The sequence below is a fragment of the Pleuronectes platessa genome, chromosome 5 (assembly GCF_947347685.1).
Source record: "Pleuronectes platessa chromosome 5, fPlePla1.1, whole genome shotgun sequence".
Classification (NCBI taxonomy): Eukaryota; Metazoa; Chordata; class Actinopteri; order Pleuronectiformes; family Pleuronectidae; genus Pleuronectes; species Pleuronectes platessa.
The window spans coordinates 16,425,779-16,552,514 of NC_070630.1; the positions used below are offsets into that span (position 1 = coordinate 16,425,779).

Sequence of the window (126,736 nt, forward strand, 5' to 3'; positions counted from 1 at the left end):
ACCTCACAGACTAACAGCACTCTACTGAGAGCCACTCTAGTTTGTGTCCTTTCTGAGTGTGTGTTCTGTTGTGTTAATGTTGCAACAATGACGATCATGACATTGTACAGGCAACTAACCATATTAGGTATTACATTTACCATTATACTATATATAATGAATGAATTTTACGTTTGTTGTGTCATAACTGACTATTATAACAAGAATTTATGAAATGCGACACATGGGGCTGTGTGGGTGTTGGTGCATCAGGGTTTTGTTGGTCTGCTTCAGGACTTTGTTCTGTGTCTGTGTGCAAACAATGACCACAGTCAGTGTGTCCTTATGGACTCACACTGGCTTCCTGGAGCTGACTCAGTTAAGGCAGAACTTCACATAAAGGAAGCAGCTTTCCCGTCCGACGATGCAGTGAAATCCAATTTGCGTGTCACTCCCTCGTGCTGCACTCAAGGCTGTGGGCTCTGAGTGGAGATGAAGAACTCTGGCTCCCACAGGTGGATGTCCAGGTTTCTGCCAGAGCCCTGGCTGCTGTTGTCCCTCCTATTGTCTGTCTATCTTGGGACTTGTGGCCCCACTGTGCTTTCGTTGAATTTGCATATTATTTCTGGGAGCTGGCAGGTGGGCTGGCAGGACCTGGCAGCTGCCGCCCTGCTGGCTCAACCCCTCAAGCTTGCTTCCCCAGTCTTGACTTTATCTTCGTCTTCCATTTGCGGCCCTTTCATCCTCATCCTCGCCCCTCTGCTTTATGCAACCGCTGCTATGACCTATATAGTAAAGGCCATTTTAGTGTGTGTATGTTTAAGCATCCTCCCGTGTGTATGTGCGTGTGTGTGTGTGTCCCTCCCGGTGGGTCTCCTGTGCGTGTGTGAACAGTATAGTGAAGGTCTCCTGTGAGCGAGTCCCTCACGGGGCGCTGTCGGTGTGTGTCTCGAGGTACAGAGTGACCCTGATGTGTCAGATGGGCTTAGAAGAAGGAACATAGAGCTGGTGGACCTCCGTGACTCACACACACACAGGAAACTTCCTCAGGGCTCTCCCTATGATCACTGTACCCCACCCACACACACTTCCTTGAAGCACATCTATAGGCTCTACTTTATGGCTGTCGTGCAGCATGACATTACCATGAACCCCGCAGGCCTTATGGAAGTTTCTGTCCCTATATATATATTTGTGTTTACATTATGCACATGTGTGATGCGTTGTGTACACGTTTGTTGCGCAGCTTGCCTCGTCACAGGCGCCCTGTAGGGCAGATTATAATTTGACAGTGCACGTGTGTGTATTTACATTCATTTTATAAAAGTCTATGAGAAAAAAACCACGAGTGGATTAGCATGAAGGAGGGTCAGAGCTGAAAGGGCAACAACCTTGTGGTGAAACAGGTTTTGTCTTTTTCATTAAAAGGAAACGACACGACACACACATCAACTTTCTGAATGTGTTTATTAGATTCTTAATAAGCTAAATCACTTAAATTCAGAGTTACAGAATTAGAAAATGGAAACTCAGGATAAATCCTGCACATCTAAAGTGTTCACCTCCACCTGGAGGACCTTTAGACTTTATTGTTTTAAAGCACAGACATGTTCAAATGATCAATTTAAAATTATTTGCACAAACTGAACTTCCCATGACTAGATTCCCGCCTTGCATTTGTATGCCGCCTCCAACCAGTTCAATTTCAGTCTGCGCACTTTCTCATACCAGATTCATGACGTCACCGTGACCTTTGACCTTTGGCTGCTGAAACCTAATCACTTCATTTTTCAGGCCAAGTGAATGTTTGTATCATATATGAAGATATTCCATCGAGGCGCTCTTGAGACACCTCACTCACTGGAACGGGGCGGACAACACAAAAACCTATTGCCCCCGACCAATGGCCTGCGCAGACGATAAGGGTCATTCAATGCAAACAAGATGAGATGGCTGATTAGTACCATTCAGAGGGAGGATACAGAAAAACTGAGTTGAGTTCACATCACATCCTCTAAAACGCAACCTGGTGGTGGCGCTGTAACTTCAGAGTGAATGTATGTCTATGCAGAAGCCTCAGATAACTGAAGCAGATTAGACAAGATATTGCAACGGGATCTTGTAACAGGACTTTAAAACGGTTCATTGTCAAGTGGACTGGAGTCGTCTTCTCCCGAGGGCCGAGCTTGACGACGCCTATTAACACATACACAACTAATCTGTACTGTATATACACATTATCACTGTCACTATAAAAAGGTGTTTAAAACTAACATATAGCAGAACAGACCAAACAACAATCTACAGTCTAGCCTCCTCTGCTGTCCAAATAAATAAAAGATCTTCACAGCTAGGAGACGCTACAGATGGCATCCAGGCAACAACACTATGAAGGGAGTGAGGGTGGGAAACATTCAAAGCATCTCGTAAGGCAACTGTGGGCAGGTTAATGCTTTAGCAAAAAAACATGTATACAAGTTTAGGCCCAAGAAAAAAGAATGATCGAAGACGTTGATGGACTGACATTTGCTTCTTGTCCTTTATGCACGATTGTGTCGTTTAAAAAATCTGTCGTGTGTTGATTGATTGTGATTGATTTATAACCTAAACCTTAATAAAACCACTGGTTAATATCAAAACTGCACAAGTTCTGTACACTGCCCCCGAGTATTGCTTTAGAGCAGGACCTGCGAACAGAAGGACAGAGAGCTCTACACCGGCACAGACAAAATTCTGACCTTATCGGGCCGGGGGGGGGGAAAACATGGCTTTGATAAGTAAATATGTTTTGAAATGTGTCTTGCATAAGGTGCACTGAATTGATTTGAACAGAGAATAAGGGACAACGTGGATCAAAGTACACTTCTCTTGTTTTAGCTCATGTTTAAAAAATGTTTAGCTGTCACCTGTGACCTATTTCTTTTAGTCTTTACAACATAATGTTTTTTTCAGCACATGCTTCTCTTTCCTTCACCCCTCACAAATACACATATTCACACATGGACAAATCGACACAAGCACATATTCAGTTGAAGCCTGACGATGGCTTTTGCTCTGCGGCAGAACAGATATCACCTATTTCTCAGCTTTCTCTCAGGCCCATTCTCCACTGAGACCAATCAGCTGTCAGATATCAAACTTCAGCTTTACTTACAATAGCATTTGTTTCAGCTGTTGAGCTGCAGGGTGATTCCAACAGCTCGTCGAGCAGTGACACAGTAAGAGCTAAAACGTCACAGAATTAGAAATGTGTCTATGGTCTATAAACTTGTATTTTCTAATTAAAATTAAGCACTCAATGCATGTGCCTACACTAAGGCATTAACACCGTCCTGTAAAACATTTCAGTGATTTCCTGACACTGACCAGTAGAAACCTTGAGCGCAGATCCTCCACGTCGAGCTGATTCAGCAAACCTTCAGAGCGATTGTTGTCCGTCAAACTGTCACTTTAATGCCACAGCTGCTTCTACTATACATCCAGTTCAATTCATTTGTGCTGGAAAACCAGGCTGGGTTCTATTTTACACATGATCCCGTCGTCAACACTGTTTTTGGTCCGTTTCATTTCCAGCAGACGAGGAGCAGACGGAGGTCCGAGGCCATAATCCCGATCCAGTGTGCAAATCCACTACTGCTCTGTACAGTCACAGGACGATGATGTAATTGGGATGTTTAAAGTCCGTGATGAGGCCGACCATCTGCCCTTTAAAGAACAAACACCCAGATGCACAGTGATTAAATTCAGTGTTTACAACTTTTCCTTTTATAAATACTATAAAAGCTTTTTCCAATCTACTTGGTGAAACAAACATGTAGCTTTTTATCCTTAAACCCTAAAATCAACTTCGCAGCAGCATCTATAGGGATCAGGCTCAAAATGTCTTGGCGCCATGGCAACCAGACATGAGGCTGCCGATATGACGTGGACTCGATGAGCAGCGGTCAGGAGAGCAGACACACTGCAAATACACAGTCCCACAAATATATCAACCAATCACCTCTGGCCTTCCACTTAGACTCTGCGATATTTCAATTTCAGTGAAGCCTGGAATTATAGTACAGGCTCATTTAGTATATGTGGGAAATAAATGCAAAATAGATGACGTACCTCGAAGGCAAAGGAAACATTGCAAAACCAAAACATATACAATTTGAGTTGTATCACTATAAATATCACATTTGAGAAGCTTAATAAATAACTGAAATTTATAGATATTCCGTTGGACTAATTTAATAGTCATCCAGCAATATTTAACAGTCACAGAGTCATTAGCTAGAATCTGAGCTTTTACTCCAGTCATAAGCTGCAGTAAGATTTACATGACCGTCAGCTGAGAGACACATTTTATTCAGGTGGAAATTATTCTAAAGCTTTGTTAATTTATACACTTGATTGCTTGTGTCATTACTGAATTCATTATTAACAGCTGGAGCTATAATGATAAAAATGCAATTATAGAGAGATAACAGAGTAAGTTCTGATTCACTGTAACATCCTCACAGCCACGAGTTTTATCATCAAAGACATATTTACATCAACTGAGATTATTAACCACACAAGAACCAAAATGTATTTAATCAGAAAATACTACATTTATATGCTATCCACCTCATAAGTAAAAAACTCAGCGCTCATCCAGTATCAGGATTGGCTGAAGATATGAGGGTTCTCTTATCGTAGACTCTGCTTTATGTTTTATGATGCCTGATGTTGACACAGTATTTAGCTCTATTGTTTTCCATTCTGTTGTACATAGATAATATTTACGTATACGTTGAAAGTTATGTTTTCATTACTGTTTCTTTCTAAGCAGGATTACACAAAAACTACTGTTCCCGTTTCCATTCTATTTAGTGTTGGTAGACTTCTAAAAAATCAATGCAGAAATATTAATGAACAAATAACGTTTATAGGTGTGATATGTATGATTACATTTAAAGGGACTGTGGGGCTTTGGATGAGGTATGTGCTCTACTGGGTGCTATACTCGTTTTGATGTTGTTGGAGGTGCTGAGTGCTTCCTGGTTGTATCTGTGGACACTGTCTTTAATTTGTAGTTCATTCAAACTGAGACTACAATTCTCTGGATGCTTGTAGTCACATAGGCCAAGCTGATTGACAGTTGTCCTATACTCAGGTGAATCACGTGTTGTTAGGTGGCCTCTTGTGAAACCGCGTGCATTCGAAGCCTGGTCTTAAAATATATGTCATACTATTTTGAGTGTTAGGATGCATCTTTCCCCTCATTATCCACATTATAACTAACCCGAGAGGGAAACTGTCTCACCTTCCTTGCAGCAAAGATTATCGAACATCTCTAAAGAGCTGAAAGATAAACAACAGAGGGGTTATGACACAAGTAGCTGGAGACAGTGATGGACTGAGGACAGAAGAAGAAGACGAATACACCAGATTTCATTATTGATACCAGATGATCTAAACAGTGACTTTACTCTGACTACAATGGGTTACTTAAAAATGTTGATCTTCGAGGACAAAAGTGTGAAGGAGAAGTGTTACAGTGTGAGAAAAACTGATTTAGACATCAAGTTATATCAACATTCAAGACAAGAGTGAGAGAATAAGTCAGACATCCTCCCTTTCACTCACATACACACTCGAAAACAAACACACACGAAAATACACACAGACACACACAGACGGACGGACAGGTCTCATGTGAGCTGTCAGTGAGTCTAATGCAGACAGACACACACTGACACATGGTCAGTGTACCATGTTCGTGTACTCCACATAGAGAATTTGACATCCTCTACGTGGAGTGAATATGCAGTGAATCCCTCCTCCACCTTCTTCACTCAAACACAAACACCCTGCGTACATCCAGCCTCTGCTGCCATCCCATCACCAAAGCAATCACAGCTCATCTCACACTGGCAACAAAGACATTTGATCAAGTCAATCCATTGATGAGATGTTAATCAATACAAAATAACTGGAAGGCAGCAACACGCCGACCCTGGGATCTCCTTGATGCCGGTGGATGTAACAGCAGACTTACATTGACTCTCTTATGTGTTGCTGCATTCTGCAACAAACTAATGAGAAGTATGTGATGACTGCAAACAGCAGGAGGAGACAACTGCACATCAGACTGTGTATATTTTGTCTCATAGGGCCGAGACGAAACGCTGAGTAAATTATTCTGGATGGCTGCGCTCAATTCTCAATGAAAATATAAGAACAGATGGAGTGGGTGATATTGATGTTGTTGAACAGGTCTGGTTTTATGTCAGTGTGCTTCAAATATAGTCCAACAAACCTAAAGTGATGATGTTTGTCTAATCTTTGCCGAGCATACAACTCTATGAGCTGATATGGCAGCAGTGCTGTGGAGCTGTGTTAAAGGGATAGTTCCCCCAAAAGGTGAGTTTCAGGGGTAAACAGCGTTTCAGTCAAATCCAATACAATTGAAGTAACTGGGCGACCACCTCAAACTTTAAAACACCACAGAAAAACCACAGAAAAAGACTCTATAGTGCTCCTGTGGTGATCATGTCATCCAAGTTCTCGTGAGAACCATACATTTTGGTTTAAATGATGCCGTTTCGAGTAAATTGTGAATGTCGGGCTTACAGACACTTGGAAGACAACACAAAATGAACCATGAACAGTATGGAGCTATATTAGGTGAGGTTTTTTCAGTTTGAAGACATGATCAACATCTACTTAAATTGTATTGGATTTAGCTTCAACGCTGTTTCCAGCCAAATTCAGTTTTTTCAAATATGTGTTTTTTTTTTTTTTGTGGTTTCCTTTGAAGCCAGAGCGTCACCAGAATAATTCAGTCTTGTTAGTTCTCAGTCCAAACCTCCTACAATATGAAGCTGCTGCTGTCTGCTCCTCTTCACATCATCTGGATTCTTAGACATTTATAGACCTCGACTCAAATAATAATTTATTTTCTGGCCCGGAGATCCAGGCTCCTGAAAACACACATTTGTGTTTCATGAAGGAAAGAGCCCTGTAGTCTATTTTTGGTCAAAATTGTCCAAGAATCCAGATCCTGTCATAATGATTAAATCATGGATGAATCATTGAGCAGAGAGTATTGATCCTGCCCAGGTGCAACCCTCAACATCTGTCTCTTTTTGGCAGGAGAGAATAAGAAAAAGAAACGTGCAGAGCTCCTCGTGCACCCTCTTACGTCTGCAATAATCAAAAGGTGATAAACGTTTTACACAGTTTGTACAAGATGAACGCCAATTGGTTCTGCTCTTCTGAGGATCAAGGTTGAGGGTGTGGACCACCTGTTCAGCATGAATGTCTCTGATCAGCCCACAGCTTTAAATTCAGCTGAAGGGTTTTTCCTAGATTATTCCCAGTGATTGGTCAGTGACTCACAGCAAGCGGGTCTTGGCTGAAAGCTGCTACGCTGTTCCGCATCTCATTCTCACTGCCGCGCAGCGGTATGAGTGACACGTTACCATGACGCGTGTCCGGCAGCACGCGGCTCACCCGCGTCAGCTTGAGTCCGTCCCGAGGCCACACGTTGCCCTCGTGCTTTAAAACGAGGAGTGGACAAGGACAGGGGAAAAGATGAGGGGAGGGGATTTTATGAAAAAGAAAAAAACAGGTGCAATAAATGAGTACAGGATTAAAAAAAGATTTTAAACATTTCTCTGATGATAAATGATCTATTGGCGTTTATATATTATATTGAATTGGGTGTAGTCCTTAAGAACACTTCTAAAACTTATTTATACATTTTCTTAAAAAAGGTCCTACAAGGAAGTTTTTACTTTCGTTGATTGTGGTGCCTCTGTGGACAAAAGCAGTAGTGTTCCACTGTGGCAAAACATTCAACATATTCATTAAAAACAGTCAGTAAAGACAATCGTCTAACAATATTAAAATTGATTTAATATAACCATTGAGTATTAAATACATTTATACATGTAAAAGACAATACTTAGTCACCAAATGTATGGGGGCTTAAAGTTGGCTCAAATTTCAAACCACACCATTACACACTGTTTGCTGGATGCACAGCGATGAGGTAATGTTTCGTAATTGTCATTCTGATCTTTTGTGAGAGACGTGGAGTTGGTGAGGAACGGACTCGGGAGTGCTGGTCTGTACGGGTTAGCCGTTAGCCTTGCGTGTAGTCCAGCTAGCTTCCCCGCTTCTGTTTCCTCTCCCTCCGCTTAAAAATAGACTTTTCCAATTAAATGTCATAAATTGTTGCTCTGACTTAGCAGGCAATCCGTACAGCTGACAGACATTGAGAATAGTTTATAGAATAAGTGTGTGTTTGTGTGTGTGTGTATGTGCATAAGATCACACCTGAATACTGAGAAAAGTAGCGAACCACTCCCTCATTTCTGTCTGGGTGTCACAGCAGAGATACCTGCAAATAAATAGAGGGTGATGAAGAGAGGGAGACAGCATGATACAAATCAGGAGTGTGTGTGTGTGTGTGTGTGTGTGTGTGTGTGAGGTGGGAGAGAAGACAAGGCTCAGAGGCATTCAGAGGGTAACTTTGGTACATTTTTGTTAAAGGGGAGAGGGCTGAAAGTGTGAAAAACTGAAAGTGACACACTCTCCTATGACAATGGGTAGTAGCACTATGAACATGGAGTATGACTCTTAACTTAAATACTGAACTGAAAGAAATATTGATCAGAACCTCCAGTGTAAAACTTGTGTCCCCTGTCCATGAAGTGTGTCTGTGTCTCTCTCATTTCTGTATGTGCACGTGAATATTTCCTGCCACTCAGGTTGCAGTCATACAGCCACAAGGGTCATCAGCGATGCTCTGGTGCCGAATAAATAAGCTTTATTCATAATTGTTATGAGCACAGATTCAACTCTTATTCAAGTGCAATCCACCGAGACACAACAGAACTCTGATGCAAACAACACAGAGAGAAATGTAAATACAATGAGGACAGTTCGCACACACACGCACGCACACACACACACACACCTCTCTATAGTTGTAAAAGGTAAATGGTCAGAATTTATATTAAGCTTTTCTAATATTGATGACCACCCAAAGCGCTTTACAGTACAGTTTGCCGTTCACCCACACATTCAAGTGCATCTATATTCAGCACTTTTGCTAGCTCTAGAAAAACGAGGGGGGCATTTGTTGTTCAGTATCTTAACCAATGACACTTCAGCAAGCAGATGGGGAGACTGGGATCGAACCACTGACCTTTTGACTTGACATAATGCATTACTTTATCCTAACAGTAACAGCTATATGCCTAACCCTAACTTAATCCTAACCTAATTCTAACTCTAACACTAACAACCAAATCTTAACCCTAAAATAACTCTTTGAATTTTTGAGGACCAGCCAAAATGTTGGCACAAAGTCAAAATGTCCTCAGAGCACATGTGCAAGAGGGACAGGAACCTGCAGGACTCCGTAATCGTAAATGTGACATTTCAAAATATATATTTTTCTCTTCATTTATATTTTATCTTTATATTTTTATAAAGATTCCATTTTATCCAGGTATCCAACTTCTCATCCAAATAAAATCTTTGTTTGCAACATAACTCGGGGTGAATGTTACTTGGGAGGGGATCTCCAGATGTTTCCTGTTTGGAGAGGATCAGTTGCTGGTGTACGTGTGAGGGACCACGTCCTTGCGATTAGAAGTGTCAGCTTGTTGGGGGAACATGCTAGAAGGATTTTTCACAGAGCTGCTGATGGTGCCATCCAATTTCAACTTTTAAAAATAAACTGCGGATCCTGTGATTGAGTTAGCAGCATTAACTATAGGATGCTCACCTGCACACACACACATTCTCTATCTGCACGTACATCACTCTCTCATACGGGACAGATGAATGGCTCAGAGGGGATGTCATAATTGACAGGTTATCAAGGGGGATGAGTTTTTTGTCATTTTGGTTTAAAAGGCCTCCCGCGTAAAAATAATACATTTACTTTTTATGCCATTGTAGATAATCATCAACTGCAGAATATATTTTTTCTGTTCATTTATTACTATGGATTTCCATGAAACTACAGAATAAAATGTAAATAACATAACCAAAATGAATAAGTTCTCTTTGAGCTTAAAAGCAGTGATCACGAGAGTGTGCTGAAGAAGTAGTGACACAGACTGGGAAAATTAATAGGGGCTAAGTGCTTTGCTGGAATAGAAGTAGTAACAGGAGGGTGCAGCAGGGTGAAGTAACATTTGGAGATAAGTTCAGTAGTGTCTGCAACACTGCACCTCCTCATCCATTTACTTCTTCGTATTTCCATTTTCTTTCTTATCTTGCACCACTCTCCCTCTCTCTAACTTTTCTTTTAGTTGCAGAAAATGTAAATTTCTGACTTGGTATACAGTATCTCCTCTTCAGTGTGACACTCTACCTTCCACTTTCTCCCCCTTCCTTCTTTATCTTTCCTCCACACGCGCTCCCTCTCTCAGGTAGCTTTTTTTTGCCGTGAGGGATGTGACAATGTGAGTATAACTAGGAGATGATACTGCCCACAGCCTGATGAAAACATCACAACTGTTTCAACTGTGCTGATGTCTAATGCTGTTGACACTGTCGTGCCTAATGTAACATGAACACATGAGCAATGGGTGTACACATACACACAGAGGGATGTATATGTGGACAGACATGGTGGAGAATAGAGATGCAACTGTGTTGGTGGTGGGGGGGGCTTGTTTTTTTCCCTCCTGGGTGGAAATGACCCTTTCTATGCGTCCTCCTCTAAACACTCACACCGTGATCTGACCTGTTTTTCCCACCTACGGAGATAACTGCCAGCTTTATCCAGCACGGGCCATGTTTACATGTACATGAAAGACGTGCTCACACTGCCATCAAGAGAAAAATGCCACCGCCTGGACATCAGGAATGTCAGAGCAACTGAATAACTTTGCACTAAAGGCTGCAGAGAGATACAAAGCTACAGGAACGTTGTGTTATAGTATAAGGTCAAACTTCAGAACGTTAGCGTACCATGTCTTACACAGCATGGTGCAAATGCCTGGTTTCAGACAATAAACTGTATTTAAAGATGGACGACATGTTTCCACTTCCTCCGTCTATCCGGACATGAAGCCTAATATTCCAGATACGAATGCTGCTATGGAGCCGCAGTTAAGAAGTCCTGCTACCGAAGTGCTCAACCAACTGTAAGTCAGTCTCAGCTGTCGGTCATGAAGTTTCACCCTTTGTTTATAGCATCAAATGACTAGAGAAAACCAAACTTACAAGAAATATGAAGAACTATGAATATTTATCAGCCTGACAAAAACAAAAACAAAAAAACAGACACGATCGTTGAGAAAATGTATTAGATTTGGCTTTTTAGTTTTGTTCCCATTCACTAACATGGCAGAGGTGGGATTTATGACATATACTGAAGCCAGCCACCAGGGGGCAATTCCGACACTTTGGCTTCACTTTTTGGAAACTGTAATGTCATCAACACACGGTTTACATTTTCATGTCCAGCGGCCACATTTAAATTGCAAATGTACTGGCACAGCATTTCACTGTGATCTAAAGCAGGCACACTGTGAAGACTGTAATGTGAATCTACACGGCCATAGGCCAAAAGAAAAGCACACCTGACTTTTAAAGGGAATGATCGATGGCACTCTAATCAATTTATTATATGCTACATCCATAACACACAACACGAATCATCATTATCAATATTAATATGAATCATTACAGATTAAGAACAACCCATTTGAACCTTCCCCTAAATGCAAATGCACCATGCACTTTAGAGAATGCGCTGAGATCTGAGATCTGAGATCTAAATAGATAGATAGAATAGGACATGACAAGAATAGAGAGATGATAGAGTCATCTGAGACAATCTCTAATAATTATTACAAATATGTCTTGAGCTGAGGTCTTGTTACAGGGAACTGAGCATTAGAATAAACAATGTGTGCTTGTTAAATCTGACAGTGTGAGCAGGACTGAGCTGTGAGGGCTGTGGGCGGATGGCCATGTATCGTGTATGAAAGATGAACATCCTGAAAAAACAGCTACTGGACAGGTACTCACCACTGCTGCCTCTCCGGCCTCTCTTGTTTCACACTCTCACACACCACTGTTAGGCCCCAACTGGAAACACACAGATGAAGAGACCGAAATTAGTTCAACAGCAGTTCAGCTGTAACAGTGCTCATCATTCTTGGACATAACCTGCCCCCTAGTGGTCATTATCTTTACATGCCCCCATGAGCTATTTACTACAGTCACATTTCTCCAAAATTAGAAGATTAGCAATACACTTAGCAATTTATTATCCTTCAAAACTATTATGCTGAAAATTACGTTGCGTTTAAGAATTGGCTCTCAATTTGTGTAGATTGTGTGTATAATGTTTTAGTCAATTAAAAATACATTTTTGCTAAAGATTTTTAATGAATTATCTTTTAACTCAACCCAAGCCTAATAAAAGTATATTTGTTCCTCAATAAGTATAGTTTATTACCAGTACCATTGGGTCTATATAGAACGTTCACAGTAACAACTCATGACTCTTCTATAAGCCAGAGACAGATTTATTTATTTTATTCAAATTTAAAAGTTTATCTTCTCAAAAGTCACAGACACAAATACAAGTACTAAAGAGAGAAGTGAGTTATAGATCATTGTCGATTAGATAGTGCTTCATTTTTCCTGTCTTCCCTCTAGTACAGCCACCTGTGGCATTGCCACTCGGTATCATGACATCCGTGACATTCTGGAAACATGTTCCCTGCACTGTATGTACAATACTCACCAAGTGGGAGGACGGACTTTCTTCTTGATACCTAAGTAAACCTTGAGATTCTTCACAGGCCAGTCACGTTCTGGGCGGTTACTCTGAAAGTCGGAGAGAGTGAAGGGGACAGAGTCAATAAATCTACGACTCCAAAAGCAGAGAGAGTGAACGAGTTTGCACTGTTTGTCAGTTTTACCCTGATTTCCTTGTACATCCTGAGAGAGCTGGAGTTGAGGATGAAATATCGGTCATGGAAACTTCCAGAGGTCCTTCCCAATCCCAGGATGCTTCGTTCCTCTCTGAATTTCATGTTCCCGTGTTTGGAAGCGTCCACTTTACTTGCTGAAGGGCAGATTAAGAGGAATGAAGTTAGGAGGAAGCCAAACGATTCAGAGAGATTTTATTCTTTGTTGGGAGATGGCATGTTTACTCAGGTAGAGGATCATGGCTTCCATAGCAAGGTGCTTCTTAATGAGCAGATGGGAGTCAGTGCCAAAGGAGTGAAGGATGGGTAAGACTCGCTCCAGATAGTGCAGAGGACGCTCTGAGGTGGGAAAGCAGTGAACACAGGGGGATGAGAGAATGAGAAGTTATTTAAAATCATTCATTTATCACTTATTAAGAGAGAAAACACAAATGCGCCACTCAGACCAATAAAAACACAATTGATTGTTAGCGTTCGACATTTTCTAATAACGTGACGTTAGATTCCCTCCAGCTCTTCCAATCACTCATACTGTTTTTTATTTCCTTTCTTACTGTCATACCAGCAGGATGGTTCTCTGAACGGTGATTGGAAATCGAGTGTAGCTGGCATTTGATAAGGCAAACAGAGGCTTCTCCCAGAGGGGAACCAGATGTCCCACATACCAGGCTCAAAACAAACCACGACACACAGTCACCGCACTGACAGGGATCATTACGCCTCTGGAGTTTGTGTCGCTGTGGTTTGCTCAGGTAGCAGGTTGAGTGAAGAGCTCTTCACAGGCTTTGTTTTGCCACAGGAGATTACATTTTTCATGCTACTGTGTCACAGCTTGTATTAAGTCAAGTGAGCCTGAGTTGCTTTCAAAACCAAAAGGAAAATAATTATATATCTGTACACAGACATAAAAGCCTGAGATTAAAAAAGAAAGTGGTAAAAGGAGATTAATACGTATTTACTATTGTATTACATCCTATTGTTCCTTCTTTCTCTCCATGTCTCACCCATTTCCTCCTTGTTGCTGACCTCCCAGCAGCTCCAATACTCTTTGTCTTTAACAGGGATGTTGCGCCGGTCAAGAACCTCACATGTCAACTCTGCTGCCGTCATAGCACCAGGGATCTGAGAAAAAAAGGAACGTGGTTACTCCAGAGTTCAGACTTCCATCAGCACAGGGTGAACGTGTGGCCAATATTAATGGAGCCAGTTTGTTTTTGTGAAACTTGTAGAAAAGAAAGGAATTGGACATTAAAAATGTGCAGTATTATGGTTAATTTAGTAAATTTCAGGTCACCTTAACATGTTGCTCTGCTGTGTTCTTTATTTCCTCCAGGTACACCGTGCAGATGAAATGTCCTCCAGGCTCAGTGCTCTGAGGTGACCAGTGAACACGCACACACACACACACACACACACACACACACACACAAACACAAAGAAAAAGGAAGACATAAATACAACATTAGGATAACAAATAACATCATGAATAGATGCAAATGGACATCTGCATGCACACAACACCAACAAAGAGCTAATGTCTGAACTGCTTTACATGTAAATTTGCATTAAGCTTTCAAATGGTGAACACATGTTTCTCTCAGACATGAACTGAACAACTATGAAATAAATCATGTGGAGCTATGAAGGTATTACATCACATTCTTATAAAAAAATTATGGAAGGGGCAGTTAAGTTCATTGAAACTTCTTGAACTGACTCCTACTTTACTTTGTATATGTGATCATGTGTGTGACTCACGGGAAACTTTGTGCTTAGTTTCTCTCGCACTTGGATGATAGCAGTGATCTCCTCCAGCTGCTTCTTTAGCTGCTGCTCATCCACCTGTAAACAAGGACGCACACATTCATTCATACACACACACACAATGTTTTAGTCAACAGCTGGCCTAATACTTTAATTACAGCATAATAATCTTTCAGATCTCAGTCTGAAAGCCCCAGTGGCCCTGTGAACCGGTTTGTTACTGGTAAACCAGCAGGAAATCAGAGCTCCATGTCGAGCTAATGTCATTAGCATGAGGCTGTATTTTTAACTCTTCAAAACAAAATAATGCAGTTAAGATAACAGAGTTTGGTGAATTTTGGCCAAGACTGGAGGGATTTCATTTAGAGCTCAAGAGAGGAATCCCATCATCATTGTGCGTTTCCTTCCTCTCTCCCTAACCTCCTTCTGATTTTCCCCATCACACTCACTGATAAATTTTCAGGAAATAAACACGAAGTTTTTTAAGAACATAATTTTATTAGCAAATAATTAAAACATTCCACTAGATAAGATCAGTTTCTATTCATGGGACAATACTGATTAGCATTTAAATGCTACTAGAAATAAACTAGATCTAACAGGAATCTGTTTGTAAGCTTCCTGTTGCAGCCAATTGAAGCTACCATGTCCTTTGACATCTCAGCCTTTCAGAGCCATGCACTCTATGTGGTTTGCCATTTCCTGATGTCACTATTCAAGATTTATGAATCAGGTTACAGAACAAAATGTTTTGCCCTCCCATCATCCCTCTGTCTACGGCAGGCAATGAGTCTGACCTCGAAGATGAGGGTGTAGTGCTCTATGAGCTCCTCTACGGCGCGGCCAGCAGTGTAGTCCTTCCCATCCGTCTGGAACAGTGTGGGACCAAACACTATGGCCAGGTTATGGAGGTTCATTTGGTTCAGCTCAGAAAAACGTTGCACGCTGAGACAAGAACAGGGAGAACACACATTAGCATGCGCACACAGACGTAAGTAGAGATACAAGAGGATTATTTTGCTTGAGTGAGCGTCTCACCAGTAGAGGTGATTGATAAGAGCTTGTAGTGTAGCCTTGTTAACGCGAGGCAGTCTGTTCAACAACAGCTGGTACTGGGAGATTTTCATACTTTCATCCGGAATGGCTGTAAGAGGAGAAAGGAAGGAAAGGAGGTTTTTTAACAAAGAATGAAGAGAAAGAGAGATCAAAGAGAGTGTCAGAGTATGTGAGAGGTGAAGAGGAAAAGCACAAGAGAGAGAAAGGGATCAGTGAAGAGAGGGATAAAGATATACAAATACAAACGAATGCAGTAAGAGATAGAAGGAAAAACATAGCATCCGAGAGTAAGATTTAAATAAAAAGGAGTTAAAAGTGACAAGTTCCTTAAAAATATTTACTGTAGTGCTGTGATATAAAGGTTTTATTTTGCCTTGACTTCAAAAGCAACAACATATCACCTTACTCAAGCCTGGAGCAACTGATCTGACAACTCAATCATATTTTTAATCTAGTTTCATAGTTAATAAGGCCTTCGGAGTTTGATTAGTTCCTTTAAACTTACATTGAAAATGTAGTTTTTAAACATGTTGATATGACCCTCTTGTACCCAATATATGATAAGAGACATATCTCGAGCGAAATAAGCAACGACATGGGTCTGGTAACCAAGGGTTTGTGATGTCATAAACGTAAGAAACCAATCCTGTCAACTTGTGGGAGGGGCTCGGTAGCTGGAAAAGGCTCAAAAAGCTGTGAGGGAGGTGACACACTGAGCAGGGGCGGGGTCATACAAGCATACACAAAGATCTCAGTCGTGAAATGAGGTCGTGTTTAAGCCATTTCAGGGCCATGAGGGAAGATCTTTAATGACCAACCCTTTGAATATGTAATTTTGAGGCACAAATAAGAGTTTCAGGGGCTGTAATAAGTCACTGGAGTCGGACTTAAAAAGGAAAAAAGGCAGAACACCTTTTCCAGTCTCCCCCACCTTAATTGCCCTTTAGAGGTTTTTAAATATCAGCCCTTAAGACGTCTAATAACAATACATCACAAGTCTAAAGGGACTTCTTCCATAGAAAATAGCCACTAATCCTTTAAAACTGTGCTGAAGTATAATAGTGTTGTGAATGTTACCAGCTGCACTGAGCCAGTTGCTGGAATCCTCCGAGGTGAACAGTCCTTCTTCTAACTCCCTGAAGAAACGCTTGAGCGTGTTGGAGACGTCGTCCACCTGGTGCTCTCCTTCCCTGAGATGAACACTGCGAGCATCACTGCGAAATTTCTCACACAGCGCGGCCACCCGCGAGTTCACACCGCTCTTACGATAGATTCCCTCAGATGTCAAGCCTAGACAAACATATTGAACAAGAACAAACCCCAAAACAGTTATAAACACAGGTAATATACAGCTCTTATTGTAACACTTGGACAATCACTTACTTTGATGCCATAGCTAGATGAAAAATACCTTGGTCATTCAACTCAATAGAGGGATAATATAGTCCAGCAGAGATTCCAAATCTTAACTGTATAGAGTGAAAAACACATGATATTCCAGCTTAAAGCCGAAAACATTTTTTAGATGGGGTCTAGGATATTGATGAAACATGTTTAGCTTGCTTATGAAGATGTGTGGATAATATATGTAATTTAGTTCTTATAGATTTTGTAGATACACCATTTTCTGAAGAGTAAAACATGCAAACATGTTGCCCACATATCAATCAAAATATCATTTGGTTCAGCTCAGAAAAACGTTATCAATCAAAAAAGTCAATAACTATCAGTGCAAGTTATATCCAGTAGTGGCTTTCTTGCTTGCTTTCTTTTGTCCTTTCCCTGTATGAGCTGTATTTTGCAGCATTGTTATATAATTAAAAGTCATTCTTAACCAAAACTCACACCAGATCATGAAGTTCCATTAAGACAAACTTGAACTAGTTATCGAGACAAAAAATCCCGTAACAGTTCTTCATATGGCGCCTAACCTCAAGTGTCTAGAAGAAGTCACTATAATATTTCAAACAGGTTTTAAAAACCAAACTCTTAGTCACAAATCAGAAGCTGGGTCATGGAAAATGACAAGGATCCTTCTGTCCTGGTTTCCCACAAAGCTGACCAGGGGAAAAACACAGAGTCAAGTGTTCACATTCAAGTGAAAATTTGAAATGCCAAAAAAGCATCCAACAATGTAGAGTATAAAGCGATATGAAAACACTCATATGCAAGACAGAGATATAGAGAATGACTTCCTTAATATATGCAAAATGTGTGTCTGTGTCTGTCTTTGTATGGCTCTCACCGCACTGAGTGATGTAGCCGATGCAGCTGTGAACGATGACCGGTATGTCCGTCTCTGTGAGCTGCTGCTGGCCCAGCGTGTCCCCTCCGCTCCCTGCTGCCGTCTGGATGGCCGAGCACCAGCCGCTAAAATCCAACTTCCTCTCTCCCTCTATGTACAGAGTTCTGCAAAAAGAAACAGAAAGAGGGGGGGGAAGGAAACGGATAGAGTAGAAGTTAACACGTTTGGACGTTTGTATCTGTTTAATGATTAGTTGTAAATGTTATACAATTGGGATGATTTAAAAAAAAGAAACAGGAATTACTCGTTCTTCTCACCTGCCTTTCTCCACCAGTACCAGCATTTGGTTGTCTTGTTGGATGGCTGTAACACACAAACACGTTGTCATCGTTTTATTCCATCAGAGCCGTGTTTCTTAATTGAACTGCATTCACAAAATTACTGTTTATCGTAAACATTATGCCTACAGATTGGAGTATGTACAGTATTTGGTAACACTGCTGTTTGTGTGCGTCTCCATGTGTTTGTGTCTTCACTCACAGAGTTCATTAAGTTTACGAAGGTGGATCTCCTCCCCCTGGCCATTCTCCAGATGGGCGTGGAGTGTGGAGCCCACCAGAGCAAACCAACCAACTTTTGACGTTTGCAGGTTCAAGCCGTCTTTGCACTTCAGCCGACCAATCCGCTCAAAACCAAGCCTCAGCAAAGGCTCTGCAGAGGCCGGGATAAAGTTCTACAAACAAGAGGAGATTGTGACTTTGACACACATTGCACATTATTAATCATTTGCCTTGTCTCCTGATGATGAATAAACCACTGTAGTCTGTGTATTGCTTAAGCCCTGCACCAAAACTGATACTAATTAAATTCTTAGAAAGAACGCTCAGCCCAAAGCTCAGGGAATAATTAAAAAAGTGTCAGTGATGAGGTCAGCAACCACAACAAAATTTAGCGTTGAGTCAGGTCATATTGTTTTTGTAGCTAGAAATGCATGACCTTGTGCAAAACTCTGACACATCGACACACTCTATTGTTAGAATTATAACAACATAATTCTAACAATACACACTTTGCTGCATCTATAATACAAAGGAATGTTGGTTATGTGGAGTGCAGCTCTGAGGAAAAATAAGTGAAACAGAAAACTGGGCTGCATTACTTTACCCTGTCCTTATCAGATAGATAATTCAGAAAGATAATTTCCAAGCTTAACATTGGTGGAACCTTCAGGAGAAAGTAGGAGAATTTATGTTTCTAGTATTAGACCTCAGTATATAATTGGCACTCACCTTGGCAATAGACTTGACCCATTCTTTGTGGCCATCTGGATCATCAGTGCCGAACAGATAGAGACGCTCTGACTCAGAGTAGAGTTCAAAGGTATTTTCATACCTATTGAAATGCAAGGATGGGATATTTAGTTTTAGCCATGTATTATTTCAGTTGTTCAGTTATCCCAGCCTGGGAGACAATCAGCCCATGAATATGTGTATACCCATGTCTTTCAGGTGCGTCGACAGCCAAGCAGACAATCTCTGAAGCTTTCAGAGCTCCGTTGGGGTTCGAGTTCTTGTCACTCTCATAGTAGCTGAAGGTGCCATCATTCAACACACACCATCGTCGACTGAACTCTACAAGCAAGAACAAATAAAGACTCAACAAGCATGATGTGAAGATTTTTTTTCTTTAGTTTAATTTAGTTTATCGTTTTTCGTACAGTTCAGGAAGTCAGCTAATTCGTCTTATTTAAAGCTGATGAGGTAAGACAAAGGCTTTATAAACAGTGTGTTAAGTGTGAGTAGAGTGCGTTAGTGGTGCATAGCGTGTGTGAAAACCTTCTTTGCCCTTTCGTTCCGAGATAGCCCGAGCCATGGATGCAGTTTTGAATAGGAAGCCATTGTGAGACACACAGGGTGGTGCTGAGTAGTGTACCGCCTCCATGGCCCCGCCCACATGTGATTGTGGCAGCTCTGCAGGGGGAATAAACAAAAAGGTGAAATATTAAATTTAGCAATAATGATTTTTCTATTAGGAACTCATCATTTAAATAATGTATTATTCTGATCAAGGTTAATAGCCTGTATATTGGCGTCCATATAGATATAGTCAATGTGACCCTGTCCATGCAAACAGTTAGACTGTACCTGTGTTGAGATTGTGGCTGAGTAACTCAGCCTGTAAGAGTTGTGAGTGTGCGATGGCCAGCGAGAGAGGAGAGGGCCAACTTGCCACACCAGTTGAACAATTTACATCGGCCCCGCAGAAGATCAGGCTTAATGTCTCGAGCACATCAGTGCACTGCACATTTATACACAGAGCCTGAGGAGGGGGAGAGAGGAGGGGACAATCAGTACACAAAGACACACAAGACTAAATTAACATATCGAAAATGAATACACAGGTTGCTTGTTGGCATCAATGACAATGGCCAGTAGTGTAATCAGTGCTTGAATTCTGTATAAACCAGATATTATACATACAAAGACACCAAATGTGTGCTGTGGAAATACTGTGTTTCAGATACAGTACAAGACAAGTATATATAGGGACATGAATCAAAGTAGCCAAAAACAGTATAGTATGCAACTCTGGTCAAATAAAATAGATCAAAACAGTTATACAGATATGAGATTTGAAAGTGAGACACTGAAAGAGGGTCGAAAAAGGAAGAAAGAAAAGCTTAAAGGGGGAATGACTCAGGGAGATACAGGAGATAGGACTAGATTGGGCAAGGCAGGAATCCAGTTACAGTGAGAAAAAAGTGTAACAATGACACAAACTGATAATAAACTGATGACTTTTGCACTGTGGCCCCGCAGCTGCTGCTGACCAGGCCGTAACTGTAGCATGAGATTCTCTGTCAGCTTCTTTGTTTCCGAAACCACAGCTTTGTCAAACCAAAATTAAAACAACTTCAAAAGATGCAAACTTTGTATGCGTTTGTCTGTTTGGGATTCAACACTTGCACAATAATCTCTTGATCAAGAACCAATAACAGTATAGTTTTTTTACAAGCAGAAATGAGGGGGACTGGAGAAAAATGAGAGAGAGAGGAGAGGTGGGTGAAAGGGGTCAGTGGAGGGAGAAACAGGGAGTTATATTTGGACTGTAGCTTTGCCTCAAAGCAATAAAGTACCAAATTATGTCCATAAATTTTAAAGAAAGAGGAAGGAGGGGGAGGTAAACGGAAAGATGTAATGTCTGAGAAGAGGGGAATGCAGTGTTTTTACAGCTGAGGAACTCCTACTTATGCAAATGTTCAAACATACATACGCCTGCGTACACACCCACACACCAGTCTGTCTTCAGTTAAAACCAATAAGCTCTTTTGGATCTGATTGAGAAATTCCACAGCTCTCTGTCACACATTCAGACAGAACCCCTCCTCTATTTAAACACATCAGAGCCTCTGCACACACATGCAAACAAACAAACCAATTAACAGACTAAAATTGCACAAAACCGCCCCCCCCCCCCTCGAAATGCACACACACAAAGACACAACTCCACATGCAGGTGTTGTAGAGACGGTGTGAATGCAACAATAGAGCTGGTTTATAGGAACAGTAACAGTAAAGATGAACTTGGGTCGAGTATCAGCACCAACTCATGAATCTCCTGCTTCTTGACCATACGTATCTGGGTCATGTCTTTACAGATGTAGGTTGCAAAAGCAGCCATTACCTCGTTCCATCATCACAGTATCTGGTTCAGGGGTTTGACATGATTCTTGTGTAGGTGGTAAAGGACGTTAGTGGTGGTTGAGTAAACTGTGGGATTTGGTTTGCAGAATAATTTGCCAAGTCTAGATTTGTGGTCTTCTGGTTTTATGTTGAGTATGTATACCCAAACCATGTCCCTATGACAGAAGTAGTCTCCTTATCTTTTTAGGTAGAATAATAATAACAATAATAATTTTATTTATCAAATACTTTTCAAAACAAAGTGCTGCACAACAAGAAAATAAATTGTTAAACTGCAGAAAAGTACATGAATTATAATGATGATAACAATAATGGAGATTAAAGACCAAAACAGCCTGGCACGGTGGCACCCCAAATAAATTCAGAAAAAAAGGCCCTTCCAACAATTATTAAATATTATATTAATATAAAATCTATTTTTAGCAGAGATTTAAAGGATGACATCATCTCAGACAGCCTTATTTCCTCAGCCAATTTATTCCAGAGCATTGAAGCCTGAGATGATCAGAGATTTAGCCCGTGACCATGAAGAGCTTTAAAAGTAATAAACAAAATCTTAAAACCAGAGGGGCAAGCTCTTTGTCCTGTCTCGGCTGGTCAGAGCCCTTCTCCTATTTGGGGAATTCCCACACTGTGTCATGTTCACTCTCCACCATGATTGTTTGTGCTGCCTGCATGTCAATTTCTGCTGTGTTGAATAAACCCAAAATATCACTATTAGGAATGTGATTTGTGAAACAATGTACTAAACTGAAGGGCGTATTATGAAATGATACTCATTTTTCTATCATCACACAGTCTATCCTTTGACCACCAAAATCTAATCAGTTTACCTTGAGTTAAAGTTAATGTTTGAACTAAATTTAAGGAAATTTCATCATAGCATTCCTGAAGTATCACATTCACAAGAATAACACATACAACTTAAAGGAGTGGAGGCAATAACAACACTGACTTGCATCGGATATTGAACAGCGTTTACAAACAACTGCCTAATCTTAAGAGGCCAGAGTTATTTTTGTTTTGACGACTCTGTGAATGCTTTTGTGTTTCAATACAGCCGATCAAGCTAGAGAGAAAGGAGCAGTAAAGAAGGGAAGGAGGGAGAAACACACTGCTCCCTTCAGAAGGTTGGAAAAGGACACCTGTAATCGGGGCTCAGAAGGTGAAGCGAGTACAACAAGAGGGAGAGAGAGAGAGAGAGAGAGAGAGAAAAAGAGTAGAGTCACAAGAGTGGAAGAGTTCAAAAGAATTAAATCAGAGACTGAACAATACAACCTGAAAGAACAGAAGGAGAAGTGAGTGTGGTCTCATGGATCAATGAGAAACCATGTGACAGACTGAGCAAAAAGCAATGGAGTGAGTTTGATTGTCATTTTTCATTTGAACCTTTCTCCATTTGGGTGCTTCCTCAACTACTTTGCCTGAAAAACAAATGACTATACCTTACTTGAATAACTGATCTCTCCACTTAATCGCTTGCTTCCGTTTATCTATAAATATAACCCATTTTTTGTACTTTTTACGCTAATGAAAACATAACTGTCCTGGCACAGGTAATAAACTTGTGTTCGTTCAAAATTTTGACAATCACTCATCCATCCATTATCAAACAGGTTCCCCTTTCAAAGGTTGCAGGAGGGATAACCAATGTATTACAGAGGTGAGTAGTGTGTGTATTGAAACACACACACACACACACACACACACACACACACACACACACACACACACACACACACACACACACACACACACACACACACACACACACACACACACACACACACACACACACACACACACACACACACACACACACTTAAAGTCTCCAAATAAATTCAAAGTCTACTCCGCATCAAACTCGTTGCCAAATCAGGATTCTAACAAAAAATCTGCCTGCAGTAAGGTGACAGCGCCTTCCCGCGATGAATTCACTCCTGCCAGATTCATGCCCACCATGTTCACTGTCTCAGAGTTCAAGCCAGAGAAGTCAGAACTTAACATCGGTGCCTATGGGTCCACATTAGCCACCATGCTATACCATAGCCTGATACACTTGAATTTGGTGAAAGACACAGTGTAGTGTAGATATCTCCAACGAGTGTAGCTCAGTATGACCTGATGGGATGACACATTGCAAATAAATGCTTATGTGTTTGTTCCATGTGGACATACATGTGATGTCAGTGTAGTGCAATTTATCAAAGCCATTCCCTCTGACCGAGTGAACCAATCAGGGGAAAGCACAATGAGGAAATGGGTTGTTTGAGTGTCTGAAGACCTCACGCCCTCCAACATCTGCTGCCTATGAAACAGGCAGTAATGTAATAACAGAAAGAGAGAGAGAAAGAGAGAAGCAAAGGGAATTCAAGAATCTTACCCAATTTCCCCAGAGAGAGGGAGAGAGGGAAAGAGACAGAGAGATATTATCTGGGTATGTCTAAAAATCACAGGCCTACATCTGGCCTCAGCAGTTACACTGGACCCGACTGGAGGGAAAAGGGAGAGATGAGAGAAACAGGAGAAAGAAAAATATTGTGATAGGAAGATGAAAGCATTTCAGTGAAGGACATTAATCAGAGACTGATTGCACTTGGCTACAAACTCAGCATGATGCACAGACGTGAACACATGTGGCTCATTCTGCTTTGTTCACTTTGATATTACAGTGTGTTAAATGTCCAGCCAAAACTACTTCTACAGTTATACGTGTACATATGTTCATATTTAAACCCAGATGTTTAGGAGCTGTTAGCTACATTATGTTCTTTCATTACCTCACCAGGCATGGTTTACTGTGAGAAGGATTGAGAAGACATGAAAATCGAGACAGATGAAAGAGGGGGAAAGAGAGGAATGAATATGACATGGAAAACAGACGGACATACAAAGAGGGGTAAAGGAAAAGCACAAGAAAGCAGATCCCATCTCGAGCAGATCTACCTGTTGACATGACAAGCATTCATGACACACAATCCCACAGTGTGAATGGGGAAATGAGAGGACTCGGCTGGAAAGGGGAAGACAGACGGGACAAATGAACGAGTAGCAGCCAGGAATATAAAAAAAAAAAAAGAAAAAAGAAGGATATGTCTACAGACCACTTTCCAAAACCCTAAATCCATAAAAACAAGCCTGTAAAAGAAGTTTTACTACAGCCACAGCATTTCACTTTGCTATATTAAGCACCAATAACATGCTGATTGTTCCCGGCATGCTGCCAACACAGACGCGGTAAACACAACCTCAACCAGACTGGTAGTGGCTGTCCAAGTGGGAACATATTTAACTGATCCTCTGCTATTTTTTAATCCTAATAACAAAAATGGGTGTGTGACTTTTGTTTTAACAATTGCAACATAGGTGCATTGTAACACGAGTTGTGACATTGTACTTAACTCACACTTGGCACACATACTCTCAAACTGTCAACCCTCTCCTCTGTGTGAAATAACTCACAGTCAATTGTCAGTTCTCTCTCAAACATTTCTCATCCTTCACCCAGTGGGCTTTGGTTATGTCTCCCTCTTATAACATAAAAACACTTCAAGCACTTTCAGATGTCAAGAAAAAGGCTTCAAAAAAGGCTCAAATATCAGTGTGATGTAATAAATCAATGGAGAAAGAAGGAAGAAGACCCATTTTTATTCGTATCACACAAAGTGACAAAACAATCAAAGTTTACATCCTCCCAAAATGAAAATCCAAGGTGAGTTTAAAAGGTAACAACGGTGTTCTTGCATAAAAAATATATAAAAGTCAATTAATGAATCAGTAGTATCACTAGTTTCAAAAGAGGAAAGAAAAGGCAGCAAAGAGACGGATGAAGGGACAGAGAAGAAAACAACAATGATGTTCATTGAAAGAGGTGAGTCTGTATTTACATCAACAGCCACACAAGCCAGAATACACATTACATGCCTACACACAGACACACACACACACATTAATATTCAAATTAACATATCAGCCTACTCCAGTGAAAACCAAATAAGCTGACAAACAATAACTCTAATGTGCACCCACTAACACAGCTACAGTCTCATGACAATCCACACACTTATACACGGGCTTGTTTAACTCCACTGAGATCCCAAGCTGTCACAGACTCAAAGTCCATTGACACAGATTCCTGCGGTCGCACACACCTTCCCCCCAGAAAAACACACATTCACGCTCACATTCTTCACAGAGTTCATCGAAAAAAAGGCACAGATGCAGACTCACAATATTCTCTCACTACACTGTCCTACAGCTCAGCTCCCACAGACACACACACACACACACACACAAAACCTTACCTGAAAGTTTCCAGTTCCGTTCAGTCACTCCTCTGTTTTAATGGCAGCAGACAAAGACACGCACACAAAAGCAACCAGTGTTAAAAGAAAGAGCTTGTGATGCTTCAGTCTGACAAGAAATAATAAAAAGAGTCAGGACTGAAGAGATCAACTTTCTTCAGCAGTCCCAGCCAAACAATGAGGAGGACAGGAGGAGGAGGAGGAGGAGGAGGAGTAGAGGCGGAGTTACGGCACATTCCAGCTAAAGCAGTGTGTAATGATGTCACATTCAGGAAAAAAGGGAAAAACAAAGAGGTATGAAACAGAGAAGTCGAGACATAAAAGTCAGGATTAGATAAACAAACCTGTATGGAGCCCACATGTGATGAATGCATAACGGACGTATCTCACAATCTATTACTTATCACAGTGTATGATGAAGAAAAGAGAAACAGAGGTATAAAAGCGATCAGATTATTTCTCTCTCTTGAAACAGAAGGAACCCTGTGTCGAAAAGGTACAACACAATTTCAATAAACTCCAAGAATTGCAATTTTCCCAAAGAAAACAAGAATAGCAACATGGTGAGAAAGTAGTAACAGGAAAGGAAGATAGCAATCATGGAAGAGGAGTGAATGAAGGGGGACCAGCAATTGAGCACAAACAAGCATCGACCGGTGTGCGTGTGTTCGTGTGTGTGTGTAGTAAAAAAAACGTCCACCCTCTACACTTCCCAAACACAGTGACTCAGTCACCCACATGTAGACACACAGACGGAACCAGCTGAAATGGTTAGGTGGAGAAAATAGAAGTCACAGTCAGCTGCTGAATGTGACTCACTCGCACACACTGTGTGCGTCCGTGAACAGTCAAGTAACAGTAAACAGTTAGTGGGTTAAGCAGCTGAGACATTTATTGCACTCAGTGGAGCAGAGCTAGGGCACAATTAAAACAAACCTCAATCGTATACCGTTCACAAACTGTTCCCCTAAAGTCTTGTGTGACTTTTACTCACCAAATATAGTGAATGAACATGAAGCAGACTGAGACACGGATGAGGACACAAGGAGGGATGAATAGACAGATACTCTAAGTCCCGGACTATGTTGTAATGTCTCCGTTAAAAGATCTTCAGCTGATTCTACTATTCCAATTTTATAATATACAGAGGCTTTACTCCTCCTGCAGCGACGGTGAGCTTGGTTCTCTGCCTATCACGCTTACAGTTTTCTATCGAAACAGGCACAAATGCCCCAAACTATCTTTAAAACATACAAATCAATCTATCTGTGTTTATCCAAAGCAGGATACATTTACAAACAATAAAACAAACTGTGTACTCTACCTTTAACTTTGACTGTGAATGTCAGTTATGAAGGTTATTGCACCCGGTAAACTGTTCTCTACATGTTGGACTGCTTCTTTAATATGCATTGGTCTTCAACTCTAAAAGTTGTATTAAAACAAGAGCATTACTAACGGTATCTTGTTCTATGTTGTTTTTATTTAGTTTCATAGGAGTCGTCTGTTCCATCTTGCAAGTCTGTACAAGAGTGACCCTGAAAATTCAGAATATACTGAATGTATAGCCATTTATTTAAAATCCTGAAATCGTAGTCATAGTATGAGGAGTGAGGCTGTATAAACATGGTGTTTGTGTTTCTGCACATGCAAAATCCAGACACACGTCAGCTTGTGATCCTCAGCAACGACTAAATGAATAAAGCCAACATCAACAGTTTTGTCACAGTGCATGGTTAAGGCAACATCTCATCTGGCTTTAACTCCTCCTTGTGCACTGAAGCCTATCTTATACAAGAAATTACTAATTCTTATCTCCAGGGTAATACAGACAGAAACAAATAATCGAAACGGATTTCAACTTACATTGTTGAGCTCTCTCTGGTTTCCATACAGGGGATGGTACTTTCTGTATTTTCCCTGCCGGTATTTGTTGGCGATGAAACGTCGCCTTTCGTCACTGCAGCTAGAGGGCACCAAGGCCTCGCTCGGTGGGATGTTGGCTGCCCAGAAACTGTTTACCCGCTCGTTGCCAATCAAGAGGAACACCTGCATCACAGGTAGGGTTTAGGATCAACAAAAACTTGATATTACAGGACTACTGTATTATGTTGTGTAAGTGAACCTCATAATAAGGAAGCTCTGTATGAATTGACCTGCAGCTCTACGAGAGTTTAAGCAGCTAAATGCCTCGGTCATGAGTAAACAGTTATATGCAAAAGTTGTCTAACTGCAATAATCCATTAACCAGGTCCTTCAGGTTTTAGGATTTGAGTGTGTCTGGGTGTGTCTGGATGTGTGTGTGTTGGTGTGTGTGTGTGTGTGTGTGTGTTTACCTGTATAAGCTCCTCTGTCCAGACTTTCCTGTCCATCTTTAGACTACGGACCTTGGAGATGCTAGGACCCAGTCCTCTGTGCTCTCCTGAAGTACACACATAAACACCAATTACATCCTGATAGTCAAACTACTATAAAACTCTACATGAAAACAAAAAATCCAAACACACAAACCTGCGCATCGTTTGCAGATCACCACGCACAAGTTGATGGCAGCCCATTCCGGCTTGGGAGCCCCACAGTCAGCGCAGGCACTGTTGCTTGACTCCGCCCAGATCCGGTCCGCCACCTCGCTATTGGACAACGCCTCACCTATGGCATTCCGCATGGCGTCCACCCACTGCTCCCTCAGCTGATCGGACTCTGCTATGAAACTACGAACAGAGACAAACACACGGTCGAGTGTTAGTGCCGACATGACGGTGTCACAGCCAACAAGAGACAGAAAGGAGAAGGCCTGTCTTGGCAGTGCATGTGTGTTTCCTTATGAGTCTCCTGAGAACAGACTCCACTCTGCTCCTCTTTTGCAAAATATACTCGAGTCAAAGACTGGAAACTACACAAGCACATGCACACATATACACACACACAGACGGATTTGTGGCTTGACGCAGACTCTCATGTCTGAATCCTTCCTCTTCTCATACTTGCTTCTCTTTGTGCTTAAAATACAGGCAGAACAGACACACAAGCATCAAAAAATGTTTTAGATCAAAATATATGCCAAAAACACAAACTTACAAAATCCTCTTGGCTCCCTCCTGAATTATCTTAAGTAGATTCACCAGACACAAAAACTGCACATGCAGAGACAAATACACACTAGAGTCAATGCAGACTGAGACCAAGACACAAACTGACACACGTTCCAGCTGAAACACACAAGCCTTTTCAGATTGCTCCATCCTGTCAAGCTGAGCCACTGCACTGCAGGCTGTGCGTGGTCGGCCAAGAGACCACACACACCACAACAAACCATGCACTTGTGCAAACACACAAACCTCGCTCCTCTTCACAGACAAACACACACACTCATACAAAGGGCTTTTCACATTCTCCAAACATGTCCAGCTGAGGACTCTGAGGACAGATGGACGGTGGGAATTCTCAGTAAAACATCATGATCTAATTTCCCATGACTATACAAGCAACAAGAGCAACTCGGCCACTGACTTGCATTGAACAATGTTGCTCCTTGAAGTGTTCACATTATACTGGGAGATGCACACATCTAGGACGAGAGTTTGAGTCTACTGTATACACACAGCAGAGTGAGTGTGCGAGTGTCTGTGGCGTGTGTGTGTGTGTGTTGCATTTTAGTGTATAGTACCTGAATATGCGGTAGGGTGTCGTGAGATCAAAGTTACGACGTTCAGAGTCTTTAACATTTCCTACATTCATCTCAATGGATGTGATACCAACTCCAATACGATAGTCCTGAAAGAAAAACAAGGTACATCATATCAACTATGTTTTTGTCTTCCATTATGTATCAACATACACATTTTTATAAAACATTATTTTCATATATCTTTATAGAAAGTAAGATTTTCCTTAAAAACGTTGATATTTGAAGGTTTTTTATAAAATATGTTGTATTTAGTTAAATAAAGGTCAATCCCAGTGATTTGTACACACATCTCATTTCTGCACACATCAAACTCAGCGGGGTCCTTACGTCCATGTGTTTGTAGAGGTAGACCTTATCTGAGGCGACGACAGTGTAAAGTTTGGAGCGCAACCCTTTGAGCTCCAAATAGCCCTGATAGTCTGGGGTCAAAAGCAAGCCAGGGCTCATGGTGTTGCGGGGATGGCGCCCCCTGCTGCAGTCCTGTAGTACAGTCACCCAGTCGTTTCTCTCAGCTGAATAGAGCAACACGGTTTGTAAAATAAACATGCAAAAACTTATGTGACCTAGAAACGTGTATATTTGTATATGTAAAAGACAGAAACATGATATATTACGATGTAAATAAATCAGACAAAAAGTGACAGACCTTCGCTTTCAGCCCTGAATATAAATGTTCGATTGTTTGTGGCGACCTCAAACTTGAGCTCTCCCACACTGGTCACATTAGTAATGTAGGCCATTGAGATGATCCCCTTGGAATAAACGTCCTACAACACACCATACACACAGCAAAAGCATTTTTTGTTATACAGATCCATATACACCATTCAGCATGAAATGAGTGTGCATTTGCGTGTGTGTGTTTGTGTTGTTACCTTGTCATTTTCAAAGTATCTCAGGTAGTCAACATCCAGTCTTACCCATCGTCGCTGGTAATAAAGGGCTCTGTATAGGATGTATGTGAGGACAGACAAACAAAGACATGAAAAAAGCACATCCGAATTTTTTGGATTATCACATTTACTTAATCTGATTGAGATGCAATTATAATTGTTCTCTTTATTTCTCCCAAATGGGACTAAATGTACTTGAAAACTCACATAACTTGTCACACTTATCAGTCGTTGGGAAACATACATCTAAAAATGGTTCTTACAAATGGCGGAATGCTTTGATCATATCCCACTGAAAGGTTAATAAGACTTATTTTCTTTGAAGAATATTTCAAGAGGTGTGGACTCAAATTTTGTTGTTTTGCATTCAGATTTGGCCCAAACTTCAGGTTTAACACTCTGAAGTTATCTTTATAATTGCACAACAAATTTTCCATGTGAAATATTTGTTGCCTTGAAATGTGCTCTTTAAATAAACTGGTTTGACCAGAACTGGAATAGCAGCACTGCTAACAGGTAGTAGGTAGTATGTTAATGTAGGTCACCATTTTAGTTAAAGTATTCTTTCATTGTAATTTATAATTGACGGGTTTATGGTCTGTGAAAATCATACATAGCAGGTGACCTCTTTAACATTAGCAGAACGTCAGTTTGTGTGTGTATTTGTTGCCAGTTATACCCCTGAGGTGGATTCTTGTCAAGCCAGCCTATCTTGATGACGGCAGCGTGCTGAGAGCTGTCTTCTTTAGACGCTGAAGACAGTCTGCCGGTGGCAGGCAAGTACACACTGGCTTGTGCGGTACTAAGGCCACTGTCAGGCCATTGGGTAGAACTTTGGAAGAACAAACATTGCATACAGACTTAAACACTATTAAAGTCATCAAATGTTAAAAATCAACAGTTTGAAATATGTCACCTTGAGCCTCTTATATGATAGATGAGATGAGTGAAATAAGCTGTCAACGCCATGGCTAAGTATATCCACATTAAGGGCACAGTCACACATCGGTGGATGCAGGCAGATGTCGATGATTAAACTTCACCAAAATTGAGCTCCACAAAAAGCCACCCTGCGGATTTCCTTTGCCACAGGAAGTGAATGTTCTTTTCACACCTTGCTCACAAAGATTGGAAGGATACTGAGGTTTGCTACTCTCAGAGTCGTGTGTGTGTGACCGCGACCAGACACTGCAGTCAACTTTTGCCAGTCAAAAAAAGCTGTTTCAGACAGGCAGGGTTTGTGATGTCAAAAACCTAATAATAAAATGGTCTGTTGCACAATAAATGTCAGTAGTGTTCTGATGACCAAGAGTCACAAGTCTCTGCGGTTGCTCATTTGTTTAACTAGTGAACAGCTTAAGTATTTTGTGTTTGTGTTAATGCCTTTTTCTCTCGTTGTGATCATGCATGACTCACTCATCCTCATCATCCAATTGCTCATCATCACTGCAAAAAGAATTGTACCGCCCCTTTATTCCACCGGGTACTTGCAGGGACATATCCTATTGGAGGAGACAGATGTCAGGCACATTTCGAAGAAGAAGAAGAGGAGGATGAGTGTAAAAGACGAAAATATTCTCACACTCTTACCCTGTCTGGTGTTTTCATGCTATGAACACTGGGGTTAATGAAGTCGGGATCCTCATATTCATCAGAGTTATCATCGAGTGAGCTCTGACCTAAAGGAAAGGAGTAAAAGATGAGAAGTAAGCTGTGCAGCTTGAGCTTGGTTTGCCAGTAAACCTGCAGAATGATCCAAGAATAGAATAAAGAATATTTTTAATCATGTAATTATGTTCCTCCTGTCAAAAATCCCATTTAGACTTTAGTGAGGAGCTGAGACAAAATTTTCTTCAGTGGTAATTGCCGCAACTAATCATAATAAATTAATCACAACCAGCAATACATCCTTTAAAATTGTCTACAATTTAATTGGAATCCACCTGAGTGAGTGAACTCTAGTCAACTGGTTGGACATGATCAGAGCCAAACCAAACTATGAGGTCAAAGGACCTACAGAGCATAGACACAGGATTGATTAGAGGCTACAAACAATTCTGCTGCAAATTTTTTTCATGAAAGAGTCAGATAAAAAAAGTAGTGTTTCTGGAGTTTGCTGTTTAATAAAATGGCCTAAATAGTTGATCTGTGTCTTTTCACATGTTAAAGAGCATGTATAAGTATTATTTTGTCAGTGTGGTATGAGTCAATATCGATCGTCAGTATTTCCACTGGCAAGTGGGAAGGGTTAAAAATATTTTTGTGCTTAATTTATTTGAGTAGATGCAGTGTGGCTGGTGCAACTATGTATGTCTCTATAATTCAACCTTTCTCTACATGTGACGTTATCAGACCTGAGTAGTTGCTATAGGTTTACTTGATAATAGTAAAAATATACTTATTAAATAGATAATTTACATGAATACAGAAAGAAACTGCCTGTGAATGATATGAAACATAATATAAATCACATTTTTTAACATGATGACTATATACAGTAATTAAAGCTAAATTAAACATATCCATAAATTATTGTAGGACTCTTATACGTTTTTTTTCTCTCTTTTAGTGTGGAGGAAAGTACATAAGACCATACAAGTACATTAAAGAGGCTGATGAGAGTAATATGAAATGTATACATGCATAGTAGCTTATCGTGAAAAACTACTTTTCGGTGAGCTTAAAAACTGTACCACCTGTTGCATAATGCTAACACAGAGCTAACGTAAACAGATTCATCTAATTCTGGTTTAATAAATCCATATTCATGATCTTGAAAAACAGACAGGAAACATTAAGTCAAGGGATATTATGGTGTAACTATCTTTTAAATACCTCTGGTTGACTTTTTCGTTCTAGTTTTAAAGAAGGATTTTGTCTGTCTCTCTTTCATTTAAAATGAACACATTTTATTCACTACGGGGCTAGCACACACTTAGTAATACCCAACTAACTACCTATTTGTTCCCGATGAACTGTTAAGCGGATAATTGTTAGCGAAGCTTAGAAATGATTGTAAACAGTCTCATCTAGAAGGGTCGGTTTCCATAAGAACTTGAGTCTTATTTAAACCTGCTTTACATCAATTGATTTTATCAAATATCCTCATAAGCAGGTACAAAAGGTGAGGTTGGAAATACTGTGCGTTTTTCGCTGAGAAATGCTGAATGTAATCAAAGCAGTGTCAGTGTAGTTATGTCTTGAGGGACAGTTGTTTGTGTTTTTGTTCCCTTCTGTTTATAGCTGATGTATGGATAAGCTTCTTTTTGTACAGTTGCATGTGTATATATATAAGGAATTAGGGGCGTTTAAGTACAGTATGACCTGGAATGTAATTCAGCCGTATAAGTGTGTTATTGTCCATTCCTTGAAGATAAAATACCAAAAATAACACAAAAAAAGGATTTAATGCTGATTATTCTACTTACTGAATTCACAGGAAAGTCTGGAGACACTCAGCTCAGCGTCAGGTTGAGTTGAATGTTGTACGTTTTCTTGAGTTTGGGGTGTCCTTATTCGAGGAGGGACCTGGGGCGATTGGTCTTTCTGCATCTCATCTGTAACTGTCTTGGTAGGAGAGGCACTACGGGATAAAGGCGTAGAAGACAGGTCAACAGAGGTCTGGACATCAGGAGACGAGTCCTCAGACAGCATGTCGATTGGAGATCTGGTGAAAATTCCACACAGACGAGTGATTCTATACAATCCTCTGCCCCTTCGACAAAACCACCAGTTGTCTTTTCTCTCTCTTATTCCAAGGTAAAAACTACTACTTGAGGTGTCCCAAAAAATCCATGAGCAAGCAGCACAGTAACAAAGAGATCATCTCTCTAAAAAATGCATGCATGAATAAAAATTGAATAATTTAATCAATCTGGTTATCATTTCCGGTAACCAGAGTTCACATTATTGACCGATGCTTCGGAGCCTGGACTTTCTTCATTTGTCCGAGAATTGATCCCAGAACTGTGTCAACTGGCGTCCCTCTGCTCTCCTCCGGACTGTGTTCTCTCTAAACCTATGGCTTCCGCAGCAAGTCTGAACCTGCACCACTTTGTAAGATACCATCCCCATGTAAACACAGCATACCTCTGGATCCCCCATGACACATACACAAACACAGTGTGTGCACTACAGGTGTTACGGCATACCAATCATACAATATTCTGTGCTGAAATATTCTGATGGTGAGAGTGCCAAGAATCTTCATGACTGGGTTTATCACCATGCAAAGACAGAAGAGCTTTCCCAGTAGAACGACATGCTAGGCCTTATGGGAACCGGTTTTACAGAGTAATTATCTTACATCTAACTACGCTTGCCAATACGTTTAATGAAAATCCTACTTAATGTGTTAGTTTGTGGCTTCAAAGTCATAACATATAGAGTGAAAGAGCAAAAATGTTATGATTTAAGATTGAACTCCCATTGTCAAATGAGCCCGTTCTAGAAGTTAACACTGGAAAGGTAACAAAAGTTCTCCCACTCAAGAAAGTCAGACTGAAACACGATTGAGGTGATGGTTTATTTCTGGGTTGAGGTGTAGAGCGAGCTGGAAGGGAAACACTGACTCTCCACACAGGGGGTGGGCTTAACTCCCTTTTTCGTGTACAACTTGAAACACGTAGTGGTGTCATTGACCAAGGAGTGCAACGGCAGCTGATGGCGGCTAAAGTGACTATTTTTCTCTACTTCACTATGCATGGGGACTCTTCCGCATCACCTCTGAACTGGAACTATGTGACAACGTCCAAGATAGTCCAGCTCGGAGCCAGGCATGGCTGGAGGGGGCGCCGAACAGACGGTGCCATGGTTCATGGGCCTTTGGGTGGAAGAGGTCAGGAATTTGGCTGAAAAGTGTGAGTGATCCATAACCTCACATGGTCTGCCTGCACATAGCTAAGTAACTCATACCATTCAAGTAAGCTGCACACACACCGCAGGGGGTGAATTAAATGTTAGCAGGTGAGCATGAAGGAGCGAGGCCTAACATTTAATAGTAGCGAGCCATTCCGGGTAATCTAATTACATTGATCAACAATGAATCAAAACTGCTGCACACTAAAATTCAACAGTATGATCAGGTCTTCCTCAATGCAACACACTCACATAGGATCCTAACGGCTAACATATAGAGGATAACACATCCATGGAGCAAATTTTAAGGAATTCCCTCAGGTTTTCCTAAGATATTCTGTTGAATTCCTCTGAAGCGCTCCTGAGATAACGCATTATTCAGAATGAGAAAGATGGACAACAGGATAACCCTTGTTGATGGGAAAGTCCAGAGTGAGCAAACAGGTTCCCGTCCATCCAGTATTGAGAAACTTCCTCTTTATTCCTCCTTCCTATGTTTATTTTCTTCTCATTTAAACCATTTACGTTTTGAAAATAATAAAAGATATCGGTAACACAACAATGCTAAACAGTATTTTTAGCTTGACAAAATGTGAGACAAAAATCCTTAATTTAGCCAACTCGGAGTCAGTTAGTAGTTGAAAAAATATAATTTTAGTTTATACAATTCAGAGTGTATGTGAAAACCCTCAAGATGGCAGTTCAGTCAGTTAAAGTACTTAACTTTATGACTTTAATAACCTAATGAAGTTGTTATTGTTATAGACAGCCGGTTGTAGATTGCCCTAGATTTGACATACTGGCTGTAAAGCAGCATTCAAACAAATCAAATGAGGCTCAGTTATAAGAAATATACTAAGGACTGATGCAGACTAATTTAGACTTAAATTTATAAATAAATAAGAGTTATTTCTTAGTTCTGTTGAATAATACATTAGAAAATGATACGGAAAACGTACAAAGGCAGGAAACTGACCTATTGACACAGTTCCTTCTTGTCAGAGGAAGAGAACTAGCGGCATGCTATATTTAACTTGCTCCCTGCTAGCTTACAGATGACAGTATAGGCTGAAGAAACAATGACTATTCCTTTCTCCCCCACATGTACGTTAACTTAAAAGTCTGGGGAAATATTCAACTTTATAACCCAAGATCAACAGACAACAGCTTCCCATGAGCAATGGTGTTAATGCACGAAGAGGCACATGAGTGTTTCTTGCAACAGCATCCATGTGTTAAGAGTTAGAGTTAGCAGTTTGCTACATCAGAGCAACACCAATTTAGTCCACACATAATTCAATACTTTTGTATATAGAAACAGTCAGTATGTAATTGACAAGAGGGGAAATATAACAATAAAGTAAAGAGCAGTAAAGACCTCAATGACAACTAAATACACCAAGGATTCCTTTACCATATCTTATTTCCCTGCTTTGGTATTCTTCACTGACAGACAGGTAACTCACCAATGTCAACACCGTTGGCAGTTCTCCAGGATGTACAGCCCCAGGACAAAGCCAACTTACACTTACTCTAATGAAAGTCAAATAAACTCATGTAAACATAACACAAGTCCCACTAAAAGGCACAGATAGTAGAAAACTGGGGCTGCACACCGAGGAGCACAAAACATGATCACAGCAGATAAAACAAAGCTTCCTGTTTTGAAACACTGACGTAGCGAGAACAGAGTGAGGAGTGAAACAGGAGCACCTGTTAAAAAACAAGTACAGACAGACAAGAGACGTGTAGAGATATGGTTTCTATCAGCATTACCTGTCTCGACATATCCAAAAAGGAGTCCACTTCAGTGATGATGATACATCAGACACACATCGCAGAAGAGAGGGGAGAGGGGAGAAAAAAAAGGGTAGGAGGAAATGACAGGCTAAACAAGAAATGGGAGGAGGCAGCCAAGTGCAAAGGCGAGGAAACACAACAGCAACAAGTGAATGTGATTATTTGCTGGTCACAAATAATCTGAAGGTACTTCCTGGTAATAAATAACTGTTTTTCCTTTTTATCTCTTTCTCTCTTTTATCCGCTGTGTCACAGAGGCTCATGATGAGGAGAGGTTTTAAAACACCCTGTGTTCTCCATTGTAACTTCCCTTCTTTCTACAGCCAGCTTCTCTTAAAAAACGAAGGCACAGCGCATGCTCATGTTACTCATAACAGAATTCAAACCCCTGAAGCAACGCTGGTGACACAATGCTCCGGTGTGACATATTAAACGTGCATACACAATTGTTAAGAGAAGGTTTACAATGGATCCTGTGGAAACAATGCACACCCTCAAGTGGTCAGACAGACACAACTACAACACAAACTGCATTCAGTCTTACAAGCATGTTCATATATTTCTGTTTACAACTAGGCCACTGAGTTTTAGGTCCACTCAGTCAGGCAGTGTGATTCAGTATTTCAGTATCAGGAAGTGTAATTTTGATTTCAGGAAGTGTTTAAAAGTCACTAATAACGATATCTGTGTCTAAACTGTTTTAAGAACTTCCAACCAACACTTTGTACTATAATTCCTAAGTCAGGGCTAGTAATTATGTAAGAGTGACCAGGCTTTTGGTTTTTAATGGTATAATATTTTTCTTTTATATTATCTATCTTTTTTTGTTTTTGTATTTTTCTGTTTTATTTATTAAAACTTGATTTTGTAAATCAAGTTTTATTATCATTTATTATAAAAAACTTTAACTTAAATATGAAGTGATGCATTTTACCAGCTTACCCAATAGGGGGCAGCACTATCCTCTGAAATGGAACAAAGGTTTGATTAAAAAATTCTAAAACACACACACACACTACAGACAATCAATCACATTACTCACTTTCATTTTGCTTAGATATTGTACCATCAATTAAAAATATATTTTTATATATTAGAGATACTCTTTAAATACCAATCTATTTAAAAGTAAATGCAGCCAGTAAACTGAGGGGGTGAGAACCCTCAGTCTGTCGGAGCACACAGGAACACGTTTGGGCTAATCTAAACCAAGTTATTCTGTTGTGCAGTTTTCTCTACATTGCTATAATTGAATAAATGACAGATGTAATCAATGTGACAGGAAAGAAGAAGTAGTTTTGATAAAAAAAAAAATAGGAAAAGAGCTGTCACACACCCCTTCACCTGCTCATAGTGAGGTCACAAGATCCACGAGTGAAACATTGTGTGTGTACTAAGTTCACAGACAGCCAAACAGAAAACTCAAGACACTCCAGATAAGCTGCTTTAACATCCATTTAAGAAAACAGTCTCACCTGTGAGCTCGGGGAGACTGTGCAGGAAACCTCTGCGGGATTGGTGGAGGGCCTTTAGGTACTCCCCCTGCTTTTGGAGGGAGAGGAGGAGCATTTCTGTCGTGGCTTTGAGAGGCAATGGGAGAAACCGGTGACATTTTTTTCCCTCCATCGATTACCAGATGTTGGGCAGCCGGCTGAATGCCTAAAGTCTGTGGCCGGGCTTGTGTAGAAGTATGGGTAGGGGTTCTGGTGGGGGTTAAACAGGGGGACACGCTCGGTGCAGCTGGAGCTTTAACATCACGTCTGTGGAGTTTAGGGGAGACGGGGGTACGGGCAGGAGGGGAGGGGCTCAGGGCAGACATAAAGCACTGTGGAGGGCAGTTGGGGGTGCTTCGTGGGGGGACAGGGGGTAAAGGGGTTTCAGACATTGGAGAGACAAGAGGGCCGGGGGGACAGTCCACTGGAGCACTAGAGCGAAACTTAGTCCTCTCTTTAGGCACAGGTTTCTCCCTCTCTCTATCTACCCCTCCATCCCCTTCTTTGTTTTTGCTTTGTCCAGGTGCTGTTTGTCTTTGTTCAAGAACCGACTTCTTCTCTCCTCCTTCATTTTCCTCTTTCATTCTGGACACTTGTCTCTCCTTAGGGACTGGTTTCTCTCTATCTCTGGGAGTAGGGTCCGATGTCTCTCCATCTTCTTTCTCCGTTGGCTTAAAGAGAGGTTTTTTCTCCACCGGGAGAGGTACAGGTCTCTCTCTGTGTAACACTTTAGCATGTCCTGTTTCCTCAGATCGCTGATCCCTCTCAGACATTAGAGGCCGACTGTGCGTGTCAGATTGCGTGTCATGATTACCATGCGTTTTGTTCAAGCTAGCCAGGATGCGTCTCTGGTGACCCGGCAGGGTGATGCCCATTCGCTCCAGCTGATCTGGTGTGAGGTTGCGACACTGCCGGGGTGTAGCCAGCCCGGCGTTCCGAAATGCCTCAGAGTACTGCTCCAGATGAAGAACACATAACCAGTCCCATACATCTGCACAGCACTCCGACTGAGACATGATGTGTGTGAGTGAAGCAGGCGTGAGGGCAAGTCCACATCCGCAGAGAAAATGCAGACTTTGACAATTTAGATCATGGTTTACAAATCCTGTGAGAGGGGGGGGGGGGGGGGGGGGGAAACACATCAACATAAGAAGAGGTTTTCAAGAGGAACAAACTAAAAATAGCACTTGTGTAAACTCAGCTCTATTTCTCACTTGCTTATGCTTTCGCCCATAAAGTTTTTTAGTGTACATGAAAACAACTCATAGTTTCATTGGCAGCTGTGTGCGTACCCGTAAGTGGATTGTAATGTACTGTAGTTCTCTTTCTCAGGCAAAAAAACTCTCTTTCACTCTATAGACTGTGCAGGTTTCACTCAGACTCTGTTGCGCGTTGTCCCTGTGCTTACCAAGTTTCATGTTTATCCTTCCAAAAAATGTTTGCGTATTCTTGCTAATTTACAGACAGACAAACATCACTGTGTGCGTTTGTGTCTGTGTGTGTGAGAAGAGGGTGATGATTCTCACCCAAGTAAAAGAGGAATTCAACCCCTTGATAGTAAGATCCCAGGGTAGTTTAGTCATTTTGATCTGCCCTGTCATTTTCAACAGCTTCAACAGAAGACATGTCTTGTTTAATATTACTTTACGTCAAGCATTTCTTTTAAGCAGCCATCGGCTAAACCACACTTGAATTCAACACAAGCACACCAACTATAGGAGGAAGTGTCATTGACAAGTTTTGGAACACACTGCATTTTCACATTTGTTTCTACCATACTCTTGAATGCTGCATAAGTGGAATCAAGGCCAGCTTCCCACAAAGCCGACCCATTCCTCTCCATCAACACTCACATACCATCCACTCAAGGTTTTATTTCTCTAATCCAGAATGTTTTAGGACATGAATAATGTATCATGATAGCGCTCAAACGGTCCTAGTCTCTCGATTTTCCCTCTCAAGGCTTTAATTCACAAATAGCAGACAGTACCAGCTCCAAGCCTTCACGTGATGATAGCCTGCCTGACAGTAAGCAACAGCTCAGTGAGGACAGCTGTGATGAATAAACTGAAGCCATCACATAAATGAATTTTGACACTGCAATAACAATTTGCTGCTGTCAAAAACAATATTTAAACACCCACTGCAGTCACTGTGTTTTATCACTCTGCCTGTAGCTGCTGCTTGCCAAGACATAAACCATATAAATACAGTGTGTCCTAAACACACACACAAACTAATCAGTTTACACAGCTATCTTTGTTAATACACAGCATTGGGTCAGTGCCAGAGCAAAGATTTGCAATTGAATACATGTAGATGTTGTTGCCACTTCTTTTATATCACCTAAATGCCACTAGTGCCACTGCCACTAGTACAATTCCTCACCTGACTGGAGGACTACTATGCTAACAGTAGTTTTTTTAGCCATGGCATTCAAGTATCACAGGGTACAGGAGCTGGTGTGTTTCAAAGGTAGTTACTAAAACTATAGTCTCATTAACTCTGCCAAAGATTTGTTTGTTTCTAAGCAAGATATTAGATATAACTATCTGCTATTCCAGACAGGCGGTGGACTAGTGTCAGTGGCAGAAAAATTGGACTATGGGCAGAAAGTTACGGACATCAGACCGGAAGGTCTCTGGTTCGACTCCTCGCAGTGACAATAAAAAAAATACCTGGATGGACAAACCCTGGATCTGCTCGAAAGTCCAAAGAGGACTCTCCCTACCCCCACTGTCTAAGTGCCCCTGAGCAAGGCACCTTACTCCCCCAACATCTGCTCCCTGGGTGCCGTGCATGGCTGCCCACTGCTCTGTGTGTCCTGCGATGTTCACCAGATGGGTCAAAAGCAGAGTACAAATTTCCCTCATCTGCATGTAGTGTGACTGTTCATGTGTTTGGGATCAATACAAATGTATCTTGTATCTTGCTTACACTGTGTAAAGGGGACCTTCCTTTTGTAGACGTCCTCTTCATTTTCATTTCAAATGAAATATAAAATAAGATCACGATTAAATTACTTTTCTGTAATTGTATTTAGTTAGGATACAAATAACTGTAGCTGACAGTTGCTGTTGCATACACAGTGCATGCACACATGAACATTAGCTACCTGACAAGCAGCAGCCCATGCAAAGAGATAAATACTGACAGTTGCTACTTAGAAGTGAGGGAGCAAAGAATAACCCAAAATGTCCAGACACAAAAACACTATTCAGCAGTATGTGAGTGTGTTAAAATGAGAGTATTTCCTGTCAAACACTTGCTCGAACGAGGCCGCAGAGGCTTGAGGTCCGTGTGAAGTTGCTCTAATCTTTCTGATGAAAAGGTAGTCGCACTTCCTATTTTTGAATTGAGGAACTGAGAAAGCTAAGAAACTGTCTGGTCTTCAGCTGCCACAAACACACACTGCATAGCAGACTCACCACTCTCATCCATGACTTCACAGGGTATTTCATTGATTAACAAACATTACCTGCAGCATTACTCTAGCCTTTACCATTATTAGTACCTGCCTAACCCTTACGTTAACCTTAAAACTTGTCTTCCATTTGAAATGTTCTGGTAATTAGTGATTTATGTTGTTGTGACGAGTCCTCCATATGCAGCTATAAGGTCCCCACAACCTCAGTAATACCAGACTCACATATACACTCACACAAAAGAGCTGATTAAGGGCTTTCTGGTCCAAAGTGCTGAGGATAAAAATAAACATTGTGTTTGGACAAATATCAAGAGACCAGCTAGTTGAATGTGTGTGTGTGTGTGTGTGTGTGTGTGTGTGTGTGTGTGTGAGTGTGGCATTGGGAAACAAAAGTGGTAGAAACGAGCATTTTACTCTCTGGTCATTTCAATTTATTTATCTCCACTCTCTCCTTCTTAGTCCGTCCCTCCCTCCCACTCAGAAAAGTGCCAATAACAGGGTCTCTGTGCTGCCTGCACAATGGGTCATTCTGTTGCCCAGGCAAGTGCACACTTACACACACACAAACACACACATACAGACACACACACACAAGAAGAAAACACAAGGTGGGGGCTCACTGTTCAAGACTAGTCATAAACCCCTTCAAACAAGTGCGCAACTAATAATGTTGTGTGTCTGTGATTGATAGTAAACATTTGGGTGCTATAGAAATAAATTTTAAGGAATCATATTCCGTTTTTTTATTATGCCATGTTAAATTTTCTCTCTTTTACAATTATTAGTGCTGCCAATGTCAGGTTAGAATCCTCCCCATTGTACAAAAAGGAAGATAAAATATCCCGGGTACAGGGGGCACCATTTCACGCTTTGGAGTCAGAGTCTGCGCATTTGTGATAATTGCGTGAAGCTGCAGTAACAATGTCCAAACATTACATGTGCTGGACCGATCACGAGTCAGTCTCTGCTCTCAATCATGATGTTTTCAATGTCTTTATAGCATCAAATAACTAATTTAAACCAAATTTACTAGCAAAAAGAAAACATCAGTGTGATAAGAAGTATCTAAAATGACACAAACCATCTTTAAGAATAATTTATTTGGCGTGTACTTTGACATTTTAGTTTGGCCCATGCCCCTACCACTAACATGGAGATGATTTGGCTTCACTTTTGGGGTGCTGACATGTCATCCGTCTTTAAATGCAGTCTATGGGTGACTCATCAGACAATGTGAAAACAGGTAAAAGGATGTGTCTCACAAACTTTCACTGGCATTTGTAAAACACTTAATTAACTGGTTAGGTCTTCATACTTGCAAGACAGGTCAAGACTTATTCAGGCCCATAGGAAGTATTCAGCTCAAATACAGCTCAGCTCAAATCTCTCTCCTCATATTTCCAATCTCTCTTTGATGTCGACAAATACTGTAAAGCAACCATGACAAAAAAATACATTGCTTGAACAGAATGGCAGCTACATGAAAATAGCACCAGCCCTGTGTGTCTCTTTACCTGTCCTCTCTGTGTGCCTACTTGGAGAGCACATACAGTAAGAGCGTGAAGCATGTATGTGTCGCGACTGTACTCAAACCCATCTGACCTGAACCCTAAAACCAGGTCTGAACCCACAAACAGTCGTTTGAGGTTGTGTGAACCAAGCAAAACAATTTCCCTACTTTCCCAAAATGTCCCCACTCCATAAAGCCTGTAACTGGTCCTGACAATGATTGAAGTACCATGGCATAATCACAAAGAGGTCATGAGGTCATGACTCATACCCACCCCCCGAACACACTGCTGCTTTCAGTCCACTTTCAATAAGGACTGAGTAGTGACTCAGTCCTGCCAGTAAAGAACCACATTCACACAATGTGAACAAGCCAATGTGTGTCCACACACAAACATTACTCACTCAAACGCACATGCCTCTGACTCTCAGGGCTTCAACATCTCTCAGAAGGATGTTTCCCAAGGCAGTACTCCATTAATTACCACATTTACCTATAGGAGTCAATTGCTTCTTGTCATCATCCACAAGTCCTGAAGTTCTGGGTCAAACCTCAGATGCTGAATCTTTAAAACAAGATTACAACTAATCCTAAAAACTGGACACAATATTGGAAACACCTCTCAGCTCACTGCTGAACAGCTTCAGTACAAAGTACATCCACCAACTCCTGTGTTAAGTAGTTTGAATAATGTTTGCAAAATATACCTCACAACATCTTTAATGTTCTACTTCTAGAAACTGCTCACTTTAAAAAAAAAAAAAGCTAATCTAATTTACACGAGAATTTTAGTCACAACAGTCTTAGCATAATCTCAGCCACAGCCTCCGGTTACTCACTTCTTGCACAACCTTCATCCTGCCTGTGTTATTTTACGGTCAAGCTGCTCCATATGTCCTCTCTCCCATGCACCTCATAACAGAGTGATTCAGTGGCAAGTAATCATGTGAGGGTGTGAGACAATAGAGAGGGAGACAAAGACGGGGAGAAAGACGGACGGAGGATAAAGAGAGACAAAGCTGTCCGCTGTAACTTGAAAATTGTAACGTGCATTCTCTGTAAAAGTAAAATCCATCGAAATTAGGATTATGAATGTGAATTAGGTAAATTTAGCATACGTTAGCTTTTATACTGACACAAAAGGAAAGGTTAAGTCTGTGCTTTAATAAAAAAAAAACTGTAACACTAAATTATGTGGCTGTCAGTAGGCAAAAAACAAACAGTCAAGCTCCTCGATCACCAGGTTCCACTACAGAACAAAGTCAGCATGTCCTTGATGCTCTTTGATAGCTACTTTCACATTCCCCATAAACAACATTAAGTGGGTCATTACCTCGCCCTCCCTCTCGCTCTTTATTTATTTGTCAGCATGGATTACACAAACACTACTGTACAGATTTCAATGAAACTATGTGGACTGATGGGACATGGGCCAAGAGAGGGCTCATTAAATTTGGGGGTGGTCCTGGAAAGGGGGACCCACGGTTTATGTTTTTTTCCCCACTTTCTTTAACATTGCTCGACAGGATGTTTTAAACATTTTCACGGATTTTCCCAAGGAATACTTTGTTGATGAGAAGTATTGGGCATATTTAGGACATTGATATAGTATATGCAATTTGGTCTTTTGTTAGTTTGTAGGACTACTCTAAAACTAATGATCTTATTTCCAAGAAACTTAGTGGAAGGATGAGGTGTGGGCCAACATAGATAGAACCTATTTAATTTTGATGTGGATCTGGAATAAGGGGCAGATTCTGGAATTTTTAAGTGCTTCCTTTATCGTTGCAAGATGGGGTGTTTTTTTTTAACATTTTCTCTAATTTCCTTGAAAATATTGCATGGATCTTGGTAGGCTGATATCCGAGTGTGTGAAATTGGGTGCGACTAGATTCCATTTAATGGGATTGTTGGGCCATTCTAATGTTTTATGAGAATGGCAATGCTTTTCAAAAAGGCACATACATCATTTCTTAACGGCATTTACATCTGTTCATATATTTATAACCCTCGTAAGTCATGTGCTTTGCTCAAATTATCTAATACAGAAGTGATAAAAAACATTTCTGTTTCATTAACCATGCAGAACAGTGGTGTGTTTGGGGCAGCTATTTATGGTTTTCATGGTTGAAAGGTTCTGCTTTTGAGGGAACGCTGAACTCTTTACTACATCTTGTATTTTAAGAGCATGAGCAATCTAGTCGTAGAGAAGTTTGTCCATTTCATGGGCGGATCCAGGATTGTCTTTGGAGGCACTGACCCCAGCTGAAATCGTATTGACCGCTGAATTGCCCATGTTCTTTCAGTAGTTGTTTTTTTCTTTTTTAAGATTTAGGACAAGTTGGGGACTGTCCCTTGTACGTTTGAAGATCTTCAGCATAATTTAAGTTACCAGCTACCAGTATGTTAGCAGGTGTTAGCTGCCACCAGCAGATGTTATGGGCTTAACTTCAGGTGTGTGCCTTAGCGTCATCAATTGTTTTGGTCTTATAATCAACGATAGAGGCTGAACTTGAAGAAAGTTGAGGCTAAAGGTAAATCAGACTGCCTACTGGATTGTATAGCAGTACTAGGATAGCAATGTGGCTCTATGCCTTTTTTAAACTTAACACTGTCCCATTTGAGAACACAGGACCAGATTCAAATAAACTAGTCACTCAGTAACAATAAATGTGAAAATGCGTTAAGAATTAAAAGAAGTGCCCTCTGTGCTTGAACAAGGAACAAGTCTAAGTCTACTCAATGATTTGCAGCTTTGCTCAAAGCTGTACAGGTAACAGTAAACAAGAAAGGTACTTAAATGGGCACCTTGCTGAATCAGGAGTGGTACATGAATGTGGCCCCCGGTTTAGAAAAGATCCTAGATCAGCCACTGGTCTGTTTTAAGACGTTTTACCCCCCAGGCTAAGCGTCTTCCTCTGTACATCACACAGAACCCAAGGGTGTCGCAAAAATAATTATTGCACATGTAAAAGGTAAAACTGTTTCCCCTGACAGGGACCATTACAATTTCACAGTTTCACTATTAATCACACCATGTCTATATACGTACTCAGCATATAGCACATATGGGTGTACCATCGTAAAAAAGCAGAAATAAGCAAAGTGTTTCTGTGTGATCTGCTGTAGCTGCAGATTGAAGGAGATACGGAGTAAAGACCTGGAATACCACCTGTTGGCACCTGCTGACCACACAGATGCTGAGTGGGGGGAACATCTGGATGACCCCCGCCATTACCTTAACGACTTGATCCTATGGTCAGATCCATCCAATGTAAACTGCTTAAAAACGAATGAATTCCACTTGGGGATAAACAACAAGCCCTGGAGAGAGGGAGAGAACGGCGGCAGAGAAAAACAATCCAACACAAGTTCCCAGTAGCTGAGGAGCAGGACTGATTTCCTCCTCTCTGGTGGACTTTTAGAAAAAAGCAGAAGTGGACTCAGCAGGTTGAAGGGAGCTCTCGATGCGGTTTTCCTGTTCTCGTTGGTTTACGTGTAAAACTAAACTACCGTTATTCCGTCCAGCTAACGGACATGTACCCAGGACAACACACTCTCTGTGTGAAGCACTCCGGTGTTTTAACGCTTTTTGTCGCAGTTCTACGGGAATGAAAAGTTTGAAATTGTTGTCGTTCACGTACCTTGCCGTGTTCCGGTGTGCACTAATGTCCGGTGCCTGAAACAGGCTGTGGGTTAGAGTTTGTGGGCGGAATTTAAAGTCGACAACTACGACGCCGAAGGAGATGAGAAAATTTTTCTCACGGCTGAAATCCAGGAGAGGCTTCACCAGTAAGGTCAAGACAATGAGAAGAGCCAGTTCCGGTTTGGCCCCTTCAATGTAAATACATACATTGATAATGAGTGGGATGGTGTTTTATTGTGCAGCAATTTTTCGGATGTTCTCTGTTGACTGCGACCAAAGTGGTGCAGCAAATTTAGCAAAAACTTCCGTGCGGCCGTCATGTGACCCCTGCAAAGACTGGACTGTTTTGGTGAAAATGCCCTTTGACTGCCTGTTGTCCCACTGACCGATCCCTCCGACTCACTGACCGATCACACCAAGGGATTTAAAGGACACGTGCCTGGGGAAGCTTTCCATTCCATTCATGTTTTAAACTTTTAAGGGTTATGGCAGAAAATTAAAAAGTATTAAATCTCCACTGGCACACTATTATAAGAGCATGGGATTCTTCAGAGTTCACTTGATGTACGAAGAATAACGGAAAACCAGTCTGGACAATAAGGCCTACAACTATCAATAGTGGTGACATATGTCACACATTTTGTCATATACTTCTTAGATATATAGAAAAATAATTTCTTAATAAATGTATCTATCAATATAGTCTAGACCTGGATAAAAGACAGAAAACTGGACTTGAAGAATTATTAATTCCAGATTCATAGTTTTTCTGTTAAACACAAACTTGACTTGAGTAATTGTTTTACCTAACTACTGTGGAAACAGCAGTAACAGTGTTTGCCTCTAATGTGATTTCACAGATTGAAACGCTGAAATGGAACTGAAAATACTGTGTGCCTCATCACACTCTACACTGTGTAGATAGATAGATATATATATTTGTATCTTGAAATGTTGATACTGTTGATAAATCATTTTAGTGCAAATAAAGTTATGGACTGGCTTTAGAGCCCACCACAGCACTGAAAGTGGACTTACTAAAATAATCAGTGACCTCAGACTAAACTCTGATGAGAACAAGGTTTTAATTCTATTCCTCTTTGACCTGAGTGCTGCTTTTGATACTATTGACCACCACATCCTTATCATGTAGAGAAGTTGGTTGGTCTGTCTGACAGTGTCCTATGATCAAAACATACACTCGAGGGAGGAAGTTCTGTGACAGCTGTTTAGGGGTTGCACAAGGGACCTTCCTCTGAATTTTATTATTTTAACTGTACATGCTGCCACTGGTTGATATCATCAGAGAGCACAATGTTTGTATCCATAGTTATGCAGATGATAGACACCTGTACATTATCATCATTATTATTAATATTATTAGTAATTATTATTATTATTATCTCTCAACCACATAATGTTAATTTAAAAATAGAAAAACATTCAATAAATATCTCTCATAAAAACAGCACTTCCGAGTCCTTTTGTTATGTGGAGTGTGTTATTTTGTTAAGACCTGTACATGCCCTGAGGAAACAACAAGAGCTGTAGATACGATGAATATATACAGTACATGTGCAAATGTATCTATAATTTCCAATAGAGGGCCATCAGTGTAAACAATATGTGTAGTGACACTATGTAATATTCAATTTATATTATATGATTTGAACAGAGTTTTTAAAGCTCCCTGGGTAAATTTAGTAAGCACTGATTATTTAAAATCACAAAATCTCATTCATAAATCTCATTTTGTTTCCCTCTTGATAGTGGAGTATATAAGCTGAATAATAAATGAATGGCTTCCTGTCCAGTCCGTGAGCCCAACAGATGGTAGGAACAGGTATAATCTTGAGAACAATCTAGTCTTCACTATGACTATGAATATAGGTCATTTCCTCTCTGTTGTGGTGGCAGTGATGTGGCACCTCCAGGCGGTTGCTGATTTCTCAGTTGTAGGGTCCCATTGAAACCAGAAGAGGGCACTGTTCAACCTCAGAGAGTCTGGTAGTTGGATATAAGGCAGATCAACTATAGCCTCAGATGTATGCTGTAAATCATGAAGTATCAGAAGACTACTACATTTATGAACCACTTCATCCCATTCGGGAGTTTACATGAATGAAAGAAAGCATATATGTGTGTGTCACATTTGTGATTCAATGCTGCAGTCAAGGGTCCTACTGGGCAGCCTGTATGAACAATACACTGCCTCTGTGACTTGGCAATAGTGTTGTGCATAAACGAACGCAAAATAACAAGTTCAATGAACACGTTCACTTTTATGAGAACGATGAACTGAACGCAACTCAATGACAAATAATGAATTTGAACGGTGAACACGTTCATATTGTAGCGTCCTCGCGTATAGACGACAGGAAACTTCTCTCTTTATGTGTAACTTTATTAAAGTCCAGCGAACATGACACGCTTCTTGTTCGTAACTCTGACACTCCTCTCATCCACCACCACTGTCCCCTTCCTCATTCACCCTTGATACGCCAACTCATCAGCCAATGAGAGCCTGGCATCCCACAAAACCCTACAGCCATTGGCCTAGAACTTTCACGTGCCCCACCCCTACCTGTTCACTGACCCTCGGGACATTTCAATACTTTCTCCTCAGGAGAGACGCTGTCTAAATCGTATGCTTTCACCATGTCGTTGCTCAGTGCCCGTAAAATGTCCGCGATTTAGCCTAACCGACACCAACTAACTAGACTTATCACTACGTTACCCATCACTCATCGCTCTGTTGAGCCGTATAGTGAATGAATCTAGAATCTTCTCTCAAAAAATATTTCCCCCCCCCACTGGGTTATTCTCTAACAATAGGTTTCATACAGTATCTAAAAGCCAGAAATATAAAATCAACTTTTAAGTAAGGCTGTCAAATATATGTAGTTAAGTTGAAACACACACACACACGATAATTTGTCCATCTACTTAATTTGCTTAGTTCATGATTGACACCATCAGCTGAAGTGGCCTAGTTGGTCAAGCGTTAGGTCTATAACAAGAGCGACCGGGGTTTGTAACCCACTGTTGTCCCATTTTACAACTGGCAATATGTTACACTTAAAATTGGCAGGACTTCTCCTATTAATTGCAAAATATCTTACACTATGTTAATTTAAATTAATTAAATATAAAAACAGGAAAAAATTTAATTAAAAAAATAAAAATAAAAAATATGCCCAATGCGCAATTCCTGCGCATTGGGCTTCTGTGCAGGATGTGCGCAATGGGCTTCTGCGCAGAACGTGCGCAGTGGCCTTCTGCGCAGAATGTGCGCATTAGGCTTTTTTTTTTTTTCTCCATTTAACTTAATTAAAAAATATATATATTTAATTTAATTTAATGTTTTTATATTTAATTTTACATTTCATCATCATTTCTCCGCGCTGGTTCAGGGGTAAATGATGCTGGTCTTCACAGGTGACCTACGCAAACCTGTAGCCGGCTGCGGCGCTTCCTGGTTCTTCCCGGCACTACAGGCCTCTGTATGCTTCTCCGAGTCCGTTGCGGAAGGACGGATGGACGGAGCGGACGGACCCTTTTTGATTTATAGTTCTACGAGCCTTTTTGTTCCGAAAACAATTCACCGCCAGAACAGTAGATGGCGCAACGGAAGTCGAGCTTAGAGAAGCCTACCTCATGAGGTATATAGAAGAAGTCCACGCTGGTTTATTTACGTCCTCCCGGCTCCTCACACACAGTGAACGATGACAACAGAAAAAGGATGTTGATGACGCGACAGTTTTGCTGAAATAAAGTGACACCCAGCGGGTCATAATGCTTTTGTTATCGTGTCTGTGCGCAGCGGTTCCCCGGTCTTGTTTCCAAACTGCGTTGCTAATTCAACAGCTGCAACAGCTTGAAGCTACACGGAGGCAGCTAGCCCCCCCCAGCTTCCACACACAGTCAGCAGGGACACCCGATACTAGCTACTACCAAGTGTTTGCTTCTAACCTGACGGTGTTTGAGAAACAGTGTCATGAGAGCCGTGGGATTAAAGTCAGCGGGTTTTTGCGCTGTTCCCACCGCAGTTAGCATGGTGGCTAGCCCACTACCCCCGTTATCAAAGTTCGTTATAACCGTATGTGACCGTACACACATGCTGTAAGTGCTCTAACCAGCCACCGTCAGCCGGACAACGACGCTGGCTTAACACACTTGTCACATTAATCATAGAGTCGTAGTTGTGATTTAGGTTTATTGTGATTTAGGGGATGAAACAGGAAGTTAGAGGTCCAGAAATAATGATGTCCCGAAATGCTGGCGTTAGCTGACCAATCACAGCCTAGGGCTATCCGTTGGCTCTCCGCCATTTCGACGTGTAGTTAAGGCCTCAGGCCTTCAGTATGCTTCTCCGAGTCCGTTTTGGAATGACGGACGGACGGATCGGACGGACCCTTTTTGATTTATAGTTCTACGAGCCTTTTTGTTGTGAAAACAATTCACCGCCAGAACAGTAGATGGCGAAACGGAAGTCGAGCTTAGACAAGCCTACCTCATGAGGTATATAGAAGAAGTCCACGCTGGTTTATTTACGTCCTCCCGGCTCCTCACACACAGTGAACGATGGCAACTAACAGAAAAAGGATGTTGATGACGCGACAGTTTTTGCTGAATAAAGTGACACCCAGCGGGTCATAATGCTTGTGTTATCGTGTCTTAATGCAGCGGTTCCCCGGTCTTGTTTCCAAACTGCGTTGCTAATTCAACAGCTGCAACAGCTTGAAGCTACACGGAGGCAGCTAGCCCCCCCCCCCCCCCTCCCCCCAGCTTCCACACACAGTCAGCACGGACACCCGATACTAACTACTACCAAGTGTTTGCTTCTAACCTGACGGTGTTTGAGAAACAGTGTCATGAGAGCAGTGGGATTAAAGTCAGCGGGTTTGTGCGCTGTTCCCACCGCAGTTAGCATGGTGGCTAGCCCGCTACCCCCGTTATCAAAGTTTCGTTATAACCTCATGTGACCGTACACACATGCTGTAAGTGCTCTAACCAGCCACCGTCAGCCGGACAACGCCGCTGGCTTAACACACTTGTCACATTAATCATAGAGTCGTAGTTGTGATTTTGGTTAATTGTGATGTAGGGAATGGAACAGGAAGTTTCCATTCCGAAATGCTGGCGTTAGCGGACCAATCACAGCCAAGTGCTAACCGTGGGCTGTCCGTCATTTCGACGTGTAGTTAGAAAAATGAGAGCTGCACGAAAAGCTCTACGAGGAGCCTCGGAGAGGCCCGGAGAGGGCGTTCCACGTTGGAGAGGGCGGTCCTATCTGTCCGTGTCCGTCAAAACGCAGAAGCATACATTGGCCTTTAGTATGCTTCTCCGAGTCCGTTTCGGAATGACTGACGGACGGATCGGACGGACCCTTTTTGATTTATAGTTCTACGAGCCTTTTTGTTGTGAAAACAATTCACCGCCAGAACAGTAGATGGCGAAATGGAAGTCGAGCTTAGAGAAGCCTACCTCATGAGGTATATAGAAGAAGTCCACGCTGGTTTATTTACGTCCTCCCGGCTCCTCACACACAGTGAACGATGGCAACTAACAGAAAAAGGATGTTGGTGACGCGACAGTTTTTGCTGAATAAAGTGACACCCAGCGGGTCATAATGCTTATGTTATCGTGTCTTAGCGCAGCGGTACCCCGGTCTTGTTTCCAAACTGCGTTGCTAATTCAACAGCTGCAACAGCTTGAAGCTACACGGAGGCAGCTAGCTCCCCCCAGCTTCCACACACAGTCAGCACGGACAGCCGATACTAACTACTACCAAGTGTTTGCTTCTAACCTGACGGTGTTTGAGAAACAGTGTCATGAGAGCCGTGGGATTAAAGTCAGCGGGTTTTTGCACTGTTCCCACCGCAGTTAGCATGGTGGCTAGCCCGCTAGCCCCGTTATCAAAGTTCGTTATAACCGTATGTGACCGTACACACATGCTGTAAGTGCTCTAACCAGCCACCGTCAGCCGGACAACGCCGCTGGCTTAACACACTTGTCACATTAATCATAGAGTCGTAGTTGTGATTTTGGTTTATTGTGATGTAGGGAATGGAACAGGAAGTTTCCATTCCGAAATGCTGGCGTTAGCGGACCAATCACAGCCAAGTGCTATCCGTGGGCTGTCCGTCATTTCGACGTGTAGTTAGAAAAATGAGAGCGGCACGAAAAGCTCTCCGAGGAGCCTCGGAGAGGCACGGAGAGGGCGTTCCACGTTGGAGAGGGCGGTCCTATCTGTCCGTGTCCGTCAAAACGCAGAAGCATACATTGGCCTTTAGAAAAATGAGAGCTGCACGAAAAGCTCTCCAAGGAGCCGCGGAGAGGCACGGAGAGGGCGTTCCACGTTGGAGAAGGCGGTCCTATCTGTCTGTGTCCGTCAAAACGGAGAAGCATACATTGGCCTTTACGCCGCCGATGCGAACAGCCAAAGTATTTAACATGGGCGAGGAAAGGAGGCGGAGCGCTTTTCACAGCGCTTCTACCTCCGGTGCGTCCCCGGGGTTAGAGGATGATGGTGTGACGTTAATGTATTGTTATACATTGCATGTGTCACGTCATGATAAATCCGTCTCCTATGTCGCCTGTACCAGGAGCCGCCCCTGGCACTGGTTATCTTGGCTCGCTGTCTGGCCGGTAACCAGCCGTCCGGACCGCTCCGTGAATAAGGAGGAGGAGATGTTTCTTTACTTGGAATGCGGCCACTTTATTTCTCGGATATACAGCAGGAGCAACACTCGAATCACCTCTAGGTGCTCCGTCACTTCTCCTTATAAACACACTTTTAGCGTATTTTCCCACAATACCCTGGTGCACTACGTCACACACTACAAACTTTCCTTAAAGGGGCAGGCCATACCTGCAACACAACAGCTCTCGGTCTCATATACAGATGGCAAGAGAAAGCAGAGACGCAGACTCAGCAACTACATCCGAGATCCGAGGCACCTTATTATTATCTGAGGGATTTTTACACACTGTCTGATAAACATTCCGACAGTAAAGGCAAGGGGTAGTGATGGATAAGGTTTTCTTTAACAAGTTAAGTCTTTCATTCTCACTGTCCACCTTAAAACTATGAAATGAACTGAAATATGAACTAGTTCAGAATTTAAATGGTGAACTATGAACGTGAACTATTCATGTTTACTTGTATGAACTGAACTTTGAACTAGTTCATGAGAGTAGTGAACTCGCACAACACTGCTTGGCAGTGCTGTTTGCCATTTTACTTCTGACCTAGAGTAAAGATCAGGAACTGGGCCGTGGAGATTAGTTTGGGGAAAGGAGCTGGAGGAAGGGTCTCAAAGCTAAAAGTTATTACAGGGAAGAAGAGGTATAGTTGAGAGAAAGGTGTGTGTGTGTGTGGGGGGGGGGCTAAAGGTGTAATTAAGGAGTAAAAGTTTTAAGAGAGGTCTGTGGTAAAGCAAAGAAAAACAAAAGGAGCAATAAATGAGCAAGGCAGAGAGTGCTGAGGAGACAAAACTGAGACGGTCGGAAACAAATGAGTACTGGAGTACAAATTGTTTAGATCGAGAGAAGAGAAAAGGAAGAGTAGAAAGAGGAAGAGAGGAGATGGAGGGGAAGGGAAGAGAGCAATTAAGCACAGAGGACTCAGGGTCCTGGATGAGGAGCGAATGAAGAATAGATGTTGATGAAGAGATTGGAACCGGAAGAGGTAAAGAAAGAAGGCAGGCAGAGAAATCGAGCAAAGGATGAAGAGCAGATAATAAAGGGGCAAAAGGAAAGACGAGAACACATAAGATGGAGGGAGGGGGGAGGAAAGCGTGGAGGAGGTGGGGTGGTGATGAGTCATCACCGGGCTCTCAGCCCTGGTGGGCTTGGTTGCTGTGGGGGCGGCAGTGTGACACATATGGAAACCCATACAGAGGGATGTTGGCCGTCATGTGGCGTACATGTCTCATCCTGCTGAGGGGGCGGGTGGGAGACAATATAGGGATGCCACTGGGACACACACTCACACACACACTTGCACAGAAAGATGACGGCCGAGAGTAAAGCCTCATTAAGACTCTGAGGATGGATTGATGGTTATATCCAAAGGCAAAGAGACAAACGGTCAATACAGATGGAAGAAGCCCCAGAGCCTGAGTACACCTCGTGCCTTTGTGCATCTCTCACAGAAACTTACCTGCCTCATTCATTCTTTATTAGGTGGTGCAAAGGCAGGGGCGGAAGTGAAGAGGCAAGACATGGAAAAATCATTTCAAGCAATAACGTTAAATGTCCAGAGCTCCTCTTACTGAGGCAGACTGAAAGCTTCCTGGTCCGTTTTCCTCAGCTTCTCTGCATTCAATGTGTTCATTGCAGCTTTCAGTAAGAGGTTCTACCCACATTGCTGTTTCTGATTGTGTGTGTCATGCAAGACCAATTAGCTCATCACAGGAAAAGGGAAATTGTGGCTGCTGTGCACATGCTGCTTTTACTATATATGTTCTCTCACACGTTCATGCACACGTTCCAAAGAGAGAAAAACCATCCAATCAATAGGTTGCACGTCATAGTCGTTTTCGCTGTTCTGCAGTATGGATTTAAAATCAATGGATTTGTACTGTACCTCACTATTCATGAATGTGTGTGCGAATTAGAGATTGACCATTAAGGAACCATCACGCTTATTTTAGCATCAGCAACATCACAATCATGCGAATCTACCGTCAGACAGACACACACGTGAAACACACACAAACGGAAAAAAAATGCTCAGACCAAAACTGAAATTTGAAAACTTTCGTAGGAATCTGTATTTAATTTTTAAACTCTACATACATTCATACATCTCTCAAATAGGGGAGCAGACAGTACGTGTGAGTGTAAAATCTGTATATTTGTATGTGTGTGAATTTGTGTGCGTGTGTGTGTGTTTGTGAGGTGGGGGTGTTGCAGGTTAGGGTTTGTTGTTCCAGCTGCCTTCTTCACACCTGCATATTTATCATGTGCTTACAAAATGTGACAGAGAAACATGAGTGCCAGGGAGGCAACATGGGCATGTCTGAGAGCATGAATTTAGTTTCAATGAGTGAGTGTGTGTGTATGTGTGTTTGTGTCTGTATCCATTTGTCTATATAAGTTTGTTCTTACTGCATACATCCCCATTAGGGGTTGCTGCAGTGTTTTCCCAGGAGAAAAGAAGAATTTTTGAAATCCATTGTTCATATTTTCAATTACATCACTGAATCTTAATGAAAATACTATACAGTATTTTTACTCTGAAAATCTGCATAGGCCGTGATTAGAAAATGTTGATAGAGAAATCACATAAGTCTTGCAGCCCCTTTTGAGATGAAGGGTGGGTTTGTGATGTAAGTGCATCTATGATGCATGACTGTAAATGTATGTGTTTATATATAATGTATGAAAGCATGGGATCAAGTATGTGAAGTATGAGTTGGTCTGTGTGCATGAGTGCTTACATACATGTGACTGCATATGCGTATGCAAATATATGTATGTGTGTGTGTGTGTGTGTGTGTGTGTGTGTGTGTGTGTGTGTGTGCGGGCGTGCGTTAGTCAGTCGCTGTCTTCTCTCTCCTGAGTCTCGGCCAGTGAGCTTTCGTCAATATTTTCCAGGCTCTCTGCATGCTGGATGCTGAGCTCAGAGAGTGGGATGCTGGGTAATGTAGTCTGCTCAGGGTAGAGCCAGGGCTTATACCCAGGGTTGTGTTTCTGCTTCCACTCCGAATACTTCAAACCGGCTTTGTTGATCTTCTTCATTGCCTAGAGGGAATGACAGTTAATGTTATTACAGATTTGCATTGATCCTTAACAAGTTCAACAGAGAAACAGAAAAATAAATAATATCAGGGATCACCAGGAATAATTAGTACTTCAATTTTCATTCTTGGTCAACACTGACATGAGGTGGATTGAACTAAAAACATAGTTGAACTATACAGAAATAGTCAATAGGAGATGGATAAGTTACAGGGTCACAGGAGATCAAAACGACAATTATATAATCCTAAAGTGATAAAATGTCACATGTGAAAAAAAAGAATAAAGAGGAATATCAGGAGGGAAATATTGGTTGGGGACCTTGTGAAGAGCTACATGGACATACAGAGCCCTTCACACATTCCTCATAGCATCAAAGGTGCAGGAGCAATTATTTATTTATAAATTGTGAATGATAAAAAAAGACCTAGAAAAAAAAAGTATAGACTGTATCAAGATGGAAGACGCATCTCACTTCCTCCCACAATATAGAAATGAAGATAAAATATCAGGTATAAGCATGCGGCCATTTTGCACATTTGGACCCAAAGTCAGGACAGTAGCAATCGGGGATGGATCCTTGGTGTGGACGTCCCCTCGATACACACGCTCGACTAATCACAAGTCAGACTCAGCTGTCAATCATGACGTTTCACCTGGTTTTTTTGAGGGGGGCATCAAATAGCTAATCGAAACCAAACTTACTGGTTAAAAATTAACACTGGAACCAACAGCAGTGTGATAAGAACTACCTATGATGAAAACAATCATTATTTGAATTTATTTTAACTGTACTTAGATTTCTTTATCATTTCCACTGACATGGTGGTGGTAGGGTTTAAGAGGTACTGCAGCCAGCCACCAGGTGGTGATCAAGACGCTTTGGCTTCACTTTTGGTTAACTGTCGTCCTAATATACAGTCTATGTATTGCAGAAAACAGCGTGGTTATGTTCAGTGGGATTTATTCGTCTCACTGAGCTTCTATTTTTTCCCTCCATCGTAAAGGGATTTCTCCCAGGATGCTGTCTGCCTTTCTCAGGAGAGTCTTTGCCCTATTTCCACAAATGTGCACACACAGTTTACAGCAAACAACTGCAATAACCTGTATGTGTGGAATGTGTGAGTGCATATTTAATATATATTCAAGCTCTGCATGTTTCTCCTCATGGCAGCCTCTGTGCTGTGTTTAACCTGAACCCAGTGTCTGTGGATTAACACATCGACAAACGCACAAAACACTCAGAATCTGTGTCAATCTGCAAATTACTTACGCGAGGAGCAAGGTAGTGAGAAGACTTGTTGACAACCCACTTGGGTAATGAACCTGCAAAAAGAGACAGAGTGAGCAGAAGAAGAGAGAGAGAGAGAGGAATTGAGAGAGAATAGAAGACAGTCAGAGGAAAAAGGAAGAGGAGGATGGGGGAGATATTAAAGAAGGATTTAAAGGCTGTTTTACTGCATGTCATGTCATCCAGGATCAAAGTGAAGCTCTGAACAAACTTCACACTCAAACAAACACAGAAACACACAATAATACACACACCTTACAAATGAGTGATTATAGAAATTTGCACAATAAGCACTCGCATGCAAAAGAATGACAGTGAAGAAGTGAATTAAATGGAGAACAAGAGACATGGAGTAATGAATAGAAAATGAGACCAAAAAGAAAGAAGGGAGAGAGGAGAGGAAGAGGGACAGATCGAGAGAGTCCTTCATATGGTTACTATGACAACTCATTTTGACATAAAGGCAGGGGAATGAATCATTCATTAGAAGTTTGATCGTGTGTCAAGCATCTGAATGTGTGTGTGTTCAGTCTTTCTGTGATTTTAGTCTGAGTTTGTCCTTGTGTGCTGATTACTGTGTGTGTGCGCATTTCTATAGTTATGAGGGCCAATTCATTGTGAGGACATTGTGACTTTGTGAGGATATATTGGCTGGTCTTCATAAATTCAAAGGGCTGTTTGAGAACTCGGTTTTAGAATTGGGCTTAGGTGAAGGGTTAGGGTTGGGCATTTACTGTTGGTGTGATCATTAAGGTTAGGATAAGGGGCTGGGGAAAGCATTATGCCATTGAGAGAAAAGTGTGTGTGTGTGTGTGTGTGTGTGTGTCTGTGTATGTTTGTGTGTTTGTGTGTATTCGTTACCTCGTGGATCTATGTTGGCCATGTACGTAAGGGTACAGGCCTTGGGCCCCTGGCTCTGGATCATGTAGCCAGTCTGAATGGACACAGCTCGCACCATGTCCTTTTTCTGAGGGTATTTCTGGAGAGACAACACACATAATTCATCATCCTTGAACATTGCATCTTCCAGCAACCTGGTTATCTCTCAAATGTGTCCTTGATCGGAACACAGAATACTGGAAAATCTTAATTTATGCACATTTTCCTATTCAATTTATTTATTAACTTTCATACACTACAGCTAAAGTAATCCATCAGTTAATGCAAATAATACACATATTCAACCTAAAGCACAAACGCTCCATATTATAATATCTGCTTTATGTAGCCGACACCATCTTCAGAACTTTGTCTTGAGCTCTTTGTGAACATTTATCAAATAACATATAAAGGGTGTGCAGAGTCAGCACTGGAATTCAAGGGGGCTTTTTGTGCAGTTTTTAAGCTGCCGGTCAAGCTGATTTTCTGCTTCACAGTCATATTTCTAATGCAAATCCAGTCCAACCTAAACCCTGTGAATTACACAGCAGCACAGGCCAGCGTTAGCCCACTATTCCCAGCAGCCGGCTCATTTGACTACATATCTAAGAATATTATTTATGACTGTAAATTGCAGTACTGGTTAGCCTGTGCTAATTGGGACAGGCACAAATCCCACAGAGCAGCAGTCAGCCAATGACCTGTTATCAGAGGACATATATTTTCCTGCTATTTGACTCACAGCTGAGGCACCTACACCTCTTAACCAATAGGTTCCATTGTAGGAACTTCTCCTGAAAGATTTTGTAAAAGTTTTTGTAAAATTTTCTGGAAACTCTGCATTTACTTGGTTGAGCTAAAGCAGAGGATTTGTTTGTAGGCATGAGTGAGGGAAAGTTGAAGTATGAGTAATGCTAGCATGCGCAGAATGACAATGCTAGCATAAAGATGTTTTGCAGGTACATTTACCTTACCTGTTTACCATAGTATACCATGCTCACATGCTCACATGCTAATGCTAAAAACGACACTGCTAGCGTGATGAAGTTTAGCAGGTATGATATTTAACCTGTTGATTAGAGTGTTAGCATGCTGACTAAATGTTTTGTTTACCAAGTTCACCATAGTTAAGCATGTTAGCATGCATTTGGCAGGTATTCTGGCCAAAAACCAAAGTATTTGATCATACAAAAACTACTTGATTCTATCTCTATAGTGAAAGTTTACGTCAACAGGCCTCTTCTGACCATAATTGGCTATACAAAATGTAATTATCCACCCACTAGTGGTTGTAATACTTTCAGAATGGAACAAAGTAGTGGACCAGTTGTGGCATTGCATCTCTGCAGCCATGCTGTCACTGTGGCTTAAAGAAAAGTACTCAACAGATCAGCTGATAGAACAGTGGTTAGCTGTAGCACTTACATAAACATATAAGCCTCCCATGCCAGAATTAATTAGACTATAACAATATGCCCATTGTCCAATGGGAGATTTAGCAGTGGAGCAAACTAAAGATACCAGATACAATGGCAGCTGGGTCATAAAGGTGCTTTTTCGAACCTGTCAAACCAAAATAATCCTGGACGAGAGCTCATAGAATGTGAAGTCAGATACAGGACAAGTGGGCTGACTCCTGGCAGTGGATGCACAAACTCAACACTCCACTGAGTATCCCCTTAAGCTGCGCTTCACAAGTCAAGCTCTCAGATACTACTGACTATCAAGAGTGACCTTGGCTAATCACACAAAGTCATGCACACTCGTATGGAACACACTACCCAGTTTACACACACACACACACACACACACACACACACACACACACACACACACACACACACACACACACACACACACACACACACACACACACACACACACACACACACACACACACACACACACACACACTCTATGTTTATGTTCTATGTTTCTAACCACTTATTGATGCAGGAATGCGGAAGGCAAGACGGAAGTCAACAGCCAGCAATCACATGAGAGGTCTTATCCTTCTGTAAACACGATAATAGTGAAGGAAAATGGGATTGAGGAACAGAGACGGAAAAAGAGGAAAAAAAGACTGTGAAAGGAAAACCAAGAAAAAAGAAAACGAGACATGCAAAAAGAGGAGAGATAGAAGACGGGGGGACAGAGCGAGAGAGGAAGAGCTAAAAAGGTTCCTTGATTAACTTATTGTTCTTAGAAAATCAATCGGCAATTACTCGATAATTGATTTATCATATAAGTTGGACATTGTCAGACTTCTCAGTCACGAGGACTTGCAGTTTTATTTTGTCTTAGTGATAGTGATTTGAACACCCATTGGTCGTAGAAAAGCAAGCTGTTCACAACACTGTGAAATGCATTTTCACTGTTTTAAGCCATTATAAAGACCAGACAATCAATTGATCTGCAGATGAATCAATAGTGGAGTTAATCGGTTGTTGTACAGTAGCCCTAGAGAGAGGTGATGAGTAGAAGATTATACAAATGGATTATGCTTGTCCTCCTCTTCTAATTGGACAAGACACACAGATATGGAGCCAAACTAAAGGCAGGATTTCAGGCCTGATCAAAATTAAAGTCACTCACACAGTCGCATTGTTCTCTAATCAGTCTGTTTTCTCTTACTGACCTTTGTTAGTGAAATTCCTCAAATTCTTAAAGAGCATGAATGTAAGCTGAACTAAAAATGCACACATATTCAACTGAATTACATAATATGATCCAACACTTAAGTTAAAGCATTGCCAGCCACAGTATAGCTATCATTTCCCGAGGTAAATTAATCAAATGCAGGAGGTACATGAACACTCTGGTAAGGGGCCAAATTGTCTCTCCAGTTCCTGCCTGGATGCACTGGTTCCACTTGAGTAGACTGTTAAATGGCTAACGCACACAGTTTTGTTTTGCTACCTTTCCAAAGTGCAGCACATTGCAGCACAACGCCCTTAAGCTAAACAGGATAAAAGTTCACTCAATGTGATCCTGGAGTTAAAGGGACTTTCTTTAAAAATTGCATGTTTATGTGAATTATTATTATGTTTTTACATTTTCACATTTTCTTCAACGAATAATTTGAGGTTCTCTTGGGCCTTGGTGTAGGTATGCACTGTTCTATGAAGTCATGAGTGCCATAAATGCAAAACCCCGCTGGAGTATGTGCAACGTGTGTGTGTGAGTGTGTGTGCGTTATACTCACAACATGTTTGACGGAGTAGTTCATGATGATATAATCTTTCCCTATTGGCAGCCAGGAACGAAGTGTGATGACATCACGGTTCTGAAGAGGTTTTGGACACTTCCCTGTAAATTAAAAAGATAAATCTGGTGAACTCAACATTGTAGATCAATATGCACTTGTGTGTATCTGCTTCCCTTCACAGGCCCAAATGCAATTAGTGAGCAGAGGACTGACGTAAACAGTATGTGCAGCATATGTTTACACGTGAGAGTACCACATACATGAATAGTAACCGACATCCGCATTGACCGTGAGTTTCCCGATGTCGAAAGTCTCTATGACGTTTGTGTCCCATTTCCGTCTATATTCGATGTCATGGAGCACGTCATACATGGTCTCAGCTGACACGTCCTTGCACACCATCCGACACTGAGAGACAGAAAAAGAAGTGGTTTTAGTCAGGCAATGAAGAAGAAACTACAAAGAGCAAACACAGCTGAATTGACTTGCCTATTTTGCTGAATATGTATTTACAATATAACCAATGCAGGCTATGCAGCAGGAAAATCCATTAAATTTTAATGAAGCTGCATGCCTTAAGTTCAAGTAAAGGACTGTGCCAGTGTTGAGGAGAACTACAGAGTTTGCTGCTATTCACGCTGACAAAGGTAAGAGCGAACAAAAACAACCCCAGCACAAAGTCAACATCCACGCTTGATCTGATATGCAAACCCAAATAAATGAATTTAGAGGAAGTATGTAAATATAAGTGCGGAAGGATTCTGCACACACTCAGGATAGGACAGATAAGGCAAGTGATGTGTGAATGATTAGACATCAGATGGCCGGAGAGTGTCAGTGTCTGAGAGCAGTGTGCGTGTGTGTATGTGTGTGTGTGTGTGTGTGTGTGTGTGTGTGTGTGTGTGTGTGTGTGTGTGCATGTGCGTGCGTGCGTGTGTGTGTGAAAGAGGTAGAGAGATGGAGAAGTTGTTCTAGAGGCAGACCATGGACCATATATGAGTCATTACTAGACCTGAGCTCTTAAATGGAAAACAACACATCAGAACAGGACAGAGACAAACACAAATTCACACACATGCGCACACACACAGTTATGAGAGTAAAGGGGAAGCTGAGGGTCTGGCTGCTCAAACAGTGACAGGTCCCCTGCTTTTTTGGACAAAGGGATTAGGATATGTACAGTTTAAAACCAGAAATGAGACTGAACCATTTCCAGCTGCAACCCAGATTCAATGATACATATCTAAAATGAATGTAGGTGGAAGTACACTGGCGACCATTTTGGGTCAAAAAGTCTACTTAAAGAAATCTTAAAGTAAGTATAGGGATTTATTTTAACTCTCGCTGGATTTAGCTGTTTATCTCCATATGTGTTGATATGGAAATAGTCTTGTGTAGGTTTGTCACACAGCTTGTTAATGAAACCATGGGGACTCATGCCTCTGCCAGGGTTGGAGTAGATGGCAGTGTACATACACAGGCCATGTAAAGAGCGGTCTGCAGCCCTAGAGTCAAGTTGTTACTACAGTTACAATTATCAGGGGGTTTAAATAATAACAGGAGTCTTAATAATAACAACAAGATGAAAGAGGAGGGAGAGTCGCAGAGAGGTAAAGACATGATAGGACAAAGCTATGGAGATTTAGAATCACAAACAATAAGAGCAAGTGAGCGTTCAGAGCATCGGCCGAAAAACAGAGTAGGAGAAGAAGAGTAAATGAGAAAGAAGTGGATGGAGCTCGTCTGTCCCAGATGGATTTGAACTCCCATCACAAATCAGTTCAGAAGGTTTGAAGCTCCGCCTGTACCATCATGTTTCCCGTGTTCCCTGTGGGCTTAATTTGAGAAGATGATCACCATCTTCACACTACACTGGGTTTACAGCTGTTGAAACAGGAGGTCTTCTCTCAGTCACATCCATACCAAAAGCTTGTAAAATATCATGTGCTGCACATATGGAGAAATGCACTTGCAATTTAAGGTGTTATCTGTAGAGCTCCTTCAGATATGAATCAGAACAACTTAGAGGAGACATATGCTCATATTCATTCATTTTAATTTGGGTTATTACTTTTAAAGGTTGACATGCTCTAATGTTCAGAAAACCCACTTTCCTCAGACTGTCCATTGCTGCAGCTCCACTTTTCAGCCTGACTGAATTGCTCGGTTTTAGTTCCTGTCTCTTTGAGGCCCCCCTCCTTATGAACCCCCGTCTGCTCTGATTGGCCAACTGCCTACTCTGTTGCTGCTATTGGTCATCTGTTTCCAAGGTGTGAAGTGTCGACATCAGAAAAAGAGGTGTTACCCACGTAGGAGACACCGACGAGTGTGTCGAGATAATTCAGGTGATAAGAGTTGACGTCAGTGTCGGGGAGCTGTTTCGTCACTTCCTGTGTCTGTCTGCTGCACAAACACAAAGTTAACACAAAGCTAACACTGGTTATAGTGATGGTGTTTGTTGTTAACGTGTAAAGTGAGCATAGGTCAGCAGGGGAGTGAGGAATTGGGGAATGATGTCATACTAAAGGGAATGAAGCGCAACTGTGAGAATGGAAAACTCACAAAAAGTCCCCATTTAAAAAAAGGCTTCCGGCAAAGATCGAAATTAAGTTAATTGTTCAGGGACCAGAAAACACTAGAATTCTCAGTTGACCCATTTCGATTACACTTGTTCAAGAAATGTAATAACAAACTTGTAGCAGTTTTCTTGCAGGTGACATTCATCATATGATTGCGAATTCGCTGTACGAATAAATGCAAGACAAAAGTAGGATAAGAAAACAAACATGCTACATGGCACCCAATGTTACTAGGTGCATTATAGCTATATGTGCACTCACTGCTGAGCCCGTCATTTAAATCAACTTTATTTATAGGGTCCTAAGACACAGACAGAGCTCACAGGGCTACACCACAGCCAAGACGTCCCAACACAAAAACCCTCAGAGAGAACGAGTAGATGTGATCAGGGAACAGGAAAATAGAGCTGAATCCATATGACAAAACAACAGAATAAGATTATTTAAAATTTCTGGATGTGGCCCAGGGCATGAGTATCACCTCATTAATATATTAACCCAGCAAATCACTGGATCTTATTAATGGTTCTACTGAAGAGGTAGAATGAGTTATGATTTTGCTCTCAGACATTGATTCATACTATGGAGAGAAATCTAAAAATATGCGTTAGATTCCAGTAATTCATACTCAGAGATGAGATGGCTCAGTCACATGAGCATCAAAGAGTCGAGTCTGAAAGTATAATGCTCCAAATATCCGGGTGAGCAGAAGGTCACAAAGGTCAAATAAAGCCAAATGCGTCGGTAAATACACAGTGGCCATGTACACACCTGGTATTAACCTGTGGTTTTTGTTATCCAATGACAAGTTGACAGCTCTGAGTGGGTGTGTTCACACCTGGCATTAAAATCTGGCCCCATGTTCATCTCGTGATCGGAGCTCACGTCCCTGCTCTATACAAACAAACACGTACGTCATTTCTGTTCATGAAGAACAGTGTGGGGTCACATCAATTAGAGAGGAGCTAACACAGACGACAAAAATGTGTTCTCTCTCACCAGAGCTTTCTGAAAGGCACAAAAACATATTTAACTAGTTGCAAAAGCGTCACAGAGGTTAATCATTAACAAATACTTTCAAACCCACCTTCAGAGTTTAGAGGTTTTAAATGAAACTAGTCTGCAAGTCTTTCTCTCACAGTCCAAAGACCTGCAGATTGGGGTTAGGTTCATTGGAGACTTTAAATTGACCGTAGTTGTGAATGGTTGAAGCATGTGACCTGGTTTAGCAGAGGCTAATGAACGGCTAGTTGCTGCTGTTGTACAGGACTGAATGATATATCAACCTCATTAATTAACGTGTAAAATGTAATACACAATAATTTTTTTCTGAAGATGTTAATAAAACTGATTATTGTGATCTCTGTAAAGGTATATTGATAATGTATTAGGCAGTCTGGATTAGACTGTACAGGTGTATCTTTATACATATATATAAGTGGCCACAGAGATGTATAAAGCCTGCAATATGAAAATTAGAAAATACATTTTAATACATGAATAATACTCCAATAATATATCTATCTAATATTAATACACTTTCAGCAGAATTACTTCTTTTATGTGTATTTACTATTTATATTTCTATCAGCCATTTTTAGAGAATCATTTTGATTGCAGGACTACTAATATATTGTATTTCAATATAATGTTATAACAACTTAAATTTAGTAAATAATGTAATAGAAAGTCTTAAGCACTGTGAGTAAGGAAACAGAGTATGGGAAGTCCAGGGTAAAGATCTGTGTGTCAGAGACAAGCTCATTTACTGTTCAAATGTGATAAGATATTGTTGAGTCATCCGATGCAGAGCTGACACAGCAAATGCAATGACAATCTAATAAAGGAATAGTTTACCCAAGAATGAAATTTCACTCATTTTCTACTGTGATCGACGCAGGTACACGGATCCGGAGGAGGATAACAGAGGACATTTAGGCTAAATTACCTAGTTTTGGCTAAAATTTGGGATTACTGACACTTGGATGACACCACAGGAGCATTGCGGAGGCATATTCGGTTTTCTTTCCAGTTGGTCTTTACGTTTGAGGAAATGGTCACCATTTACTTCAATTGAATTTGATCTGGCTGTAACACTGTCAATCCCTGAAACTCCAAAAATGTTTTGTTGACTCAAACACTTCACCCACCCTTCCATTGGCACAGTGGTGAGTAGTGAATTTTTTCATTTCTGGGTGAGAAAGTCAGAATAGTTTAAAAACATTACCCAGAAATGATGAGTGTGAGAGTTAGAAAAACGGAATAGTGGGAAACACTGCAAATTGATACTACAGATTACAAGCAGGGTATGCCTGATGAATCCTGCAGGCAGGACTGAAGGAAACACGGTTCCTTCTATGAAATGACATACTTGTTTCTGAATCTTCAACATGGACTCACCACATTGGAACAACAAAAACACATAAAGTCTTCACTTTGATTGGGTTTTTAAATGAATATATACATGAAATATGCCCAAGTTCTTCTAAAAGGGATAATCAATATTCATATGGTATCAAATTTGAAATCTATGAGATAACACTGGATGCCTTGTATCCACAGACAAACAGAAACAGTGCAGTGGAAAGAGAAAGAAAGGAAAACAAATGTGACAGATGAAAGAGGAGAAGAGAAGGGAGCAGAAGACGTCCAGCACAGAATGAAGCCTGCTCAATATATGCGGGGGTAATTCGTTTAGGCCCTAATTCAGTAAACTAAGCAGATGATGGAAGGAGAGATGGGGGTGAAAGAGAGTTTATAAAAGTCAGACACGGGGGGAGACAAAACGCAGGTACACAAACAGTATTTGTGAAGTTGTTTCTTCGAGCGTGTATTCACTGTGCTGGCCGCCCACACAGGGAGAAGCCCACGACCTGTGACCCCTGCACATCCCACCTACTCCACCCGCCTCATTCCATGTCTCGCCCACTCTTGTTCTCTCCCCGCGTTTCTCTTCCCTTCATCCCTTTGTCCCTCTTACCTGTCAACTCTCATCATTTGCTCCCCTAGGTGCTCATACATGATTGTGGGAGACAATTAGGAAAAAAATAAATAAAGAGGGGTGAGTGTGTGATTCAGAGCCAGGCATCCCTCTGTGTCAGCGTGGGAGCGGGCAAACCCAGGAGTGTTCATTCGATGTGTGTGTGTGTTTGTGGCAGCCATCTGACAGTTTGTCAAACTATTAACTACTAGCACACATATATATATATATACACACACATTGTGTGTGTGGAGTCATCTACTGACAATAAATGCTAAATACAAAACAGATATTATTATCATCATCATGTGGATATTAATGATAATAACCATTATTATTATCATTGTCATTGTTATAATTGATGATGATGATGATGAAAATTCTCATTGTCGCCATCATCATCATCATCATCACACTCATCATCGACATTGTATTTGTCATTATTACTAGCATTATGATTCTTAGCATTATGATTTTTAGCATCATGATTATTAGCATTATGATTATTAGCATTACTAATATAATTGATGATGAAGATGATGATGATGATGATGATGGTTAGTGTGATTGATTACCACAGTGATTACACTGTGATATAAAAGCCATTATTGGTGAATATGGCTGTGGAGATGATTACGATGATAATGAGGCTGATAATAATTAGACCACTGATGACAATGACGATTGCCAGGCTGTTCTCTCTCTCATTCTCTGAGTTGGATATAGTGCACTGTTGTTGTTGTTGTTGTTTTGTTTTTTCCTATACCGCCATTAACGCTATATAGGAAAAGAGAAAGTGAGGCAGCAAGAAAGGCTGTGGAAAAAGCATCGTCAGTCTTTAAATAGAGAAAATGAGTGGTGCGTCAAGCTACTGCAACTGTCATGTTTACATAAAGATAGAGTGCCGGTTACATTATAGCTCTTTGTCCCGCCCAGACGCCAAATGTGTGTGTGTGTGTGCACTTTCTTCTTTAATGTTTACAGAAGCTGTGGTGAGGAAACACACCTGTCCTGTATGAAAAAGCATGAATAGGCAGAACAGTACCCTCTGCAAGCACAAACACATGCGCACTCTCTTTATTACACACCTCTCCTTTAGCACACACAGGACATAGCCTGAGGAATCGCAACGCAAATGATGGCTGATTCACACAAATCTGATAGGCAACACATACACACACAAAAATAACCTGCCTCACATGTATAAAGAAGGGGGGGGGGGGGGGGGAATCCCTCTGCTGTTGCGGACCCTGGACAGAAAGATAACACCCCTATGCACACAGACGCACGCCCATAACTTTATTTTACAAAGTAAACACCTGGTGGCTCACTCACGCGCCTCAGATCCGGATACACCAGCAGGAAAGCACAAACACACATATTGACACAGAGAAGAAAGTGTCCAGTTTCTGTCTCTAAATATGGGAGGGAGGCTTTGTTTCCCAGACTAACTGAAAGTAATCACACGCTCTGCTTTGCTCAGATCAGTAAACCCTCCCAAAAACCTGTCAGCTGTGAGGCCAAATCCGTCTCCCAAATGAAATTGACAACATGACAAGAGAGCTTGAGCCACTAAACGCACTCAATTGTCAGTTAGTGTCCCGGCCGACAGCTGAAGCTAAGTGGAGAGTGTCGTGCGTGCTGTCATAGTGAACTGCAGCTGAAAGTGTGATATAGCTGCTTCTTTTGTATTTATTCTTTCTACTTTTAACACTTTCCACAGGGCTGTGGGTCCCAGATTCTGCTGAACTTAACCTAAAGTTTCATCATTTATTCAAGTATGTATGTTTGCGCAAAATAAATACATGTATGCATGAATGTCCTGTAGATATTTATACATTTTAAATACAAAAGCCAGGTAAGGATGGGCAGAGCACCTGAGGCAAAACATGAATTACCTTTAAATAATTGATTTTGTTTGATCATTTTAATTAGGATCTTGTATACAATTAAAACAAGGATGTTTGTTGTATTCAACTTTTTATTTTAACATGTGCAAACAACCAGAGATAATGAAATGTTTTTTTATAAGTGTGCTGTTGAGAGTTCAACTGAATAATTGTTTTTCATCTGGGCCTCTGTCCCAGAACACCATCTAAAAAAGTAATACTAAGGACTGTGGTCAAATATTATGTGTTAGGTGATACGCAAAAATGTTTTCCAATGGCTTAAAGTGGCTCTTCTGCTAATGCATCAACTCCCAAGACAAATATTCACAGTGGCCACCAACTGCCATGGCTGCTATTTGCATAGATAATTAAATTTACTCTTTACTCTTACCTGAAGTAGTGCACCTTAGTTATCATGGCCCAAAATAGCATCTTTAAACTGCAAATTTTGAATGGATAACAAATCTAATTGTTTAGCAGTTGATGTAGTGTATGCTTCACTACCCACAAGGACATGGTAATGGCTGCAGATCATAGTTTCCCTGGCGGAGTTTATGACGTGTCCCTGGAGAATGAAACCTGTCTCCTGCGGCTGACTCCTGCTCTCACTGCAGGTAATTTCTTATATTGAGTATCAGGCAGTAATTCACAACCTGATCACTACACACATTTCTATCAGTGAGTCTAACACAGGTTGAACTCACTACACAATGATCATGGAAATGAGTCTACAGTTGCACTGGTACCATTAGATTGGGACCATTTCATTCCACCCCATTTGTTTCTGTATTTACATAGTGACAACATACAGTACAGACAGAACGCTATCACTGTGTTACTGTGGAATCTGGTTTTAGTGGTTGGGAGAAGCCTCGGCAGCTCCAATGGGGCGATGCAGCAAAGAGCGGGGGTTCAAGCACTTCAGCAGTTTGAATCATGTGGGAATTTAGAGTTCTTCTCTGCCAGTGTGATTAAACAGTAGAGTTTTATCTCTCCCCTTTCGCTGTGTGTTTGTTCAGACCTTCCCACAAACGTGCCCTCATTCTTTTTCCTATGAATATTTGTAACAGATCTCAATAGAAATGCACTATATTAAGTAGGGCTGGGGGATAATACAATATCAATAATTATCGCCATATAATTTCCATTAATAGCTATATTACAAAAGTTTAATATATATTGTTATAATGCTTATATAAGCACAGTCAGAAACAGAGGCTGATCTTGGATTTTTCTTAAATCGGGGACCATAAAGGGGCCCCCATTTAACAAGGGGGCAAATTATATGTCCAAAACCCATGCACACCTCCTCACTCAGTGAAGTACAATCCTTGTTTATTGTTACCTCTGTATTATTCATCATTGTATATTCTTATTAAATAGTTCCTTGTTCAAACAGATTGTGGAATATTAGAAAGAAATCTCAATATATTGACATATCAACTGTCAGTAAGTGTGAGTAAGTTTATTTTAAAAATAAAAAACTATTGACAGGAGAGAGGCACTTCAGGGGCCAATCATACCGCCCCCCCCCCCCCCCCGGCCCCGCCCCTGGTGGGGAGGTATATCACACATCTGATCTGCCTCAGAATGTTTCCTGTTTGTCATTCTTAGTTCTTAAAGAGTTTAAAAACCCAACCTTTACTCAACAGCAAAAGTCAGTCTTTACATTTTAAAGACATTTTAACGTGATATGTATGATACATGTCACATTATTATGATAATCGATAATGATATCTGTATAAAAGATACAAATAACAATAAATAAATGACAAAATGCATGAAAGCATGAAAAGTAGGGACATTGCTAGACACAAAATATTGCTTATCCATATGGGTAATTATCAGGATAACTTATTTATCGTGATAACTATCATTATATCATGATCATGATTATATTGCTAATCACCACGTGACAACACCTATCGTGCTAATTATGGATATCGACCGATTCGTAAAATGTTTATCGATAAACTTTTTTTCCACATCATCCATAATTCTTTTTTTACATACGAACTTGCAAAACACCCCCCTGGATTAACAGTGGGACATATTTCACACCTGTGGACTTTAAAGTGGTCTCACCTTAATTTGGTGGACGGAGTTCCCTTCCTCCAGACCCTGGGTCCACACAGTGATGCCTCCCTTGTTGCAGCTCATTCTCCAGCCCTCCTCGGACAGACACTCGGCCTTGAAGCTGGCGAACGCCCCGTCATCCGGGATGGCCACGGTGTGTCCAGACATGGCTCGTTTACCGGGAGACGGAGAGCAGACTCCTGGTGGGGCCCGGCTGGAGACACGGAAGCAAAGTAGAGCCGATGGTCGGCCCCTCCTGTCCTGTCCGGTCCTCCTCTTCGACTGGGAAGAACTTGTCTAATTCAATTTCCTCCCTGCGAGCAGCTTTGGTGGGCTGTCTTGTGGTGATCCGTGAGCGCGTGTGAGTGCGAGCGTGCGCGATCGGGGAGGTATTACCGCAATCAAGCCCCGCACGAGAACAACTGCACACCGGGAGGGAGCGGAGCCGCGCACGGGGAAGTGATGGATAGAAGGACCCCCCCAAAAAAAGACGAGTGGAGATGTGTGGCAGTTGATGGAATAAGTTGAGCAGTCCTCACTAACAGCCGCTCCTCTCACAAACCATATGCTTCTCTCTCTCTCTCTGCAGTCCTGTTATCATCTCCATCGCCGCGTCGCTCGCTGTGGCAGGTGGTGGAGGAGGAGGAGGAGGAGGAGGAGATGCGGTGAGCAGTAAGAGGAGGAAGAGGGGGGAAGAGGAGGAGGAGGAGGAGGAATCCGGCTGAGCAGACAGGAGAGACGCAGAGATGGAAACGCCCCCCCGTGCTGCCTCTACGTGCTCCTCGTAAAGCTCGCGTGTCTATAGCCTCAGGGACATTTTGTTCAGTGGAATTCTCTTGATTGGAAACGAGGAAAGCGGGTTTCACGACACGATACAATAAGTCACGACACAGTGCGATACAACATGTGTTGATGAGAAGCGATACTGTACCACATGCTACGATACTATACAATAAGTGCGAGCTACATGTTTGTGGCAAGTAACGTCCCTGCCCTTCACACCTGTCATACATTTGACATTTATTTATCTCTATTTCTATTTTTTTTACACAGATAAGAACCTATGAGTGTGAAATAAAGCTGAACTATATAAACTGTAACAATCATATAATATAATAGAATACGACAAGGTACGATGCGATATGACACAGTATGATACGATTCAATATATGATACAATACAATACAATACAAGACGACACCGGTCATGCTTTCAGGCAATCCTTTTTTTTTATTATTTCGATACAAACCAATGAGTAACTACAATATACTATAATAACTATAACAATGATACAAAATGATAGGATACGATACAATGCGATACGATGCGATATGACACAATTTGATACAATTTAATATGACATGACATGAAAACAATACCTTTCAGACTTTCAGGCATATGTTATGTTTTTTTTTTATATGGACATGAACCTATGAGTCTGAAATAAAGCAAAACTATATTAACTATATATATGATACAGTACAATGCAATTTGATAAGTGTAAGCTACATGTTTGTGGCTAGCAATGCATCCACCTCTCATGCTGTAATGAGGGATTCTTTGTATAATTTTATGTTTCGATTAACTGACTCAAAAACTGTGATCATACAACAGCCTTAACTGAAACAACACTAAATGAAGGTGAGTGTGTGTCACTTGCTGGAAACAGTATGGTTTGTAGCTCATAGAATTTTCAGGACATCGCAGCAACTGAGCTGTGTTCTCGAACATGTCTTTTTGGAGGAGATGCTGTTCAGTGGCTAATACAAGAAATTCCGCAATTTCCTGCAGGACTTGAACGTACCCCGCGCTACCCCAGCATGCAGACAAACCTGTCAGTAAAGTAGTTCGTTCACGGAGCAGCGGGGGCGCGCCTGGCTGCAGTTGGCTGACGTGTAGAATCACTGGGTGTCCCCCCCCCACCCCCCACCCCCCCCACCCCCTACCCCCTCCCCTCTCTGTGTCATGTTTCTTGGTGAAGCACACAATGATGCAGTATTTTTGAAAGTGCACTAACCTCTGTGTTGTATCTCCTCACTGCAGGCTGTCTCTCTCCATCCTTTTCTCACTCAGTCTCACTCTTTCATCAGCCTCCCCCTTCACCTTGAACATTTATAAGATCTATGGGTGTTTTTGTGACATCTTCAGGGCCAAATCATCTGAAGGACACTATAACATTTAGTTCTTAGGATCACATGTGTACATCTACCTGCTAATTCCACAAATGTTTCTCTCTCTGTCTCTATATGATTGTGGAATGCAAATCTCACCTATCTTTCATCTGATCAATTTCACACTCGGCATGCGTGTTGCAAATTCCTCGAGAAAGAGCAGTGCATACATTATTAATATTAGCTTAGACGACCAGCGCTCTGTAGCTGTCAGTGGGGGTTGGGCGGGTGAAGAGTGTCAGCGGTCGAGCCGGTCTTCCTCCTAAACTAAAGTACTTGTCAGCAAGTGGGTCAAACAGTGTGTCAAACAGCTTATATATAAACCACACACGGGAACAGTAGTAAAGCACATTCTGTTCAATTCAATGAAGAACATTGTTTATAAAATCTTCATTGCAGATAAACCAGGTAGGATGAATGCTCACGTCACTCTGCACCATAGACTTAATAAAAAGCTCTCCAAACAATATCCAGCTCACAAACAATAAAAAGTGACACACTGTTGTAGAACTGTTTGAGGTGGACTTACTGATGGCAAGGAATTATTCTGAAAGCAAGCAGCCAATTCCAAACAGGCATGACTGGGAGCACTAAATTCTGAGCATTTTTTGTGCTGTTAAGTTTCATTCATGGAAACAATAACAACGATCGCCAACCTAACATGGTGGTCAGCTATTATGAGCATGCACACAATGACCTGTGCATCATTGTCAGAGAATAACTGTCATTACTTGGGTATCATTTCATTGAGTAAATTAACCTAAATGTTATTGAAACTGTCTTTTCATCAGTGAAGTCAGTGTGGTGCAATGCAATGATCTTCTCATCGATACTCCAGGTTTTCAACAACAGACCTCGACCTTTGACCTCCTGGCACAGTCATGTGAGAAGGGAATTTGGTCACCTGGATAAGCTGAGCATGAGTTTAATGGAAACACGAGATCCGCTCACGACTAGTTCCAGCTGTGAGTCGAATGTCTGCTGTGGAAAACAAACAGCTCTGTGATCTGACTCATCTGAACACTATAAAGAACCAAGAGTGAAGAAAACTTTTATAGCATAATTAAGATAAGTGAGATATATTCAGAGAGTAACAAATTTAAAATACAAAAAGGACACATTTTTCACATGGAAAGAAAAGGAGAGTTGCTGTGTGATCATCAGACAAAAATACCAGTCAAATCCAAAACATGTCGCAATCTATCTCCCACAGTCCAAAGACATGATGATTAGATAATGGGAGGCTTTAAATTGACTTTAGGGGAGAAATTGAGTGTGAATGATTTTGTCTCTTCGGCCCTGTGATATGCTGGTGATCTGTCCAGGGGGGAGTAATCAATTGTGCTGACATGCAACACAAGTAGAAACCACTGAACAGACAATTTCTGCTGGACGTATTGACATGTCACCAACTTCAACTGAAATCTGTTTAACTGAGCCTGATCCAGATCCTCTGTTACTGAGTTAAAACTGGAGCATCGTGCAGGGACACTTTGTTAAAGACACCAGTTTCCACTTTATGCAGGTCAGTCTGTGAACCGTGCAGCGGACTGTCTCAAGACACAGCTTGCATTGTTGAGGAGCACATAACCATGACAGATCTTTGTTTCGTAACAAAACACTTTGGGAACATACACGGGCCTGCACATATCGACAGGCTGGTGTGGGTGACTCCAGCTGTATTTGTTGGAAGAGAAAGAGAGTGAATGTAGTGTATCGTCAGGGATCCACAATATCAGACCCACGCTCATACTCCTGGAGCATTTAGAGAGAGAGGACTGGTGAAGGTGCCAGTGGATTTATGGTGGGGGAGCGTGTTGTCCTCTATGAATCATGTATGGTGAGTGCACAATGAGCCTGCTGCCTGCACACCACACATCCGCCTAATAAATTACAGCCCTGCTCCACAGAGGGAGGCCCCACTCTTCGACACAAGGGTTCTGCTTCGATTGAATTTCAATCACAACAAAATAATATTTAGACAACATTCTTTCCTTGATCCTTCTGTGTCTCAGGTCTGCGGTTGTCTAATGGGGGGTCCATGGCACACTTATGATACATTGTTATTCTGTGTTGACACTGTGAAAAATGTTTTATATATAATTTATATCTCTTAATAAGACATTTCTCTTATGTGGTTTTCTAACATAAGTTGAAGTGTAAAAAGAGATATCCATGCGGGGGGGAGGGGGTCCAAAGCTTTCTGAACTATCCTTTCCCACCATGTATCCTACATTAAAGAAACTTTCTTTAAGTAAATAATATATATAATTGCTTTAAAAAATGTATATACCGTCTGCATAATGGAAAAAGGTCGTTTCAAAATTCAGTTTCACTGCAAATTTAAAAACCTTAAAGTATTATGTGGTATATCAAGTATTCTCTCTCTTTCGTGTATCGTCTTCATATGTCCAACTTCGTGTCGTGTAGCCACTCCCTCGTCTCAGGTCCCACTTGGAAGAGGCCCTCCTCTGAGGGTGGTCTATGCCGGGGACAGGTGGTGATGATGTGGTCGGCAGTCTGCTCAGGCTCCCCGCACTCACACGCTGCACTGTCTGTTAGGCCCCACTTCTTCATGGACGCTTTGAAGCAGCCAACCCCTGTGCGAAGGCGGTTCAGGAGGGTCCATTGCCGGCGAGGTAGATCTTCTCCCTCAACGCCACCTCCAGGATCCTGGATGTAATGGTGTAGGCGTGTCTGTCCTGCTGACTCCCACTCCTGCTTCCATGCCGCTGCCAGCCAGGCTTTGGTTGTCAAATCCTCCGGGATGGAAATAAGCATCTCTTGTGCGGCCTGATTGTATGGGTGGCGGGACTTGAGTCTGCTTGGAGGTGTTGCCATGGTGGTGGTTTCATGGAGGAGGTGCCAGCTGTGTTCCTGGGCTTTCCTTGCCAGGGCGAGGGTAGCAGCCTCTCGCCGTAGGCCGGCTGGCGCTATTCCTGCTAGGACTGGCAGGTAGAACACGGGGGTGGGTTTCAGGCAGCCACTTATGATCCGGAGGGCATTGTTGATGGCCGTATCGACCTTCTTGGCATGTGGGCTTCTACTCCAGGTTGGGGCACAGTACTCAGCTGCAGAGAATACGAGGGCTTGTGTGGAGATACGTAGAACCTTGGCCGAGGCCCCCCAGGTTGTACCAGCTAGGCGCCGGATGAGTGAGACCCTTGCTGTTACTTTAGCCCTCACTTCATCCAAATGCTGTTTGTAGGACAGTGTCCTGTCTAAGCGTACGCCCAGGTACTTTGGGGCCTGCTGGAACTCCAGGGGTTTGTTGTCCACTGAGATCTCCAGCTCCCTTCTTGCTTCCCTGTTGCAGAGGTGGAATGCTGCTGATACAGTCTTTCCCTTACTGAGCTGCAGTCGCCAGCTTCGAAGGTAGGCAGCCAGGACGTCCATGTCCTGATTGAGACCCTCTTCAACCGCCTTCCATGTGGGCCGGTGTAGCATGATGGCTAGATCATCCGCGTATCCATACCTTCTAGATGTCGTCACCGGTAGGTCAAAGATGTAGATGTTGAAGAGCATCAGTGAGAGGACAGACCCTTGTGGGACCCAGTTTCTCAGCCTCCTGAGCCTGCTGCGCTGGCCGTCACTGGTCTGGAGGATGAAGCTGCGGTTTGACAGCATCTCCATGATGAAGTTGACCATATGACGGTCCGGGATTGTTCTCAGCAGCTTCAGGTGGAGTCCGCGGTGCCAGACGGTGTCGTAAGCAGCAGTCAGGTCCAGTAGTACCACCCCAGCTTTGGTTTTGGCCTGGAAGCTGTCCTCGAGATCTTGTGTGAGAAGGGTTACCTGGTCCACTGTAGACCTGCCCCGGCGGAAGCCAGCCTGTTCCCTCGGTAGCTGTGAGTCAACTACTGGCTCAATTCGGCTGTGTATCATCCTCTCCAGGATTTTAAAAGGGACGCACAGCAACGAGATTGGTCTGTAGGACTTGGGGTCATCCGCAGGTTTGTTGGGTTTCAAGAGGGCTATGACAGCGGCCCGTCGCCATGCCCTTGGGAGCTTGGACCTCCGGAGGCACGCAGAGAAGAAAGCACACAGCCAGGCGGATGTTATTTCGCTCTGGTGGATCACAAACTCTGGGTGGATGTTGTCGGAGCCTGGTGCCTTGCCTTGTTTGAGTTTGGCCATAGCGTCCTTGAGCTCAGCTGGTGTGAAATCTCCTGACAGGTTGGCATTGACACTGGCCGCCCTAGAGAGACTGGATACCTCGTGGGATGTTGAGCGGGCAAACTCTTTGTCTGCGTCTGGGAAGCGGCCATTTTATCAAGTATTCTGTGCAGGAAGTATTACATTCATGCAACATTCCACCTTTGCTATGTGATGCAGACACTTCCTGCTTTGTAGGTATGTGTGTCGTTTGGTTTTCTTTCACTAGAACAGAAAAACTAGAACAAACAAACAAAAAACTCACTTCTATTCAAGTGTGTTTACATCAGGGAGAGCGGCAGGAAATACATTTATGTCAAATAGCATATAAAACTTTTACCGCTTCAGAATATTTTCAATCATTAATAATGAAAGAGGAAGCAACGTTTAGAAAATAACAAGTCAAATTTGAATTTCCGTGAAATGAACGTCAACATGATAGCGTCAGCAAACTCCTCTTTGTTTATTTTCCCGGCATAAATCCTAATTATTCTGCACAGTTTCCCCCTGGTGATCATGGTCACCTCCCCCTACAGCACCTCATGTCACCAGTATGAGATCCACTGATCTACACATTAACAAGGCTCACATGAGAGCCGGGAAGGAGACTGATTCAGGCCTATTTGAAGCATTTAAATTAACTAAGAGGAATGTGAAGCATTTGACTGGGAAAACCTACAATAAGGATGCAGAAGTGAAAAGTGGGACCAACCAGGTTACATAGCTTGCATGTAGAGTTCTATATTTTGCTTCTGCTGTTTGGATGTGAGCCTAAAGTTGCCCAGTTGTAAATAATGAGGCCCAAATATCCGAAACAAAAGTGTGCATTGTTTTTGGCAAACATGCGGTGCTATGAGCATGGTGTAATCTAGATCTGGACCCTAAAGTGGGCCATGTGGTAAATGGTGAATATGGCCACAATAGCACAAAACTAATGTGGTTTACCTGGTTGATATGCACTGAGTCCAGAGCTGGCAAACAGAGGTTGACCGCTCAAGTGCCGTCACTCCAAGCGGTTTGTGTGTTTCCTGTTTCCTGATTAAAAGGGAAATCTCCAAATCATGTGTGAAATCCACGAGTAGAATTAAAGAGACTCCCTGACTGGACTGGTTTGGTGCAGGAGAAACCACACCAGAAGAGTGCGTTGACGCCACCTGGCGGCCACAGTGGTTCTGTCAACGGGGCAGGCTCCACCATAGACAACAGCTTGTCTCATCACATTTTGGTCAGAGTGACTGTCCCATTGATAACATGGGAACACGAAGGCACCAGAAAAACAAAACACACGGTTCCCCATAGGAGACCAAAGGGAAAAAAAAGAGGAGCACAAAGCCTATTTAACTGTAAAGAGACAAAACCTCTTGTTTCATTTGTTTGAATGGGACTGTAACACTCTACCGATGTTTATATTGTTGATATTGATTAAAATTGGCATATAACACAGTTCACAATCAACCTGTCGATAAAACTGTTATTTTAGGCAAGAAGTTTCAAAACCATCCGTTAGAACAGGTCAACGTGACGCATGCGCACAAAAGGACCGACTTCATGCTTTATGGAACCTTTTTATCTTAAGGCTCTTTCTCCATCATCGTGCCACTTTGCAGACATGATCCACTTTAAGCAACAATCACTTGTTGAACACCTGAGAGCGCTGTAGCTGGTTCAGGCGAACACGGAAGTACGTGTACGATGCACATCTCGCCACAGTGGCTGAACCGTGTAGCTGCTGCAGAGTAGAACCACATTTCCCAGAATGCATCGCGCGTACTGCTGTCATCCTCGGTTGTGAAGCGCTTGTTTTGGTTCTGCTGACTGTGACTCTCCGCCTGTCACCCTAACCGGGCTTATAGCTGAACTGACGCGGCTGTAGAGCGTCCTCTGTCCCTGGGAACCACTGCCGCATCGACGGCTTCACCTCCCCTGGTTAGCCGGTGAGTGTATCGCCATGTTATCGTCCGTCCCCACCAGGCTCATCCTGCGAAGGTCGCGCAGCCTGTCACCGTGCAGCCGCGTGCTCCAGACCAGCGCGAGCGGCGGCGCGTGTCAGGGCGTCCGCGAGACACCGCTGGAGTCGAACCGGAACCCGATCGTCTCCACGTCGCGCGTGTCCAGGAGGGGGATTTTAACCGAGGACCCCGCCGCGACCAGCGTCAACCCCACGATGCAGTACCACCACCTCGCCCCTAGGTGGCTGTCCAGCCTGGAGAACCGCCGCAGCTCGTGGGCGGACCTGGCCAGCAGGGGGCGCAACAACAGCCGCTACTGGGAGGAGAGCGGCGGAGGTCACGGCCGGGGCTCAGGTGGAGGAGGCGGCCGGGCAGGAGCAGCCTCTGTCGGCGTGCTCTCTGCTGCAGCCGTTGCCTTCTGCCTGAAGAAAGACTCTGATGACAAAGGTAGACACTGAATCAGCTGGAAAAAAACTAAAAAAAAATACTGCTTAATGTTGTTGTTGTGCATTTGATAATAAACTCTTGAATCTTGACATTGTACAGTCATAGAATAAACACACTTTTCTATTATTAAGTCACTCATTAGTTTTGTAAAGATAAGTTTGGTGGTAGTCAGAGTTAATTAATACTGTGGAGAGACAGAAAGGATATTTGAGGGCTGATGCTCATATTAGGAGGTAAAAACTGATATATCGGCAAATATATATATATATATATATTGGTTAAAAAATTGGCGATAGTGTCTAAGATGTCATTATGAAACCCTATGAAAAGAACTGTGAGAGACTTAATACGGTCTAATTATGACCTTTATAATAATTAATGATGAATAACAAGAAAACATAAATACAATGACATACAAAGAACTTGAATTAAGAAAATAAACACACATGCACATCTTTTCTCAATTGTTTATTATGTAAAATAAACATTTTCATATCAGTAAACACTAACGCCCATACGATTTGAATCAGAACGGCTCCCATCGACTGATCTTTTTTTTGTGGTTGAACCGACAAATCAGTCTGGCTCAAATTTTTCTCTTTCTCCTTGTGTAATATTTTTTGTATCTGTTTCTCTTTTTGCACCATCAAGGTGATACTCTTCTGGAGGCAGCGAGGACCAATCAATCTGAAGAAGTGACCAGGTATTAGACTTCTTGTGTTTATCACATGTTTTTCTACTATTTCACAGACGTGTATATAAAACAACACTTTGCAAATTAATCACATGGTTCACAATGAAGCATGTTGATGCTTCATTGTGAACCAAATCATTCAAGGACAGCTGCAAGTACTACCCTTTTTTTTCATGTTGGCAATGGACTGTATCCCTGTTGAACCTGCCAGCAGTTGTGAACTAACCTCATCTGGGATCATTTAGAAAAATCTTAATTTCTGAACCCCTCTGTTAGTGTGGACATCTCATTAAAACTGTATCTAAGGGAGCTACAGTCAATTTCTTGACCGGTTTTAGGTTACTATTTTGGAAGAATATCCCCTGAATAATATATACTTATAATGCAGAAAATATCAAATTTCTCCAGTGTCCCAGCCCAAGTCATCTTCCTGAGCAGTTTTCTAGAATAGTCAGGAACATGTGGTTTTGGAAACACCCATTATCAACTGTAGTCCCACCACTAACCACTAGGTGGAAGAAGAGCATCGTCTGTGTGTGTGTGTGTGTCTGAGTAGGTGGTGTTTGTAGGATGGAAGTTCACACTCCACACCACTCAACACATTTTTACCAAATAGACTTGATTTAACTTTTGTTTGCATAACATTTATCTTTTTGAGATTCACAAATCCAATAATGTAAACACATGCAATTAGTTTAATTTGAAGCACGTCACCTGCAGATTCGTGTGTGTGTGTGTGTGTGTGTGTGTGTGTGTGTGTGTGTGTGTGTGTGTGTGTGTGTGTGTGTGTGTGTGTGTGTGTGTGTGTGTGTGTGTGTGTGTGTGTGTGTGTGTGTGTGTGTGTGTGTGTGTGTGTGTGTGTGTGTGTGTGATATACAGCACTGTACTATGCTTGTAGAACTTTTTGGTCCCATCTGTCTCGTTGATCATATTTCATAACAAACAGATGATGGGACCCTGCAACACTTCTAGAACTTTGTTGTGGAAATCACTGAGCAAAATATTAAAGCATCTACTACGTCCTATTTACCTTTGGATATGTTTACAGACACACATCACTCTTTATGTTGACATGTGGTTTGATTTCCCATTAATTTCGCTGTTCGACCCAGATATAAATCAGATTAATGTGTACAATCTATTTTAACTGTGTCAAATTGATGATTGTTATAGTGTGAAATTTGTGGTGTTGTATATCGGCATCCAAATCCATGTATTCGAGTGTGTGCATACAAGTGTGTATCCATGTGTGTCTCCATTTGCGGGCTTGTGTTACCTGTGGCCCTGTGGCAGATGGTGTAGGTGAGAGTTCCAGTCAGCAGGTCACAGATGTGTTAAGTGCTTTGGTTTGAGTTTATAGAAGTGGTGGTGTGTCAGGGTGTGTCTGCTGAGTGGTACCAGAGAAAGGGGAGAGCTCTGTCAAAAAAAAATATCCTCAAAGATGGTATCTGTCACTTAAGGTAGTTCTTATCACAGTGTTCATTTTTCCGATAAGTGGTTTTAATGAGTTATTTCATGCAAAAAGAACGAGGAGAAATATCGTGACAGCTGTGACTGGCTCGTGATTGGTCGAGTGTGTGTATTGATGGGACTTCGCTTTCGTGGCGCCATCTCCTGATTGCTTCTGCCCAATCTCTGCCTCCAAATACGAAAGATGGCAGCGTTCGTAGCCAGGGTAATTTAACTTCATTTCTGGATAGTGGGTGGAAGTGGAGATGTGTCGTCCATCTTTATAAACAGTCTATGGGTGAAACCTTCCTTACGGCCCTGATGTCTATTTCCTCCAGTGTTTTAGCGGTAGTGTGTGACAGTGTTCAGTTTTTCATTTTGTTCAAGGTCTGATGTGACAGTTACATCAAACATTTAAAACATACAGAAAATGGAACGAGCTATGTTAGTAATTTAATTGCACGTCCACCTTAAGAAGCAGCAGAGAACCATTTCCCTCATCGTGGAGCACAGTTCATCTACAATTATGTTCTATTCAGTCATGTGTTTGCTATCTAGAAGAAAGTGAAGAAGAAACCAATACTGCATCCTGAGAAATTTGGATGTAGCTGTAGTGGTGATCCATTTCCTCATAACAAACGCTGATACAGTACAGAGCCACAGAGCATCAGAGTTGAGTGCAGACCAGGCTGAGGCCACCATGTTGACTGTAAACACACACACACAGTGTCTGCCGGCTCAGCACAGGAGACGACAGACGGATCCCTCACACACACACAGGCACACGCAGGGCTGAGCTGCCCCAGTACCTGATGTCATACCCTCAGGGAGAGAAAACCCGACACACACCTGGCTTACACCGCAGACATTAACTGGTCAAAGAGCAAGTGTGTGTCTTCAGATAAAGACAAAGACAATGTGTGTGCGTTCATAATGTTGTGTCTAACAAGGCAGTTCAATGATAGCTAAGCAGCTTTAAATCCATTTTATATGTATCATTCTCTTTCGAGTAAAGAATAATAGTTTTTCTAGCATCATTATATGTGTGCTAAGAGGCCAACATAACACTATACTAATAATGTTTTAGTATTATATAGAAACATGTTTCTGATTTCATCTGCTAAATCTTGATTATTAAAATGATTAAATCCGAATCCCTTTCTGTTTCTTTCCCCCCCTCAGGCTGTTAAAGGAAGGCGTGGACCCAAATTGCCGCCACCGTCTCGGTTGGACCGCTCTCATGGTGGCAGCCATGAACCGACAGCATGGGTCAGTGTGTGTGTTTTACAGTTCGCCCTCCCGGATGAGCAGATGTGTTTTGGTATCCTGCAGCTGTCTGCATGACTTAGCTGTGGAGCATATGTCATCCACGTCCCTGCTCCAGTTGTTACAGTAGTTCTTCAGAAGTGCAAAGTGTGACTTTCAGACTGACAGACGGTCTTTACCCGTTCCCCCTTCTCTCTGCCCCAACAAATTAAATTAGCCTCCTGGCCCCCAGAACACACATAACACAGAGAGGGGCCGAGGTTAAGGCTGGGCCAAATCCAATTTACCCCCTTTTTTTTTTCTCCATCAGGACTCTGGTCACTTGTTTTGTTTAAGGGCCTCACAAGCCTCATGAGAACATGAAATTTGAATATGAAATGGCGTAAAATGAGCTTACTTTAAATCCTTGGGTAGCGGCTTCTGTGTCCTCGAGTTTTTAACATAGGGTGAATTGATGCCTCAAAATTGCCAACAACTTAATGCACTAGTGCCCTCTAATGCTTTAATATTTATATAAGGTTATAAGTGTTGAATCAATGAACTGATTCTTCAATTAACATTGAACATTTGTTTTGATAATTTCTTTCTGTCATTTTTCAACAAATCTATCAAACAGCCCCTTAAATGTGAAAACATGGTTCTTTTAAATTAAAAAAAATTGTCATTGGATTGTTGATTTAAAGGAATGATTTGTCACTAAGGGCCCTCTCAAAGTTTCTCTTCCATTTTATAGGCAATAATCTATCATACAATTCTAAGATTAATCATTAATGAATAAAATTGTTAGCTAATTTTAAACATCATCATATATATATATACATATACGATAATGCTTGAATCATTTCACACAGTAATATTTGCATTTTTTGTGTCCTGAGTGGCTGCCGGTGTGAAACATGAATTTTATTGTTTTTAATGATAAGATTTGTTTGCTTCATGGTTTTTTTTATACAAATTCGGTCGTGTGTGTGTGTGTGTGTGTGTGTGTGTGTGTGTGTGTGTGTGTGTGTGTGTGTGTGTGTGTGTGTGTGTGTGTGTGTGTGTGTGTGTGTGTGTGTGTTATGAGTGCTATAACTCAGCGAGGCAGTGACACTCCTCTGTGTTTAATCCTGTCCTCCAACCCCCCAATGAGCCGTCACTGCTGCAGGGAAGACAGAACATCGGTTCACACACATCACTCACACACACACATACACACACACATTCATATCCACTCACAAAACATCCACACACACACACAAAGGAGGATGCATGTGTGAATACATGCATAAACACACGCACAAACAAGGCGAGTTCATTCTAAATATCTTATAGGCCAACTGTCTATTACTCAGCCCCACACAACTTTATTTGCTGCCGTTAAGTGAAAACACAGTGAGCATTACTCATGAGAAAGGTCTAGCCCGTAGCTACAGTGTCAGTATGGATCCCAGTGTTGAATTATTTCACCCCCTCCCACACTGTGTATTTATATTTTACTGGACCAGAAGTGATCACTGTGTTTCAGGAGACAGTGGCTGTGTTTCAAGATTTGACCACATTGGCCTTTCAGTGGAAAGTGTAGCTTTCAACTGTTTCTCTGTGTAGCGTCCACCAGGAAGCGCCTCTCGTGTTCAGGGGTCGAGGTGCTGCTGGATGAGAGAATCAGGGGTGGAGTAGAGGGGTAAGAGTTGAGGCTGAGACATCGAGGGGGTGTGTGTTTGCTGAGCTTTGATGTGCGGCTAAATCAGGGAGGCGCAGGGCCTGGCTCAATGTTTGCACTCTTTAACACACAATAGCCATCTCCATCTTTCTTTCTCTCCCTCTGTCCCTCCCTCGCCGCGTTCACGTGCACAATGAGCGCTCAGCCGAGTGAGACGCCTGTTGACCGTTCCGACCTGTCGGCCGAGCGACTTGATGGGGAGGGAGGGAGAGCGGAGGGACGATGGAACGAAGGGATGAGTGGCTCGTCGGGAAGGAGAGGGAGAGAATGGTTGAGCAGTGGAGAGAGAGTGATGTGGAGTGGGATTATGGGTTTGGGACTGGGATTAGCTCAACTGAATAGAAGTGAAAGCGCTCCCCTGTGAAATATTATCATCTTTTAGTCACTGAATCACCTACTGTATGTGTTATCATTGATTCTTACATGTATTCCTCTCAGTTCTTTATAAATACATATTCCCTCTGGTGGCCACAAATCCACATATGAGGTTTAGTGCAAAGATTTTTCTACATGTGCACATCACTGCAGTTTTCTATAACAGTAACAATCATGAGAACCCAGTGCTGGAAATGGTGTGAGCTCACATTCTATCACAGCAACAATCCAGAGCTGAAAGCTGGACATGGACTTAGCTCTGCCAATTGAACAGTGAAATAGTGGTAGGGTTTATTTGTGTTAAACTGAATAATTAAATTGAATTCAATTAAATGACTATATGGATTTCCATGAAACTTGATGGAGAGATGGGATATGATCCAAAATTAAATAATAAATGGTTCGGATCTGGACGAAGATCTGATGATGAGGAAGCTTTCACAGTGGATTTTATGATCAAAGTCATTACCAAACTAGTAGAGTGCATATCATCCCCGAGTGAAACCATATTTAAATTAACTAGATCCAGACTTTTGCACCAAATTTCGCACACTCATAAATATCAGTCCCCTAAACATGCCAGGTTTTTTTTCATCAAGATCCAAGAATGATTCTTTGAGAACACAGTCTCAGAGTGCGGTGAACTTCTCCTCCTGGCATCTCCGTGACCCCAGGTGTGCACCAGATAACACAAGGTCAAGTGAGGTCCAGCGTCTGGCCCAGGTGGTCAGAGACATGGATGGTCAGTTCAGCTCAGGTGTCCATTGTAGCAGTGGAGAGACGGAAGTGTCTGCTTCCTCTGTCTTCCCTCCAGGGCAGGAGGGGAAACTAACACCAGCCCTCAGCAGTCAAACCAGTCACCTGCTGGTAAACCTCAGGCCGAGCTCAAAGGTTGAACCTACCAGCCCAATGAAGTGAATGATGAGTGGCCATTAACACAACTTTGATGCAAATGCAAAATTATTTCGGAAGAGTAGCGCCCTCTGGAGCCCCACGTGGTTAGTTTTGTTGGGCTCTGGGTCCGAGCGATCAAGTGGTTTTCATGCAGAGAAAAAAACAAAGCCTATCGATGTGTTGAGTAGAGTCCTGACTGTAGTACCACTCACTATATATTAAACACAACTCATAAGTATTTTTTTAGTTTTTAGTCTTCAGTTGATCTACAGTTCAGCATTACGTCTAAGCTGCTACTCTCAGTCAGTGACACACTTCTCACAGGAGATTGTACCCACTCACCAAAGTTACATTGAGCAAGAACAGGCGTTTGGGGTGAGGAGTTGGAATCAATGTGGCACCGTTCTCCATATTCCAAGTCAGTGAACCATTCATGTAATATTTCCGGAACTCTGTGTCAATCTATGGCTCTCATATCTCGAGAAAAGTTAATTACATTGCATGTCATCTAGCTGACGCTTTTATCCAAAGCAACTTACATTTAGCATTCATTCGGGGGCATTTTTGGGGGGGTTAGCATCTTGACCAAGGACACTTCGGCATAACCTGGGATTCGAGCCGCTAATCTTCTGGTTTGAGGACAACTGCTCTACCCCCTCAGCCACACCCGCTGACCGGGTTCATCTTAACGGCCTCACACTTCCATTTGTATTGTTAAGAGTCCAAGGAAGTGCAGCGTTGAACTTTGTGCGATGTGAACACAATATACGTTCAATTAAAAATCAAATTTGAATAAACAGGTGACCAACCCTCTGTAGCAGCAGCAGCTGGGACTCATCAACGTAAGTGACGCTGTCCACCACGACAACAACTGATTCTCCAGTTTAAGGTTCTGCTTACTGAGATGAACTTCACCAAACTTTGAATAACCAGGTGAAAAGCTCTTTGTGCAGCAGCGGTGGTGCAGCTTCAGGTTTACTCGTCCTGCAGTTTGCTTTTACAGTTTCAGAAACTGAACTGCAACCAGCACTACCACAGGCCAAACCAACGGCCCACTCCAAACAGGCATGTTGTTTTGAACGGCCCCATTCAAACTGAGTTTAAAGCTGCTGTTTGAAGGCCAGCAAAAATCCAGTGTTACTTTACTGAAGGTAAACTTTCTAAAGCCATTGAACACAACTGTTGGGTAGTGTCTGATGGCTTGATGATTGGTTTCCAGCTCTTCACTGGAAGGAAAAGGGTATGAGATCCCTTACGGATTGTTCAGTTAACAAAATACTGCTTATATGACAGGTTACAACCTGCAACAGCCACAGAGGATTGAGACAATGGACCCAAGCCTGGCAAGGAAATTGGAGATTTGGAGGCACTAAGCTCTGGGACAATAAAAATGATCATGTGATTTGCAGGTGATTTTGTGGGTAATTCTTAAATTGTGTTAGAAAGTCTGTAATTTAGACTTTTGAGAGAATCAGGGGTGGAGTCCTTGTCCTTGTTGGGAGTTAAACTTAATTAACCTTTGCATGCCTTCAGTTTGGCTTCAAATTAGTGCCGCAACTCTCCTCCTAAACGTCCCAAATAAAGTTAACCACTTGATGATCAGTTGATTAGTAAAACTATAAAGTCTTTTCAAAAGCTCATTAGTTTTAGCACTACGCTGTGTAATTAAATCTCCCCTCTTTCATCTTTTTTAGCGGCACTTCCCTCCTTTCATCCACTCCTCCTCCTCCTCCGCACTCTTCCTCTTTTTATCCCTGCGTGTTGACTTTCCTGATGCCATTAACCCTTTTCAGACCATCTCATTTCTTCACACAGTCCTGCCCAGCCTCGTGTGACCAACACACACAGTTCGAGTTTGTCTGTGTGTGTGTGTCTGTATGTGTCTCAGAGGATGCATCCATGTGTTTGTAGAAGTGCTTGCAAGGGTGAGAGGAGAGCCCTCCGTGGGTCACGGCCCCCCCCCCCCACTGCCAGCCCACAGCCACAGTAATACAGTAACAAAAGGGGACCTCCCCATAGTCCTTTCATAGCCGCTCAGCAAGGTCACACACAAAGACCTGGTCAGGCTGTTCTCAGCCTCGCTCTCCCACAGGAACTCGCATGTTCTACAGTCGACACACTAACTAAGTCTCCAGCTAGAGTAACGTCATTAATGGAGAAACCAGAATCATTATTATCCTGAATTTTCTTAAGCTTTACTAATACATTATTATGGTGATATGTTTGAGTACTGTGATGTGGTATAAGTGCCTCTGTTGCTTTTTTTTTACCTCCGCCATGGAAGTTATGTTTTCACTCGGATCCCTCAAAGATACCAACTTGATGTAAGGATGGTGCCTGGGGAGAACTCATTAAAGTTTGGTGTAGATTAGGGTCTGATACACACAATTCTTTTTTGGTGGTAACTATTATGGCAGTCAGCAGAACACGTACTTCTGGAGGTTATGTTTTCACCCCTGTCTGTCAGATTGTCAGCAGAATTACAAAAAAACTACTGAACAGATTTCGACAAAATCTTTTTTGAAGAATTTCGTTTAGCTCTTTCTTGAACATAGGTAGATGATGGTGCTCTTTGACTTTTTCCCTTTTTTCTCATGGACTATTTCAAGGATCTTGACGTAAAAAATCTGGCACATTTAGGGGAATCATATCTAAGAGTGTATGCAATTTCGTGCTGCTTGTTTGTATTTAAGGCGACTGTGTGCTGATGGTCATTCTAGTTGTTTGATAAATGATAATTTTCTATTTTGATAATCTGTTGACAGTCATCATATGCTGATTGCAGCTTCTCAGATGTGAAGATTTGATGCTCTACATTATCATATCTATCAGTAGACTTTGGTTTAGACGATTGGTTGGATAAAATGGGGAATTTGTAAATGTCACCTTGGGCATTTTTCACTTTTTTCCAAATGGACATTTCAGAGAGAAAACTGCAGATCTATCTCAACTGGTTAAATCCCGATTTCCATTCATTCATTAATGCTTTCAAGAATTTAATACAAAATAATAACAATGTTTTCTATTTTTATAAAATCTTTGTCCTGTTTTAATTCAGATTTTCTTTTTAAACAAAGCCGCTCCATCATTGAGCTCATGTCTCATTTTAAAGTGCAGCTGTAGCATGTTAAGTGATCAGGTTTGTGTATTTCTAAGAAGACCACCTCAACCTCTTAGGAATAATCATTATTGCTCCATTTAAGTGTGTTCAGGCCACTGCCATAACCATTTAGCTAAAAAATGATCCATCACTCTCTGCCAGGATGAATTACATAGTCACGGGTTTAATGGCAGCCAGCAGCGTACTGGCTGGGTTCATGTTTCGGCCATCGCCCCCCGTACTCCTCTCCCAGTCGCCCAGAGGAGCTAACCAGCTACTGTGTGCACGTCTGTGTCTCAATGTCAAAGCCATTGCTCACGTTCATGGTGGTAAATATATAGTGTGTGTGTTCTGTAGACGGAGAGACGGTACCTGGAATGTCCGTCGGGTCACAGTGAGTGGTGTTGCCGAGGTACTCGTGTTTGTTCTATAAGGCGGTACGCTCCAATGAAGGACTACACACAAACACCCACTCCAACACACAGACACCCCCCCTTTAACTGCGCCGGAAACGGGCCCGGCCCTCGCCCCCTTCAATGTACACACGTGTACATGTCCCTAAATGGGCGAGTGAGTAGTGAAGGAGAAAGCAGATGCTAAGAGTCTATACACCGTTACGGGAAAGTAGAGAAGTGAAAGTGAATCAGAGTTGTGGTCATTTGAGGAATTGGATATTTGCAGCTATGTCTGTGGGCATCTAGTTTGTTCTCTAACAATGACTCTCTGGTAAAGGGTCTCGACTCTAAATGGAAACAAGTGTCGTCCCATTTCCAAATCCAGTCGATATCCCACTTCCAGTAACAGAGCTCATTATGGCCTCACATGGCAAAGATGCTTAAATGTGTTTAAGGGAAACAGTAAGATTTTGAAATGCAGCAATATGGGATTACAGGACAGATTATCCTTCCAATTTTTTGGGGATTCAATAGTGTATTTTCACAATAGCAACAGAGATATCCAGACAGGTTTCACTGTCCACTGCAGGAACAGGTCTGCTCTCATTTTGTCTTTACTTCCATGTAGAAAGGTATGTTTCAAGCTCTCTTGAGAACCTTAGGTCCTCAGCAATACACCCAGGGTTTCCCATAGAATTCATTCAATCTATGGGGGTAGCGGGGGTGCACATGCACAGGAACGAACATCACTCTCATGCAGATTCGGAGTGACTGTTACACAGACTAAAAAGTGAAAGAAAACTTCTGTGCATGAGAGAGACTGAGTTTCAAGCCACTTGCGGGTACTTGCACAACTGCAGCTGAAAATATTCAGTCTGACGGTCTGTGTGGACGGTAAAAACTGAATCAGCTACACAGTTCAGCAACATAGCAAAACGTCATGTTAACCGCTTGTGCTATCATGCTCTCATGTTATAATGAAATATTTTGGTTAATTATTTGTTCTCTTCACAGTCACCAAGGTGCTGCTCATTGTGGAAACTATTTGGTTTCTCTACAATTTTTGACATCTTGAACTTAAGAAAGGCCTTGAGATAATACTAGTATATAGCATATAGTATATTATGGTTTGGTGCTATACAAATAACTATTAATTCAATAATGAAACTGTGGCAGGACAAATACGGCAGGCCAACACAGTCTAGATGGTTAATGGGAAACACTGTATACACCTGGCAAGTTTAGGCTAAATCATTAGAATAACTTCAGAGGAGCTAATCTTAATAATCTTTACGCATTCACATCAGGTTTTGAGTGGCATCCTTAATTGTCATCATCTTCTGATATAAATTCCACCTTAACAAATCCCATTATTGGCTCAAAATTACTTTACTTGAACATTAGCAGGAATTATGATATCTCATTTATCAGCAACCAATATATCATCCATCCCTGTGTATAATGTCATTATTTCTAAAGGAAAATTTGTTCAGTATCCAGCATCAGTGCCTGCAAGCTGTTTTGGAAATGCAGTGATTGCCTGTGTGTATTTCTGCCAGGGAACATTAATGTGGATTATAACATGTGTATAAATGTGTGTGTTTGTGTATTTTGTTGTTTTCCAGTGTAGTGAAGGTTCTGCTCGAAGCTGGTGCTGACCCAAACACTGGAGATCATTTCAACAACGTCTACGACACCTCTCGGGAGAAAGGCATCCACTCCCTGGAAGGTTAAAAAACAACAACATTCATTGCGTGTGTGTGTGTGTGCGTACGCGCGTGTGTGGGTGGTTATATATTACACATATGAATCCCAAGTGTTGGACATTATGAGACATTATAATTTGCATAAGGATTTGCATATGTACACGTTTCATTCCTTCTTTATTTGTTTCGGATGTTCCATGACAAGTATTGTGTATTTTATTTGTTTTTCTCCTGAGCTGCATACACAGTCACACACGAACACACTGACAGGAAGACACAGGCGCGCGCGCACATACACACACATCACCACCCCCCCCCCCCCCCCCCCCCCCCCACCAGTCTGCGTTGGGTTTCTGTAGACATATTTATATGGGATATGTATATTGCAGACATTTATATGGCTGTCAGGTTTGGGTCCACGTGGGGCCGGCGTAGCGTGGGGAAGCGTTTCCCAGACGCACACTGATGGATGGGCTAGGGGGGCCTGTGCGACGCTTTATTGGGTTAGCTATGATTATCCCGCCCTGTCTCTCTCTCTTTCTCTCTCTCTCTCTCACACACACATACAATGCAGAGAGAGACTCTCAGAGCGACAGAGGAAAAAGAGTGGGATGAATTGAGCAAGGGAGGGAAAGACTGATGATGCAAAGGAGGAGGAAAAAGAGAGAAGCGGTGAAAGAAAAAAAAGGAGAATAGCGAGAAAGAAAGGGAGTTAGAGGAATGGATGTTTGGAGGTGTGTTAGGTTAGAGGGAGAGAGCGATTAAAGGGAATGGGCTGGATGATGGCAGGGAGAGGAGAGGAAGTCTGGAAATGGATGAGACAAAGTTATTGGGAAAGAGGGAGCACAGGAGGGAGGAGGGAAGAGGGCGCAAGTGATGAAAGGAGTTGATGGATGCCGAGGAGGAGAGGAAGGAGGCAGAAATATAAAAAAAAGGGATGATGGAGGAGTGGCACGAGATGAGCGCCCTTATGAAAAAGAGGAGTAAGGAGAGAATGATAAACTATCTATGTTATTAGGAAAGAGAACAACAAAGCAGGCCCCATAACACAGCTTGCATTATTACAACCATGTCGGTGAGCTTAAATCTGTGAAAATGAACAAGTCTTTATAAGCTGGAAACAGGAACACAATTCAGTAGACTGCAGTGTTATCACTGACACACTCTCTGGAGTCACGCTGTTGAGTGAGAAAAATCTGGGTTTTATGTTAAATTAGTTTGTTAATTCATCTTAATCATTCAGCTTTAGGGAATGTACTGTGAGCATCTCAAGCCCCAACTAACATCTGGCTTTTGTCTGCGATGGGTTTGGATATAATCGGCTTTCACTCCCGGGTCAAATGACTCTGCTGTAAACACAGCTCCAGATCCGATTGGCTCTGATGGAAACGTGGAACCCAGGTGAACTTGAGCTAATTTGGCAAGACAGCGAGGTGAGAGAGCGCCTCAGTTTTCTTTGTTTGTGCCATCAAATATGACACACTGGAGAGAAAAAAAGAAAGGCAAACGGCTTTTTTTCGAGTGGGTTTATACCTGAACGGGGAAAAAACACCATAAATCACCTAATTTTGGTGTAAAGAGGTTTCAGATTGGAGTCATAGGACCCTTTTTTACGTTTCCATCTTTGAGCAATTGTTTAATTCTTTTAAATCCATTTGGAATATTTTGTCAGACATCAAATTTGAGTGTGTGTTTCTGTCTCTTATCTCTAATCTTCCGTTCCTCTGTACAGTTCTGGTGTCCAGAGAGGACGAGTTCAGCAGCAGGCTCAGCAGCAGGGCTGGTTTTCGTGGCTGCACGGCACTGCACTACGCCACACTGGCTGACGACCCACACACCGTCCGCATGCTGCTGGAGGCTGGTAAGTCACAGTGCATCCACCCTAACCCCACCCTAACCCCACCACATTACAGTCCTTGTTGGACAACTGACATTTTCCAGATAACAAACCATGCCGGCACGATCAAATCACGTGATGTGTCTTGTGTTTTTTTTGGGTCCAATACGTTGAGATTCCCAATGTCGAAGGGAAATGTTTATTAACTGGTCATATAGGCAATGTTGTTCTGGAAAATTTTGCCAAATATTCTCAAGGTAAATATTATTTGACGTGGTATAAAAAGGCCAAAACAAAAGCATTACAAAATGCCCAAGATATTGTAGGACTCCTCAGGGAAAGAGAAATTAAATGTAAAGTTGTACCTGTGAACATTTGACTTCATAGTGAAAATACTTTACTTCTGTTACATCCACCATGTTTTCCTCCAACCTAAATAGTTCAAGCCTGTGGCCGACATGTGAGAGTAGTTTCCCAGACTTCACTAGGTCTCTTCACTTTCAACACTTTCATGTTCCTCGTTTTATTGAGTTCTCTCGAGGCTCTCCGTGCGGACCACCTCTAATAAAGAGAGAGGGAGAAGGAGGATTGATGACGGAGGAGTTTTGCTCTCCCTGCTCAGATCAACCATGTCGGTCTTTGATGAAGGAAAACTCCAGAAAAGACACCAATTCAGGTGCAGCCACCGTCTGGAGCAAACTGAACGGTTCTTTCGGTTCTTGTGTACTGAAAACGTTTTATTTTTTTATGATATTACAGTGGCAGTGGGAAAAACTGAACCAGATCATTAATTTACTCAATTTAAATCAGAAACACTACTAGCCACCAAATTGACCTCATGCCGACAGATAAACGCCTGGCTACAAACCAATCAACATCAAGTATATTATTTATTGTCCTGATGAATCAAGAAGTTCCATTTTATTTATGCTCTGATTTAAAGCCATTTTTAATTTGAATAATGTTTTATAGTAGCGTGTGGAGACCTGATCTGAGCCCCACCCGGGTCCCGAGGGGGTTAGGGCTAGTTGGGATCTGAGCGGCACTCTATTTTACATCCCCCTTCATGAGGATAACATTGTTTACGTTAATTAGGTAAAGAAATTCATTCAAAAATGTACCATGTAATCATTTCAGGCGAAAAAATACTGAGTCATACACCTTAATATCTAATTCAGGGGTCCCACATTTACCCCGACATATGCTGGACCACTGACTTTCCTCTTTGGTGTCCTCGGAGCTGAAGGCTGCTTATTGTCTCCATGAGCTTTAAAAAGCGTTCCATGTATCATCATCTTAACGGGTCCACCCCCCGAGTCATATAAACAGTATTACAAAGCTCATTTGAAATTGATCACTTGTCCCCCTCTCCATTCACCCCCACTGCATCTGCACCTGTCGTTGACTCAGCTCCACTGGAACACACACACACACACACACACACACACACACACACACACACACACATCAACACACTTGTGGACCCTGAGGGCAGAATATCCCCCTCAGTTTCCAGGCGAGTGGCTTTTAAACAAGCTCTGCCTAGTTGAACTGTGACCTCTGCACAGAACATGCCCTTGGGCTAACTCCACAATCACAGGATGTGTGTCTTTTAATGTGTGTGTACGAGTGTGTATGTGTGTGTGCACTCAAGCCTCCATTTCTGAATATTAAAATATTCATGTATTCATGAATGCTTTTATCCTTTATATTTACTTCAGTTTCCAGTCGCCTTTTTGAACCTTACCTTGGATGACATTTGTAGTTGTTCCTTTTTAGGCTGATGGGTTTTTAATCTAAAAACACTTTTGGATCAAACACCCCAACCTCCACCACCCTCACTGTACACACACACACGAGCACACACACACGCAAGCAAGTAATAACGTTGTCTTGTTTATGTTTATGATGGATGGTGCTTCCGAAGCCGGGTCTGCCCGTCTCTCCCGTCTCACCCCTGTGCCTGTAAGCACTCTCAGTACGCTTAAACAAATCACCTCGTCTAACTCAATCCAGTGTTCCGCAGTCGCATTTTTGAATTAAAAAGGTACGAAATTTCACAAAGCAGAGACATTTGCTTTAAGACAATCAGATTAAAGATGGGTTTGCTTGTGACTTGCTTGACTGGACCATGGCAGGGTTGGCGCCACTGTCGTGGCCAATAACAGTCGTGGCATCACTTACTTTCAATTACGAACACGTCGCCGATCGAGTGTGCGAGTGTGTTTGAGACCGATTTTCCATATGTATAGACATTTATACGTGTTTAGATTCCTGTTTAATTATTCTCAACAAAGCGTGTTTAATTTGTATTATATCCACTTCCCCTTTGTTGTTTTCTATCCATCCTTTCTTACATCATCACCCAAAATCTTATAACCTTCCGTAGCTTCAGGACATCTATGAGGATTTGGGTGTGTTTCTCATTTTTCCCTCATGTATGTGTACATTGTGTGTGTTTCTAAATAGTTGTGTGTATCCTCCACCTTGTTATTTCCCCTGTGTTAGCGTGCGTCCATGCTACTCCATCGGCCGTGGGTTTGCTCTTTTGGCCTTAGCCGGCCCTCGGCTCACATCTCCATCCATCACAGTCTCCAGGCCCACCCTCGGGCTCCTCTGCAGCCCTCCAGTCCCCTCGCTCTAACCTGCGGAGGCTCTCCAGCTGTTCCCCAAGCTCCACATCAGGCCCGTGGCCAGAGGCGCACAATAATGGGCGGCTCTGTAGGTGGTAGGGGGCTAGAGGAGACACACATGCTCACAGACGCACACAATACAGATACAAGGACACACACTCACACTCACACACACACATACACTTACACACACACACACACACACACACACACACACACACACACACACAGAGAGACCAGCAGGGTCTCTCTCCCACCAGCTGCAGTGAAAGAGAGGGAGGAGGAAATAGGAAAGAGGAGGGAACTCCTAATAGGCATAACTAAAGCGCTCCTAATGAAGGGATCCTCTGTATGCGTGTGTGTGTGTGTGTGTGTGTGTGTGTGTGTGTGTGTGTGTGTGTGTGTGTGTGTGTGTGTGTGTGTGTGTGTGTGTGTGTGTGTGTGTGTGTGTGTGTGTGTGTGTGTGTGTGTGTGTGTGTGTGTGTGTGTGTGTGTGTGTGTGTGTGTGTCCCTCTGTCTGTCTCTGTGTGAGTGTTGTTAGTGTTGATCCTGTTATAAAGTGCTATGGCCCAGAGGGTTGGCCTGATATTAAAGCCCTAAATGATGCTATTTATTATGTCCTCTGTGTGTGTGTGTGTAGGGTACTTTATTGCTTTCCTCCCTCATGTTTTTGGTGGACGTGGGGGGGTTAGTACACCACTAGTTGTTGAGATCGATCGCTTGCTGAGCAGGTCACAAAACTTAGGGGTTTATCGATGATCATCACAGTGATTATTAGTCTCTGTGGTCGTGCACGGAGCAGAAGAAATACAAACCTGCACCTGTATTGATTACACTGTGCAGTCTCTGAGTGCAGCTTACTCCGAAAAACTCCAGATGGGTTTTCTGGCTCTTAATGCACAGCTAGCAATACGTAGCCATATCGTATGGTGCTTGAATGCACCATTTTTAAACTGTTAAAAATATCTAACCTCATCAGGTTAAAAGGCACAATGGAGACCTTAATATACACTCGATAGATGTAGAGGACAGCATTGTCACTAACAGTTTGTCAGTGATTTATTTTAATCATCCTACCTCCTGGTAACAGAGAGATTTCAGTGGATTTCCCTGCCGACTAACCATTAAAGTGACACATTTCATGTCACTTCCATAAGTTTGCACTGTTTTTCCTACATTTCCTCTCACGGGTGTCAGTAATGTCTAAAATTGAATTAGGGCCCCTGACTTTTTTTGCCAAAGATTGTTGCACAGTGACTCGTCACAGAAGTTCTCTTGAACCTCCAGCGGCTCCTGTGAAGTAAAGCGAGGAAAATCCATGTATTGCAGAAGTGTTGCGTCATGTGTCATGATTTACGATTTTATTAGGGTCTTCATTTGCATCTGTTGCTCATCCTGGTTCCTCTTCTCGTTCATCACAGATGAACTAAAACTACTGTCAAACGTTGATGAAAACAGTATTTGTTTTATATATTTCAGACACAAGAGCAGGACTCAATGTTTACAATAGTGCTGATACAAAAAGCTGTGTTTTCTTTTTTATTTTACAAAAAACTCAAACCTCCTAAATGTTTCTAAATTAATTGCTAAATAATTGTAAAACTGGAAAGTTTTATTTTTCAATCAGAGTCTGATTAAGCATTCAATATCAACTGGAACACTGACAGAGATTCAAGCTGTGGGCAAATATGTGTGATTTGAACGAGTACACAACTCTCAGGGAACGCAAATCTGGAAAATTGTGGTCAACCCTGGTTTGAGGCTGGAGTTCTCCTGCTCTCTCCCTCTTTCATACCAACGATAAAGGCAACAGTTCCCAAAAATATATTTTAAAAAGAAGAAAAGGAAATGTGATGTGGATCCGGACAAAGGGCTGGATCCAGGAAATGTGTATGTTTTTTCTTTAACAAATCCTTGATAAGGTATATGTAGAAATTTCCCCCCATTTTCCTTGGAGAACAATTCATTGACCTTAAGGGGACTTATATTTATGAGTTTGTGAAATATGCTACAGATCCAAATATAAATCCTGATCTAGCAGATCTAAATGTGATTTAACAAAGGGACTGTTGGGCATTGGCTTGGGTATACACTCTACTGAGAGCTATTCAAGTTGAGTTCTTTTAAAACATTATTAATTACATTTTCAGTCGTTGATGTGATGGAAACATGCACCTGTTTGTGTGGAGGCACGAGTGCGTGGATGTGGTGGCACAGGTCAGGGCAGAAGGCACCGCTAACCATCCTCAGTGACAAGCAGGGCACCAGGGTCCATCCCTGGCACACTTCACACGTGCTGTTTCTTTGTTTCCTACGTTTATACTCCAACCTCTTTAAAGAAAATCTGTTTAACAAAATCTTTCCTCCATTTGACCCTTCCTGCTGTGTGGAAGTGTGTGCACCTTTGTGCACCAGTGGCCCCCAACCTGCATCAACCTGCAGTGTGTATAGATTGTATAACCGTGCAGGGCGTTGGTGTGCTGGTGTAGGGGTCAGGGTGTGTATTATTGGCACGAGTTGCAGATATGAAACCCCCACAGGGTCATTGCGTGGCCCTGCTGCTTCACTGCAGTTAGCTTCCTGAACCCAGGCGACCTCTCACCCCTAACCTCACTCACTGGATTGACGTTTTGGGCCTCCTGCTGAGGCAGTTGCTGCATGTTCTTGTGTTTCTCAAAGTAAAATCAACAATAGACATTTTTCATTCAGGCATTGCTACAAATGATTAAATGTTCATTCAATAATTTTTTTCATTTATGTTTGTTTGTGTTCTTTTGCACAGGTGCCAACCCCCTGCAAACCAATGGTTTGGAACACACAGCAAGGGCCTATGCTAAGGAGGGAGACGTGGGTGCAGTGCTGCTGGAGTGGGAGGGAAAAGTACGACACACACACTTTGTTCTGCTTCCGCACGAGCTGTGCAGATTGTCCAAGCAATTAAAACAACATTAGTTTCTATGCAAACGCGTGTGTTGATACTGAAGTTGTTTCCTGTGGCCTGGTCTAAACGACTCGGCACAATTCACTCAACAGACATCTGTGTCATTTACTTGTCCTCGTGCAAACAGACACTCTCTCATCAGGAGGTCTGTGTCAGTGTGCTGACTGAGTGACAGGTGCTATTGAGTATTAGAGATTTGAAAGCTGGCTGAGGTTAACGGGGGTTAAAAACCTGCTGAAGAACAAAGCTATTATATAATATAAACTACATGTAATTTAAAACATTCAAGATTTTGGTGGTAATGTTGTGTCATAAGCTGCTTTCAGACATGTATCTGAATTTGGGTGAGTGATTGGGTGGATGTTGATGTTTCTGACACGCTACGGATGCAAAACTGGAAAATAAAAAAATCTTGTATGTGTTAACTTGGAAAGACATCGAGACTTGAGAGCAGAGAACACATCGGACCCGAACAGTCTCCTGCTGCATTCTATATTTATGAAAGGCAAACAACAGGAAATGTCCAGACCCATTTTTCCGAACATTGTTTGGATTTCATGTCTGAAAATAATCTTCTTTAATTATGATCCAAGACACATAACATTTCTGATCCTCAGTTTTATTATCTGATCATATTGGTGCACCATATTTCATTAATATCTACAGTGATGCGACCCAAAGTTGTGATGACTTTACCGGACATACCCACATCACTTTGGTCAGATGAACTAAGTGATCTTGTCTTAACACATCACAAAGCTTTGAAATTAAAAATCGTATTGACATATGGTGAAGGCAGTCTTAAGATTTCATGGGTTTCTCACAGGACAAACTGAGAGGTCTCCCTCCTCTTGGTATTTTACAGGTTTATAGTGGTATAAGTGGGGTCTGCTGTTTTCTTAAATCAAAGTTGAATTATCTGTAGTTATCCAGCAGCTTGACAGCAGGCTGGAGATAAGCAAGATGGAGAGAGAGAATAAACAGGCGGCCTCCACTGCAGGCTGAAAACCTGGAGTCTGAGGACACAAAGAGGAGAGGATGAATGAGGCATGGCGCTTGCTCCAAGAAACAAACAAAGAAAGAAAGAGTGAGATACACAGTGAGTGAGAGAGAGGGAAAGAATCGAAAGTGGAAGAGAAGAAATAGATGAGCAAAGAACGAAGGAGAAGAGAAGTGGAAAGAGATCAAATCAGCAGAAGAGAGGAAATGGGAGTTGGAGAAAGGAAGGCAAAGGCAGATAGAGAGAGGAGGAATGTGTTAAAGAGGAGGAAGGCAGGAAGCAGATAACTGCTGGGAAATGGAAAGGAAATTTCAAAGTGATTTTTAGACGAGGAGAGATGAGCGAAAGTTTTGTTACATAATTTCATAAAATGTTTTGAGGAAATTTGGATTTATCACTTGGCTGCGCTTACGAAATAATGTTATTTTAACAAATATCTGCCTATACACACTGTGAACTCTTTAGTAACCGTCATAATTAGGAAATGACTGCAAGGTACCTTTATAAATGTATTAAATAGCTATGTTTAAGTCATGCAAAATGCCTGATGAGAGATGCTTATCTGAAACATCCTGTTTATATAGATGGACAAAATGGCAGCTCCTAAAAATGATCATTAAAAATAGGGTGAAATGTCATGATTGACAATAAAGACTGACTCACGATAAGTCCAGTGATTGTATCAGCGGGACCTCGATATCACGGCTCCATCCCCTGGTTGCTACTGCCGTAGACTAAGGCTGTGTCCAGAATCACTCACTATTCACTATATAGTCCACCATACAGTATAGTGAGTTCGCCATTATGTAGCGGTGTCTGAATGTTTAGTGAAATTTATTTATACCATATAAATAGCTCAAGTTAATGTTAAATATAAATGCCCAGAATCATAAATGTGCCATTACAGGCTTTTAGAGTTTGTATATTTGTAACATGTCTACACTCAATAGTGCCTTTATTCTGAAAAGGAATAGTTCCACCAAAAGAGAAAAATAATGCTATAGTTGTGCTTCGATGTGTTTAGTCACTATCTCACATATGATAACTTTGCACAAATGGTTCCGCAGCCAAGCTCATACATCCGATGTCTCAAACAGGACTAGTGTTGCAACAACACATCATCTATAAGAGGAATCTAACCTGTGTGAGAACATGTATTTGTCTGTTTTAATGCCTCATAGTGGGTTCAAATTGTGACGTTATAAAAGGTGGTAAAGTAAACAAAGGTGATGATGAAGAGGGGAAGGAATAATAAGAGACACCTTTCATGTTCTAATGTTGGATTTTCAGAGGGTTGATTTCATACACGGCCCATTTTAATCACCTTTTGCCCTCTAAAATGTTCCCTCCTGCTCTTGATTCATTGACTGTCTTCTTCTTTTCTTTATTTTTATCTCCATCTAGTTCCAGGAGGCACAGGCTCGACGGGAGGCAGAGGAGAGGAGGAGGTTCCCCCTGGAGAGGAGGCTGAAGGAGTACATCATCGGACAGGAGGGGGCCATCAATATTGTGGCCTCAGGTAAACACACGCAGAAAGGCAAACAAGTAGACACACACAAAACATATATGTATGCATACACATTTTTAAACTGTCCCCCTCCTCTTTGTTACCACGCCGCCTCTTTTTCCATTCTCTTTATTACCCCTCTCTTTTTCAGCATGTTCCTGTTTTCCACTGCCCTCTGCTTCCTCTCCTCCGCTCTCCTCCCTTCCTTCCAGCAGTAGGCGGGTTCAGACAGACCAGCGGAGGCTGTAATTGGTTAATTGTGATGAATGAGCTGTCTGTCAGGCATACACAGGTGCTGTGTGCATATGCGTGCGTGTGTGTGTGTTTGTGTGTGACAGCTGAAGAGGCCAGGCTTGGAGCCGCCAGTTAACATGATTACAGAGAGAGGAGACATACTACAGACCCCCTCCCCACACTCATCCCCTCCTCCTCATTTACTTTCCCCATCTTTTCTCCCTTTTCGCTCCTCTGTTTCTCCTTCCCTCTCTACCTCTGTACCCCCTCGACCTCCATCACACCCACTCCTTCTGCTTCACCCTTCTGTCCTTTCCTACTCGCACTTTGTGGCCTTCACACACCTCCTGAATCTCTCCATCATCGTTCCTCCGCGCTGTGCTGTCCATCTCTTGCCCGGAGGCAGGACTGGACAGCAGACAGGCAAAGTGATGGAGACAGAAAGAGAAAAAACAGATGAGCCCAGTGGGAAAACAAACAATGAAGAAAAAAAAGGGACGAGAAGATAAGAGAGAAGGCGCGGAGAACCAGGAAGCTGGGAGCGTTGACTAAAAGACAAAGACAGCAAGTGAAGTGCACAGAGATGAGACGAGGAGGGAGGATGAGTTAGAGCACAATAACACTGCAGACAGTAAAGAGTTGATATTACACCAGGCATCCATGGAGGCCATGTATTGATCCGCTCCCTCTCAGTGTGTGTGGGTCTGTAGAAAGGGGTTGTGTGTTATTTTTATGATGTTGGACGTTTTCTGTTTAGATTTGTGAAAATAATCAACTCTCTCCGAAAGCAATAAGCAAATGTAATCTGTAATGAGTTACTGAGAACACATATCACAGTTTATAAACAGCAGAGCAAGTTGGATTTTAAATTTTTACTCTGAAAGTCAAATACTTCATAAAAATAATATATACATACAAATCTACACACCGGAAAACATACAGACTGTATTGGGGTTCCAGAAAGAAGAGAGAATCATGGGACTTGTAGTCTTTGGCAAGGTGATGACTGATTGTTGTTATCATGGCAAATTGTCCTGAAAGCCATAGAAGACATCGCCACGGTGATAAAGGAACAGCTTATTGATCCCCGAGAAGTATTACAGTGAATATATCACACTCACACACACACACACACACACACACACACTGGGAGAGGGAGTGAGAGAGCATGCTGGATGGCTAAAAGAGGCCAAGAGGCAGACAGAGCATCTATCTGCAGACCTTTACAAAAACACACAGTATGGAATCAAAATTAGGCAAACTCTGACAGAGGAAGAGAGGGAGCAGAGATTGAGAGATGAGGAGATGGACCAGGAAAGGGAGGAAGGGATATATTTTGTAGATAAGGACACGGCAAATGAGAAAAGGATTTAGAGATAAGGACAAAAAAGGAGTGCTTCATATGAGCAGACCGAACCCAAGCCACACATGAGAAAGGCATACCTCTAACAATTTCAATTTAACCAAGCAGCACTACTTTCTTTAAGCTCATAGATATTATTCCTCTTACTGTGCCTGAATTTTTTATTTTTTTCATCAAGATCCACAAATTATTCCCTGAGAACATAGTGAAAAATATTGAAAAGAATGCAGAATAGAATTGGAGAGAAGAAATTATATAATGGTTTGAAGTTTTTTTATGTTTAACTTTGGTGTGTTTGACCTGAACTCCTCATGGTGAACAGCTGGGCTGCTGTAAAACACACACACACACACACACACACACACACACACACACACACAGGAAGGAGGTTAGATTGATCCAGGTTTAGCTCTCAGGGCTAAGAGTTATTGAAGAGAATCATCCCTCTGTAATCATGTTAGAGACAACCAGACCTGCCCAATGCACACTGCTCTGTGTGTGTGTGTGTGTGTGTGTGTGTGTGTGTGTGTGTGTGTGTGTGTGTGTGTGTGTGTGTGTGTGTGTGTGTGTGTGTGTGTGTGTGTGTGTGTGTGTGTGTGTGTGTGTGTGTGTGTGTGTGTGTGTGTGTGTGTGTGTATGCATGTGAGAGAGAGAGAGAGAGAGAGAGACGGACCTTTCATTTGTTTTGTGTCTCCTTCCTTTCCTTGTTGTTGTCAGGCTCCTCTGAGAAATGTCAGTGTGCCCTTCTGTCAAAGTCGCTCTCAATCAGCTAAAACACACAGAAGGTTACGCTGTCATTCACACGGCCATTGATAAAGCAGACTGGGCTTTGGAGCCCCTCTTGTCACTATTCATCTCTGACACACTCGTTTGTTTCTCTGCCTCGTTCTCCCTCTCCTTATCTCCATCACTCCTCTCTCTTTCCCCTCTTTATCTCCTACATCCTTGCTCCTCTTCCCTCTCCTTATCTCTGTTCCTCCCTCTCCACCATGTCATCTCTCCACCTCCATCCTGCGTTCCTCTCCTCCTGCCAAGCTTCTGATCCTCATGTTTTATCAGCTATTAGTACCTATAGTTTAACACTCGGATCAATGTTTTAGCTGCTCGGAATCGCAGACAGCTTTTGGGCCCAGCAGTGTACAGTGAGTGAATGAGAAGAGGAGCATCATGTTGGCAGGAGATGCTTTAATGTGGGATGTAGTCATTGTTTGACACAGAAATCAAAGCAGTTTTGATACCACAGCATTTTAATGCCATTGTTCTGACTGCACGTGATAACTTGCCTGGATATTGAAACCTCTGAGTCTCATCATTTAAGCTCATTGGTTCAACTTGAGTAGCAAAGTGAAATATTTATGCCTTGTGAACCTTTCAGAACCCTAAAGCATGAAAAGGCAATGACAATTTGAGAAGAATACATAGAAGTCAAAGACACATTTCAGCAGCCTGAACCCTCCCCAGTATTTTTAGGTCATGGCTTGTACAAGATTGAATATCATTTGTTGGAGTTAAACAGATTTCAAGTGGAAAAAACCTGAAGGACCCGGCAGTATCAACATGACCAACACCAACTACCCCCCATCAGGTCAGCTAGCAGGCGCCTCTTCTGCAGAGGCTGGAGTCCTCTCGCAGTGGCCATAGGGTTTGTGTCTTCCCCGCACTCTCTACCCAATTTTATTTTGATTATATTATCAATATTAAATTACAAACTAGATTGTAACTATAATACTCTAAGTATTACATTTGTTGGTTTGATAGATATAGAAACTATTTAATTTTGTTGAATATTGTTTTCCAAACCACTATAGTAAAATACAGAAATCATTTAACTATATTGTATTTATAGTGGAGATCTTGCAGATTTCTATTTGAAGATGTGAACAAACAATAATATAAAAAACAATACAGACTCTGATCCACCTTAAGAGGAGGGAACACAGGTTGAGAAGGAACCTTTGAATGATAGTAACTTATCAACACTGTTTATTCTTACAAAGGAAACATTGGATTCTGAAGATTCCCCTAGATTGATCCCACCGTGTCTAAACTCAGACCTCTGTAACAGCATTTCTGCCAGCATCAGCTGCACTGGGAGTTATTGAGGTTAATGCAGACTATACTTACTTAGCTGAAAAATGAAATCCGGATGCATCTGTCCTTTAGCTCTACCTCACCAGTTATGTGTGCAGCAGAGCCTCCCAGCTTCTAAAGGCAGGATGTACAAACTACACAGACATTTTCTTACCAGTGAGAAATGTAGAGTTTCAAATTAAAGTAAAATAAAAGTGTTTGGAGTGAGTGAGGAAACAGAATGCTTATCTGCAGGGAACAACAAAAGGTCACGGGAAGAGACCCGGATTCAAACCCCGGGACTTTTTTTTGCTCGGGGCAGCATCACCGAGCCTCTGTGCCACAGCTTTGATCCCGGTGGTTCTGTTCACCCTCGTCTTTGGTTTTGGCCCCAGCCTCTCGACAGGTTCGGATTTTGGACCGGTTTGTGCTCGGGTCTCAGCTCCTTCGGTGAGCGACTGAAACAACGGCCAAATACACTCTTTGCTCGTCTCCGATCCACCTCATCATCTTGTCTTTGTGTATGTGTGTGAGAGCGGTTGCTGGGGTGATGGCAGGGTTGGGTAGGCACTCCTCTTTAAGCGAGCGTGTGTGCGTCTGTGTGTGTGAGGCTGCGATCCATGCTAAACTGATTTCGCCATGGCCGCGCCAGGGAGGCTAACACAATTACTGCTGGCTAATGGCCCCACTGACTGAAGGGGGGAGGATTGTGGGCAGCTTTCTGGAGGTCTCTCATCTCGCTCTCTCGCTCTGTTTTCTCTCGTATTTCTCTTCTTTTTTTTTTTCACCAAATGTCTCTGACCCTTTTCTCATCCCCGCCTTCTCTCCCTTTTATTGTAGTTTCTGGGATACCCGCTGCCCTCGGGTCAATCTGGTCCAGTTGGGTGAAACTTGGACCAGGTTTCGCAAAAGCAAAGTCAACAAATGCAAATGACGGAAATAATAGCCTCCCTTTCTTTTCTTTCTCTGCCTCCCTGTCTGTTCGCTCTTCAGCAATCAGGAGGAAGGAGAATGGTTGGTACGACGAAGAGCATCCCCTCGTGTTCCTCTTCCTCGGTTCATCAGGAATCGGTAAATCACTCTCTCATCTCTCACAGCCAACTCTTCCTCTTTGTTTTGGTCTCATGAAGTGATGTAAAAAAGACAAAATACTCTTCGGGTTTGCTAAAAGTCGCTGCCAAAATAAACACTCGAGCAAGTCAAGTTTCCACTGACTGCTCATAGAGTGAAGTGTATTCTCTTCCTGCCAAACACATTGATTTAAATGACCAAGAACACACAAGGCTACAAAGGCAGGTGTCACATTGTCAATAAAAACATTTGAGAAACTTGACACACAAATTTTTCTGTAAGAATTTACTTTGTAATAATAATAATAAAATTATTTTTACATCAGCTTTATTCAACTGATTAATTTAACAATGAAAAGCTCTCTTTGATTAAATCAAGACCATCTACAAAGACACTTGGAGAGTGCACAACTCCAACAAAGCTAAGGCCTTACTTGGCAATGTTAAAGAGAGAGAAACTGAAACCACAAAGAATTAAACGGGTTCTTCACTGGGTCATGCTTCACCCTTCTACAAAACTTTATGAAAATTGGTTTTGTGAGTTTTTGGTTCATCCTGCTAAATAACTAACAAATTAAAAAGTATGCAAAAATGTACTAACCAGTCATGGTCATGTTTAGTTGTTCATGTTCAAGTTTTTAGCCACACTACAGAATCTCAGTGTGTCGATTAGCTGGTTGTTGGTCGTTGATGACGTTGAGAAACATTCATGGTCCCCAGAGGATGAACACCACCGACTTAAATTAACCCCTGACTTTTCCTTGAGTGGCATCATTAGGCCAAATGTGTTTATTGTGTTGATTTCAATTTAGCAGTCACTGTGAATGTTTTTGATTTGTATAAATTGTCATACTAGGCAACAGCTTGACAGTGTCACTAAAATCAGTCCTGGCCACCAAGACTCAATTGGTCTGGTTGTTTCCTTCAGGGAACAATAAAGTTGATCAATCAGTCAATCTCCTTGGAACCAGGCTCCTTGTGGTTGATATTAAATCAGAACTGGTCAGTATCATGTAGTTATACACAACAAAGATAACATCTTCAGATTTGTTCACAGTGGTTCAAATTACACACAGATCCTTGTGGATGGTAGTAGAAAACATGGATGTGTGTGTGTTATCTGGAAGATGGATATCAGGACTAGTTGGGGCATTTAATTTGATCAGTATTGGCTCCATAAAGTCCCATCCATTTTTAATACAACACATTGAACTCTATGTACACACGCCACCATCAGAAACACGTACAAAACACATGTACAAAACAATAAATCACGGGTACAAGTGGACATAGCCCAACTAGGTGTTGAGGACAAAATTCCTAAATTACAATGTGAAACCAAAACTAACAAATCAAATGTAAACAGTGGGATACAGACATGAGGCTTGATTCAAGATTTCTGGTGTGAAAACGGCTGAAATCTGTGTGGTCAGGTTCAGGATTTAAAGGACAAAGCTTGGGACGTCTGCAGTTTACACGTTCACAAGTAGCAGGAAGAAGTGTGTTAGGGTGAAGGCAATAAGGAGACGGAGGAATATTATGGGATGAGATAGATGGCTAAAAAAGGAGGGAGATGGAGAAATGACAGGCCAGAGAGATAGATGGAGGAGCGACGGTGTTCATATTCTCTGTTGCCTTCAGCGACAAACTGTGGCCATCAGACATCAATATTAAACAGAGCAACAAGACGCACACACACTCATCATACCCATATGCATACCAAACGCAGGACATCAATATCATATATGAGCATTTATATGCAGAATATTTTACCGACAAACATAATGTGTTCTTCTGGAGAGCTGCAGATGATTGAAAGCTTGGTAGAGGGAGGCTGTGGGAGTGAGGCCGGCACTTAGAGAACGAGAGAGATCGTCTCTCTGTCTGAAGTCGGGAAGACTTCCTGAATTCTCTGCAAGCTGATGTGTGACAAAAAGCAGGGACCATCTGTTTAGTTTTTTTTACCTCCGCCCAGGGGCGTTTCAAGGGACTTTTGGGGTCCCAGACAAAAGGGACCTGGGGGGGGGCCTACACCGTTGTTGTTGCGGTGGACTAACATAATAAGCTTTTCTCGGGGGGGGCCCTTTCAGCTCGCTCTTGCACAGAAAGGGTTGCAACGACCCTGTCTCTGCTTGATTTTGTTTGTTAGTTTGTTTGTCAGCAGGATACGCAAAAAATACTAAACAGATTTTGAAAAAACTAGTTGGACTGATGTGACGCGGGCCAAAAAAGAACCCAATGAATTTCAGTACAGATCCAGGATTCATTTTGACTTTAGTGACATTGAGTGTTTTGAAATATTCACCAATTTCTCAAGAAATAATCATTGGATCTTGAGAAGACTGATATTTATGAGTTTGTGGAATTTGGTGCAGAAAGTGGATTGTTGGCTTTGCCTGAGTTATGCGCTCTACTGAGAATATTCTACAAAATAAGAAAATGGGAGCAGGGGCTTGTTCCTTGTGGAAACTGAATAATTAAATCATGTCTTATGTTTTTTCTGATTCGATGTCTCACAGGTAAGACAGAGTTGGCCAAACAGGTGGCCCGCTACATGCACAAGGACATTAAAAAGGTACACACACACACACACACACACACACACTGACATTCTTGTCTTTTTAATCTATCTATCTTTACAGAGAAAAATTTAAAATAAAACAAACCAGGGAAAGAAAAAAGAATTGGTCAGCAAGAGTAGAAATTCTAGATGTGGATAACGAAACTCGAAATATAGGATAGACAGACAAATACACACTCACTGTGTATTTTCAGGTGTTTTACCTTTTGAATCAATAGGTGGACACCAGGTCGTCTTGGAGATATAAAACACTTATAAGACATTTAATTGAATAGCTGTTGCCGCCTTGAAGAAATGACAGACAATTCACTTAGTGTTGGTTTCCACGGTAATGGTACATTCAACCCATTCAACCGAGCACAGCAGAAAAACACACACACACAATACGTGCAGCGGTTTGATGGGAGGATTAATCCATCTTGTGATTGCAGGGTTTCATCCGTATGGACATGTCCGAGTTCCAGGAAAAACATGAGGTAAGATACTGGTTACCTGTTATATATATATGATCTTTGAAGTTATAAATGACAGTGACAACATTGAGCAGCTAAAGGTTTTGGTTCTTAAGTCATTATTTCTGACGAGAGCAGAACTGTTCCTTTACTCTGCTGCAGAGTCATGACTTAAGATTTATTCTCCTTCGCACAATGGATGCAGACATTTTTTTTAATGTTTTTACCCTTTTATGTGAAGCTTCGATGATGATTACATTCGATCTGAATTACTTACATTATGTTAAAGATATAGATCCACATCTGATCCATTTCCCCCAAGGATTTCCAGCAGAATATAACATCTCACGAAGAGCAGAAGAAAGCAAGATAGATGAAGGAGATTTCACATGAACCACATGTTTGTGTCAAATCGTTAAACTCATTTTGACCCGTTGTTCTCACAGGTGGCAAAGTTCATCGGCTCTCCGCCGGGGTACGTGGGACACGAGGAGGGAGGTCAGCTGACCAAGCTGCTGAAGGCCTGTCCCAACGCTGTGGTCCTGTTTGACGAGGTGGACAAGGCTCATCCTGACGTTCTCACTATCATGCTGCAGCTCTTTGACGAGGTGTGTGTAGAGCATGAACACACACACACACACAGATAATATATCATATCTTTGTGTTTCTGTTTGTGCGAATTGAACTTGAACAAATCCATCTCCCCATCACTGATGTCCCTCTCCCAGGGTCGCCTCACAGACGGTAAGGGGAAGACCATCGAATGTAAAGACGCCCTCTTCATCATGACGTCTAATGTTGCGAGTGATGAAATTGCCGAGCATGCACTGCAACTCCGTCACGAGGCTGAGGAGGTCACCCGCAGAAAGCTGGCTGACAAGCTTGGTGAGAGGACCACAGACAAACACCCACATATTTACATAATTCAAAATACAAAGACAACTGTGAAGTACAACCTTATGTTGTTTTGTTCGTGGAGTCATCATGTTTCAAATCATCATCACACAGCTACAGAAATACTTGTACAGGCTCCCACATTGGCAACACATGAAAACTCATCCTGACACACTGCTTTGCATTTCTATCTGTTGCTGTCGTTAAAGATCAGCCTGATGATATGAAGTCTGTTCAAATAGTTTGGTTTGTCAGATCATTTTAAGTTATTGCTGAGACATTCACAGCGTCTTGCAAAATAATAACGATGATAGTTTGCCAACACGTTCACACAAACAGTATTTGTGATTTGATGTTAAACTGTAAAGACGTACAGTTTGTAGCCATCAGCAACGCTCAGGTAATAGAAGCAGAAGTGAATTTAATGTTCACGTTGTGCTTTTCCCCAGAGGATGTTCAGAAAATTGAGGACATCAAAATATCCCGACAGTTTAAAGAGTCTATGATTCGACCAATCCTGAAGGTAAAACTATGACATGGACACAAAAAGGACCCATGTTGTCTGCAGAGAGTCTTACTGCAGTCGGCCTCAGAGGCTGTACTTGTCATCCCTAATTGTTTGGTTCCCTCTTAGGCTCATTTCCGGAGGGACGAGTTTCTCGGTCGGATCAATGAAATTGTATACTTCCTGCCATTCTGTCACTCAGAGCTGCTGCAGCTGGTCGGCAAAGAGCTCAGCTTCTGGGCCAAGAAGGTGCGTAACACTGTTTACAGACAAGTAACACGACAACCTGAGCTTAAGTTATTTTAATCTGAGAAACAGATGATCTGATGTTTGTTCTGTTGAGTGCTGAGGGAAGAAAGACAGCTCTCACAATCCTGAGAACTGAACAGACCACGAGGAGGGTTCTCACTGATGTTAGCGATTGTTAACTTGTAGTGGGATTCAGAAAGTCTCCACTTCTTCACAATATCACAACCACCATCACACATTGTGCAATTTTTCATGTAACATCCCAAGAGCTAAACCTCTGTGTGTCTCCAAGAGAAGAAAACAGGAGATTTTCCCTTTAGACGATCGTCCTCGGAGCAGCCGACGTCTTTAACGTGTGTGTCCTCCAAGCGGGGATACACCCTCACTGTGCAGCAGCGGCCGATCTGAGCAGGAACACACGCAGATCAATATTATCTGCCACTGCTACTCACTATAATGTGATTACTGTGTTTAACATGTGGAGCCTTCATCAATATTTAATTATTAATATTACAGCTGGTCTCCTGACGGCAAACACAGGCCCCGCAGGCGACTGACAGGGGCCTGACTCATGACTCCTACTCAGTCCTTCTTTCATACGCTGCCGTTTGGGATGTGTGTGTACTTGTGTGTGTTAAGAGTGTGTACATCTTGTAGTATCGTGTCTCTGTCTGTATGTGGCAGCAGTGCAAATGGCAGAAGTCTCATCACAGAATCCTCTGGAGCCACTGTTCGATCCCTCACTCCTAATAAACAAATGAAATGTTCCTCATTATGATCTTAGCAGCAGTGTTTCTAATGTTGTCATATCAGTGTTTAGGTCTCAGGAGTAAAGCCTGGCATCTATTTTTATTGAATGGAGCGTTAGCATCAGCAGCTAAATGAGCCCCGCTGATCACTGCTATTGACTGGTGTTTGATTAAAACGCATTACGCGCCTGTTGATTAGCGCTGGCAGACATCTTGCTTGACATTATCTCCTTGTGTCTTTCTCTCCATCTCATTTGTCCTCAATCCGTCTCTGACACCAACCTCTCATTCTGATTTCACTGCGTGTCTTACTCCTGTCTTTTTCTTTTCTTCTTCTTTTTTTCATTAGGCCAAGCAGCGCCATGACATCACTCTGCAGTGGGATCGCCCGGTACTGGACCTGTTAGCGGGCGGGTACAATATGCATTATGGAGCACGCTCCATCAAGCATGAGGTATACACACACGGTTACACACACACTGTAACACACACCCCGTTACACACACACTGTTGCACACACAAGCCGTTTTCAGACATGACCTGCAGATAGAGTCAAGAAAATCGGGTCCTGAGTTTACCCAGAGTTTTCCTTTCACACTTGCACAGCACAGTGGGAGGTTCTCTGCACAGATGTGTTCACAACAGCAACAAATCCTCTGCATTGTTCAGGCAAGAGGTGGAGCAGCCGGCTGCAGCAGACAGAGACAGGAAGTAACGTATTAAGTCTGATGCAGAGATCACGGGATTTTATTTACAACTCGGACACCGGTGTCGGCTCTTATCAACACAAACTCTCTTAACATCTTAGTCTGTGTCTTCTACGTGTGTGACATCGCTTGTTCACCGCAAGATATTTATTTTCTTTTTAGTTTCTTTAATGTTTGCATCTGTTCAGCATTGGAAGTGTCATCAACCCCCCCACTCACTCGCGGTGAATCCAGCAGGGGATCCCCTGCTGTGATCTCACACTGGATTCTCCTACATGTCTATGGACTTTATACTGGGAGGCCAGGCGGAGAAAGAACTCTGCTAATCCAGAGGCGCTCACTCAGACATTTGCGTTCACACGTGCACCTCCTCCAGAGAAAATACAGAGAATCTGCAGAGTTCAGTGTAGAGTCTGAATAGGCTTGAAATTATAGAATTTGTATTTGAGGATTTTAAAGATGCTTAATTCAGTAAAAAATATTTGTAGCATTTTTCATAGTCGTATGTACTAATTTTATTTGTTGTTACACACCTGCTTCAGTAAGACATGTTGACAATTCAACTACACACTGTCCAGGGAGACACTCAGATTTTAAAATGTTCCTTAATTCATTTAAACGCCCCATTAGCCATGTTAATGTCTTGGATCTTCTTTAACTTTGATTTGCTCCAAAGGTTTCTTCCTTGGGTCATGTCTCACCCCTCCACAAAATTAAATGGAAATCTGTTCATGGTTTAAAAGGACAAATAAACTCTGATGAAAACCTCTTGAATGGAGGTAATACAATTTAATATTTGCCTTCATTATAGATTCAAAATGAAGGTTCAGATAATTGATTGCAACTACATTTATTTAGAACCTGTCCGTCATGAGTGTGACGGCAAAGACTTTGGTTTAATGTAACAAAATTATGAATCTATTTTAAATCCTTAGACAAAAAAACCCCACCACTGGATAATTCTTGAAAGTTACTTTTTAATTCAGTTAAATTTTATTTGTATAGCACCAAATCACAATACACATTATCTCGAGGCACTTGACATAGTAAGATGCAGACCTGACAAAATACCACAATGAGGAAACACTCTGTGGCTGTGGAGAGAAATAAATGGGAAGAAACCTCTCGCAAGTCAGCAGTGAGGGCGGCCATCTGCATGAGGAGAGAAATGTGGGAGAGTAGAGAGAGAAACGTGGATCCGTTGTGTAACCGTTGTCTAAAAGTGAACGTAGCGAGGGAGAGAGGTAAATATTTGATCTGTGACACACAGATGAGCATAGTGTTCAACATCAGTCCATATCTTTTCTTTAGGGACCGAGCAGCATTGTTTTGGACCGAAGGTGTAGAAAGTGAAAACAATCTTTATAAACTGAAATAAGAATCAACATAAGAAACAAGTGTCTTAGAAAACAAAAACGAAAACTTAGATGTTACAGTTTAGACTTCATTTTATTTTAAAACTTATGAAAACCCAACTCTTGCCTGAGCTCTAACCTCTTCCCTGCTCCCTCAGGTTGAGCGGCGGGTCGTCAACCAGTTAGCCGCGGCGTACGAGCAGGAGCTGCTGCCAAAGGGCTGCACACTGCGTCTGTCCGTCCAATCAGACGGCGAGGAGGAGCAGAGCTCGCAGAGTCTGCGGCTCGAGGTGGTGGGAGCGGACAGCTCGTCCAGGACGCTGGACATCCGTCCCCCGCTCAGCCCCGAACACTGACAAAGAGCTCACAACACACAGGATCTACACAGATATGTATCCACACATGTACACTCACCACACATATCATCGCCATCTACACGATGCAGTGTCAGGATGGAAGATTCATGATGGATGTTACCAATAAAAGTACCTCTGATAAATACAGCACCGATGCCTCTGTTTCAGTCACACATGCAGTAACCTCATGCCAATTTGTCCACAAGCTGCAGAACAGGATCTGCAAACAGGAAATACAACAAATCCTCTGCTAAAGTTAGTGTAACAACAGGCCTTCATAGCAGCTGAGATTCAGACCCATGCAGACAGTTGATATAGAACTTACGGCCGAGCCACTGGACGCTTTTCTTGCTTTTCAGTTGTTGCCCATGATATCAGGTTTGAGTCTCGCCTATTTTCTCCACGTGCCACACGCAGTTCAATTATCTTTCGCCACAGTTTCAATGTCTTTCAGTCGAATTGGACACAAACATAACAATGTGCTACACTTCCTTGTTCAAAGTAAAAGCACTCTATCCGTTCATTTGTTTTAACAAGTTGTCGATTGTCGCAGCACGTACCTTTTGGTTTGAGGATATAACAGAAACCTCACGTAGCAGCTCCACAGTAGACACGCCCCCTGTGTGAACCACTGAGGAGCAGCAGATCAGCGAGGCAGCCATCACCCGCTGCCCCTGCTCCCGGTGTGACCCGGGTGTTCAGCACTGACTGGGAGATGTAAACGTGTCACAGGTCATTGTTGTAGCATAGAAGCTTCAGTGTGTCTGTGCAGCCTCGTCTTCATCACACGTATCATCAGTGGATCGATGCCATCGTATTAACTAATAGGAGCTTTGTTGCATTGTATTCGTAGAGGATCCACTCTTAGCTCGTGAAACGTTCACGCCCACTTTGTTGAGTAGAACACTAACACAGGTTAAACAATATTTATTAAAGATATGATATATTGTATATTTAAGTTGAGGCAATGAATAAGTTATTTATGGAGGATCAACTAATGGAGGTTCAGGGATCTGTTAGGGCTTTTGCATGCGTTTGCAGAGATGAAGAATGGAAAAATGAAGAAAAGAATAGAAACTGTAAAAGAAAGAAGTTATTTATTCCATGACGCCAACATTTAAAAATAAATAAGAAACAGCCAATTTCTCCTGGGAAGGTAAATGAAGCATCAATGACCAAAGACAGTTTGACTTTGCCTCTGTTTGTCACTTGAATGCACATCGTGCATGTGGAGAAACACTCACCAGCAGTATTACATATAAATGTATGTTTTAAAAAGAAAAAACCTGCTTATTCATTTTAGTAAATAATGTGTTAGTGGAGGAAAGAAACGTGTATCAGTCACTTTGAGTTATAGATAATAAAACCTCCTGGTGAATAGTCTCTGTTGATGCATGTTAAAGTCAAGAAGCATCGTCTGTCACGGCGGCACTGTGGTGCTGTACAGTGTGTCTCTTTGTGACAATAAGAGAAATTTAGAGTCGTAAAGAAACAATAATCAAAGTGTTGTATCATAAATGTTTGAGCGGCATGTCGACGAGGCGCCAAATGTAATCGAGCGACATCCCTCATTGTTGTTTCCACTGTGCAAATAAAGTCGTCACAACAAAAAGGGGAATTCCTCTGTTGTGTTTCGTTTTTTTTGTTGCATTTGTGCTGCCTCTGACACTTCTGATGGATGGATGGAAGTGTGTGTGTGTGTGTCTCTCTCTCTCAGTGCAGTGCCTGGGTGGGAATTCAGCAACAATGACGCATGTCCACCTTGTGAAACGACATGACAGAGGAATTTGATTGGAATCCAGCTCTCTCTCTCTGTGTGTGTATGTGTGGGGGGGGGGGGTGGGCTGTGTCAAACGCGGGGAGCAAATGCAGCAGCGCGGTAAACGCCACAGAAATGTGGAAAGCATCACACACACACTGAGACACACTGACACACACCATGCAGGAATGTCTTCCCAATGGGGAGGAATTAGCATCCAGGAGAAGGACACATGGAGTCTGGCTCTCTGCTCGGACCCCCCAAACAACACAGTCACAGACACAATCACAGACTGCCGCCTCCTGTGAAGAGGGAGGATTTCTCATGTTTATAAATCATTCCCCAAACCAGCATTATTGTAATATAACACTAGTATTCATCTGTAGGGCCGAAACAATCAGTCATTTAATCCATTAGTTCATCAAAGGAAAATCAACTAATATTTCTCAAGAAATATGCAAAATAAAACCCAGCTTCTTTTTACATGAGGATTTTTGTGAATAAATGTTTGTGTCTGTCACACTGGGCACAAATATTGCGTTTGCCAATTTGGGATGGCATTAGAAAATATTTTTGGGTATTTCTTTTAGTTTACTGAATAATCAGTTAAAGTAGCTAATAAAAGTTAGTTACAGCCTGGATCCTCAAAGCTTGAATACCTCATTGAAATGGATAAACTCTGTCTCCTTAATGATGTGTACACTGTAGTTTTATTGATGATTTTAATGATGAATAATAAGAATGATTGTTTCTTTATGTAGCTAACTTCATTTTGTGGTCCTATATCTACACAGATTCTCTCTATCCACGCTTCCTCTGTGGTTTAATGAGCTGTAGTTTGCTGTGTAAATAAATAGTCCCACACCTGAAGTGTCGTCTGGATGTTGTGAGGCTGAGTTGGGGGTTAAACTCTTGACGCCCACATAGAAGGAAGCAGCAGACGGGTTTTTGAACACTGGACTCTAGCAATGGCAGCTTCTAGATCAGGTTTTGCTTTTATACCTCAAGGCTTTTCCCATCGCTTATAATACACATCTGCAATTTATGGTTTTAGGAAGTCGAGCTGGCACGAGGATGTGTGTGTGTGCGCAAGTGTGCGTGTGTGACGCACGTGTGTGTATCCATTTACCATCCCCCGAGGAGGAAGACAAGAAAAAGAGGAGAAGGAGAAAGAGAAGAGGCTCTTAGTCTGTCCGTCAGGCTATTTCTGACTGCTGCCATTTCTCTGATTAGATTATGGAGAAACAGAAACCTGGCCCTCCATCGTCCTAACCTCCCTCTCCTCCCTCCAGCTCGCTGCAGTTTGCTCACTCGCCCCCCTCCCTCCATCCATCCCCTCGCTCCTCTACCTCTCTCTCAGCCCTTCCTTCTCCCTCTTCTGTCTGTCTCTGTCCGTCCATCTGTCTCTCTCTCTCCCACCTTCTGCTGATGATGAATGAGAGGGTTAAACTGGAGGGAAGGACACATGGAAGCAGAAGAGAGTGAATATGTACAATATTCATTCGTGCAACAACATCTTTATTTAAGTGAAGAGTATGATGCTTTTGTTAAAGCCAATGAATGTGTTCCCTTGGAAGTAGGTGGAGACTTCGCATTAGATAGAATCAGAATTCACAGAATTGTTAACATCAGTCCTCTTCACATGCTGATATTTTTCAGCAAAATGTTAAATTTGTTTTCATCCAGAAACTGGATGAAAAGAAAACGTGAACCACACCGAAATGTAATGGTCTCTTCCCTGACCCATACCACATCCTTCCAGCAAGTTTAATGAGAATCCTGTTGGTTGTTTTAGTTTAATTTAAAGATTTTCTCCTCGTCAGAGTTAAAGCTATGATATGTAGGAGCTGTGTCCAAGCAGGAGCCCGATCCAACACTTTTGGATCGGGCTATTACAGTGAATGCAGCAGACACAGCAGGTTAACCAAACAGTGATCCTGTCCTCTGCTGATAAAGTGTCAGTTATTTGAAATAGATTTGAACTTATTTTCTTCGGAACGAGCATTATATTAACCAAAAAGACATGATTGACCAGGGTGCCTCTGCAGCACGGGGCCACAGGGTGAGGTAATAACAAACCCTGCTGCACTTCAGTGGTGCGAATTCTCCCAACAATGTGTAATGAACCAAATTACAAGATCTATGCGGAGCCTATAGGTTTGAAGCGCAGACTCCGAATCATCACATCAGCAGGTTGAGTCTGAACTGGGAGGACTGGTGTATCTCGCTCCATCTCCCTCTCCACGGTGATGGCTCGATAGTGAAGCTGTGAAGTGCCTGGAAAATGCTTTTTAAAATCCAAACTGTTTGACATTCAGCGGCTCTGGGGGTCTAGTTGTCCCCGCTGACAGCGCTAAGGGCTCCTGAACGCCAACCTCTGCTGGGTGTGTGTAGCTGGAGTTCGGGTGTGTTTGATTTCAACACCTTGGCTGTAGCAGCTGAGTGCAGCAGCAGCAGAGAGGTGCAGCGTGCAGCCAGGTGGAGGTGCTGAATGATGAATGACTACCAGAGGTTCTCCCATTATCATATCTGTCCCCCAGCTCTTAACGGGGAATTTCATCCGTGTCCCTCTGCACAATACTCTTACACTAACACCCCCTCCTCTCCCTCACTCCCCTCTCTTTCTCTCTTTGTCCTCCCCCCCCCCCCCCCCTGCAGGAGAGCGATCGATTTCACCTCCATTACCTCAGTGCACTCAGCTGCAGGATGGAGATGCTCCTCAGTCCTGCAGCTGCAGTGGGAGCAGCACAGATATCACAGGCTGCACAAATAGCTGCTTTCAGACGTGCAATGAACTCCGGATAATCTCATAACCTTCTCTGGAGGGGCTGTATGTGAAAACGTAAATGTCCCAGTGAGAGGCTCTGCCAGCGAGCCCCCCCATGTCCTAATGAGCTGATGGGAGAGAACAGCAGAAGATCCTCTGGATGAGTCAACGCCAGCATGTGGGTGTGTTGATGACATTTCTAACATGCGGCAGACTCCAAACCAAAAAGAAAACAAAGATCACAGGATGAGAAAGCAGTGACGTACACGTAGAAGGCCCCTACGAGGATCAAGCCTTTGTTTTGCCAATTGTTGATGAGCTGTAGACCAAGATCTCTGCAGCAGAGCATATACGTTATATCCTGCCTGCTGCACCAAACCTCACCTGAACACTCTGAAGATTTCAGTTTTGTTAGTGGATCTGAGCGGAGATTCTCCAAATGCGTTTTTCATTTTGGGGACATTCTGCGGAGTTCATGTCTGAAAACGTCTTGAGTGAAAGCCTTGGGACTCTCTCTGCCCAGCCCCCTTCTACAAACTCAGGAGAATGTCCGAATGAGCCACGTGAGAACCCAGCAGGAGATCCTCTGGAGGATTCACTACCAGCCAGTGGTGTGTTGGTATATTTCTAACGCAAACAGACGCAAAACTTCAACAAAAGAATACAAATAACTCCAGATGAAAATTTGGTGCCATATACACACAAGAGATAGTGACAAAGATGTCTGACCGGAGAATCTCCTGCTGCTGTTCATGTGTGAGAGGGAATCTCTGGAGAGACTCCATACATGCGGACATTCTCAGAAAAATGGTTCATAACCATTTTGTGTGTTTGCTCTATTCAGATTCTCTGACCTTTAATGCGTTAATGTCTGGGGCTGCGGGTTGGGGTGGGGGGGTGGGGTGGGGGGGGGGGGGGGGTTACACACACCGGATGCCGTCAGGTTACCGCAAGGTGATCACGTGACAATCCAACCCTCCCCTGGGAGAATTAGCATAAAAGACGAATAAAGGACCCCACCAAGAAAAAAAAAACACACACACACCAGTCTGTCCTCCTTTCTCTTAAAGAAAAGGAACAAATCCATTCCGCCTAATTCGAACCTTGCTCAGGGACAGCTCGCGTGGCAGATTGCAGCCTAATTAGTTTAGAGGGAATTTAATTCAATTAACTTTCCACAGCTCCGCGCGCCCCGCCGCTGCAGGGCTGCTTTCAGAGCGCGGGGCCAGAGCTGCAGATCTAATTAGCGTGTTTGGAGAAGCTCTCCATGCGCGCGGCCATCCCCTCAACCGCTCCAGCTGTGGTGTGCGTGCGTGTGCGTGATATTTGTGTGTGTGTGTGTGTGTGTGTGTACCTTGGTCTCTCGGGACCGTTTTTTTTTTTTTATCCTAAAAAGCTTCTTTTTTAAGTAACATGCCGTCGTCCATTAGGATAATACAGGTCTGGTGGCGCAGTGGAGAGATGGACGCAGCATGAGAATAACCCGCAGCTGCTCCGCGTCACGGCCCGGCTGCCGAGCGCGCGGCCGCCTCCCGTTCGAGCGGACTCGAATTAGTCCGAGTGTAATTTGATTGGTTCAAATGAATGGCCGCATTTTTGACTAAACTTCAGGCTGATGAATGCGAGTGCTGACAACGATTCTGTGTCTGTGGCCCATTATTTAGGTTTAGAGAAATGTTTGATCCAATATTTTGAAAGATAATTTATGGATATTTTGATCTTTCTCTGTGATGATGATGAGCACGTGTAGTAAAACTGTTTTGGCTCCAGATTTGGCCCGCATCCCTTTATGGACTGATGGCACTTGGGCGGTCAACTCCTGTTGGCCAGATCTGGGACACAAGTCCCAGATAAGCCATAGCGACACCGCCTGTCAACCAAAAGTGCCAACGGTGGCCGGATTAGTGTTCTGCTGTTTGGGCCATATTCACTATTTACTACATGGACCTCTTCAAGCTCTCATCCAGATTTGACTTTGCCCAGAGCACCGCATGTTTGCCAAAACAGGCCCATGTTTTTTTAGGGGGGATATTTGGGCAAATTTACCATTTTACAAGTGATTAATTTTAAGCTCACATCTATTTTGTCGGGGCCACAAAAGACCAGAAGGGCCAGCTCATGTCCCGAAGTGTCCCAGGTTCGTTTGTTATCAGGGCCAACATTATGCTTCAGATCTGAAAATTGAAGATCGATTGGCAATATGATGAGGATATGAAGCACAAAAGAGCAATAAATCACATATTTCCCATCCATGTTCTCATGGTCTCTGTTGTGTTTGTGTTTCTTTGTTTGAACAGGTCTAAATACCACATTTATTATATTATAAAAAAGCTTCGCTTCATCCTTATTTACAGCCATTACAAATTATTTAGGCCAATATGCAAAATACCCTGTCTATATAGTTCTTTATATTTCCCTCCTGCAGAGTGGAGCACCAGGCTCAGTCAGGACCCTGCAGGGTGATTTTAAACAGGTGCATCACCACCAGGCCTCCACCTCCACCCCAACAAGCTGGTGCTGTGGCTCCGTCTCTAACCCGGTTAAATACGCACCCTCGTCTCGAGCCGGAGCGTCACGGTACATTCCGGTAATTGGGGATTGAAATGCGGGGACAGGCGCACCGACGGGACCCCCCACCCCCCCATCCCACCCTGGCCGGGAGCCCCACCACCACCTTTACTTCCCTCCCTGCTCCTCCCTCCCTCCGGCACCGTCTCTCATCCATCATCGGGCAAATCAAATGCGCATCGCCGCTGCAGAGACGCGCGGGCCGGTGTTAACGGCAGGATCGGTGACTTTTGATTTTTATTTTATGCGCGATCAAACCCACCTCCGGGGGGGGGAAGAGCGGCTTGTGGAGGGACGATGACACGACGCATTTCAGTGATGGTGCAGGTGGAGAGGCCGGTCTGCACTCAGCCCGGATCGGGATGGAGGTTGTAAAGGAAAAACATGTCCCCCTGAAAATCCTTTTAAAGTCAAGACACCAAAGAACTGTCATTAAACTGTTGATACACATTAAAATAGTTTGTTTAACTACCGTTCTAAACTGCAGACACGTGGCGAGTACAGATACACTTCAATGCAGCGAGGCCTAATAAGATCTTTTGTGTGTGTCGAGGTAATTCAATCAGCCAGTGCGTATTTTGCGCACAAACAAAATACGCAAATGTGCCAACTAGATCAGCGTTAATGGACTCGCTTGTGACAGAGTTCTACTCTTCCCTCACTTCCCTCCATGTTCAATCTGCACTGAAAGGCTAAAGTCACAATAATTCAATATGTACAACAACAAGATGTCCAATTAAATTCAGAGGAAAAAACGCACGGGAGCGCGCATGTGGCCAGCAAATCGTATCGAAATTTAATATATTTATTTAATCTATGAATTAATGGCCAGTTGATAATAATTAAGATATAAGGATCATATAATCATGAATAATTTGCAGGATAATCTACATAAAATTAGATTAATTGATGACTTGTGTTTATTTTACATAATTACGCGTGCACCTTAAAACAAAGAAACGGGGATATTGTGTTGATACAGCTTCTTTCAAACACTGCTCCTTAATGCAGTAGAAGTTTAAATTCTTATAAATATTAAAGTCTCTCTACTTCACTGAACCCCCCCCCCCCCCCCCCTCACCATGCCATGTAAAATCAGTTTGGCTTCATGTGGCTCTGACTTCAATTAACTCTTAATAATCATCTCCGCATGTATCAGGGCGTTAAACTGCGCGTTTCACAAAGGACATCTCACTGCCCAGACCTGAGAATCAATAGCTGCCTGACTCCAGAGGCAGGAGAGCGTCTCCAGGCACACGGGCCATGTTCTTCGTGGCGCTCCCATGATGGATGGAGCAGGCAGCCTCCCTCTCTCTCTCTCTCTCTCTCTCTCTCTCTCTCTCTCTCTGACTGACTGACGGGCCTCGGACCACCACCGCGTGTCCCGGGACAGATCCCGGCCTGCTGGGCCTCCCGCGTGGCTTTTCTTCAAACCGCATGTGTCGCCGCTGCCACATCCTTTACTCATCCCTTACCCCCCTGTCTCTGTCCACACACACCTCTCCATCATCGCCACCCATCCGTCACAGAGCCCAGTCTGCGCCACTACGCACACCAATTCCTCGAGGCCAATCTGTGTGCTAAATCAAGGTGGAGCAGAGAGAGGATTCAATTAAGATTCCTCTCCAGATCATATTGGAAATAAGCGAACAAATAAATATGAATGAATTAAAATATGTGGCGCAGGGCTGCTGGTTTTCACCTCGAAAAATAAAAAGATATTAAGGGCAGAGTTCCTGAAGGAAAAGCATTTAGTTTAATGGCTGCCCCCTGACATCCCCAATAAATCTCATTATAATAGAAAAATAGTTTCATTCGTTTAAGGTATTAATGAAGCATGATAGAAGAAGCCTAAATTTACTAATCAATGAAAACATAAAACTAAACACTAAAAGAAATTCAATTAAAAGGAGTTTTATTATATCACCTTAAATACTATACGCTGGCAAACCAAAGGATTCATATTCTTCATATGGAGACTGGTGGGTAATTACAATGGTGCTAATCCCTCCGTTTACATAGTGTTTTGTCCCCTGTTGACATTAAAGCCTCATCATTTAATAGTGCATGACTGCTTTTCAATAAAAGAACCAGAATAAAATGTGTAATGGTCCTTTAATGCTATCTCAATCATAACTCTAGAAACTGACAGTGCAAGATCCCCCCCCAGTGCTCCACACATGGGCCTATAATCCCTATAGTCGGGGTCCCTCTCTCTCAGGGGCCCTCAGGAGCCTCTAGGGGACCATTGTGTCCCCTCTTCTGTTGACTCAGACGTCATGAATGCCAAAGCTCCCCGTTACTGTTTCCGTCCCATCGGCCCATGAATGTAAAAGTCCAAAGTTAAAGCCTCCGCAGCGGAGGAGAGAGTCTCCCCCTGCCGCGCGGCGCGGAGCACTAAAGGCTGGATTAGCGGCCTGGAAGGCATGGCTCTCTCCTCTTTGAAGGGATTAAGGTTTAAATGCGTGAAAAGCGGGAGAGCTAGGGTCGCTCCTGGCCGATGCTCTTTTTTTCTCCCCGGACGGAGGCAGGGCCGCGGAGTTTAACTGTGAAACTGTTTAAGTTTCTTGGTAAACTCACCTCTGAACCCTCCAGACGGGAGCAGGACGCACAACAGCCGGCACGGCCTGGGAGCCGCGACCCACTGCAGGGTTTAAACCAAATGTGTGTGTTTAGTTTTAAAGAACAGGCTGCGGTCATGATCACACAGAACTTAATGGTTTATTTAAACATCGAGTCCGTCGAGAAAAATGTTGCGTTCTCATCTAACAAACGTTTCACTGCTACAACTGCACAATGTTTATTCTCTCGTGGGCTGAGCACCATTTACATTACACAATACAAACAGTGAGATAAACCTGATGTGGCAATACAGTGCTTTATGTCATGATGAAGAATCTATAAAGGTAAAATGGTCTCAACTGTGAAATAACCACTGTATAGTCTTCATAATAACGTGTCAGTAAAAGGAGCTGGGACTAGTCGTTGTCTCTTCAGAGGCAGGTGCAGCAGAATCACTCAATCTTATGCAGAATAAGGATCTTACTTTCTGTTTACTCTGGATAGATGTGTTTTACATAAATAATGAGTCACTATTAGCGATACAGGCCTAAATGTGAAACAGGGCTGGAGCCACAATGACGCCCCCGTGTAGACATGTTGTGCTCTAACGCATGTTGTGTTTACCAGCATCTGCACCAGACTGAAAAACAGGAGCACCGCCCCAAACCTCTGACCACACAATAAACACTATCAATATTTCGCATTTAAACTGCACTGTGCGTGTGTGTGTGTGTGCGTGTGTGTGTGCGTGTGTGTGTGTGTGTGTGTGTGTGTGTGTGTGTGTGTGTGTGCTATAATGTCATTAAGCACCATCATCATGCAGCCTCTGGTCAAAGCAGAGATAAGAGCGCGCACACATTGGTCTCCGTTATTATGCGTTTTATAAGCGCGCACACGAGCCTAAGTCGATTAATTCCTCGCGTGCTTCGCGTCACAACGTAATTTTGTTTGTTTCATTGTGGATGATATTATTTGGTGAAATCTATCCGCTAATAAAAAGCCTGTTAATTCCTACGAACAGAGGCTGAGACGCATGCCACGTTCTAAATGGCACCACGGTTTGGATGGAGCGCGCGCCTGCCTGTCGGTGTTAAACCCTCTGTGTGTGCGTGTGTGCGCGCGAGTGTGTGTGCCGTGTGGGATATGACTTATCACATTGTATGACACCGAACAATAAACTTAAACCAATTTATGGAGCGTCAATGCGTTTACGGTTATCCTGTCGCGGTCGTCTCCGCAGCCAATTCCCTCTCTCGTCCTATACATCAAACTGACGCGCGCTCTGGTGACATCTTCCGTAAAAGTGATCGGAATCAAATCAAAGCTTTTAATCTCGACAATCACCGTCACATCTGGACTTTTCTCGACACATAAAGACTTCTGCGGCTCTGCTGCACTTGTCTTCGACGCAGCAAGTGTTTGGGACCCAACACACACCTGCGCGTAAGGGGCATTTTACGCACGAGTTAATAGATGCATTATACAGTTTGGGCTGTACATGTAGGCCCGTATATCTTAAGGTGAAGTGGTAGAAGCTCAGTGCAAACCGACGTCACTTTAGATTTCCACAGAAGCACCGAATTGGGAGAATTATCCTGAGTGTGAGTTTTGTTACGCATGCATCCAACTCCGGACAAAACCAGCATGCTAACTCCATAAAGATGTTTGCTCATTTAATCTCAGTGGATTATCGGACTGCTTTCAGATGTTTATTCCTCTTACCCCAAACCAATATTCTAATTTAAAAAACCCAAAGTCAAATTGCGACCAGGTCCTCCCTGAATAAAGTGGGGGATGAAAAGGAGGACTTGGCTCGGGTGGATTTAAACCGATGTCAGGTCCTGTTTGTTTCTCAGCTCCTGGATTTGAATCGTCGTTCTACATTTCTTTAAGACAGTGGAACAAAGATAATTATTATGGTTTATTACAGGGAGACACATATTCTACATAAACAGAAATCATCTTCTACACCTGAGGAGTTTATGGGCTGATTCCACTCTTTCATTCCCACCCCTGTCTTTTATTTTGTTATTCTTTCCTCGAGTCGCGGGTTCAGGGCAGAGCAAGTCAAACCTTGTTAAGTCAAATTGTGATTTGTGAATATGGACTAGTGCCAGAAAATGTGATTGATTGATTAATAATAAACGCACTTGGATGGATTTATGTAAATACAATCTGATCATTTAAACCGCGACTGTTGTTTTCAGTCACATCTGAGCAGAGCGACCTCAGCAGAATAACACAAATACAGATATAAGAGATGTTTAAATAGTTTTTAGATCATTTCACTCTGCTGACACCTGCGAGCGCGTGGG

At 42.4% G+C, this 126,736-nt stretch overlaps 3 protein-coding genes across 12 annotated transcripts; 1 reads left to right on the forward strand and 2 right to left on the reverse strand.

Annotated features, from left to right (window-relative positions):
• Nucleotides 1-1,429: 1,429 nt before the first annotated feature.
• Nucleotides 1,430-47,463, reverse strand: LOC128439666 (arf-GAP with Rho-GAP domain, ANK repeat and PH domain-containing protein 1). 10 transcript variants are annotated; one of them, XM_053422045.1, is made up of 34 exons: nt 47,306-47,463; nt 38,707-39,829; nt 34,003-34,157; nt 32,165-32,253; nt 31,991-32,076; nt 31,254-31,406; nt 30,557-30,626; nt 30,328-30,448; nt 30,009-30,193; nt 29,661-29,767; nt 28,505-28,704; nt 28,330-28,415; nt 27,860-28,042; nt 20,130-20,304; nt 19,821-19,955; nt 19,481-19,616; nt 19,275-19,377; nt 18,526-18,718; nt 18,303-18,348; nt 17,986-18,149; nt 16,818-17,030; nt 15,723-15,828; nt 15,482-15,629; nt 14,679-14,762; nt 14,215-14,292; nt 13,925-14,042; nt 13,146-13,259; nt 12,912-13,057; nt 12,734-12,816; nt 12,010-12,069; nt 8,290-8,353; nt 7,462-7,506; nt 5,270-5,307; nt 1,430-3,679 (listed from the first exon to the last, which is right to left on the reverse strand). In XM_053422045.1, the coding sequence occupies exons 2-33, from the start codon at nt 39,738-39,740 to the stop codon at nt 5,287-5,289; spliced, it is 4,701 nt and encodes a 1,566-aa protein (XP_053278020.1). In that variant the 5' UTR covers nt 39,741-39,829; nt 47,306-47,463; the 3' UTR covers nt 1,430-3,679; nt 5,270-5,286. The 10 variants fall into 10 exon arrangements, with proteins under 10 accessions (XP_053278020.1, XP_053278019.1, XP_053278018.1 ...); XM_053422044.1 differs by having other exon boundaries at nt 1,430-3,684; XM_053422043.1 differs by having other exon boundaries at nt 1,430-3,684; nt 7,431-7,506.
• An 8,595-nt stretch (nt 47,464-56,058) lies between these two features.
• On the reverse strand, nt 56,059-72,694 carry stard10 (StAR-related lipid transfer (START) domain containing 10). The gene is made up of 6 exons (XM_053423419.1): nt 71,969-72,694; nt 62,696-62,843; nt 62,433-62,536; nt 59,210-59,327; nt 58,331-58,383; nt 56,059-57,060 (listed from the first exon to the last, which is right to left on the reverse strand). Exons 1-6 carry the CDS (start codon nt 72,125-72,127, stop codon nt 56,854-56,856), a joined length of 789 nt encoding a protein of 262 aa, XP_053279394.1. The 5' UTR covers nt 72,128-72,694; the 3' UTR covers nt 56,059-56,853.
• Nucleotides 72,695-80,020: 7,326 nt separating this feature from the next.
• clpb (caseinolytic mitochondrial matrix peptidase chaperone subunit B) lies at nt 80,021-116,383 on the forward strand. Its single transcript, XM_053423411.1, has 16 exons — nt 80,021-80,681; nt 81,333-81,384; nt 84,007-84,093; nt 92,182-92,285; nt 93,995-94,123; nt 99,515-99,612; nt 102,078-102,192; nt 106,841-106,918; nt 109,437-109,492; nt 109,930-109,974; nt 110,397-110,558; nt 110,679-110,835; nt 111,294-111,367; nt 111,479-111,598; nt 112,697-112,801; nt 114,568-116,383. The coding sequence occupies exons 1-16, from the start codon at nt 80,234-80,236 to the stop codon at nt 114,763-114,765; spliced, it is 2,028 nt and encodes a 675-aa protein (XP_053279386.1). The 5' UTR covers nt 80,021-80,233; the 3' UTR covers nt 114,766-116,383.
• Nucleotides 116,384-126,736: the final 10,353 nt, after the last annotated feature.

Bases quoted from the DNA above. Each gene is read 5' to 3' on its own strand.
- LOC128439666 (XM_053422042.1), bottom strand. From the start codon at position 39,740: ATGTCTCAGTCGGAGTGCTGTGCAGATGTATGGGACTGGTTATGTGTT. The intron at 31,407-31,990 runs GTGAGTCATGCA...GTTCTTCCAAAG, and splicing joins CAATTGGATGATGAGGATGA to TTCTACCCAATGGCCTGACA. The intron at 19,617-19,820 runs GTTTTCACACAC...TCTTGCTTGTAG, and splicing joins GGAACGAAAGGGCAAAGAAG to AGTTCAGTCGACGATGGTGT.
- stard10 (XM_053423419.1), bottom strand. From the start codon at position 72,127: ATGTCTGGACACACCGTGGCCATCCCGGATGACGGGGCGTTCGCCAGC. The intron at 62,537-62,695 runs GTATGTGGTACT...TTTAATTTACAG, and splicing joins GGATGTCGGTTACTATTCAT to GGAAGTGTCCAAAACCTCTT. The intron at 57,061-58,330 runs GTAAGTAATTTG...CATTCCCTCTAG, and splicing joins CTCACTACCTTGCTCCTCGC to GCAATGAAGAAGATCAACAA.
- clpb (XM_053423411.1), top strand. From the start codon at position 80,234: ATGTTATCGTCCGTCCCCACCAGGCTCATCCTGCGAAGGTCGCGCAGC. The intron at 81,385-84,006 runs GTATTAGACTTC...TCCCCCCCTCAG, and splicing joins CAATCTGAAGAAGTGACCAG to GCTGTTAAAGGAAGGCGTGG. The intron at 111,599-112,696 runs GTGCGTAACACT...TTTTTTCATTAG, and splicing joins TCAGCTTCTGGGCCAAGAAG to GCCAAGCAGCGCCATGACAT.